Source organism: Coffea arabica, chromosome 8c (assembly GCF_036785885.1).
Source record: "Coffea arabica cultivar ET-39 chromosome 8c, Coffea Arabica ET-39 HiFi, whole genome shotgun sequence".
Taxonomy (NCBI): Eukaryota; Viridiplantae; Streptophyta; class Magnoliopsida; order Gentianales; family Rubiaceae; genus Coffea; species Coffea arabica.
In genome coordinates, this window is record NC_092325.1 from 30,816,043 (window position 1) to 30,960,221 (window position 144,179).

Sequence of the window (144,179 nt, forward strand, 5' to 3'; positions counted from 1 at the left end):
TCCTTGCCCTAAGTTTCACTCGATCAAATTAAAAAATTTTACTATCATTTAGGATAACCCTCACAAAACTACACTATTGAAATATTTTTCTCATACAGGAAAAGCTTACATGAATTTTACACAATAAAGAGTACAAATCTTCCTTGTAGAGTGTTTTTTCACTAAAACTACTCTTGATCTTTCGTATTCTTAATATGCAAAAGTTCTTTCAAAGTGGTTGACCATGCACTATTTATATGAGACCAAAAAGTGCCACATTAATACTTCTAATGAAAAGAAGGCAGTTGAAGAGTCAACTAGCCGTTGGGAGTATCGGACGTCCGGTACTTCCGATACTTGCGTCCGACAGTAGGCAGTGAATTTGAAGAATTTTCTTCAAATCAGACGTCCGGTATCTTTGATGCTTGCGTTTGAAAGCAGATGGTGAATTTGAAAATTTTTTTCAATTCTTTCGGACATTCCGTACCTCTAATGCTTTGTGTCTGAAATGTTGTATTGTTTATCAGACGTCCAGTGCTCTAATGTTGTGCATCTGAAAGCAGATAGTGAGTTAGATGGATTGTCTTAATTCTTTCGGACGTTTGGTGATAGAGTTCTTCATACGTCCGAAATTGTACAATGATTATCGGGCGTCCGGTGTGGTCTTTTCAAGCATTCGACAGTTTTCAACTTTCTTTATCTCTTTGAAATGCTTTTGATCTTTGAATCAGATTTGCTTCATAGTTGAAAGTATTTCTTGAAGAGATATTAGTATCATCCAATTATTTTGTAAACACAAAAGCTAGGGATCAAGATTAACAATTGCTTGATTTTGATAACGCCCAATATTTTCTAAATTAGCTCATGACTAACAAAAGAAAGGGGAAACTTTTATTATTTAAAAGTACCTATATGATTAAAAATCTTTCATGATTCACGTGCTATGAGTTTTGTTTATAGATTATACTAAACTATCTAAATTTGATGTAGTTCAATCCTAAATATAATATATCTCCTTATTTAAGAGTAAGAGTATTCTACCTTAATTTAGTTAATTTAATATATTATTTTCTGTAAATGAAAGAATTGTGATGTTGTTTGCCAACTTTGTATTTAGATGTTTTATCTATGCATGCCAATGTCACATAAAAAAATAAATTTGATATTCATGTAGTGATCTTCCATCTTGTTTAGATAGATGAAATATATAAAAATGTTTTTAGCCTCACAATAGATGAAAAAATTGTATCATGTGCTTAATTGTTGATCTAATCTTGTTTTGGTAATGCTTTTATGTACTGCTTGGAAACTTATTCATACTTTTTTTGAAATAGGAGGAACTTTGCTAAGGATAAGCAAAAATGCCTTGAAAAATGATCCTTTACATGAATTTCCTTGTATGTGTGTGATGATATGATTTGAAGTGAAAACTAAGAAAAAATGAGAGAGAAAATACTCTTATTCATATTCCTTTGGACTACGCAATGTACAAATATATACACAAGTGTAACCTAATTTTGATCATAAAATCATGCTAATCTAAATCAATCTATTACCTAATTAATATCTGATACTATAATCAAAGCAAATCATATCTAATCTTTTCTAATATCTAGAATATCAAATCTTTCTATAATATTCACATATCTTGAACGCTCCCCCTCAAGATAGAGTATAGATGTTAATCATACCCATTTTTTCACAAATATAATCAATTTTCGGACCATTTAGAGGTTTAGTAAAAATATCAACTAACTGCTCTCTAGTTCTTACATGACTGGTTGAGATCAGGTGTTACTAAATTTTTTCACGAATAAAGTGGCAATCAACTTCGATATGCTTTGTTCTCTCATGAAAAACTAGATTTGATGCTATATGAAGGGCAACTTGATTATCACACCATAACTTCATTGGAAGTGAATTATTGATTCCCACCTCACATAATAATTGATGTATCCATATAAATTCACAAGTAGATTGTGCCATAAATCGGTATTCAGACTCTGCACTAGAGTAAGATATTACATTTTGTTTCTTACTTTTTCATGATACCAAATTACCTCCAACGAAAACATAATATCTAGTTGTAGATCTTCGATCAATTTTAGAACCTGCCTAATCTGCATCTGAGAAGCATTCAACATGAGAATGACCATGATTACCATATAGTATACCACGTCCTGGAACTCCTTTAAGATAATATAAGATTTGCTCTAAAACTGTCCAATGGATGGTTCTTGGTGAAAACATAAATTGACTCACAATACTAACTGGATATGCAATGTTCGAACGAGTCACAGTAAGATAATTTAACTCTCTCACTAATCTCCGGTACATTTTAGGATCTGAGAATAACTCCCCATCATCTGTTGTAAGTTGCATGTTGGGGATCATTGGTACAGTACATGACTTAGCACATAACTTTTCTGTTGCTTTCAAAAGATCAAGGACATACTTCCTTTGGTATAAGAAAATATCTCGTTTATACCTTGTAATCTCAATGCCTAAAAAGTATTTCAACATACCCAAACCCTTTGTCTGGAAGCGCGAGAAAATTTTTGAGAGTTGCAATACCTGCATTGTTACTACCAGTAATAACAATATCATCAACATAAACCACTAATATGATAATACCATTTTCAGATTGTTGATAAAAGACACAATGATGAGAATTACACTTCTTCATGCCAAACTCTTGAACCACCTCACTGAATCTCCCAAACTAAGCACGAGAACTCTGTTTTAAACCATATAATGACTTTCAAAATCTATAAATCTTACCAGACTCCCCCTTAGCAACAAATCCAGGTGGTTGTTCCATATAAACTTTCTCTTGCAAATCCCCATGAAGGAATGCATTCTTAACATCTAACTGGTACAAAGGTCAATTATTAGTAGCAGCAAGGGACATAAATAATCGAACATAGGTGAGTTTTGCTATGGGAGAAAACGTGTTTGAGTAATCCACCCCATATGTCTGAGCATACCCTTTTGTAACAAGACAAGTTTTGAGGTAAGCAACAAAACCAACAGGATTGACTTTAACAGCAAACACCCATTTACAATTAATGTGTTTCTTACCTGTTGGTAGATGAACAACATTCCAGGTACCATTATTGTCTATAACCATCATTTCTTCCTCTATAGCAGCCCGTCAACCAGGATGTTTCAAAGCCTCAAATAAGTGTTGAGAAAGAGATATTAAATCTAAAGAAGCAATAAAACAATGCAAGGAGGGAGACAAATGGGCATATGAAGCAAATGATGAAACTGGATAAGTGCACTGTCTTTTACCTTTTCTTAAAGCAATAAATAAATCAAAACTGGAATCTGGAGACTGAGGAAGCGGTAGATTAAAGCTCGAATCTATAGACAGAGAAGATGGTGGAGGATGTGAGTCTATATGTTGAGGACGATGAGAAAAAACTTGAGTAATCGGTGATTTTGTAGGAACAGTTGTTGTAACAGTGTAGACTAGAATATCATCTTCCTCCCCCTGACTACTATAGACATTAGACTCAAGAAAAAATGGGTGTGTCTCAAAAAATATAACATCAGCAGAGACTAAATAACGATTTAAAATTGGAGAATAACATCTGTACCCTTTTTGAATACATGAATAGCCCAAAAACATACACTTGAGAGATTTGTGATCTAATTTAGACACTTGAGAATGGGTATCACGAACAAAATAAGCACATCCAAATATACGTGGGTCAATGGGGAATAAAAATTGGGTTAAAAACAAAATTGAATAAGAAATCTTACCAGCAAGCACAAAAGATGGCATGCGATTAATTAAGAAATAGGTTGTTGAAACAGCATCTGCCCAAAATTGCTTAAGAACCTTCATGTGAAATAGAAGGGCTCTACCAACTTCTAATAAGTGCCTATTTTTCCTTTCAATAACACCATTTTGTGATGGTGTGTCAAGACATGAAAATTGATAAACGATTTCCGGTCCGTTTGGATTTCTTGTTTTTGCTTCTGTTTTTGAAAAACTGTTTTTCACATTCTAAATTCTACAGTAAATGTGTATTTCTAAAACAACTCCAAAAATACCATATCCAAACATTATATCAAAAACAACTCCATATGTATATTTCAATTATGTATATTATATATATTATATTAATATAAATTGAAATATACAAATTGAAAATTATATATTTATATATTATAGATTATATAAATATTTATATACATTAATATTATACAAAATTAGAGCTGTTAAACGAACCGAGCTGTTCGTTAGCTCGGTTCGTTTCGGCTCGTTCCTGTTCGTGAAAGGCTCGTTCGAAATTTTAAACGAACCGAGTTCGAACGAATTTTTTTGTTCGATTAATAATCGAGCGAACATGAGCATGTTCGCGAGTTTTAACGAACGTTCGCGAGCATGCTAAACGAACGTTCGCGAACACGAGTATGTTCACGAGTTTTAACGAACGTTCGTGAAGATAGATATAATTATCATTTGACAAATTTTAGGGTTAATTTTATGGCTAGACTTTTATTTTGGAGGGCAAATTTCTTTGTTTTATTTGTTGTTTTTATGTTAATGTTAGTTATATAGTTAATGAATAATAAAATTTAGTCACTTAGTGCTTTAATTATTTTTTAGAATGATTAATAATTTGCATGGCATATTTAAATCATAAAATAATTTGGATTCGAGCATTTCGAACATGTTCGCGAACGGCTCATTTATGTTAAACTAGCCGAACACGAACTCGAACTCGAACACGAATTTTACTTAACGAACCGAACACGAACACAGGTTTGGAGTTCGAAAATTAACGAACGAACACGAACGTTGTTCGAACTGCTTAACGAACAGAGCTCAAACATGAGATACTCGGTTCGATTCGATTCGTTTACAGCTCTATACAAAATATTGTATATTATACATAATATAATATAATATACTTAATATGTAATATTGTATACATAAATGTATAAATATTTATACATAATATATTATGTACATTATATTATAATATATACATTATTAATGTATAACATTATTATGTACATTATTGTGTATAATAATGTATAATAATGTTATGTATAATATATAATTACATACTATGTAATAATGTATAAATGTATATTATGTATAATATATTATATATACAATATTATGTATATTATACAAATTAAAAATTATATATTTATATATTATATATTATATAAATAGTTATATAATAAAATATACAATAAATATTACAAATTGAAATATTATATAAACACCATATTTATAATATTATAATATTTAGAATTAATATTAATATATATTATATATATTCAATATTTATATATTATGTATTTATATATTTATTTATACTTATTATAAATATTTTATTTTATTTCAAAAATATTTTTATATAATTATGATATATTTATATAAATGTTATATATTATATATATTATATATATTATACATTTATAATATATATTATATATATTATACATTTATATAAATGTACATTTATACATAATATATATATTAATGTATATTTATATTATATTTATATAAATATTAAATATTATATATTATATATTATATATATTACACATTTATATAAATGTATAAGTGTATATTATTATAAATGTATAAATTATAAATGAATATTATATAAATGTATAAATGTATAAATGTATAAATTATAATTTTTATATTTTTATATAAATATACATCTATCATTTATAATACATTTATAAATATTTATAAATAAATATATTTATATATTTATATAAAAATATATAAATGTATTATATTATATATAATACATATTATAAATATATTTATAAATGTATAAGTGTATATTATTATGAATATATAAATTATAAATGAATATTATATAAATGTATAAATTAATATATTATAAGTATATATTAATATTATGTATAAATGTATTAATATAATTAATATAAATGTATAAATGTATTATAAATGTATTATATTATATATAATACAAATATAAAAATAGAAAAATTTTAAATTTTAAAAATACTCAAAAATGTGTTTTAAAAATACCTCTAAAAATAATCCAAAAAATATCTACAGTAAAAGTTTTTTATATAGTTTTTGAAAAATAACCCAAAAAACAACTAATTCAAACGGATTTGTTTTTAAAAAATGAAATGCTACAGTGATGTTTTTAAAAAATAACCCCAAAAATAGTTAATCCAAACGGAGTCTTCATTTTCTAACATATACGAATTAAAGGGTTTAGAAAAGTATTCTTTTGCACTATCACTTCGTAAAATGCGAACAGACACATTGAATTGTGTTTTTATTTCAGTAGAAAAGGAACAAAAGATACTAAATAAATTTGAACGACTTCTCATTAAATATAACCAAATAACACGAGAGTCGTCATCAACAAAGGTGACAAAATATTTAAAACCAGATTTAGATACTATTGGACAAAGGCCCCATATATCAGAGTGCACTAATTCAAAGGAGGATGTAGTCCGTTTATTGACTCTAGGCATGTAAGGCAAACGATGATGCTTGGTAAATTGACATGACTCACAATTTAAATGGGATAAATTTCTAAAAATATGGACACAACTTCTTCAAGGTGGGTAGAGATGGATGACCCAAACGACAGTGAATTTCAAGCGGAGTCAAGGTGAAGGAACATGCAACAGGTTTCAGCACTTTCAATGAAGGGATTTCAAGTGTATACAGGCCGCCGCACTCACGTCATTTACCAATAATCTTCCCTGTCATAAGATCCTAAAAAACACACTATTCAGGAAAGAATGAGATAGAGCACTTGAGAGCTTTGTAATTTTACTGACTGAGAGTAGATTAAAAGAAAAATTAGATAAACATAAGACTGAATATAAGGGGATAAATGACATAGAAATTGTTACACCAGAACCCACAATTGAAGCAGATGACCCATCAGCCAAAGTAAAATTCAGATGATTTTTGTTAGGATTAAAAGAAGAGAGAATACCTTTATTATCGATCATATGATCTGTTGCACTAGAATCGATGACCCATTTATTAGAAGATGACACAAAGCATGTAGTAGGTTTACCTGAATGATCAATAGAAGGAGGATTGGTACTAGAAGATGAGTTAGCAGATTTTTGTGAGGCTTGAAACTCAATAAAACAGGCAAACTCATCAGCAGAGATAAGAATGAATTCGTCAGAAAGCACATATTATTTTCTTGGATTGCAAAATTTGCAAATGGGGGCTGTTGTTGAAGTCTACCATGAAGGTCCCAACACGTATGTATGGTATGGCCTGATTTCTTACAGTGATAATAGACTCGTTGATTTGAGTTGTATTGCCCATGACGGGTTTTTATTATACGTACAAGTTAAAAAATCCGATTTACACCCGTTTCACTGCAAGTATACAGGTCAACTAATAATTTAGGATATATATTGGGTCGATCCCACGAGAAATATTGAACAATTACCGACACTGCTAAAACTTCTCTATTTAGACTATCAATGAATTATAACAAGTAAAACCTACTAAACTTATACAAGAAAATAACAAATGAAGCTCCTTAGATTATGACATCCCTAACTACTCATACAAGTGCTATATTTGGATCATTGAGTACTACTATCTGGGTTAGTTATGGTGTAATTTCCTTATGCATATGAATCTTACTTTCGTAGTGAATTAATTATACTCATAACTAATTCATACCTATTCTCATGGTTATGAAATTAGCTACAAATTTATTTCTTCAATGAAATTACATGAAATAAATCACTAGAACCATATAGGTGCACCTCTACTCTCACGAGTATACTCCCTATGTTTAACACTTCTTGAACCAGTGTTAAATCTCAATTTTCATTGCAGAAACAACACCTTAAATAATCACAATCAATGGTACCAAATTAATCATGATTTTAAAGAGTTAAAATGCTAAATAACTTATTCAAAATAATTGCATCAATTAGCCAAATAATAAACACTACCAATCATAGAAAGTTCAACCAAACCCAAAGTATAAACTTTAGAAACACATAATAACATATAAATCCATAACTTGCATATTAACTAAACTTGGAATCAAGTACAAAAGATAAAGAGTTGGAAAGGAATGTAACCCTTGTCATATGAGTTCATCTCCCTTCTTTATCCTCCAACCTTTTCTTCATCTAGCTAATAAACAAGATGGATGAACTATACTCTATACTAAACTAATTTAACACTCAAAAAATGGAAGAGCTACATTTTTGCAGACTCCAAGCTTTCTCCCGTATGTCTCTCTTGAATCTTGCAAGATTTTGGCTATATATAGGTAAAAAGTGGTCAAGGAATGAGGCTTACACCTCCCTTTTACAGGTACAAAGTGTTTGTCACATGTCTAGCATTACATGTGACTTGTTGGAGGTGAAAACAAGCTGTCTGCATAGAGAGTAGCTTTTTTTGATCACAATCCGGCCAAGTTCCGGCCGGATTGCTATAGTGACTTTTTGTGCAATTTCTGTTCATTCTTCACTGCTGCTCCGATTTTACCTCAAATTCAATTGAATGTTTCTTGATGATAGAAGCTGATTTAACTCTTGACCAAAACATAAAACTTGTAGCTCTTTGAGTTATCTTTCCAATGCGCCAAGAATCACCTCATTTGAACTTGTATAGGCTAAGAAATGATTGAAATACCCTTGACTGCTTAATGCCCTATTTAAGCTTCGACTAATAAAAATTAGTTACTGTAATTCGACTTTTTGACCTAGAAAACCTTCAGACTGAATTTCAATGTCTTCACCAAAGTTGTAGATCTATCTCTTATCTTCAAATTGGTTCAAGAATCATTTCAATCCGATCACTGTAGCTCAAGTTATAGCCGAAATATGAAAATATGTCAAAACTGTCAAAAATGCACAAAATTGCAAGTAAAAAGTGATAAAAAATCTCATTTAATCACTTAAGAACATTTTTCTCCAATTATAGCCAAAATGATTCATTTTCTTCCAATAATATAACCAAAATGACTAAAAATAACATAAAATATCATTCAATTATTACATAAATTAGTCACTTATCAACTCACGAGAGCACTAGTAACATTCGAAGTAGACAAAGATCTATCGATTCTCAACACTCGTGTGAAAGTGTCATGGAGAGAAACAATCTCTGGGCTAGAGAGAATTTGTGTTCGTGTAGCATCAAACTCAATTGATAATCCTGCAAGAAAACTCATTACAGCTATTTGTTCCAGTTGAAATTATTGAGTTTTTACATCAGTACTAAAAGGAAGGAGAGAATTCAATTCCTCATATACTCGTTTAAAATCCATAAAATATTCTATAAGGGATCTCTGTTTTTTTTGGATGGTAAAATTCCTTACAAACATCATATATAGGATTTAAATTACCCTTACCAAAAAACAAGAAAACCAAATAATCAATAAGATCTTTAACAAACTCACAGTGATTGATGAGACTGACTATCTCATTATCAATAGAGTTCCGGATTTGTAAAAATAGTTTTACATCTTCCCTTAGCCAAACTTTCTTTTCTTCCCCGTCAACGGGTGGGTCATCAGTGAGATGATCATCTCTATCAATGCTGCACAGATATATCCGAATAGTTTTACTCCAATCCAAAAAATTTTCTCCACTCAATTTGTGTTCAGTAATCTTTGATGTTGTAGGAATAACCTCAAAAATTACTGTTTTCATCTCTCTACTACTACCTTTCATATCTGCCATTATAATTCACATAAGAAAAAATTAAAAGTGACTCAATAGGGTCACGTCAAAAGAAAAATTGATAACAAAGCCTAAAGCTCTGATATCATGAAAACTAAGAAAAAAAAGGGGAGAGAAAATACTTTTCTTCATATTCCTTTGGACTACACAATGTACAAATATATACACAAGTGTAACCTAATTTAGATTTTAAAATCATGCTAATCTAAATCAATCTATTACCTAATTAATATCTGATACTATAATTAAAACAAATCAAATCAAATCTTTCATAATATCTACAATATCAAATCTTTCTATAATATTCACACATCTTCAACATGAAGGAAAGTAATTTCTTAAATTTGAGTCATCTCTTTGTACTTACTTGATTTACATGCTTATTTTAAGGGTGAGACATTTGATGAAATCAATAGTACCTTAGTTTTAGTGGGTGCTTCTTGTAAATTTCTTATTCATGTACAATATCCTTTTATAATTATTTGCTGTTGATAATGTCAAAAGGGGGAGAAGATTGAATGATATTTTTCTTTAAATAATGGGTTTGTATTTAGGGGAAGTCTATTTGAATAAAGAAATCATTATTTTGTTTGTCATTATTAAAAAGAGAGAAATTGAAAATTTAGATTGATCAATCCTTAGTTTTGATGACTAATAAACTAAAATGATGATCTGGTAGAGACAGATATAACCAAGTCGATCAAGGTAGTGGATTATGAATCCACCATGGACGAGTTCAATCCCTGTCGTTTGCCCTAATGTTTTTAATGAGAATTTTTTTTAGAACAGATGCTCAAACAATTGGCAAAAGAAAAAATGAAGAACAAGAATAAATGAAGTTTGTGCTGAGTATCGAATGAAATTTTGTACACTAGATTAAGGGATCAGACGTTTGAAGGATGAAGGGCAAATTAACCATGATGATCGGATGATGGCTCGGACACATACTTGAACCATCAGACATTTGACAGATTAAGAGTTAAAAGTTGGAACTCTCTGTTTCTATTGGATGTATCTATCAGATGTGGGATCAGCCGTCTGAAGCTCCTTGTGTAGACGCACTTAATAGACCTTTGGACATAGAGCTAGTCAATTGGATGTCTGATAGATCTAATGACTAGTTTCTTCAGCATTAAATGCAAGATTATTGGAGGTTCATTTAACACCATTTGTCAGCACCTAGAAAATGAGTAAAGTCTAAATAGAAGAGAGACCTTTGTCTACATGAGATGCAAACTTTCAAGAGTGATTTTTGGAAGAAAAATACTTTGAATATTGGGTAAGTGTGGGAAAAGTTCTTGGTTTGTAAGGTTTCTCATTGATGAAGAGTAAAATCTTGAAGAATGTGAGTTCCACTTGTTAGTGTTCTTCATTATTAAGTTAAGCATTCAACTATAGTTTAGAGAAGGTAAACTAAAGAGAATTATAAGATCCCCTAGTTTGCTTTTCTTTTTACTTTATCGTTCTCTTACTTAATCGATTGTGTGATCTCATTGCTTTATTTTTATCACATTCTATTTGCTTAAGTGTGTGCTCATTTAGGTGATTTAATTAGTAAAATTGGGTGAAAATTGACTATTATTTGCTTATTTTTGAACAATATAATTCACCCCCTTCTTAAGTTGTTTTAAAAACTGACAAGTTCTTTAATTTATCTTGAGAAATCTTTTGATAACGAATTTGAAGTGCATATACAGGTCAATATATAGATTAGAATATTAGTGATTTTTTTAAAATTATATTACTGAGATAATTTTTTATACTTATCGAATTTTTAAAATTCTTTGTTCAATTATGTTCCTCATTTGCAAACTTACATTTAGAAGACCTTTATTGCTGGCTTGAACTTTTCCTAGATAATGATACACCTATAGTTTCAAAAATTTTGGCTTGTGCATTTGCTTGAGAATACAACTAATTCATGAATAAAATTAACTAATGCATACCCTAATTGATATGGGATCTAGCTGGTTTTGAAGCTTATCAAGTCTATTTGCATCAAACTAGAGTCATCTCGTTGTGTCTTGGCCGAATGGTCTCGTTTATGAGCTGTTTGTCATTTATTTCCATTGTTTCATGTCGTTTGGTTAATTTTAGATTTGAGTTTAGTTGTTTAAGTCAATTGGTTAATAAAAGAGTTTAACATCATGTTGACTATAGTTGGCCCTAGGTTGAGTTAAGGTTTACTTAAGTGAGTCTTAGTAGGATTAGGAATATTCAGTTTTGTAAAGGCTATAAAAAGCCTTAGTTTGATCATTAATGACATTGAATAATAGCTTTAGAAAATTTCAGATTTCTTTCATGAGTGAAAGAGCACTTTTTGGCTTGTAAAAGCCACCATTGAACATCTTAGAGTAGGCCTAATGTGATTCGACAACTTATCAATTAAGTAGTCACCTTGATTGTGGTATTGTTCTACCCATTCTAATTTTTCTTATGCGGTTCAAGATTGATTACAAACTCCATCCCTAAGCGTTGATTCCTAACCTAGACATGGGCTTGTGGTTCACATTCTTGATTCGTTTTGGCATATCGAAAATCGTATCAGTTGGTATCAAGAGCTAGTTGGAGGTATCAACGTTATATCCCTTCTTATTTTGTGTAGTTTAGGGTTTCATTTGTTTCATCTTGTAGTCTGAATTTGTGCAGTCCAATTCATGGCTTTTGTGTTGTTTGCCCCTTTGTTTATCTTGTTTTGTTATTTGTCAAAAAAAAAAATATGTTCGTACCCCTTGTGATTGAGTTGTTAGGGTTTTTGAGTTTCCATAGCTGTTTACGTGTCTAACTTGCTATCCGTGGCTTGTTTCCTCGACCAAATTGTGTTTTCGTCTTGTTTCTTCAAGTCTTGTGTCAACTAGAGTCAAGAAAACAAAAAAAAAAAAAAAAAATTCTGGTCAAACCTCTTTCTTATAAAATCCGTGGCTATTTTCCTTGTTTTGGTTGTAGTCCATGGCTGGTTGTTCTTGTTGCCTGGAAGTATTCAAAGTTCTTGAAATTTCTGGACAAAAATCTTTACTTTCATGAAGTTTCTTGAACGAGTTCTTGAAAATCTTGAGGTTCTTGGGTAGCATAGTAGGGTTTCTTGAAATTCTTGAACCAAAGTTTCCAAATCTTGACGTTCTTGGAAACCCTCGTTCATATTCTTGAGTTTGTGAATAGTGGTTGATTTTGTTCCTTGATTAGTTGATTTGAATTGAAAAGAAAAGAAAGAAAAAGAATCTGAAAAAAAAAGGAGGGAAAGGAGATGGAATCTGGTTTTGATCCATGAGAAAAAAAAAAGAGAGAGAAAGGAACAATTTGGAAACAAGAAGCCAATTGGAATTTTGCTTCCAAAGCTGGTCATTGAATAATTGGCTGTATTGGCTTAGTTTACCAGTTGCAAATTCTGAACATCTACTTAGAAAACATCCCTGAACAGCCTATTGTTTCTTGGATTTGAATCCAAGAGCCATTCGAATTTTCACTTTCCAAATTCCAGCCATCACACATCGGGTAGAGTGTTTATTCTATGTTCCAAAATTTCTACTGCATTGAGTCTTTTTTCCAGCCTTTAAATCTGGTTTGTCCAGCCACATTGTGCCCATTTTTTAGTCTTTATTTCCTATTCTAGTCGAGTATAGTTGTAGTCCGTATAACCCAAATCAGTTTTGGGATTACAAAAGTTCTTTCCTAAATCTAGCGTTCTAGTCCAAACCTGATACTTCCAGATATCAGCATCAATCTTGTCCAAGTTCAAACAGGTTTTGTAGAGTAGGGTTCCAGCAATATTCCTTAGTGTCAAGTGTGTTAAATTTCAGGTTCAAAAGCTGCACTATTAACATCAAATCTGATCAGATCTTGAACCATAATCACTAGGGTCTGTCAAGTCTCATTCTGGTTCATCTTTGCACAAGTAACTCTGCAATTTTCCAGCCTTGTTATGTACCATTTTTCCAGCATTGTTGAGCTCTAACTCCTCCAAATTTCTAGCACCTTGTGTCCGTGTTTCAACTATTGTTTACTTGTGAAATTCTGATCGTGCCACACTCTTGTGATTACTACTTGATAAGTGGAGTTTCAACTTGAGAAAAGTTCTAAGTTATTCAATAGGGGCAATTAGCAGTCTTGAGAGCTTTTTTTTTTTTGTGAGCTTTGTAGAGGGATTAAACACCTGAGCACAAACATGAGCATAAGGGTAAACACTCAAGGAGTGAAGTGAGGAACTTTACTACTAACCCTCGCTCTTTTGCAAGATAAACTAAATATGTCTCAAAGTATTGGAACTGTTAATAACCCTTATGACATAGGACTTGTCCTCGAAGCATTGAACCAATTGAACAAATGGTTTGATGCATTGGAAAGCAAGGTGGAACAATCTGATTTGTCAAAAAGTTCAACCAAAAAGAAACCTCGTTTGGATGATTCAAGTGATTCGAATTATGAGGATGACTTTGAGGCCCATGAGGACCGAACTAGAGGAGCAAAACGAAATTCCAAATGAGGAGATGATGATGAAATCATAGGGATTAAGCTCAAAATCCATTCTTTTTAAGGCAAGTCCAATCCCAAGGCGTACCTGGAGTGGGAAAGAAAGATGGAGCTAATTTTTGAATGCAATTCCTACTCGGAAAGTCAAAAGGTAAAGCTTGCAGCCATTGAGTTCATTGACCATGCAGCAATTTGGTGGGACCAACTTCGTACAAGTCAGAGGAGAAATGATGAACACCTCGTGAGGTCATGGGATGAACTTAAGAGATTGATGCGGAAACATTTCATTCCAACTTGCTATCATATAGATTTGCACAACAAATTGCAAACTCTTACTCAAGATAGTATAGTATGACGGTTGAAGACTATTTTAAGGAAATGGAAATAACCATGATGAGAGTTGAAGTTCATGAGGATTTGAAGGCCACTATGGCTAGATTTTTGAATGGACTGAGGGATGAAATTGCTGATGTTGTGGAACTACATCATTATCTTGACTTAAATGAGTTGTTTGATAAGGTGGTGAAGGCGGAAAGGCGCCTCAAGAGGAGGGTTAATACTCGCTCAAATTCCAACTATCAAGCTAGAAATTGGCGAAGTTCGGCTTCAAGAGGTGAGGACAAGACCGTAGGAACTTCTCAACCACCAAAACTGAGGCCCAATGATGCTAAACCAACACCTAAGGTTGAGATGGAAGTTAGCCAAAGAACTCCAAAACCGCGAAGTCGGGATACTAAATGCTTCAAGTGTCAAGGTTTTGGACACATAACATCTCAATGTTCCAACCAAAGGACCATACTTGTTTTGCCTAATGGAGAAGTGGTATGGGATAATAAGGATGATTGTGAAGGTATGCCACCTTTAATGGAGGAAAGTGACAACTCGGAGGAAGAATTGCCATTTGAAGGGAATGTTGGAGTCTTGGTTGTAAGAAAAGTGCTTGCTGCCCGAGCTTTAAAAGATGAAGATAAGCAAAGAGATAACTTGTTCTACACTCGTTGTCACATCAAGGACAAGTTATGTAGTCTAATAATTGATGGAGAAAGTTGCACAAACATGGAAAGCTTGTTCATGGTTGAGAAATTGTCTCTTCCAACCACCAAGCACCCTAAACCATATCGACTTCAATGGCTAAACAACAATGGTGGTGAATGTGTTTGTAGGCAAGTGAAGGTACCATTTCTCATTGGTAGGTATGAAGATAAAGTGGTATGTGATGTGGTACCGAATCAAGTGTGTCACTTGAACTTAGATCATCCTTGACAATACGACAAAGTTGTCCACTTTGACGGACATTCAAATAAATATTCCTTTATGCATTGTAATAGAAGAGTTACTCTTGTTCCCTTTACTCCTAAACAGGTTCAAGAGGATCAAGCGAGGTTATATGAGGAATATGAGTGTGAGTTGAGAGAAAAAGAAAAAGGAGAGGCCGAGAGTGGTGAACAGAGAAAAGCATTAGTGACTTCGGCCAATGAGGTGTATTAAGATAGGAAACATAGTTTGTTAGTAAGAGTTGAGCGTGATCGGATTCTTTCTTGTTACTTTACTAACTTGTTTGCTACTAGTTTTCCTTCAGGTTAAGTGAGAGGACATGGAATTGCATGATTGCTATCATAATTCAATCTCCTTTGCTGCCATTCCTTTTCATGAGGATGGACACGAAACGATTCCAGAATTTTCTATTTTATTGCCATCTTCTTTCTCTTCATATCGTGCTCAAGTTTCTTATATGCCTTTAACTAGTTTTTGTGAGCTGTCTACTAATCTTTATTGTCTTTCTTATGTAGACAAAGGGGCTGATCATGTGCAAGTAGTTCATTTGTGGAGCGAGTTGGATGATGAACGACACAATTCCTATCTTCGACTTGTAGATAGTCCAAGTGAAGTTTCAACATCACCAAATAATATTTTGCACTTTGCAAACTTCGTTGAGCTTGAGGGATCTGGTTTCATGGAAGACATCACACACCACTTTTGAGGATCCTTACCTCACGCATACGAGTGGATTAGTCGAGCATACATTGAAGCTGGTTTGTGAGATTCAAGAAGCTAAACGATGTCTTTTCCAGCTTGGCAAGTGGAGGGTTTTCCTTTGGATGACGCCTTGGATTGTGATCATCACAAAGTTGACCCATCGGCATGTCACTATGCTTGTCGCCCTTCGTGCTTCGATTTATGGGCAAATGGCCTTTAAGAGAAGGGGAATGATACGGGATCTAGTTGATTTTGAAGCTTATCAAATCTGTTTGCATCAAGCTAGAGTCATCTCGTTATGTCTTGGCCAAATAGTCTCGTTTATGAGCTGTTTGTTGTTTATTTCCATTGTTTTATGTCGTTTGGTTAATTCCAGATTTGAGTTTAGTTGTTAAAGTCAATTAGTTAATAAAAGGGCTTAAGGTCATGTTGACCATAGTTGGCCTTGGGTTGAGTTAAGGTTTACTTAAGTGAGTCTTAGTAGGATTAGGAGTATTAAGTCTTGTAAATGCTATAAAAAGCCTTAGTTTGATTGTTTAATGACATTGACCAATACCTTGAGAAAATTCCAGATTTCTTTCATGAGTGAAAGGGCACTTCTTGGCTTGTGAAAGCCACCATTGAACATATTAGAGTAGGTCTAAGGTGATTCAACAACTTATCAATCAAGTAGTCACTTTGATGGTAGCGTTGTTCTAACCGTTTTAATCTTTCTTGTGCAGTCTAAGATTGATTACGAACTCCATCCCCAAACATTGATTCCTAACCTAGATATGGACTTGTGGTTCATGTTTTTTATTCATTTTGGTGTATTGAGAATTGTATCACTAATAATAAATGACATTCAAATACAATTCACGCTTAGAACTATTAGGAAGTTTGTTTCAAATCTTTGTTCAAAATTAAATAAAAATGTAATTAAATTTGAATATTATTCAAGATGCTAGAAATATGTTCAAATATCAAATGTTCAAGTAGAGCATAAACTCAGCAAAATTTGGGTAGAAAGAGCACATTTTTTTATTTACATATAATTTCTTATAATTTTTTAAAAAAACACATATGACATATTATCAAAATATTTATTATTTTTAACAACTACAATCATGAATGCTTGGACAGCATGTGCTATGATGTGCTTTCTTTTTTCTCGCTTTGTTCAGAATAGAGAGTTTGAAGTTTTAATAGAAATAATCCAAATCGATTTTCTCTTAACCTCAACATCTAATTTATGCATATGATACACTGTTGGAATGGTTTGTGCTAGCAAAACATGAAATTTATCCTAGTTCAGATCACATAAATTGCAAAAGTTCTTCAAAATAATTTAGTATTGTATATTAAAAACTCAAGTTTCTTTATGAATGCTCATAGTTAGACAAGGAAAATAGCAAGCATGTTATTCTCCAGACTAGGAGCATACATTCATATTTTCATGACTCAAAACTTCGTAGAAAAAATGGCTATGAGGCTTTGATTCCAAACTTCAATCAACACAGCCAAAATAACAAAATTACATGCATATGTTTTAACATTCAAAACTAGATTAAGTAAGATTTCTACCATGATGAAGTCTAATACCATTTTTAGATTTCAGGGACAAAAATATAATGAAATTACCTTCCATCCTATAAATTTCGTTTTTGCAGTAGAGTTTCAAGTCAATTGGACTGGATTATATACTCAAGTTCAGTGTATAATTGTGGAGTTTTATAATCCAAAGACTCATGCTATGATTCTAGAGTTCTAGAGAGAAAATTAGGAAAAGGACTAAAATAAAGTTTGAACTTTTTTAAAAATCTTGTTTTAGTTGTTTTATAAATCTATATTAGTTTTTATTCCAAAAGAATGGAAGGAAGGCGCTCACTAGTTCATCGCTTCACTCTCTTTCTCTTTTTTCTTTGGTAATTTGTTAATTTAGCTAGATCTAGGTTAATTTAGCCAATCATACCACTCATTTCTCTCTCTCTCTCTCTCTGTTTTTTTCCTCTTCATGATTTTTAACAAAAAAATTATATTGCTTATTTTTATTTAGTTCAACACCTTCAAATATAATGCTAAGAGATGTTGAATCCTTAGATTAGCATACATGATTCCTAAAACAAAATAACTCAATTGTTTTAAACTTTCTAGCATATAAAAACTGCAAATAATTGTATGATATGATAACTCAACTTTGAGTACTCAAACATGTCCATTTTTAGTAATCTAAATTGCAAACTGACTATAAGCACCATCAATTGATGCCTCAACATCTTCTCTAACACACCTTTGTAGAAATTGTTCTTGAAATTAAAACGAAAAGGATATACTAATTTATTCATTAGAATAAGTTGGAGCTTTTCAATCACGTACCTAATAGTTTAGGCTTTTTACAAGTTTCAAAATCATCATACTAACTCTTAGTATTAATAGTCCTTCTGACTTAAAATAATTTTCAAATTCAGTTTGAATCACTAACTTGCAAGCCATTTCATGAAAAACTTGATGTGTACACTTACTTCTTTTTTATAACTTTGTATAGTAGAAAAAGTGTCCTAATTAAATGGAGGCCTTCATTTTTTTCTTTAAATTTTACAATTCATTCAGCTGATCATTGTTGTGTGCTTTACATTCCCTTTCTATTTGTTACCAAGATAACTTTTCACATCATAAACTCCACAAAATTTTGTAAAGTACTTTAAAATTTTTATTAGAGTCAAGAGATGCAAAATATTTTGTTGGGCCTTTTTACTCAATTATGCCACTCCTATAAATAATGACAAGTATTAGCAAGCACCTTTTTTTTTAAATAATAACTACCATAGTACTATCTCCATCCAAAGATATAGCATTTGGTGCTTCCTTTACTCCCTCAATTATATCCAAGACACAAATAAACAATCATTCAAATGAAAATGTATTCTCTTCATGCAGAAAAAGCATATTTTGAACAGACTAAAATCATTATTATTCCCAATCACTACTAAATTCAATAAAATTCATACTAAAATCATCTACTGTTGCCATACATCGAATTTATAGCACCAATTTAACACAAAAAAATGCATGCTAATGATCATAAATTTGATGAGAATAGGGAGGTGATGATACTAATGAAGATGGCGATGATAACGGGATGAAGATGGTGATGAGATGATGATGGTAGAAGTAGCCACGGCAGTGGTGTTGGCTGGTTCGATGAAGAAAGAAGAAAAAAGAAGGAAATAAGATGGAAAAAGGGAAATAGAAAAAAAAAATAACAAAAGCTCTCTAATTGTGAAGAATAAGAACAATTTTTTGAAATTTTAGTTGAGCCTCTCAATTATGCTTTTTCCTTAAACGATTCAAGAAAGTTTTTAAAATTTCAATCGAGTCCTGAACTAGCTTTTGGTATATTTTGAAAATAAGGGTACTCTAAGAATATCACATATTTTCATCAATTTGGATGGTTTCCATCGGTCACCCAAATTAGTCCAAAACACCAAGGAGTTTTTAGGTGTTTCTAAATAATGAGGTTTCTTGACCTTAAATAAATGCACAAGGAATTTACTATATTTAGCCCTTGAAAAATGGGTTATTATGACTTTACACCTTTAATGTTTGGTGCTGCTATTATTTTTCCCCTTGACATTATTTTTCAGTCACTCTACCCTCAAGACTAGCCCTCTACACTAGCGGTCAAATTTAATGGAGTTTGTTTACTTGAGTGAAAATACATGTTTAACCCTTAAAAAGACTATCACTTTCCATTATAAACTATAGCATTATTATCAGTTTACCTCTAGAGTTATTTTTTAGACACTTTTCCCCAACATTAAGCCAATTTAATAAGTTAAAAAATTTTAGAAAAAAGTACCCTTCTCTTTTGTATAAAAAAAAATTATTTTGAGTCGCTCTTCTCTTTTTTAGTACCAAGAAAAAAAAAACCAACTTAGCAAGTTAAAAAAATTTTAGAAGAAAGTACCCTTCTCTCTTGTGTCATAAAAAAAATAAAATATTTAGAGTGGCTATTCTTCTTTTCAGCACCAAGAAAAAAGATGTGCACTGTAGCGGTACTGTACACTGTAGCAAAAAGTAAAAATAACTGTAGCAATACTATAACAATACGAAAATTTTGCCATAAATACCCCTCAAAAACAATTCTTTAAAACGAAGAGGATTACCATTTTTCTTTATTTATGGTGTTGCTAGTGTAGATCTTCAAGACTCTGGTATCAGAGTAGGATTTATTGGGCAATTCAAAAAATGGAGGGAAGAACATCTCATCATAGAAGACAAAAAAATTATTCACAACATCTTCGTTACAATCAACAAGGATGGATCTGATCTACAAGACAGAAACATTCTCCCAGAAACAGTGGTATTCAATATCATATCTATTGGAGATGTCCTGGACATATTCACATTTGATGGTAATTCAAGAATAGCCAACAAGGATTTATCAAAGCTATTCCCAAACTCTAGTAGATATATATTCCTGGCAAGGTCAAACAAAAACAAGGTTCATAAGGGAAACTTCCTCAAAGGCTTTCTTAGACCTCAATACAAGAAGATTAAGCTTTCGAAAGAAACAACTTATGAACAGAAACAACAAGCAGGATGGCTTCCCAAAAGACCTGCAGGAAATCAAGCCCAAGAAAGAAATTTTGGACCTCTTTACAAACAGTTTGGGCTATCCAGCAACCATACAAAGCCCAATAAACAGCCCAAACTTACAAACCCTTTCTCCCTTATCAAACAACCAACCTTATCCTTTTTCAGAAACCATGAACCTAGACATGTAACTCAACCTTACAAATTCAACTAAAAAATCAATATTTTAGAAGCCTAACTGTCAAATCCTCTGATCGAATCAGATGCTAATAAATCTGGACGAAAAGAAGATTACTGTCAAATCCTTTGTTGAGAACCATTCTTTGGATGTTTCTTCTCTGCATGAAGCATTGTTCTTTTAATGTTTGTACCGAGTAGTTTGAGTTTGCTGCTCCAACATGATTGAATCTGTGTGTGGTGTAGCAAGGGATTCTTTCATCAGTATCCCTGTTAAGGTATATAATATTAAAGTTTCTAATCCTGGATTCTTTTCTCTCATTTTAGATGTAATGATATTCCATCCAGAGACGTGAGAAAGTATTATATCTGAGTTTGATCTAGAGGGATTGAGTAGTAGGATCTTCAAGAATTAGAAATGGATTTTCATCCTCTTCAGTTTCCTGAATCCAATTTATTGTTGAAGTCTCATCAATTGCTTTGATCTAGAAGGATCTTCAAAAATTAGAAACGGATTTTCATCCTCTTCAGTTTCCTGAATCCAATTTATTGTCGAAGTCTCATCAATTGCTTGGAATTGGTTTGAGATTGTTTCATCAGGTATCCAACTTGAAGTTGTTTCTGCAGGTATCCAATTTGAAGATGAAGATATCCAATTTGAGGATGATTCATCAAGGATCCAAATCCAATTTGATGTTTGGCTTCCACTGGCTTGATTCCAGTTTGATGATGTTTGTTCTTCGTTAGTTTGGTTGCAGGATATTTCTTCAAAAAAAGTTTGTACCCAATTAGAGTATCCGTCGAAGAGACAACTGTTTGCTTGTTTCTTCTCTGGATTGTATGATGATGAGTTTCCTTCTTCTGCTATGCTTCTACACAAAGAATTAGTTAGTTTAAAGAATATAGAATTAAAAGGTTGGGATATTATCCCTTTACAAGTGATTTGGAAAGGAACTGATTGGTTGAGAAAGGATGCTCCTAGAATGATATGGTTAGTCAAATACTTAGTTAAAAAAAAGGTAACTAAGAATTGGTTTTGTATATTTGGAAATTTGAATTCGATATTGAACTTGGGATTGTTGGTTTTTCTAAGAGCTTCTAAAATTTGGATTGGAATGAGGTTTTCAGGAATATAGCAGTGATCTGGCCCTGTATCAAATAGGGCTTTAGTTTCGATTACATAATTGCCAACAATTAGTAATCATATTTGGACCCAATATTCTTGAAGTAACTAAGAATTCAAGCTCACAAGATTGGTCATTTCTTTTTGAGGATTTCGAATAGGAAATTTGTCAAGAATTTCTAAAAAAATCCTGGAGTTTTGATTTCAAAGGTTTTGTTTAGGGATTTTGAAGCTATCTTTTTCTGGAATATCAAAGAGAAGGGTTTTGGTTAAAGGATTCGATGTTTGGTCCATGTAAGGTTGTCTCATTTCTTCAATGATGTTGAGAAGAAGGTTTTGATTTTTGACCATAGGTCCTTCTTTTGCACCTTCATCACTGGTGATTGAGGAAGAAGATGTTGAAATATAATTGTCGTAATCTTCTTGTCGTCTAGATTTATCAGCATCTGATTCGATCAAAGGATTTGATAGTTGGGCTTCTAAAATATTGATTTTGGTTGAATTTGTAAGGTTGGGTTCTATGTCTAGGTTCATGGTTTTTTAAAAAGGATAAGGTTGGTTGTTTGATAGGGGAGAAAGGGTTATAAGTTTCGGCTGTTTATTGGGCTTTGTATGATAGCTAGATAGGCCAAACTATTTGTAAAGGGGTCCATAATTTCTTTATTGGGTTTGATTTCCTGTAGGTCTTTTAGGAAGCCATCCTGCTTGTTGGTTCTGTTCATAAGTTATTTCTTTCCAAAGGTTAATCTTCTTGTATTGAGGTCTGAGAAAGCCTTTGAGGAAGTTTACCTCATGAACCTTGTTTGTGCCTAACCTTGCCAGGAATATATATTGATATCTACTGGAGTTTGGGAATAATTTTGATGAATCCTCTTAGGCTAATCCTGAGTCATCATCAGATGTGAATATGTCTAGGGTAAATATAATAATGAATTCCATTATTTATGGGAGGATGTTCTATCTTGTAGATCAGATTCATCATTGAGAATGTTGTTTTCGTCTTCTATGATGGCACGTTCTTCCCACCATTTTTGAAATTGCCAAATAAATCCTATGAATAGGATATAAGCAGCTAACTGATTGCAGCCATGTGATGTTTGATTAAACATAACTGTGGTTATCATTTGTTGAGATACCATAAGAAAATTGTATTTGAATATTCCATCTATGCTCCATCCATAGACGTCTTCTGTATTGTCTGAATGTTGAAGGATATTGGGTTTTATCCTGAAAATATCAGAATGTAGGGTGATGGCTATCTTTTTTTTACTTATAATGACTAGGGAGGGACAGTCCGCGCGACGCGCGAGAATTTAGTGGTTGTAATTCAAGATAATTAATAATTATTGTTTAATATTTTGCAGTATAGGAACTGAAGTATGATGATTTTATCATATGATTTTAATAGAAAAAAACATAAGTTACATAGTAAGTCAATAAAATAATGTGCAATGAAACATCCTTATCGTTATACTATGTAACTAATGTAATAATCCGTTGCGATCAAAGGTTATGTTTGAATTTCAACTGCAAAGATAAGGGTAGTTCGAAAAGGTAAAAATATTTAAAGTGCAATTGAAAATTATGCAAAAGTCTCTTCTAAAATTTATCCAATATGATAAAATATTTTAAAGTATCAATTGGACCCCTCATCTTTCGAATATATATGTTCGTGAAAGAACCCTTAAGCAATGCTTCTGATTTCTCCCTCGACTTAAATTCAACCTGAATTATCAAGTCAAGTTTATCCATCAATCACTTTGCGTCCAATCTAATCTAAAATAATTTTATTTTAGACTAACTATTTATATAATTTGGTGGGCATAATACGACTTAATCACATGTTTCTTACAGAGATAATAATGCCCAAAAATGATAGATAGATAAGAAACTTAAGTGGTTTTTTTTAAAATTTTGTAGAAACTATTCAGATTTGGTGTTTTTTGCTAGGGACATTTCTTTATAATCTCATAAATAAGTTCAAATCTGCATAATTGTTAAAGATTTGAATTGAAACTATCTTGATTATAAAAAAATTGGTGCAAATAATATTTTCTAAATTTGAAATCGTAGAAAATGATAACTAAAATCAAAAGAAATTTCTCATATGAATTCGAATTGCAAACTATAGGTAGAAACTGCTTAATGATATTTTTCAATGTTTACTTGTATGAGTATCCAATATAGCAACTCTACTTAATTGACTCGTTTGAACTATGGATAATAGTTGCATCAATCAAATCAAGGAACATTATTTATCATTGTACAGCATACAATTATGAGTAAATGAATTCATACAATGCAATCAAAATGGTGCTATAGCTAAAGCATTTAAACTCATCAAGTTCCACTGCAAATTCTTTTAGATAGTATAAAAAGTAAATTTTTTTGTATTTGAAACTATATAAACAGTAGAATACAAGAACAGGATCATAACAGGGAAAGCAAATAGAGTGCAAATGACATTTTAGTACTATGTAGCATGATTAATTTTCTTTTTTAGTTTCAATGAAGTACAAAATTCTAGGTTAATAAATTTTACAATCACAAAATTCTCAATTAAAACAAACACAAGCTGAATTCCAAATCATATTACATGAAAAAATAACTACTTGAACCATACTATATCCATAATATACAATGCCATAATAATTCTGTTCAACCATCAAAAAATTTGTCAAGCATTAAACTATTAGTAGAATCACTAGGCCTCAACTCCATCCCTTCTTGCTATGCTTATTGCAACACCCACACCCATATGCCTATTGCCTCAAACCCTCAAGTTTCAATCGCTTTCATCGATTTTTCATACCTTAGTTTCAACAATACTGATTAGCATTTTCAAGCAATCTGAGACCTTAGAAGAAGATATCAAGGTTGGGGCTTCTTCATGGTAATTGTCGGATCATACCTTTTTCTTTTTTCTTTTTTTTTTCCACTTGAGAATTTGGATTCCTAGCTACTTGGTAGCAACAAGACATCGGAAATTCTGGAAATTCAAACTCCTTTCTTTCGAGAACTGTCAAAATATATCATGCTTCTACATGATTTAGTTTGAGTGATATATAGTATGTGACGGTATGTGTAGGTGGTGAATCACGACATATGAGAAAATTTTTTTTTTGGTAAAATAAAGATGCATTAAAACAAAGTCAAAATCTATAAAGTAATAGTTAAAGTAAAGTCATCCGTGTGTTGATGACACCCTTTTAAGTCTTGCAAAAGTAAGGGAAGGACAAAATCAGGATAGGATTAAAAAAAGGTGGAGTCTTCATTGATGCTTCTTCCCCAATTCGCTAGCATGTCTGCACATTTGTTTGCTTTGCGGTAGTTATGGTAAATACATAACTGTTGGAATGTAGTCAACAGATTCCTGGAGTCAAGAACAATAGGAGAAAGTTTATAAGAAATAAGGTTATTTGACTTAAATAAAGAGATAATACCTTGGCTGAGGAAGAGAAGATGATAAAATTGCTTTTCTGATTATTTTAGAAAATGACAACATTATCTCAAATCAGAGACAAAATCTCTAGAATCTACTAAGGAAAATAATACAATTAGTCAGTTTTTGGAATTAGAAATATCAAAAAGCAAACTATATGGAATTCTTGAATAAACCACTCATCAGAAAAAAAAAACTACATTCGAAAAAGACAAACCCAAAGAACTCACCTCAATTTAAAGGAAAAACTACGCCTCCCACCAAATATTTAATAGTCATAATAAAACCAAAGAGGTGATACCGAAAAAGAAGAAAGGGTATCGGCTTAACATGGGGTATAAATATGATAATGATTGTTCAAATAATAATTAAGTTAATTAATTGTAATTAAAATCCAGTTATGTAAACATCCAATTAATTCCTTAACGGCTGAGAAAGGTTTTCAGGAAATTGGAAGGCTTGGATGTTAGTATAATAAATGATTAAAAGGGCTTTTATGTAATTCTATCAAAACACAAGCTTAATTCAGTTGTACTTGATACTCAACTTGGCACCAAACATTGTAACATACCAAACTTGCCCCTAACCTTAAATGTCTGAAAGGTTATATAAGTAATTATGGCGAAATTAAAGTTGTAATGACTTGTACTCAATGCTCCAATTACACTTCAAACACTCTAACATTTCCAAAATAGCCCCACACTTGCGGTTGAAATATAAAAATCGTTTTTGTCCTAAATTCGTTCTTATATAGTATAAGGATGTTGTTAGTGTAGATCTATAAGTTTAGATCTGTCTAATGAGATTGCTTAATTTCGTGATTATTATCTTTCTTTATTTATGGTGTTGCTAGTATAGATCTACAAGTTTAGATCTGTTTGATGAGACTGGTTAACTTCGTGATTACTATCTAATGTATTTAAACCTATTATAGTATTGATAGTATTGATTTATGACTTTGGATCTGTTTGATGGACATGGAGCCTGTAATTGCCAACCTCCGGTCCAGCGGTAAGGCCATGGGGTTTGGCAGTAAGTTCTGTAGGGATGTTGAGATTCCTGTGATTTGAAATCCAAGACAGTAAAGTGTTCAAATGATTAGATCTGATTTCATGATTTTTTACTATTAATATTATGATTTTATTTGAAAATATAGTTATCATGCATAGTTAATCTTTCTCAAAATGTTAGATCTATTCTTGTAACTTCATCGCTATCTTTGTTATGATGGAAATATGGTTGTCATGTATAGTTAATCTTTTTCAAAAGGCTAGATCTTTTTTTGTAGTGCCCTCACTATCTTTGTTAGAATTGGTTTGGAAAAATGGTTATCCTCCATGGATCCTGAAGGATTTTGTGCCAAAGGGAGGAGGATTATTGTTATTTCACAAGTTTAATTCGTTTTGTTTAATTTTGATATTTACTTGTCTTTGCTTATGGTTTCTTACAAAATAAACTCTAGTCTTCTCAAAACCTCTTTAAACAATAAACCATTAGATGTTCTTCAAACCAGAATTGCTCGAATTGAGTAATCAATTCATATTCAAAATAAACTAGAAAACAAACCTCCTGAATTGTAGATTGACAAACAAAAACTTAGATCTAAATTCTTTGCAAACTACAACCATTTTAAAAGAAAACATTTTTTTGACAAATATCAGGGAGAAACCCGAAAAAATATACAAAAAGACTATTATGACTTTTTAAGAAAAACAAAACAAAACATTCATTTCTTTGACTGGTATGAATCTCAAACATCTCAGGTATCCACATCAGAACTTGTAGATCCAGTCCAAACCATATCAAAACCTGCATCCTCTATATCAAAAACTATAAACACACAATTCTTACACCATTTCTTAAAGACACATTCTCTCTCTAGCTTGAAGAAAACTCTTCTCCTTCTCTCTACAAACTAGTTTCTAGTTTTAGTTATTTTTTCTTGGTAGTCTTATTAATATTGAAAAAAAATAGAAAGATAGGGGGGGAGAGAGCTCTCAATTCTTTTTTTTTAAAATAAATAAGAAAGAATTCAATTTTTTATTAATTTAAAATTATTTTAATTTTCTACTTACCACCCAATTCCAATTCCAATCCCGATAACGTTAAATGTAATTTGATAATATTATATTCTTCCTTATTTTCTTTCTTTGCAAAACTAATTTTCTATATCCTTTTCTCCCATCTCTTTTCCTTTTCCTAGTATTTATAAGTGTGAAAAAGAAATTTGAGAAAAATCCTTTTATTTTTATATTTTTGGAATTCTTAGTATGAAAAAAAGAGAAACACTAATCATTCCAACTTTTTATTTTTTAATTATATATAAAAAAGGCTAAATCCATTAAAAAATTTTTGAACATAGTGGTTAGGTTAACAATGTGGTAAAATGCCTTGAAAATAATATTAGGTGGTAAACCGATTGTATCACTATTGTCTAAAGGGAAAATGATAATAACAATGTATTAGTACTATAAAATGGTATTTTTGTCCAAAATTTGTTAACATATTAAGTTAAATTATGTATGGGAGTAAAGTAACTAAAATATAACATTACGAGTAAATTGATAGCAATGCTATAGTTCAAGGGGATAAAGTGGTAATAATCCTTGAAATTTTTGATGGATCCAATTTGATATGTTGAAATTAAGGTTATTAGATTCATGGTTTTATTGTGACCTTGACAAAATTCCAGGTCCGAAAAATGTTGTAAACGTTAAAGAGAGCAAGATAGTGTCATTGTTTTGGACTGCGGATATTGATGGTGAAAGTGGACAATATGGTTTCGAAGGTGGAAGTGGAAACGACTTGTTTCCAAGGATTTATTGGAGAAAACTGAAGAAAAGAAGAGACAGAAAAAAGACAAAATCAGGAAAAAATTTAAAAAGAGTAAAATTGATCTAAAAGTTGGGGAGGCATTGGTCAATGTAGTAGCTAAGATTGACACCCTAGAAATTATAGGTCTTGAAATCTAATCTCCTTACCTTCACCCCATTTTTTATCTATGTTTTCAGAACCGGACCGGATAGCGACTCGGCCAAGGTCAGGGGTCAGGGGTCAATGGGTTCGACCGGGGGTCGATAGGGGTCGAACCGGATGACGTCATAAATAAAAATTATTTAAAAATTAAAATATTATATATATCATATCTAATAATATATTGATATTAATAAAGGTATATTCATATATATTTGATGTTTCAAATATATTTAACAAGAAAATACAAAGAAATTAGAATAATCAAGTAGCAATTTATATTATTTAATAAATATTAACAAGTTTAGAATTAAAATTATGAATTTAATTGAAAAATAACATCAAATTGTAGGACAATATTTATAAAGTATCAAATATTTGAGATATACGAATAAGTTTTAACAATTTAGGGGGCCAAAACATAATATTATAAAGTTTGATTTTTTTTTTTTAAAAATCACTGTTGAACCGGAAAAACCGGTTTTTTTCCGGTCAAACCCGGTCAAACCCGGATTTTGACCGGCTTTGACCGAATTTTAAAATTTCCGGTTTTCTAAGTTGACTCGGACCGGCTACCTGGCCGGTTCCCGGTTCGACCGGTTCGACCGGCCGGTCCGGTCCGAGTTTGAAAACAGAGTTTTTTATATCTCACCCCTCTCTTGCTACTCTGATATGCCAAATGCTCTACGGAATTTATCAAAAATCCATTCCTAATTATCAAAATCCCATTCCTACATCACATATCGGTCTGCCAATGCTTTATGGGTTTTGTCAAAAATCCATTTTAATTACTAGTATATCACATGCATGGTGATTGTTGAATTTGAACAAAATGGTTTCTAAATGTTATTAAGGGGGCATTTGGTTCGAGGATATACTAATCAAGACACAGAATGAAATCCAGTTTTAGTGTTTGCATAAATGTCTTAAGGGGGCATTTGGTTTGATGGTATAAGAATCAAGACTCGGAATGAAATCCATTCTTAATGTTTGCATAAAATATATGGGATTTGAGATTTAGGGATAATTTTAAAAATTTTGATAACTCTCCAATGCTAGGAGGTTTTGTCAATTCTCATATTTAATTCCAAAATGAATTTTATTTGCCTCATCTCATCCTTGCATCACCATTTCTTTCTCATCACTGCCTTTTCCGATTTCCTCCCTATAAGAGACCATCTCTCCCTCTCCTCTATTTCTCTTCACCGATAATTCCTTTCTTTCCCAATGTTGTAGCTCCTCAATGGCAGCTAAAACCCACCTCTACCCACCTCTACGTGTACCACACTAAAACCCACCTCTGCCCATTTCTCCACCACCAACAAAGTCCACCTATTTGCCTTTATCGCCAGCGTCAAACTCAACTTCTCCTCTTTTGTTACCCACAAGCAAACATTTGCCCTATCTTCTGGTCCTTGTAGATTAGATCATTGTCAATCTTAAATTTCAAAAACAACTCAAGTGATTGTTGGTGATTCTAGATCTTGAAACCACGAAGAACTACAATTGAAATTAAATTAACATTAAAAATTTTGTATTTGGGTTGCTATTGGATGGATTGCCTGTCATATCACTTTGATTGAATAGAGAAGAAAAAAGTTTTCTCATGTGAGTATTGTCATATGAGATGTCAAAAAGGAAGAAAAAAGAAGAAAAAGAAAGAAATAGAAACGATAAATATTGATATTTTAACATGATACATATTTGGGAAAAAGTTGAGTTGGATGGTAAGGTAGGATGAATTGTAAGTAAAATGTCTTGAATTCGAGATTTTCCACTTACAAAAAAAAGTTAAAAAAATGATACATATTCATATTTATCAAACACTTATTATTGTGATGATAAAATCGTTTAAAACGTTTCTCAAATTTTGTAAAATGACTTTTTTCGTCTCTTACTTTTAAATGTGTAATTTTGCGTCCCTAACAGATTCACATTGATCAAATTTGATCCCTACCTAAGTTTTCGACTATGGAATTCATCACGTGTCTTGTATGTAATCATTTTTAGGGGTAAAATTGTCAAATCAAATTTTACATAATCTGATCTATAGTCCCTTAAATTTCAAAAAATGAATTTTATCCTTCATTGACCATATGTGCGAATAGTTTTTTTTAAAAATTCATGTATATATCTATTTAACTTCACTTGAACAGTACAAATAGCATATAATATATTTCATTTGATTTTATCTAAATAGACTAATTATAATTGTACACATACTATTCAATAGATATATATATATATATATATATGGGTTTAAATCTAACAAATTTGTTTTAAACTCATATATATCTATTTGATTTCACATGTAAATCTATTCAATATTTGTGATCTTTTCTCTTTTGGTAATGATTCATTTATTGAGTTGTGTAATAAGACCATATAATTAATCGGTCCTAATTCGAATTCTATAGTCATGCTAACAAATTACAGTTTAATTATGAAATTTTTACTCGCCACCTTTAAGACTAACAGTTGAATTTGTTGTCTTGTGATTGTTTTAAAATTTAAAAGTGTCAATCACTTACTTCTTTTTGTCATACTTTTCCTTTGTTTATTTTTCCGTCCAAATTTAATTCAACATAAACATTTGATAATGTTTAGTATTAAATGTCTTATTTGTTTTCAATTTTCAAGTAAAAGAAAATGAACATGAGTGAAAAACTGACAATTTTTTTAAATCCCTATATATATCTATTTAATTTCACCTGAACAGCACGTTTAGGCGAAATCAAATAGAGATATATTATATGTTATTTGTATTATTTAGGTAAAATTACATATATATATATATATATATATACATGAGTTTAAAAAAAAGTTATTCGTACACATGATTAATGAGGGATGAAAAAGTTATTTTATAAAATATGAGGGATGAAAAAATCCATTTTGTGAAATTTGAGGGACGAAAAATTCATTTTATGAAATGTGAGGGACTATAGATCAAATTATATAAATTTTGATTTGATAATTTTGCCCTTCAAAAATGATTACGTTCAAGTACGTGGTGGATTCTGACAAAAAACTAGTAAGAAACCTAGGCAGGAATCAAACTAGTTAAAAAACTAATGTGAATTTATAAGGAACGTAAAAGTATATTTTTAAAAGTAAGGAATGAAAAAAGTCATTTTATAAAAAGTGAGGAATATTTTGAATGACTTTCTCTATTGTAATAATACTTTTGGTTAAAACCCATATTAATTTTTTTTATATGATTAAAAATACAATTTCAACTCCTAAACTTGAACCAAACGCCCATGGTTACGAGCATAAATGTAACTAACGTCTAACTTAACTTTTGCTTTTCATTCTTTTCCTTTCCCATTCAAAACAACATACTCACTATTTCATTTTTTTCCCCTTTTGTATTCCAACCAAGATAGATGGAAATAATTTTCTCTACTTTCCTTTCTTTCCTATATGTTACTTCATCTCAAACACTGCCTAAATTTTGAAGAAAGAAAAAAGCGGCTTAAAATCCCAAAATGGGGTTTTAGTTTTTCTCTAATCTATTTACCAACTAAAGTCATTCGCACCAGTTCGCTCTGAAAACCCCCCTTCACAGAAGGGGAGAAAAAGGAAGAAGAACATTTAATACAAAAGTTTCTGTATGTAGAACAAAAAAAAGGAAAAAAATGGCGAAACAGGAACAAATTTCTTCTCGACCATGGATACTCGAAGCCGTACCCCTTTTGGTTGTCATTCTCATAGCAGCCCATGTCCTCGCTTTGGTAATAATTTCAGTTCTTTTCAATTATATTTCCGTTCTCCAAAAATTTGTTTAAAACCCAAGATTTTTTTTTTGGGTGTTCTAGGTTTATTGGATTTATAGGCTGGCAACAGAGAAACTGCCGCAGAGGACCAAAAAACATTAGGGATACAAAAATACAAAATGAGTTGCTTCATAGAAGTTCATCAACTAGAGGTAAAAAGAGCACTCTGTAACTTTTGGACTGTAGTTTACTTTGATTATATGCTCCATCTTTGCATATTTTTGGTTTGAATTGGAGTACAGTTACTTCGATTTATGCTCCATTAATTTCAGCAAATTTGGTTCTTTATTTTTACTAGTGAGGCTCCATTTGGATCTAAATTTTGTGAAGGAGAAAGGAAAAAATATGGAAAATTTGAGGAAAATGTAGTGGATATTTTCTAGAGCGTAGGTGAAGTTCACAATCTTTAGGGTTGTATTTGTAGTTGAGAAAATTAATTAAATTGTAGAACAATTAATTTTAATTTCGGTGATTCAAATTATATTTTTGCTTTTTTTGACTGTTGATGTTTATGTAGCTTTTAATAAAATTTGCACTGTTTTGGGGTGTTGTATTACTTAAATAATGACTACTTCGGAGATCTTTAAACTCATAATATAGGGACTTTGCACATTAGCTTTAAACATATGAAACGAATTTTTAAGTTTTTCGTTACTGAATTTGTTAACTCGTTACCACCGGAAAGGTGCTTCCTGTTCTAAATTCCAAAAAATCAACTTTATTAAGCTTGTCTTGGTATTTAGGCAAAGTTGATTTGTCTTTTTTGTTCCTTTATAGTTTAATTTGCTTGAATTCTTTTGTAATGTTTGTGTACAAGTTGGTTTTGAATGACTATTGGCGTACAAAAGCGCTTGAGAAAAGAATGTATATCACATGATAATTGAAATCTGGGCGCAAATGCTCACTTTCATAGTTGATATCATGGTCGTGTTTTGAGTTCTGGCTTTAATTGAGCTGCTAAAAACTAATTGAGTACATCTGTGGCTACATGACAACCATTTCTAAGTTCAGAAAGCACATAACATAAGACAAGCAATCTATGTTAGTTGGTGAATGTTCATCAGTAGGCTTCAATTTTGAAATTTTCTGTGACAGAAAAGGTATAAATGCAATTAGTTTTAATGATTTGATTACACAATTTAAATTTTTCCCACTTAATAATGATACGATTAGCAAATTTGAGGGACATTGGAGAAGAAAGCTATTATTTTGTTTTTACCAATCGTAGAGAAGGCAATATGACATAGAAAAGGGAATATAGAAAGTGAGCAGGATCATCAGCTCGGTGCTACCATGGACACTGGGAAGGAAAGAAATGGACATAGAGATAAAGATGGCTCTGCTGGAGATGTTCTGCATTGATCTAGAGAGAGGACTCAAAAGAGAGAAATAGTTTCCTTTTCCTATAAGATTAGGGAGGTTTGTAATGTTTACATATACATTGACATGGGAACTATCAAATTAGTATACGAGGTGTATCTACTGGACTAGGTTCATTAACTGAGAGCTATTGTTTTGATCTTGGGAATAGGCTGAAATTAATAATTGATACCTTGAAGCGAACATGAATCTGGTGATTTTGGATCTTTTCAAGCATCAAGCTATGCCACGTGTTTATGGCCTTATCCATTTTTAGTTCTCAAAATATATATTTGTGCATGCAATTGTTTCTCCTTGCAAGTGGTTTTAGATGTATGTCTGTGATGAGAGGTATAAGTGTCTACATGTGGTTGCCCTGTGCATTATGGGGTTGTGTGTGGTAGTGGATCTTTGGGTATATTCTGGTGGCAGAGTTGGTTTGGGAAGAAGAGGGAGGAAGAAGGTGGTGTTTAAGGGTGTATCCCTGTCTTTAAGAAAAAACACATTGATAGAACTAAATGTGGTTCCTGTTTTTGGGAAATTCTGATCATTCTCAGCAACCATGGGGGTGGTGGTGTTTCCCTTATCTGATAGTCAAAGTCAAAGTGGTCTACTTGTGATTCTTACTTTCTTAATGGGTATAGTTTTGTTCACCTAATTTGAGTTTCATCTCTTTAAACTTAAGCATGTAAAGGTGCAGAAGAAAGTTTGGAAAATGAGATTTTTTTTTTCAATTTCTTTACTCTAATTAACTGTTGAATCCTCCATGTAAGCAATGTGCAGAGTCTATAAAATTCGTGAGAAGTACTAGCCCTTCTATAAGGTATATGCTATTATCCATGAAGTGCATTAGACGATTATCTAATGAGGTGTTGGGTAATTATAATTCTGTTTATAACTATAAGTTTATTTTTTGATGGATGGAAGAGTCCAACGTTCCATCTCAGTCTCTTTCCATTTGTTGGTCGGCATCAATATTGAATTGTTGTGGTACAAGAAAATCCAATAAAGTGTCAGGGAAATGGTTTCTCACCATTCTTCTTCATCAACCACTTACCAAGAATTTTGTTTTTTGGTACATAACTTCTACGGAGTTTTGTCTTACTCTGATTAATATTCCACTCTTCTCTCTGTCTCTTAAACACTTTCTTCTTGATCTTGCACAAGTATAAATGAACTGAGCAGATCTGACAGATTTGGGTCAGCAGAATTGCAATTATATGTAGAGAAAAGGCCATATTGATTTATACTCCCCAGAGTGAGCTAAGTGTCCATTTGCAATGTTGAGAGGGAGAATGTCTTATTAAAAACCAGGAATGGAAGAGAGGTGGGGCAAACAATTCGTGCTGTATTGTGCAGGAGTTTTGGTACCCTTGCTTATCATTTAAGTTAGCTGTAGTGAAGGGTTATGAGGTGAACATAGAAATGGTAGACACAGAGAGAGAGATCACATAGTTAAGGGGAAAAAAGTAGGATACTAATGTGCACCTGATCTTGCACTGCAGAAGCATTTGGACCACTGTATTTGTGCTCATTCATGACAGAGTGCTTGACGTGCACCCTGTTGTGCTTTTAGCCGAAGTCTGCACCTTAATGTGCCTCTGATAATTGAATGAATGCTATGACTCTAATGTAAACTGTGCTTTTGTAGTTATGGTGCTAATTTGATGGCTTATTGATTATTCTCAGTAAGTCAATAACACAGGCTAGTTTTTGTCTCAAAACTGACTTTAAGAAGTTTGAGCAAGGATGGCCTTTCTGACATTATGCTACACATTTTGAGGAAGCGGGATCTTTCAACATAAAAATCAAAACAAGGCTACTCTTTAGGGCTTCAAAAGCTCAAGGAATATTCCATGTCAGCAGAAACAATGTTAGGCTTGAAGGCAGTTATCCAATATTGCTGTTTGCCAACTGGTTGGATGCCACATTGCTGAACATCTGTAGAACACAACTTTATTGTCATAAACGGTACATGGAACTAGAAATTAATGAAGGAACAAAAGGTGGGGTTTTAAAAAGGAGGTATTTGTTCACCAAAGAGAGCTATTAATCAGCCACCTAGAAATATTTGTTAAAACATGAAAGCTGGCCATTATCAAATCGTTACCTGGATGACTGATGATTTCTAGCAACATTTTATCTTTATAAGTAGTACCAAGTTGGGGAGAAATCATGTAAATGACTATAGTTGAAGATATGGGAAATATCAGAACCGGAAGGGAAAGTTGGATGACTCCAACCTGGAGTTGATTTCGACCTATTTTGTAGGCAAATGTTGTTTTGGTAATTTCAACATGTGTTGAAATAGGTCACAAACTATGCTTGTGGAGCAATTCTTTTGTTGAGCTAGGATGATGTCATTGGATTTTACCAAAGTCAAGCTTTTGGTCTTCAAGTCAAATATGGCTGCTGCCTCTAAAGTAAAGCCGGATTCAGTCTTTCATTAGTTCATAAGTAATATTGGCTTCCAAGACTAGCTTATTCCTTATGGATAGGTGTATACTTTAATGGATTAGTGGAATGGTTTTGAGGAAGCTTGAGTCTAGTATAAGTCGTTACGTCTGACATCAACCTTGTATGAACACAGCTGTATTACAAGGCTCTGAAATTTGCAAAACACCCTTTGCCTCTAAAATGGTTCCCAATTAATGGTTGGTTTCTTGCCAAATAGCCATGTATAAATGCGAGACATGATTTCCAAGGATAACTTAATGCACTGGACACTTGGAGGCCAAATGTTGTGTACCATTGCAGCTTTGCTCATGGTATAAATTGTTACTGCAGCAGTCTCTAGTGTTTTCTATGACTTTGAAGCTTGAAGGAAGGGAAATGTTATTTTTAGCAGGCAAAGGTGCTAGGTTTGAATACTTCAACATGGTTGTGATATATTTGGTGGTTTGAGAAACTTTATGGTTGTTTGCTTAATTTTTATGTGTATAGGGCATTTATGGGCATAAATGCTGTAAGAAGCTAGAGACGAGAAAATAAGAGATCTTAGGTGTCACCCTTATGAGTGGACTGAGATCATTGCTAATAAATATGTTTAAATACATGAGCCTCACTAACAGAGCTACCGTATAGCTGTTTTCTCTGAGAAATCTGACTAGGAGACCAGAAACACTCTTACTTAGCTTGCTGCAGAACAGGACTTGGAAAAATCATATAAGATAAAAGGGGACCTGAAATCCAAAACAATATATGGCTGTCAGCCCTATTTGGCATTTTTAAGTTAGACATCTGACTTAGAGGCCAGAAGCACTTGATATTCTACTTCAACTTGCTGCTGAAGGCGGCTTAGTGAAATTGCTGAAGAACTTGTTTTTGAAAGCAAATATGGCCACTGGGCCGTTTTCTGACCCAGGCTTATAAAATTAGGTTCATTATGATTGATTGTGATCAAGTACTTTCAGGTTTGTATTCCAACCTTTTAGTTGGCTACTGGAAAATTTAAAGACAGGCTGTTTACAGCAGGACTATGGTGCAATATTTGTGCCACCTTCCACAAGTAATAACCATTCACAATCAAGGAAAACTTTTATGAACGTGACAAAATATACAGTTAAGAGTTGAGATGATTGGAATTAGTAAAAGAGTATGGAAATTTGAATTTTGAAGTGATTATGATCAGTTGTCAAGATTTTAGATCGTGGGTTTCCTAATGATTGAATATTGATGATTACGTTGGTGTGTTATGCATGCCAATTGCAGTTGGCTTGCTTCTGTCGCATGCTTCTTGGGCTAAAGCTTGTCGATTTACCTAGTTGGTAACCAATGTTTTCCGTGTACAAGGGTGGTAATAGTGCACTTGTGTAGACATTGTGAAAGATACCCTTGGAGTAAGACATATAGTTACAAATATCTAAGTTTCAGGACCCTAGTGAACATGACGTTTGAGATCTTTCCTATACTTTCCTCTTTTCTGTGATAGTTTCTTGGTCTTTACACACTTTCATTTGCTTTGTATTCTTTTCTACGCAAGGTGATTCTTTTCGTTTTCTTCCCTAACACCCCAGCAACACCCCCCGCCCCTGGTGGGCGGGCGTGGGGGTGGCCAAAACTCCAAGTAGACTCAATTATATGACAACAGAGTCAGGATGTAGTTATGCTATTCGTCATCCAAGTTTTTAGGGTTTTGTCCATTTAACAACCTTTTGTTGTATCTTTTCAATAAACTGCAATCTAGAGCAAGTTGTTTTCCATAAATAGATGAAAATGTACAAAGAGCAGAGAATATGATGAGACCTGCCATTCCTCATCCTTGCTTTGCATTCTTGTTTTTAGTTTTGGCATGAAGCCATTTAGTCTATTTAGGTAAAGCTCGGTATGGCAGTGCAAGAACATAGCTGAATATCTGTCTTAAATTATGATTAGTAGCTAACTTGAAGCAGTCCCTTTTTCTAATCAATATTGTTAACTATCACTAATTGCATTGCAAGACTGTTGCATGACTGGAGTGGGTTCTTGTCTATTCTAAATGATATAGCAATTCAGGATGGCTTCTTTCCGTTGGTTTCCTGTTTTTTGTCACAAGTAGAATGACTATTTACTGTGAGTTCTTCAAGAATTCTGGGTGCACCATTTGTCTTTGCTCCTCTGTTTGGATTCATCAGTTTTTCAAATGCTATAAAAATTTTTAAAAAGTAGTCTAAATTTTTTTAATGTTTAAAAAATATCCCAAAATATATTCTAAAAACTCTGCTACTCTTAAATGTCCCAAAATATATTCTAAAAATATCCCAAAATGTACTTTAAAAACTCAGTTATAGTAAAATTTTTCAAAAATATCTCCAAAAACAGCTAATCCAAACGGAGAAGTACTACCATAGAATGTACGGTGCACGCCCCATTAGGGTTTTCCTTCATTTTGGGTAGTGAAGGAGCTTAGATGCCTGTTTTACTCTCCTATTGAGGTTAATGCAAATACTGTAGAAGAGTGGGGAGATCAAGGGAGTGAGACAGAGATGGAAGGGACTGCCCCCTCGTCTACATACAGCATATTACGATGCTCGTCATTTTTCAGTTTTTCTTTTAAATGTTTATTCATGTCATGCATTATTGTTAACTGCCATTGTCTTTTTCTTGAATGTCTTGTGCTCTCTTGTTTCCTTTTCCTTTTCTTTTTTGTGTAAATTAACTGTTTCTTTGCTTGTTCAGCTGGAACCGAAATAACAGGTTTTTGTTGATTTTTCAGGGGTTCTTTCAATTGCTAATGAGTTCATCAGATGTGGCAGTCTATAGCAGCTGTTAGTTTCTTTTTCAAGTGTTTACCTAGGTTTGCCATTCTAATTTGTTGGAAATTCCATTCCAGCTGGATGAATCAGTGAGCACTTGTCGAGTATCTGGTATGTGTTGATAGCTATTGTTTGTCCTGTCATCCCCTGATAAATGTATTGCGTGTAAAATCACTGCTAATATTGGGGTTACACTTGTAACAAAGTTTAAAGTTCGATGAACAACTGAAGTTACAACTTGGATATCTTTTAGCTGCCATGTTTTGATAGCCTTCAATCTAGTTTGCATTTGAATTGCAATAATTTGTTATGGATTCTTGCCCACGACTCCTGTTTATGGATGGCAAGAGGTTGTTTACATAATCTTTGTAAAGTTGCATGAGAAAATTGGCTGTGTAATGACATTTTTATAATTTGTCGGCCTGATTGAAGTTAATAAAGTTATTGTTACTTAATGCGTGTTGGTTTAGCCACAACGAAATTAGGTGTTTCTTTTGCGATCAAAATTTGTCCTGTTTTAGGGTTAATTAGTCAATATGCTCTTAATCCTACATGCCATGTTTGTGAATTGAAACACGTTTGGGTGGAATCGCTTTCATACACAGCAAATAATAATTACATTTGCATGTTTTGGGAGTGTCAATTTGACCCTTTTTTTACAAGTTGAAATTTACAAAATTTCACCCTTTTTACGAGTTTCACCTTTCTAGTTTGCTCCGTTTAACTGTTTCCTTTCCTTTTTTTTTTTTTTTAAACCTTTTTACTTCTTCTCTCCTTTAACTATTACCTCAACTGTCAAATATGGAATTCGAAACTTGAACTTGATAGTGAAAAAAAATTCTAAGAACCCATCTCTGGCTAGTGAGTTAACTCCAATGATTATTTGCTTTGTTAACTTGCTAGATTGTTAGGACGTTTTTAGTTTCTTTTCTGTTGTGTGTGTGTGTGTGTGTGTGTTTTTTTTTTTTTTTCTTGTTTTCCTGGTAAGTCAAAACCAATGAAAGTTCAAAGTAATGTATATGAAGAGTCTGCCAAGGAGCATGACCTGAGCAGAATTTTGGGCGAGTATAACCGATTTGATCTGCAATGAGTCGAACAATGGGATTATCTCACCTTTATGACTCCGACGGTTAAGTCAGTCAGCGGGAATACAGAGTACAATAAGTATATTATATGTTGTGTCTTTTCTTGAATCAATCCGCCATTATTTATACGATTTCTCATGATAAGTTATGAAGGTACTCAGAGCTATCCTCTTACTCCTAGTAGTTATTCCATTCGAGAGCATAAGTCCTGCTAGGTCACTAAAAGTAAAGTCCTCCTTGAACTTAAGTTTTGATCTTATACCAAAAAAAGTTATCCCACACCAAGATAGTTGTTACCTCAGTTCAGTTCGGGAATGGAGTTCGAACAGGGCAACTTGGCCTTGACACGTGTGCCTAGGGGATTCCTCCGGCTTCGGTATACATAGATGGGCCTTCTGAAGTCAAAACTGGACTCCAAATGTTTTAAGCAGTCTAGGACTGCTTGGCTATTGCCCGGCTTTTTAAATTAGTGCTGGATTGACGCAGTTCTTGAATTCTAGTTCACGGGCCATGTTCACTCGAAAGAGAGAAAGGAAACTATGATTGGTTTTACTTTGCTCTTCGTGTACTATGTCGTTGTAATCTCGCAAATTGCCTCTCTAATATTTCAATTTCACCAAATGAACTATGAAGGTATTGGGCTTCTTACGTAAAATCTGCAAATTCTTGTTACTTTATCGACCTCTCCTCCTGATTTTGTCAAACATTGTGCTGGGCGATTTCTAATAGTCTCATTAATAAATCTTTCTTATTTATCCAAAATAAACTATGAAGGTATTAGGAATTTTCTCTATCCAAATTAATGAATACCAAGTTTCATATTATTCTTTTGATTTTGGACGCCAAGTTTCATATTATTCTCATTACCATAACAAAAGATGAAAATAAATTTTTACACAATAAAATACATATGTTAGCCTGATATACAGTACGACAACAGCATACAAAATTACAAATTATGAGATTAAATGCTCTATTTGTCAATCAGCTAGGATGTAGGAGTGAATCTTGCCATATATAGAGGGTAGAAATAAAAGTTTACTAACTCTGGCCTCTTCCAATTATTTGAAAATTAAATGAAATACTAAACATTTATGAACTATTCTCACTTTATTAAAAAATAAAGATATGACAGTATTTATTTATGATTTAAGACTCGAGGAATCTAGGCACTTTAAAGTAACGTAAATGGACTTAAGTTTATGTTTCTTCAACCCTTTTATCCTCCTCTATATCATTCCTACTCTCAACTGTCAGGTACAAGATTCAAACTAAAAACCTCTAAGTACCCTTCCTAGATGACAAACTAGTTAAAGGCATTTTATTTATTTATTTATTTTATACTGGACATGGATGACATGGAATCTAGGCATTTTTCTTGTCAAACTAAAATATCATTAAATATCCGATCTAATTGAGCACTTGAATTCTTCATAAATATTCCTAAGTTGACTTCCACAAACTTTATGTCTTATTACCATGTGCATATACATCGGGAAGAATTGCAGTTTTGGTCTCTAATGTTTGGTTTGCGTGCCAAATTGGTTTCCAATATTTTGGCCAAAACAAATCTAGCGCCCAAAATTTATGATTTTATGGAGATTTAGGACAATTAATGAAAATGGAACAATGACTAATGGTAAATATCAAATTACCGTTGATCAACAACTTTGACTTTATACTTTTGATCCTCAATGTTTTGATTTTGAATCATTATATTTTTCTAATTTTTAGCATGAATTGAGATGAAAATTAGAATGAAATAATATTAAATGAGCAATAAGAATTGTAGTTAAACTTCTTTTTCTCCTTTTTTAATGTTTATGTCATTTATTCACACTAATAATATATCATATGTTTCTTTTCTTTTACATAGTCTCAAATTTGATATGATATGTGTATATTACTGTTTCTCACTATTAATTAAAACACTTTATATTGGCACAACATAATCATAACTTAGATAGCATATCTTTATTAAATAAGTTATAAATGGATGATAATATACCAATAATAAATAAAACATAAAGTAGAAAAAGAAAAGGAGAATGCAAATTTTATAATCCAAGTTTATTATAATTACTACTACAAAATTTGTTGTATATCTTGTGTATGTAGGCTTCAAATTCTTGTAGTTAGCAATTGTACTTATAAAACTAGTGAAGGTAAGTATCAATGTGAAGTAGTTTAGGAATTCTTTAAAAAAATCTTTTATTTTGTTTTCTTTCCTACCAATTGAAAACTAACGTTCTAATATTGCAGTCTTAATGCATTTATTTTGATATCTATGTATTTTGATAATCATTTAGAGATTCATAATATATGTATGAAATACCAACTCCATTCAAATTCAATTAATAACCTATTAAAATGCCAAAAAAGATCAAATTAATTTACAAAAAATATATATTCCTCATATTTTAAAGGCATATTTAATTAATCTTTTAAATTATTATTAGAATAAAAATAATAAAACTCATTGTCAATTAATTATTTGGGACTGATTATGCAAAATAATAAAAATGATATATTATTAGCATAAATAACGAAATAAAATAAAAAGAAGAAAAAGAAGTTTAATTGGAATTACTATTACCCATTTAATGCTATTTCATTCTAATTTGCATCTCAATTTATGCTAAAACCCTTAATATCACTATTTAAAAATAAAGGAAATATAATTATTTAAAATCAAAATATTATGGATCAAAAGTGCAATATCAAAGTTGTTGACTAATGATAATTTCATATTGACCATTATTCATTGTTCCATTTTTTCTAAGTGTGTTAAATTTACCTAAAATTACAAATTTTGGAGACTAGATTTGTTTGGCCGAAACATTAAGAATCAATTTGACACACATGCCAAACATTAGGAACTAAAATTGCAATTCTCCCGCATCAAGACATTCCAATTATCTTTTTATTTAATTTTTTTTTTGTATTCAAGAGGATCAACAGGGGCTTCCCACTCATGGCCCTTGATGACTCAAACCTGTGACCTATTAGTTACTGTTGAAGCGTCTTACGAGTTAGGCTGCGCTACTTCATTGTCAACATGTCAATTATTTAAAACGCAGAAAAAATTTGATTAAACTGCAAAGCAAATTATGACTTAGTTTTTTTTCGTTTGCTTTTATAACTTGAAAATTTCATCCAGTTCTAAATGACTTCAAATTAAAACTTGTAGTAAACCTCAACAATTGTAGAATTCAACATTGAGGCACACACCAAGAAGTTACAACCATGGGATTGGAGTACTTTAGCAAAATCATATGCTCCTATATTACATTGGACAAAAGACCAAGAATTAAACATGCTACTGAGATGTCACAAGAAACCTAATCATTTAATATGTTCTTCCTCATTCAGGGCCATAACACCAAGCATCCACAGGCATGGCACAAAAATTGACAAAATAAATAATACAATTAAGTCATATATCACCTATATAACTTGCTAGTGCCCTAGCAATCAAAAGATGATAACTTAAGGTCATGACCGAAAAAGAAAAAGCACAGAAACACCCAAAGGAAATACTTGTGCATCGGTTCATAATTCTTGGTGTGGATTTTGATCAGTCAAAGAAAGTAATATGTAAACAATGTGTTAAAATAATGAAAATTAATTCTTAATTGTGCCAGCAGATTACTACTACTAAGCATATGTAAAAAGACAACCAATTTGTGTTGGATCATGTGAGCCATGACTACCGAGAACACAATTCTGGATTTGAAAGAAGAGCAAAAGACCAGAATGGTCTGTAAACTATTTAACAAAAACTGCAAGTCCCTAAAGTTTAATTGGGACTAATTCGGTCCCTTAACTATAATATTCTAGCCAATATAATCTCTTTTGGGTTGAGTCATCAACGATACAAAATTTTCTCGTGGATAGAGAGGTAAAAAAGGAAGGTTACATTCTGTAGTGGGGCCAAACCGCCATGGCCACATGTCAGTTCGGACAAGCGACATATCAATTCGCGTGAGTTAGCTCGGGCCTTAGGAAAGGCCAGTTCGGGCAAAGCCACCACTTCCCAGCGGAATGGGCCTAGTGGGCCGCGACTCCTGATCCTTTCGGAGCATGCAGACGGAGCCCTCAGAGGAATCCCTCTCTGGTAAGGCTCATAATCCTATAAGGAAACTATTGCCAAGAGCCCTATAAGTATAGCACAACAAGACAAACACAAGGTATACCATCTACAGTAATCAATACTGTTGCTCCACTCTTAGCTATACTGACTTAATTGTCGGAGTCACAACAGGGAACTAGTCTCGCTGTTCATCCCCATGCAGGTCAGTTTGATCACCTCGCTGGTACCAGTTCGTTCCTCCTCAGTTCGCTCAGCCCGCTGCTACTCAGTTCGAATCGTGCTTTCAGCCGTCGCATCAATTGGCACTGTCTGTGGAAAACGCAATTTCTCCCTTGCGAAATATACCGAGGACTAGATCTCAAAGAAACGCTGATGAATTCAAGGGGAATGAGCGAAACAACCCCCAAAATTCCCATCATGGACCAACCCTTGGTGACGAGAGGACAAAGCTCTCGTGGATCCTGCCTGAACAACTGGTGCAAATGGTGGCAAAAAATTTACCTACTTTCGAGGCTATTGTGAACTACTTGAAGGGTCGGACTGAAGACCTGCAAGACCCGGAGCCTAGGGGCAAGAAGGTGGGAAGATTGGAGCCGTCAGAATCTCAAACGGGAAGCCTCGGCCCTCGACAAAAGCGGGCATGGAAGGAGTCCTCGCGTGAACAGATAGAAGTTCTGGAGCCCTCCCATGGGAACTCTTGAACAGGTCACCTTGAGTCCTTTCAGGGAATTCCTCGAAGGGAGTACTCATCGAGGAGAGAGGAGTGCCCGATACGGGATGAATTGGATCTGTTATTAGATTTGGAGACGGACAAGTATTCCTCCTCTCCCTTCATACCGGACATCGAGAACTACCCTCTGCCTGCTAAGTTCAAAATCCCTACTATGAAATCCTACGACGCGACTACGGATCTGGAAGATCATCTATTCGTGTTTCTAACCCATATGCGCTTACAAACGGCTGCCGACGAGGTCAGACGTAAAACCTTCCCCATGTTCTTGGAAGGAAAGACGCGCCAATGGTTCCAAGGGTTGCCTCCTAGGTCAATCCGATCCTTTAGTCAGCTCGCGCACCTGTTCGCAATTCAGTTCGTTTCGTCAAGAGTCTTCTCTAAGAACACTGCTCACCTGATAATCGTTCAGCAAAGGCCTGAGGAGTCATTGCGTGAATACATGGTGCGGTTCAACAACGAGTCTCTCCAGGTCCGAAATCGAGACGACAAAGTTGTCATGGCCGCCTTCATCAATTGATTGCGTGTGCAAAAACTATACACCGAGTTCATTGAAAAACCTCCCAAGTTAGTTTTGGAAAAGCTGGACCGAGCTCAAGAGAAAGCTAATGCAGAGGAAGCCAATCGCTTGAAGAGAGCGCAGGAAAGACTGAGGGACGAAAGGCGAAGAAAAAACACGGATCAGGGGGATGCGCTACCTGGTCAGCCGCGAAAGAATACGCTGGATCGTCTGCCAAGGAGCAGGGCCTTTGAAGGAGAGAGGGGATGGACTCCCCTCACAACACCTAAGGCTCAGGTTCTCGCCGTGATGGAGCAGGAAGGTTTCTCATGAACTCCCAGAAAGTTGGTCAGTAATAAAAGTAGAAGGGATCAAAACTTGTACTGTGCTTATCATCGGGACATAGGACATGATACCGAGAACTGTCGGGACCTCAAGAAAGACATTGAAGAACTGATCAAATGAGGACACCTGAAACAGTTCATACGGAACGGACGAACTTAATAGAAACGAAGGGAGTATAAACGAGAAGGTATGAACTACTCTCGAGACCGACCCCAGGGTCGCAAGGACCAAACTCCCGAACAGGATACCTAAAACTTGGCGGAGTAATAAACACCACAGCAGAAAGACTTATTGGAGGTGACAATCATGCAGCTCGACGGAACAACTGCCCACTCCCTAGTGGAGAGAATCCGAGCAAGCGGCTGAAGATGTACGAAGAAATCATCTATGGATTTGATGATGCAGTTCCTCTCGCCTCTAACAACCATGAGGCCATCGTGATAGAGGTCATAATGTGCAACTACAAAGTGAAAAAGGTATACATCGACAATGGGAGTGCCATTGACGTGCTATACTACAAGACTTTTAAAGAGTTGCAACTAGAAAATAAGCAGGTCATCCCAATCTGAACTCCCTTAATTGGTTTCGTAGGTCCACCGGTAAAATCTGAGAGAATGATAACTCTCATGGTCATGGTGGGAGTATCACCGAAATCTGAACTGTCCCGGTGAACTTCGCGGCAGTGAAAAAACCATCGCCGTATAATATAATCCTGGGGCGGCCTACCCTGAACGCACTCTGAGCTGTCTGCTTAACTCTGCACCTTAGGATGAAATTTCCCACGCCAGCGAGAGTAGCTGAGGTGCTAGGGGATCTAGAGATAGCTCGGGCATGTAACATCGTAACTCTCAAGGGCAAGAAGAAGCTGGTAGCTCAAGTGGCCTACTTAGAGCCTTGGGAGCTAGCAGAGAAAAAAAACGGATGAAGGTTTACCCGGTCAGCAAAGAACGACCAGATCGTGTGGTCAGAACCGGCTCATGCTTGAGCAAACTGACCAAGAAGGTGTCAGAATCCCTTCTGGTGGAATATGCAGAAATCTTCGCCTGGAGTACGGATGATATGCCTGGATTTCGCCCGAATTGGCAGTTCACAAGTTGGACGTAGATCCTAGCGTTCGGCCGTGAGGCAAAAGAAGAGAACCTTTGCGCCTGAGCGAAATGAGGTCGTCAAGAAAGAGGTAGGCAAACTGTTAGAGGCAAAAATCATAAAAGATGTCTACTACCCGACCTAGCTGGCCAACCCTATGCTGGTCAAAAAGGATGACAAGGCTTGGAGAATGTGTATGAAATTCACCGACTTAAATAAAGCTTGGCCAAAGGATTGCTACCCTCTTTTCCGAATAGACCTACTCATAGACTCAACTATGAGATATGAGATCTTTTGTTTCTTGGATGCCTTTAAAGGGTACCACCAAATAGCCATGGATAAGGAAAATCAGAAGAAAATCTCATTCATCACCGAGTACGGTACCTATTACTATGTCACCATGCCATTCGGACTAAAAAACGCGGGTGCAACATATCAAAGGTTGGTGAACAGGCTGTTCAAGGATCAAATAGGTCGAAATATGGAGGTCTACTTGGATGATATACTGGTGAAGAGCAGAATTCAAGAGCAGTTCATCACGGACCTGAGAGAAATATTTGATGTCCTTCGGAGATCGCAAATGCTGTTGAACCCTAAGAAATGCACTTTCGGGGTCAGGTCGAGCAAATTCCTAAAATACATGATACTCAAAGACGGAGTAAGAGCCAACCCTGACAAAGTAAAGGCCATCATGGATATGACTCCTCCCAAAAATATCAAGAAAGTGCAGCGACTAGCTGGTAGGATGGCAACCTTGAATAGGTTCCTATCGAAATCGGCAGTTCGGGGTTTCCTATTCTTTAAGGCCCTAAGAAGAGGTCCCTAATTTGAGTAGACCTCTGAGTGCCAAAAAGTATTTGACGAACTGAAAACTCACATCGCCAAGTTGTCGACCTTAACTTCTCCCGGTCAGGGCAAAACTCTGTTCATCTACTTAACTGTAGGAGAAAAGGCAATCAGCGTGGTGTTAGTTCGGGAGGAAGACAATCCAGAAGCCGGTGTACTACGTCAGCCGTGCTCTGCAAGGGGCTAAGATTAGGTATTCCTTGGTGGAATGATATCTCCTGACGCTAGTTCACGCAGCACGAATCGTATGTCATACTTCCAGACTCACCCTATCGTGGTAGTGATCGACCAGCCTTTGAAGCATATCTTGTTTAGACCTAACATGTCAGGGAGGATGGTCAAGTGGGCTGTAGAACTGTCTGAATATGACCTTGATATCCAGCCCCGGACGGCTATCAAGACCCAGGCACTGGCTGATTTTATAGCGGAAGGTATCTCATTTGGACTACAAGGGGCCGAACAGACAACAGGACGGGTTGGTGCTCAATAGGCCGAGGCCGAACAGGCCAAGGAGGCCGCCGAACAGGCCATCCCAACCTGGATGTTGTATGTCGACGGAGCTTTAAGCAAAGAATGGTGCGGAGCCGGGCTCCTCCTAATTAGTCCCATGGGGGAAGAGTTGGCTTACGCCTTGAGATTCGACTTCAGAACCTCCAATAATGAGTCTGAATATGAGGCTCTGATTAAGAGGATGAAAGTAACTCAAAAATTGGGGGCTAAATCGATAAGGGACTACAGCGACTCGCAGCAAATATTGAACCAGGTCTTAGGGAATTACAGTTAAAGAAGAGCCACTAAAGAGATACGTCGCCAAGGCGCATGAACTGAGAAGTCTGTTCCAGTGGTTCATGCTCGAACAGGTTCCTCGGAGTCGGAATAAAAGAGCCGACGCCCTTTCTAAGTTGGCCTCCACTTCGTTTGGCATGTTGAACAAGAGAGTATTGGTAGAAGTTGTCAAAAGGCGGGCGTATGAACAGCTGGACACAACAGTGATCCAAGTAGTGAACTCATGGATAGACCCTATCGTGCGGTACTTAACTAACGGAGAGCTCCCCTAAAACAAGGTAGAGGCTCGAAAATGCTCCTCAAGTTATAAAGGTATGCGCTCACGAATGAAGTACTATAAAGAAAATCATACCTACGTCCGTGGCTGAGGAGTGTGACGCCTGAGGAGGAGGACTACATCCTACACGAAATACATGAGGACATCTGCGGAAGTCATGTTGTCCTGCGGGTTCTGGCAAAAAAAGGAATGCTATTCTGGTACTACTGGCCTACCATCTTCCGAGATTTGGTCGAACTGGTGGCGAAATACAGGTCATGTCAATTGCACGCACCAGTTCATCACTCTCCAACTCAGGAGATGGTTCTCCTTCAGAGTTCTTTTAATGGGAAATCGACCTGCTTGGCCCGTTTTCCTGAGCTCCAGGAGGTTACGTGTGACGCCCCACCTCTTCCTAGGGCGAACCCTACAATATCAGTGGAACGCCTGGCCAACTCTCGTCGGGACTCACGCACTCATTCAAACTTAATATAGAACCACCAAAACAACCATCGACTTAAATAAAAGTATTTCGAATATACAAGTCATAACTTCAAAGCTAAAAGTTACGATTACAATCTACCCACCAACAATAACAAAAATTACACTTAAAGAACCATTAAAAGTTCATACAAAAGGTATACTAGCATCCACCAGGTCGCTAGTCTAGAACCACCAATCCACTTCTAAAGCCTGTTAAGGAAAACAAACTTAATGGAATGAGCGAACCCTCAGTGAGGCCAAGAAAATAAACAGGCAAGCAATTACCAAAATAAATTAAATAACATGCTTTAAACAACTTTTAAACATGACATTTTATTTGAGTGCATAAGTAGGAATTAACACACAATAAGGATACATGAGATCTCAAGAGCTATTTTCAGACCCCGATCAAGTTGAGCCATTGAGGTTTGATCCTCCGTCAATCCAAATAGTGTAGTGTTCCACTTACTTCCTCCATCCAACTTACACCCACTCGGACCCGGAACCAAATACGTATAAAGAGCCGATACTATTTGAGTATGTCTACCGAGATCTCAAAAGATCAAATTATAATATTTTCAAAGATTCACCAAGTTTTTTGACCAAACCCTTGCTGGCTTGAGTTACGAGATTAGCCAATGGGTTGAGGTGCCCCCCAAAAGTATAAGTGGTCGATGGGACATCGCTCCAATCAATTTAGAATTATTTATGTTTCTGAATCGGTACGAGAGACATCTCCCATTCGAATTGGTGTGGTACATACTTCCGCTCAGAGAACCGATTATAGCACTGAGTCAGTATGAGAGGCACATCCCATCCGAATAGGGTGTGGTACATACTTCCACTCAGAACTCACGAGTTAAACAGGTTCATGTACAAGCATATGTCATATATATTCATGTAACAAGTATCATGTAATTAGAAGAGAGAGAGGACGAGAGGGATAAAGTACATCTTCACCTCGACAAGTTCACATATTATGTATATCACTTATACAAATAACATTTAAATCACGTCAGTGAAACGAGTAGTCAGACGAGCTAAAACAAGAGTGAAATGAGTAGTCAGACGAGCTCTTCGGCGTCTTCGTGACCACCTGAGACATGTATAATCACAATTACCTAGGTGCTCGACCAAGATTAATAAGAAAGACATTTTCTCGCTACCCACTCTCAAAATCACAAGTTCGAGTCAAGTTAAAGAAACTTTTCTAGCTAAAACATTGGAATAATGCTCAAAGAGAGCTCGAAAGTTATTTTTTGATTCAAGTGGTGGTAAATAAATCTCACTTCCAAAAGAAGGTACCATTTTCACTTTCGGCATAAAAATCGAGAAAAAAGGGTAAATGGTTTTCATTTCTCCAAAACTTCAAATCTCACGTCCAACCTTAAAATACAAAGAGCGTTCATATTTTTTAAACTAATGGAGTCAAACAAATCCAAAACTCCACTTATTTTCATAGCAAAAGTCAAGGCTAACGTTTGAAGGTTCAAGTATAAAACTAGCGCAATTCACCAAGAACTACTCTAGTCAAAACGCTTCCTTTTTAGAGTTCAAACTCATAGAAATTGAGACCATAAGAATAGGGGTTGAAGTCCCTAATTCAAGTATGAAGAGAGGTGCTATAAATCAAGGGAGTTATATGACAAAGAAAATGCATCAAGAGAGGTTTAACTTTTGAAAACCAAGATTTGAAATGAAAGTTTAAAGTTCCAAAGGAACCGTGTATTCAAAAACGAAATTACATCTAAAACAGTCCAACAATTGCAAAGGAAGGTGGAAAGTTCTTAAAAGGAGTATTTGTTTGAAACAGAAAATTTCCAAGTTAGAGCGGCACTATTTGGAAAAATTGTATCTTGAATTTCATAAGTCCAAAAATTGAAAACTTTATATCATTGAAAACTAGATGCAAAGCACTAAAATTTTCTAGAAGACACTTTTTTTAGACTCCAATTCAAAATCATTCAAATTTTAGCACAGAATCACTGTTCTAGACAGGACAGAGCAAAACAGGCTTGCAAATTCGGTGAAGTTTGGAAATTCGGCAAAATTCGTAGAAGTGGAACCAGTCCTTGAAATTTATACCACTAATAGAGTTCTAAATCTAGTTTCAAAAGCAATAAATGGAACCTAATTCGGACCTTCCTACATCAAGATACAATGGTTTTAATAAAACTGAATTTTGGAACCTATTTTCGAAATTTCCAGTTTTGAAGGCTTGACAGAGTTTCAAAATTCGATCATAACTTGAGCTAGAGAACTCGAAATTCAATGTGGTTTGCAGCATTGAAAATTAGATTCAAAATGATACAATTCATTAGAAGGAACTGTCTTAAAATTTAGTTTGCACGATAGACAAATTTGAGTTACAAACTGCAATTAGGACTGTTTCTCAAATGCAAGCAGTGAAGAATTTCAGTCATCTTTGTCGGTTCAATACGGCTCATAGGAAACGAGTTAGGATTGTATTTTATACCGACGGAAAGCTCTCGAAATTTAGTTTCGGATCCCACAAATGTCACTTGATTTCAACTCCCAAACAAAAAGTTATGACAAAAAATGTGAACACTGGTTGGTGTCACCTGATCAAAAAAATTCCAGATTTCTTCCTCACTTTCACTCAACTTTAACACAACCAAATGGAAAGCTTTTTTGGGAGATATTTCATACACATAACCACCAACATGTATCAAGTATTATTGCACTAAAATAACATCAAAATTCCAAATTAACATGAAGGTTTCAACAGGACAAAGAACGGACAGCATGCACTTTCATTCCTCTAGCTATCTTTCCAATTTTTCCAACTCAAACTACACCATATCTCATCAAAGCAAGTAACAAACAAGCAAATAAATACATAAAATCCTCAAGGCCTCTACTTATCAAGCCGCCTTAAGTCCACTACATAATGTCAAGGTTCTTGTGAACCTATCAACAACCCAACAATTATCTTGCTATCACTAACTAACTACTAATTTACTACTATGAATTGAAGAGGAAAAGTTGAGGGTTGCTTGGATGATTACCTTGCCGCTAAAAGAAGATTAAACATTAGGATTTGAGCTTCTAAATCACCAAGTTTCTTCCTTGATTAAATCCTCTTCCAAACTTGTGTGAAGACCCAAGACAAGAAGCAAGTGTAAAGAGCTTTCTTGGAGCAACAATGGAAGAAGCAAACTGAAATTTTTTGAGGGGAAATGAGGAGAGGAAGGGCCGGCCATGGAGAGAAAAGAAAGAGAGTGTTTGTCTGGTAGTTGGGTGACTTGATTGAGTGACAAGAGAAATGACATAAGGTCGTCTTGGTCTCAAAAGTCAACGATTGATTAGTAAATCCTTAGTGCTCCTAATTGAGTTTAATTTAATTCACTCACATCTAATCTCTCAATTAGCTTTTCTTAGTCTACTATTGATCATTCTTAATTCTTCAAAATTATTGCACTCTCGGACCAAATTTTCTCGAAAAACGTGTATTTACTATTTCTCGCTAAACAAGCCGCAGAAAAATAAAATTCGCTAACGAAACGTTTTAAAAATATAAATGAGACATTGTCCTATACAAATGGATTTAAAATGAATGAAATAAATTATTTGGAGTAAACGGATAAATAAATAATTAAATAATGAAATAAAAGTAAGAAAAATTGAAAATTCGGATCCTCACATCCTTCTCCCCTTAAAAGAATTTCGTTCTCGAAATTCATATCTTGACTTACAAATAACTCTAGGTACTGCTTTCGGGTTTTCTTTTCATTTATCTCAACAATAAAGATTCTTCAGATCCTGGTACATCTTATTACCTCCAGGGTGCACCGTATACTTAGAACGGTGAGCTTCTTCTGACCAAAAATTTACACTTGTTAAACTTAGCAAAGTTAATGCTCTCTCAAGGTTTACAAACTATTCTCAAGTGTCGTTCTTGATTCTCTCGAGACTTAGAATACACCAATATATCATCTATAACACCGCCACAATCTAATCCAAATAGAGCTTAAAACTCAGTGCATCAAGTTCATAAAAACTGCCGGTGCATTAGTCAACCCAAAAGACATGACTACAAACTCAAAATAGCCACGTCTTGAAGTAAAAGCAATCTTAGGTATAACTCCTTCTAAGATCCTTAACTAATAATAGTCTTGCCTCAGATCCAACTTAGAAAACACCCTGACTCCTTATAATTGGTCAAACAATTCATCTATGTGAGGCAAAAGGATATTTATTTTTAATGGTCACTTCATTCAAGTCTCGAAAGTCCACGCATAGTTTTAAACTTCTATCTTTTCTTAACAAAGAGTACAGGCCGCCCTCCACGGGATTCACTCTCTCTAATGAATCCTCTTTCAAATAAAGCATACGTTGCTCTCCTAATGGATCATTCACCACTGGCACGTTTTCTAAGTTTATCTTATCCTCGGGTGTATTTATAAGAAAAGCTAAATATCCTCATGCTTCCGTATGCATAGATTTCTAGTTCGGATTCTTGATACAAGAGCAGACGATGCCTGTTTACTTCTCATATCTAGCTAGCCAATTCATCCCTAATATCACATCATACTTCTTATTTGTTAGGTCCACTAGATCTGCCAAAATTCACACTTTCTATTATTTGCACTAACCATTAAACACTGATCCCCCATAGGAGTTCTAACCTCCAAGTCATAGGGCAATCGATCACACTTTATTTATACCATTCATGAAACTAGAGTTTATACAAGAATAATTGGCTCCAGGGTCAATTAAAATTCTAGTTAAATGATTCAATCTTGTAGTTCAAAACTCGAGTAAAAGGATATATTTTCAATAGAAAACTAAACTTACCAAAATTTTCGGGCTCAATTTGTCCAAAATCATTTACTGGCATTCCATTTTCAAATTTAACAATTTTAGCAATGACCTGGTTTCTTTTGTCCCAAAGGCCAAGGTTTAGCAGTTGCGAAAACCTCTTTACTGCAAGAAAGGAAAAGGATTGATCAGTACGAATAGAAACGGGGAATTCGCGCAAAGAAAGAAGGTAACATGAATTTATGAGCGTCCAACTCGTCTGGAGTGAGAGGCCTGTTCTCATGAGAAGGAACAGATATCCTAGATCGGAACAGACCGGCTGCCCACGGCTGGGAGTTGTTAAACTCCTTCACGTGTCCGAACTAAGTAGACGCCATAGCTCGGACTCAGGGAACGGTGAGGGAAGTGGATTGGAGACCTGGGCCTTGACCCTCCAGGTCGAGAGAGGGAGACCTATGTTCTTCACACAGAAGAACTGGAACTTCCAGTCCCGAATGGAAGGTGTACCCGTGAACAGCTCGCGGTAACGAGCAAAGTAAAACCATCCTGGTACGTGACCACTGACCTTCACTTGGAAGACAGCTCGGAACAGGCTTAGAGAATAGGAGATTTCAAGAATTCGGCATAACATGAAGAAGCCGGAGATGGAATGAACTGCGTTTGGGATGAGCTGGATTATTCGGATACCCCAGAAAGTGAGGATTTCAAAGAGGAAATTGGGAATAGGAAGGCAGAGACCAGTAATGAGCTGTTTCTTATATATAGCCACGAATCCAAGAGGAGGTCAGTAAGCGACCTCCCCAGGTCGGGCAGCCCTAGCCTCGAACTGGAGGGGGATTCCGTATTTCCCCACCAGTTCATCTACGTTCTTTTGATCCAGGATAGAGGGGATCACATCAGCCTCCCTAACGTCGGACCCTCCGGAAGTCCGAGCCGCAACCTAAACTGGAACTGCCTAGGGGACAATTCCTGCTGCAGGCTGAGCCGACTGGTTGGGCTAGTTCATGGTTAGGACAAAGGGATGAACTAGGGAGGGGATGTACTCAGACCCTGAGGAACTAGCGGAAGAGGAACTAGAAGGGGAAGAGGATGAAATGATATCTACGGGAACAGGTCGAGCTATCCTACGCTTAGGGGCTGAACTAGTAATGTTAGACTGCTTAGAAGAAGACATAAAAGAAAGGAAGAGGGAACTTACTAGTGAAAGAAGGGGAAGATAGTTCGGATGCAAAGTGGTGCCTAGGAGAGATACGTGAACTGACTCTCGACTGAACTCTCAATACGATGCTCGAACTGGCTTGAAGAGGAAGGAGGTATGCGAACTAGTTAAAAGATTGGGTAAAAAGAGAAATGAGAAGGAAGTGCGAAAATGACATCTGGTGGGGCCTATTTATAGGGGATCGCCAGAGCAGCACGATAAAGCGTCCCGAATTAAATTTGAATTTAATACTAATAACTGCCGCACTGGGCAACGATTGGGCTAGTAACTATTATTATGAAGCGACGTGATGGTTGAAGTGACGATTACACGAACGAATGCGACAATTACTCGAACAAATATGGCGATCGCAAAACTGTGGGCCCCACACCAAGCTGACCTATCTCTCGAGATTCGGTCTAGACTCATGCGACTGTTTGATGACTCTAGACTCCATGGGGGGCCTAGTATAGTGGGGGCAATCTGCCATGGTCACGTGTTAGTTCGGACAAGCGACATATCAATTCGCGCGAGTCAACTCGGGCCTTGAAAAAGGCCAGCTCGGGCAAAGCCACAGCCTCCCAGCGGAATGGGCCTAGTGGGCCGCAGCTCTTGAACCTTTCGGAGCCGGTAGACAGAGCTCTAAGAGGAATCCCTCTCTGGTAGGGGTCATAATCTTGTAAGGAAACTATTGCCAAGAGCCCTATAAGTATAGCACAACAAAACAAGACAAGTTACACCATCTACAGTAATCAATAGTGTTGCTCTACCCATAGCTATTACTGACTTGATCGGAGTTACAATGGGGAACTAGTCCCGCTGTTCATCCCTGTGTAGGTCAATTCGGTCACCTCGCTGGTACTAGTTTGTTCCTTCTCAGTTTGCTCAGCCCGCTGCCATTCAGTTCGGATCATGCTCTCAATAGTCGCATCACATTCCACCCTTTGTTAGCATCATTAAAAAAAGTTTTGATGGGACAACTTTTTTTTTTTTGGAGAAATTTGGGTAATATTTGGCCGGTAATACAAGCATTCCCAAACAACAGCCAAACACACAATGTTTCCAAATTAAAACATTCAACAACAATTATAAAGAATACTTGCATCGCCTCCAAACTTAGTATATAATTTATTCATTACTAAATTAGTATATAATTTTGCAATGCATAATATTTTATTTTTAGTTTAACTAGGAGATCTCGAATCTGGAACCCCTCACTTACATTCTCTCTCTTGTACCACCTAATTCATTTTTTTACCCATATAATTTTGGTTATCAGAATACAAATTTATATATGACAGGTGTCAAGCCTATGCAATAATAAAACCTACTCAAGAAAAATAAAAATTTACATATAGCAATGAGCAGGATCGTCTCTATAGGAATTGAAGGAAATTTGTTTCTTCTTAGCGTGAGAATTATAGGGGATTTTTTTGAAAAATTAGAAATTAACTAATTAATAAAAAAACAATTCACGAAAATAAATAGGAATTAATCAATAATAGACACGACTCTAGTTAAAGGTGTAACTTTTTAGATACGGTTCATACAATTGATCATCGATGGAAAAATAGTTCAATTATTCATTAATAGATTGGTTAGAGCCATCAACAAGTTTTGACAGCCAACTTTTCCTTACTTTATCAATAATCAAGGTATGACCGTTAACTATTATCCTAACTAAGAAATAACCCTAAGTACGATTGTAGGATTTAATTTCTCGATTGTATTAAAAACTAGAAAAGTCCAACCCTAACCAACAAATACGCTATCAGAGTTTGTTTAATTTAGATTATACGTTTTCCTAATATGAAACCAATCACGCTAGTTATCTTGTTTAACTTAGATTATACGTTTTCCTAATATGAAACCAATCACGCTAATTATCACTAGTATTAACTAATCAAATAATTATGGATTTAATTGGTTAATATAGCAGTAGATTATTAGGTTAATTTAAATATTAGGCCCTTGACATTCAAATAACAAAATAATCATAAGAAATTAAACTGAAAAATGTACGAATATCAATGAATTAAAAGAAATAATTAAAAATCAATTTAATCTCGTAGATGTCTGGAACTGTGTTTTCAAGTTGACTTTTGACTAGAAAAGGAAATTTAGTTGTTCATTACGAAGAAAAATTCCAACGCAAAAGTATGATAAATTTCAATGGACACGCGGCCAAGAAGAAGGAACAAAAGTCGTACTCCTGTTTCCATGCAAAAGATACAAACTCCTATTCTTCCAAGCAAAGAAAGATATGATGCTATACAATCTCTCGCTTGGAAGTACTAATCAAAATATAGCCAGCCGTTCCGGGTTCCTATTTAATCTCCTAAATTGTAGCCTATTAAAAATAAAGTATCTTTCCTAATTGGTAAAGAAAACTACAAAAGATGATATAAGTTGTTTCCTAATTGAATACCCTAACTAATAAAGCAAGAAATCTTCCCAATCTTCAGCCAAAGTCTGCTCATAATTTGACTCAAACTAGGAAACCTCCACATGCACGAAAATCTCAAATTTTCCGGACTTGACAGCAGGACTTGGATGCACCCACGCCAAACTATGCGCAGATCTTCTGGAAAATAACTCCTTTTATCACTTTTTGCTTCATATTTCTACAATTAGCATCATTAACCAAATATGACTGGAATCTACCAATTAATACAATATTTGGTCACAATTTAAGGGAAAAATATTCACAAAATCACTAACAAAATGCACCCTGTCAATCTTCCCCACACCTAATGATACGATTCTCAAAACGCCAAGATGAATCAATAATGTGAACCACAAGCCTTGGACCTAGATTAAGGATCAACACTTGGGATAGAATTCGTAATCAATCTTGGATCGCTCAAGAATGATTAGAATAGGTAGAACGACGCCACAATCAAGGTAAATACTTGATCGATAAGTCGACGAAGTACCTTAGGCCAACTCTAAGATGTTCAAAGACGACTTTCACAAGCCAAAAAGAGCTCTTTCTCACAAGAAAGAAATTTGAAAAATTTCTCAAATTCTTATTCAGTTATGTAAAACTTTACTAACTAAGGCATATATATAGCCTTTTATACGACCCAACTCTTAATCAAAGTAGAACTCAATTAAATAAATATTAACTATTAAATAAAATTAACTCTTAATTCGGTCAACATGGCTTACTAATGGTCACATGACTTTTTAGCCAAACGACTCAAACTAATGACATATATAACTACCAAACTAATGACGGACTAATCTGGAAATTTGCTAACAAAATAATGACAGTAACAATTGTAAAGCTAAACTGAACTAACAATTAAAGGAAATGACACTTGACTTGATGATCAACAAATTGGATGTGAGCATGAGATCTATCAAATTGAGTTAGACGTGGGCACATCTAACAAGCATGAAGTCTTTTGGTTCGCATGGTTCAAAGTCAAGAAATTGTCCCAAAACATATTTGGGGACTTGAGAATGAAGATTGGAAGCACGTTCATCTCATTCAAGTAGTGGAGTCATGTTTAATGTCGGAATTATGTTGATGTTTAAGTCTTGAGTCATTATGTTATTTTATATTATTTTAGTGATAATTTAGTCATTAGTTAGTAGTGAAATAATAGGCCAAGTTATGTCTCAAGTTAGCGCAAAAATAGGGTTTCCATGTTTAGTTAGGAAATTGTGTCTTGTTTGGTTTTTTCCAAGTTGAGTTAGGTTATCTGACTTATAAGACTACAAATATAGCCTAGGGATGGCAACGAGGGCGGGCACCCGTCCCGCGGGAGGTCATTGGGGAGGGGGATGGGGCGGGGGGGGAATTTTTTACCCCCGTTTAGAAACGGGGCGGGGGGTGGGGGAGTATATATAATGATATTATCAATTATACTACTAACTATATATGTCTATTAATAAAAATTATTAATTGTTTATACTAAATTTATTACTATATTTATATTAAATTCCTAACTACACTTAATACAATAACACTTTTTCTGAAAAAACACAATAATAATTTAGTAATTGTAGTTGTATCAAAAGTGAAAACTGGATTATTTTAGTTATATTTGTTTTATTATATTAGATTGTATTCAAATAATTTTTGTTTAATTATTTTTATGAGTTTCAATTGTGAAGTTACAATGAATAATAATTTGGTGATGCGTTGATATTTTAGTACTTGATTATTTGCTCAAATTTAATTATAATTAAGTTATATAATAAATTTTTTTAACCCCACGGGTGCCTCGGCAGGGGAAGCAGGGGGCGGGGGACGGGGCGAGGGTGGGGGTAATTAAAATGCAACGGGGCGGGGGTTGGGGGAGGTGTCCCCCGCCCCACCCCCACCCCATTGCCATCCCTAATATAGCCCTTTGCAACGTTTTTTCACAGCAAAGTAATAAACTTTTAAGAGATGAATTAATAAAAGTGAGTTGTTCTCTTTTTATGGGGTTCCTTGACAGGTGTCGAGCCTGTGCAATAATAAAACCTACTCAAGAAAGATAAAAATTCAAGTATAGTGGTGAGTAGAGTCGTCTCCCAGAGACTGGGTGATTTATTTCCTTCAAAAGCACTAAATTAAATAGGAATTTTTGGTGAATTCAAGATAACTAATTAGCTAACTAAGAAAAAAACAATTTGTAAAAAATAAATAAGAAGTAAATCAAAGGAGACACAGCTCTAGTCAAAAGTGCAACTTTTCAAACATGACCCATACAACTGATCATTAATGCAAGGATAATTCAATTACTCGTCAATAGATTAGTTATAACTATTAACAAGTTCTGGCAGCCAATTTTTCCTTAATTTATCGATAGTTAAGGTACAATCGTTAACTATTTCCCTAATCAAGAAACAACTGTAGGTACGACTATAGGATTTAATTCCCCGATTGCATTAAAATCTAGAAAAGCAACCTTAACCAATAAACAAACTACGAGAGTTTGTTTTAGTTAGATCATACATTTTCCTAACATGGGACCAATCACGCTAGTCACCACTGGTATTAATCAATCAAACAATTACAGATTTAATCAATTAATATGGCAGTAAATTATTAGGTTAATTCGAATATTGGGCTCTTGATATTCAACTAACAAAATAATCAAAAAAAATTAAATCAGAAAACACACAAATACCCATGAATTAAAGGAAAGAGATAGAAAAGAATTCAATCTCACAGGTGCTTAGAACCACATCTTCAAGTTGGCCTTTGATTTGAAAAAGGGATTAGTTGCTTTCCAAATAGAATAATTCAGGCAATTTCATTGACGAAAGTTGCCTGAGGTTCGACAATAGAGAGAGCAAAAGAAAAGACAAGACAGAAGGGAAAAACTCTTCGTCCTTCCTTGGTGCTGAGACTAATCAAGAAACTAAAAAAACTAAGACACAGCAAAGCCGTAGCCATTCACATGTACTAATAGTAGCCGCAACTCATTTCCTAGTTTGTAGCTTTCAAAGTAAACGAAACTTCCTAATTTTCTTAAGAAAAAGATAATTCCCTAATAATCTAAATCATTTTCCAATTGTATTTGGAAACATGCTCCTTATGACTTTGACTTGAATTGGGAAATTACCACGCACGTAAATCCCGACTTCTCTGGACTCAACAACAATTCTTGTAAAATCACCCATTTTATCACTTTTTGCTCTACCTCCCTACAATTTGTACCAAATACCAAATATAAGTAAAATCTACCTAATAATAGGGAAATAATCATAAATTAAATAGCAAATTTGCACCCTATCATTCTTTGATGGAATGTGAGGTCCTTTTTGAACTATATCAAGTACTTAGTTTGGATACTTGTGGTGTTCAAGGTAAAATGATCACATCATTTTGTTCTTTCAAGTCAATAACCAATCCACTAGGTTTTTAGAGATGGGTTCTCTTTAGGTCTAGCACGGTAGTTATTATTCCATAACCTGGTTAAGATAGATCTTTTCGCTGCCTGATCGATTTGGATCTTCAAGACAGATCTGGATCGAGTTCGCATCACCTAAACTATGTTTGTCCTCAAACATATCCATGCTAAGAAATACAATCAAGAGAGTAAGAATTTCATAGCAAATCATACCAGTATAAACATCCTATCCTTTTCACAACTTTATTTAAAATTCGAATGCACCAAATTCAATAATCCTCACAAGGAGTTTAACATACGTACTCATTACTCCAAAGTGTATAAGGTAGAATACAACTCTCAATTTGACACCATGGAATGGCATTACCATAGATTTACTCATATATCACATCTTCATTACTAATAGTGAATTCAATACTAGAATCCAATGGACTTTTATAAGGTTATTACGAGGATTTGGGCAAGGGATAGGATAAAAAGGCAGATTTAAGGTGTAAACACATCAAAGAGAACATCAAAAAGTTATTGCACAAGTCCAAGTACCAAATTCACAACAATTTACTTCCCAAGGCATATCACCAATTTTTCACCAACTTAGCAAGTGTCAGCACATTTATGGGTTTTCATCAATGATCACAACCTTTCAATCAGCCTAAAACCACTTTACAAAATATATTTTTCTTTTTTTTTGTTTAACATAAACATAAACACAAACATCTCAAAATAAATTTCGTTCATCAACACTTGCTAGCTTCTATACATTGCCTTGTTTCAACATATCAAGTCTCTATGTAGTAAAATTAAGGCAACTTTTCGATACAAGATTCAACAAGATAGTCTAAAACAAAGGGTCTTAGGTAACAATTATGATTTTTTAACAAAGAAAGGGTTAGCAACTCAAATGCGGCTCACTAATGGTCAATAAAGTAAGGGCAGGAATTTAAGAAAGTTCAAAAGGGTTAAATCCTAGGTGTCCTTGTCATTTTTATGCATCAAATTCAACAAAAATACGGTCTTGACATGCATAATAGAGCAAGTTTTAGAATGACAAAACCATGTACGATAACTACTCTGTAAGGCCCAAAACAACCAATTCAAAGATCATAAACGAAACAATAAGTAAATAAAAAGGAAAGGATTGCAAACCAATTAACTACCCAACTCCTCTTGAGCTTGTAGATTAATTGAAACAAGCTACTTCAAGTTGATGAATTACAATCACTCTTGTGTACAAAGGAAGGTTTACCTCCTCCTTGCCCCAAGCAGCACTCGGTCAAGCCAGGACGTTTTACTATCCCTCAGGACAACCCTCACAGAGCTACACTCATGAAAGATTCACTCACAAATGAAAAGCTTACAATGAACCTCACACCACTAAGACTACAAATATTCTTTTTGGAGTATTTTCTCACTAAAATCTCTCTAGATCTTTTGTATCTTCAGTGTGCCAAAGTTTTTCGAAGTATCTGACCAACTACTATTTATATAGGACCAAGAAAGAGCCTCATTAAAGCTTCCAACGGATAGAAAGTAGCTGAACAGTCAACTAGCCGTTGGTAGTGTCGGACGTCCGATAGCCCTATTTTATGCGTCCGACAGCAGGCAGTGAGTTTCAGAAATTTTCTTCAATTCTTTCGGACGTCCGGTGCAAGCTCTTTATGCGTCCGACAGCAAACAAACAGATTTGAGAAATTATCTTGTATCTATCGGACGTCCGGTAGAGACATATTCAGCGTCCGATAGGTCCGATAGTTTCGTCGACTTCGAAGGATCCTATCGGACGTCCGAAGCATGCGTCCGAAGTTGTGCAATAATTATCGGACGTCCGATCCTGACATCTTGAGCGTCCGACAGATTCAGCAAACTTTGTCATCTTTCAATTGTACTTGATCATGGAATCAAATAACTTCATAACTGAAAATATATCTTGAAAAAACATTAGTATCATCCATTTGTTTTGTAAACATCAAAAGATAGGGATCAAGATCAACAATCTCCCCCTTTTTGATGATGACAAAACAATGGATGGAAAGAAACAAAAATAAGTATAAGCTCCCCCTCAATCATTGCAACCAAAACTTTTAAGAGCCAAACTCATAATCTCAGAATAAGCTCCCCCTCAATCATTGCAACCAAAACTTTTAAGAGCCAAACTCATAATCTCAGAATAACTTTCCCTTAAACATTGCATCCATTTCTCCCCCTTTTTGTCATCATAAGAGTAAAAATCAACTACTATAATCCAGCAACAATAGCAGAGAATTCAATATTCCAAGAAAAAATAGAGAAATGACAGCAATCACAGCAAATCATCATGAGATCAGCATTATTCTTTTATCTCTCTTTTTGACATCATATAGATTCAGTAGTATTCAAAGATATCAGCGAAAACTCAGATCAAAGTATCAAAAGAAAAAAATATTCTAAACAAGAATCACTGCAATGATTAGACAAAACTTTCTACTTGTTAAAATTAGCATCATGTCTAAGTATCCACATGCATTTCATGCCTTTTTTTATATTCTTTCTCACATAGCAATCACTTTTCATGTGACCTTTTTGACAACAGAAATTACACATAATCAGGGAATTATTTATATGAACAGGTTTAATAAATCTTACTTGTCTTCTCCTATGGATAGCAAACTCATTTGCAGCAGAATTTATCTTAAAATGAGTTTTTGATTTATTACTTTGAAAACAGTCCTGTTTTTTATGTTGAAGCAACTCATTTAAATCATCCATTCTTCTTTTCAAATCATCTTGTTCCCTTTTGAACATTTCACAAAAACTTGTTTTTCTATCAAGATCCAAGTGTAAAGCAGTCTCACTTTTTTTGAAGTAATCATTTTCAGCTTTCAACTTTTTGTTTTGTTGAAAAAAATTTGCATTATCTTGAAGCAAAAAACTAATTTTCTGTTTTAACTCCTTGTTTCTAACATAAGATTCTTTCAAACTATCATGCAATTTTATAATGAAAGATTCAAGATCATCATCATCTTCATCATCACTTTCAAATTGAGAGTTAGAAGATGTTACCTCATCATCTCCAATGGCCATGAAAGCCAATTGAGCAGATTGATCTTCCTCTTCAATTTCACCATCGGAATTGCATTCATTCCATGTGAATTGAAATTTGTTTATTCTTGGTTTTCTTCCTTCTTTCTTCTTCATCACTGGACAGTCACTTGCATAGTGTCCAGGTTGGCCGCATTCAAAGCACTGATCAGTTTGCTTTTTGTTGAACTCTAGCTTCCCTTTGTTTCTCGAGTTGTTGAACTGATTTGGGAATGAATTGCTAGGTCCACCATTTCTGAATCTCCTCTTGTTGAGTATTCGTTTGAAACTTTTTGTGATGAGAGCGATATCATTGTCATCACCTTCCACATCTTCTTCATCTAGGGAGGCAAAATCATTTTCATCTTGTGAGGCTTTTAGAGCAATATTCTTTCGCACTTTTGCATCCTCTTCCTCTTGCACCTTAGTCTTAAGTTTCAGCTCATAAGAGGTAAGAGAATTAATAAGAGATTCAATAGGCATAGTATTCAAATCTCTAGCCTCCTCAATAGCAGTCACTTTATTTTCCCAATCATTGGACAAGGCATTCAGGATTTTTCTATTTTTCTCACCAAGAGAATATTCTTTTTCCAGCACCTCTAAATCTTTAATGAGATCATTAAATCTACAATACATTTGATCAACATTTTCATGAGATTCCATCTTGAAAGATTCATACTTTGTAACTAGAATGGACTTCTTTTGTTCTCTAACATTCTCACTACCTTCATGAATTTCTTTCAATTTGTCCCAAATTTCTTTAGCTGACTTGCAACCCTTGACTCTAATAGATTCATTTGAATCTAATGCACAATATAACACATTCATGGCTTTTGCATTTAAGGTGAGATGAGCTCTATCCACAGCAGTCAGTTCACTTCTTGTTTTCGGTCTAGATGCATGAGTATTTTCATCTATAAGAGAGGCATCATATGGACCTTCACTAATAATAAACCACAATTCGATATCAATAGATTGCAAAAAGATAATCATTCTTTCTTTCCAACTCATATAATTTGACCCATTAAACACAGGTGGTCTAATAACAGAATGTCCTTCAAAAAACATAGCATTATTGGTTGTCATCTTTACTCCAAAGCCGATTGAGCTTAATCTCTAGGAGACCAAGCTCTGATACCAATTGTAAGGCCCAAAACAACCAATTCAAAGATCATAAACGAAACAATAAGTAAATAAAAAGGAAAGGATTGCAAACCAATTAACTACCCAACTCCTCTTGAGCTTGTAGATTAATTGAAACAAGCTACTTCAAGTTGATGAATTACAATCACTCTTGTGTACAAAGGAAGGTTTACCTCCTCCTTGCCCCAAGCAGCACTCGGTCAAGCCAGGACGTTTTACTATCCCTCAGGACAACCCTCACAGAGCTACACTCATGAAAGATTCACTCACAAATGAAAAGCTTACAATGAACCTCACACCACTAAGACTACAAATATTCTTTTTGGAGTATTTTCTCACTAAAATCTCTCTAGATCTTTTGTATCTTCAGTGTGCCAAAGTTTTTCGAAGTATCTGACCAACTACTATTTATATAGGACCAAGAAAGAGCCTCATTAAAGCTTCCAACGGATAGAAAGTAGCTGAACAGTCAACTAGCCGTTGGTAGTGTCGGACGTCCGATAGTCCTATTTTATGCGTCCGACAGCAGGCAGTGAGTTTCAGAAATTTTCTTCAATTCTTTCGGACGTCCGGTGCAAGCTCTTTATGCGTCCGACAGCAAACAAACAGATTTGAGAAATTATCTTGTATCTATCGGACGTCCGGTAGAGACATATTCAGCGTCCGATAGGTCCGATAGTTTCGTCGACTTCGAAGGATCCTATCGGACGTCTGAAGCATGCGTCCGAAGTTGTGCAATAATTATCGGACGTCCGATCCTGACATCTTGAGCGTCCGACAGATTCAGCAAACTTTGTCATCTTTCAATTGTACTTGATCATGGAATCAAATAACTTCATAACTGAAAATATATCTTGAAAAAACATTAGTATCATCCATTTGTTTTGTAAACATCAAAAGATAGGGATCAAGATCAACAATCTCCCCCTTTTTGATGATGACAAAACAATCTCCCCCTTTTTCAAATTGATTGCCTGAAAGTTAGAAAAAGACAAATGCTTCAAAGCTTATTTGAAGTGAGTTTCAATGTGGAAAAGGTCATTTTGGGTGATTCTTTATCAGTTTTATAAATTTAAAAGACTAATAAACTTTGCTGTGACAATTAAGAGAACATAAGAAATTGTCAATTTTTTAATAAAATTATATTCTCTTCCCCGAGGATAGGGATTGACATTGTTATAAAATGCTACACGTAGGGAAGTCAATGATAATTTTTTAAAGTTCAGAGGCACTAAGAAAAAGATAAGAATTTTATGAAATTATCCCTAAATTTATTATTTTTGTTGGACTGAATTTACTCAAGTTAGGACTGAATTGACAACTATGATTGCTCTAACTCAAGAAATTTGCACCCTTGACTCTTGTTGTTTGCACCTAATCACATGTTTCACAAGGTCATCAGCTGGTGGAGGTAACGGAATTTTAAACCCAAAAACTTGTAGACAATGAATTCGTTTTCGTGTCAAGTGTAAGAAATCTACGGACTACCAGTAAGATATCATATACATCAGGAATATACTAGCACCATTTTAGCTGGTTACATTTACGTGAAAGCAACTATTTACTTCTGAAGGTGGTTCGATGCTGGCAGGAAAACATTTCAAATTAAATATGCAACTGATATCTTATGCGAGATGATGCTTTAGTAGGAGAAAGGATTAAACCAAAGTACCAAAGCATGGTGGACAAACGCTCAGAAACATATACATGATCGAAGTCTCTGCATAAAAAAGTCTCTTGTGATAAACTTAATATGCAAAAAAATCTCCGTAATTTCAAAACATACAAAATGACATTTCATGTTTTGAATTAAATTGTAAAGGTGACGGAATCCATTAAAATTAACAGAAATGACTTATTGGAATCTAAAAACAAATTTTTTATATCTAATTTTTAATAAATATACCTGATTTACCTGTTAGCTCCCAATTCTCTCTTTCTAGAAAATGAAACAAATAATTTTGTTGAGTTGCCTTTTGCTTAGTTATATCAGGGCATTTTGTCATTTCGTCCGTCCCCGTTAATTTTAACGGATTCCATTACCTTTATAATTTAGTTCAAAATATAAGGTATCGTATTGTACATTTTGAAACTACGGGGCCTTTTCTATATATTAAATTTACCACAGGGAATTTTTGCTTTTTACTCTTAAAAATTAAGTTGTACGTATGTGTATATGTATGTACGAATATATATATATATATATATATGAATATATTTATATATTATTTATAATTTTTTGGGTGTAAAACCGAAAATACCTCATTTAATCTGGTCCGTAATAGAGAATATCATGCATATAAATATTAGGAGAATTTTAAAAATCTTAAATCACCAAATATGCATCTAAATTACGACGTTCTTAAATGATCAAACTAGATTCTCACTTAGTCAAGACATTATGGTTTCACAGTGTAGCCGGCTGAATTATCATAGGTGTTATGCTCATTTGCTTACTAGTTTCCTGGGCTTTTAAAAAACTGTACATTCAGTTAAGAAGCTAATTGGTGGTTTAGCAATTAGTTAAGATACTTATCAAACTTAAACTACCATAGATATATAGTATGGATAAAATACACTTTACCACCTGTGATTTAGCAATTTTTCATATAACCCATTATAGTTTTAAAAATTATATATAACCCCCTCATATTTTGGATTAAAGTGTCAAAGTGATGGAAATGATCATTTGTAACAGAACCTATGAAAATGTCGAAATTATCCTTGTCTAAAAATTAAAATTGTTGAAGTGACTAAAATATATAAATATAATATGCATGACACTCTAGCCATGTATGATTTTATATTTTATCATATAACCCCCTTATGGTTTTCAAAATATATACATAACCATCTTGTGGTTAATAAATAGTTTATTTCATCTTTACATAGGAGTATTTTTGATATTTTAGTTGACTCCGTTATGAAATGCAAATTTCATCACTTTGACACTTTAATCCAAATTATGTGGAAGTTACATATAACTTTTAAAATCATAGGGGGTTATATCAAAAAGCACTAAACCACACTAAGGTAAAGTGTAATTTGCCCTATATAGTATCGACATATAAATCCCATATTGAGGCCTCTTCACACCACGAAAGACTAAGGCCCTGTTTGGCAAGCGAGTTTTTTGGTTGTTTGTCTAAAACTTTACTATAGTTTACTGTAGAAGTTATATAAAAAATTTTTGAAGTGTGTAAATTTTTGAATATTTCGAAGTGTATAGTTTAAAAACTTTGAGAAGTTTTTTAAAGTTACTGTAGTTCAAGTTATTAAAAAACTTGTAGCAAACAAATTTAGCCAAAAACTTGCTTGATAGAGTGACCCTATGGAAATTATTCCACTAAAAAGAAAACGACAGCACAACCATAAATTTTAAAAGGACATTCTATATACACTAATTACCAATAATGATGTTGGGAAAGCAAATCATAAACTTCAAACACTTTAATTCAAAAGTCCAACAATAAAAAAGCTTTGGGATGCTTGATGAGTGCGACTGATGTTGTTTTTTATTTTTTAAAAAATAATTATGATTATTTTTTAGTATAATTTGATTATTATGATTAGCACGGTTAAGATAACAAATCATCAAAAACAATATTTTTCTGCAAAATGTCGGAACTACCTAAAACAAGTTTCCAGTGCAAAAGATCCAAGATCTAGAATGCAAGATAAAGTCTGGTCATGTTAGGCTAATTCAAGCACATGGCAAAAACTCCGATTTTTTACAACAAGAAAAAAGAATGGATTTCTAGAGCTAACGAAGTAATATGTTACTTCCCTTTTCTTTGCAGCCAAAAAACTATAAAATGAGGCTTACAAATCATCAAAATATTAGGAAAAGCTTTCAACAAAAGCAATTCGGGTGATTTCAACTTGGATAATCAAAGTGTCTTCTACAAGGAAGCCTTTGGAAGCATCTTCAATATCATTTAGAGACATAAAGAAAGGCCAAGCCCAGTTTATGCTTGAAGCAGATAACATATGATTGGCTGCCCAAAACAAAAGTAAAATAGTCCTTGGAATAATCAAACAACATGCATGTATGTGTCCTAAGCAACTAAATCTCTAGATAACATTATGTACACGAGCTATATTCACCTGTTCTTTTACAGTCCTTTCCATTCTTTTCGGATTTTAAGCATATCATGTATTCGGCATATATTCTAGCTGCAGCTTCCCGGTCATGGAATTCCAGATAGAGGGAAACACTTTTGCCTTCCCGGTCACCATAACCCTCTAGATAAAGTTTTAACTTCCTAGATCATATGATACTGTTAGGAAATAGCAATAACTACAACTACAGAAAATGGTTTTGGCGTGAAGATTCACTTTCCTTAAAGAAATTTGCCCCCACTATTTTACTACCGGGTTTGTGGCAATTCCCTATATGAATAACAAAGTCAACTAGAATTTCCACACAATAGTATGCAGAAATTCTCACAAAACAGTTTAGAGAATATTGTTTTGAACGAAGTAGAAAAATAGTAAAACCAAAGTAAAAGTGAGTTTTCGGATATCTGATCACTCTTATTTATAACATTTAGATATCCCAAAAGAAATGTCATGTCTTTTAGAAACATATTTCTTCATAAATATGCACTTTTTAAATATGAATGTACACTTAACGGTTGTATGAGTTGTATCATTAGATACAACGCATAAAAGGAAACCGTTTATTTGAAAAGAAATATTAAAACGAATTCATAACCTCTTCCATTCTTCATACACTTTCAATATGGAATTCATCACTAACTATTGCGAATAGAAATGCCGTGTTGTATGTTGTCAGAAACCAGTTTTCATCCATAACATGATATTTGTAATTGATGTTTTTTTAGTCGAATCCATACCATTTGCAATCTCCTATGATGAAAACATCAGAAGAGATTTTACTGCATAAAGTAGAATAATTACTTACACGCCAAGTGTAAGTGGTATCACTAAGTTTCTGTGGCAAAACTGTGCGCTCTCCTTTGGCATATTTATTAACCAAAATCTCAACTCCAAACACAGATTTAGCATTGAAAAGGTATCCTTGAGTAGTGTCTTCGAAATCACTGCGTGAAAGAAATCGGGCAAAGCCCCATTCTTTCTTCAGTTCATGAAATCGGCTCAATTTTCCACGGGCATCTAAATGAACAAAACAAAACGATTAGTAATGTAAGCAGTAAGCACAATTCTAATTGTCTAAGAAAAAATGTGTTCAAGCATATATATATATATATATATACACACACACACACATATATGTGGAAGTAGGAAATAGTCCAGAAACCTAGAAGAAGAAAACCTCTGAAAATGACATACTTGTCTCCAAGCAATTTATAGCATGGTTCGCCATCGCGGGTCACGGTCGCGTCGCGGTCTCGGTTGTTCCACATCCGTCGCGGCATATCGGTTGAATATCGGGTGATACGCACATTATAACATATGAAAATTTCTAAAAATTTTGAAAAAATTACTAAAATTAGAAATTACTGAAAAATGCACAATTTAAAAAAATATCCGAGTCATAAACTTCTCTCTAATTTGAAAGCCTCTCTCTCTATTTTGAGAGCCCCTCTCCTGCGAATAGGAGATTCCAAAATTTGAATGTTAGTGGCAACCCAAAATAGAAAGAACATTTGAACTTTCAAACCCAACAATAGTGACCTTTCAACTTCCCTACAATTGAAACACCCAAAAATAGAAACAGTAATTCAATCTTCGAGCTAAATCCTCTGTTCTCAAATGTGAAAGAAGCCATGATCCTGAGAACTGTGGAAGGCTGATACCCACAGAGGGTGTTTGTGTGTATAGCTGAGACTGTGTGTGCTAGCTAGAGGGTTTCTAAGGTTTGGTAGCACAGTTTGTTAGGTTTTCTGAACTTTTCCTTACATAGTGTTCTTCTACTCTGTCTTGCAGGTTTAATCGATTGGAGCTTCTAAGAAGGGAAATAGTGCAAAGGTAGAACCAATGTAGCTGGGATTCTGGAGGATGGAGGAAGAATTAACTCGAGCTTTTAGCAAGTTTGAGCTCTCTAAGTCGGAGCTGGAGGGTGTGGACCTCTGCTCTAATGATATAAGAGAGGGGGTCCAGGATTGTAGCAGAAGCTTAGTTGGAAGGTTGATAGGAGAAAAAGTGGCAAATTTCACTGGGGTAAAAAACTTTACCAGTCATGTTTGGGGGTATTCGAGAAATATGGTTGTAACTGAGTTAGGACCAAACCTTTTCAATTCCAGCTAGAAAAGGAGGATGACCGTGGAAAAATTCTGATGGGAGGGCCGTGGATAATGGATAATCAGATTCTAGTGATTAAAGAATGGGAAGTTAGGTGTGAAAGAAATCTCAACCACTTTAGATTTGTGCACTTATGGGTACAAATCTGGAATCTTCCAGTCCACCGGATATGTAGAACAGTGGGGTTCAAGTTAGGGAAACTATTTAGATCTACAAGGGAGGTAATCGTTCCACCAATGGGGGAAAGAAGGGAGGCATATGAAGATAATGGCTGAGATTGATGTTCTACAACCTCTTCTGAGAGGAACTCTAGTGAAGTTGGAGGGAGTGAATACTTGGGTGGAATTTAAATACGAGCGATGCTCGGATTTTTGTTACAATTGTGGGATAATAGGTCATGGGGACAAGTCATCCACTGGAGAAAGGAGTGAAGGGTAGTCTAGTAGGGAAGGTCAGTATAGGGCCTGGATGAGAGCGGGGAACATAATGGTATCCCCTTTGAGAGCTTGGAAAACGACTGGCACAGAAGCAAATCAGAGAGATATGGTGATATCATCGGTAAGCAAAGTGTTTGGAACAAGCGTTGGGACAACTGCTGAAAAAGGGCCTGGGGTTATGGTTGAAATGAGCAGTAGAAGGGGCGACAAGGAGGGAAAGGATAGCGATCAGAAGAAAGCAGTAATTGAGGAAAAGTGGAGAGAGATTCTGAGAGAAAGTAAAGAGCTGGAAAAAAGAGTGGAGAAAGGGGAAACGAATGGGGAAAAAACACAGAGGGAAGTGGGATTGAAGAAAAGGAAAATATAGAAATTAGCAAGGTAACTGTGGATCTGAGAAAAAGTATGATCAGGAATGAAGGTCATCAAGTAGATGGCATAGTTATAGAAGAAATAACTGAAAGAGAGTCGATAGACACATTTGAAAAGAGAAGCATGATGGTCCCTGAGCGTGATGCTAGGAATGAATTGTGTCAGTCTCTAGTCAGTGGAGGCAAACAAGGTGAAAAGAAAAATGGTGGAGGAGCTTGCGAACTAAAATGGTACTATTAAGAGAAATAACTGATAGAGGAAATCTGAGGATTCTTGGAGAGAAAAGGAAAATCCAGGAAGCTAGACAGGATATGGACATCATGGAAGAGGACATAGTAAAAGGTCCAAAACACAAGCTGTTAAAAGAGGACATAACTGCTGCTCAGCATGGAGGGGAATTGGAGGCTAGCCCCGCAATGCCTCCACTTACCCAATGAAGGTGGCAGCGTGGAATTGTCGAGGTGCAGGAGGCCTCTCGACAATTCCCCAACTGAAGGAGGTACTTCACCTCCACTCTCCTAGCATAGTTTTCTTGAGTGAGACAAAAAAACCAGGAAAAATTTATGAAACAGGTACAAAAAAGGGTTAAGTTTGAGAATAGTTTTATAGTGAGCTCTAAGGGTAGAGCAGGGGGTTTAGCATTGTTTTGGAAGGAGGAAGTGATATTGCTGGATGTACAAGGTACTGATTGGTACATTGAAGCAAGGGTGGTAGACAAGGATACTAATGAGCACTGGTGGCTGATAGGAATTTATGCAAGTATGGAGGACAGTGTAAGAAAGCAACAATGGAAGACTAGGAATTTGAAGAATAATTTTAGGGAGATTGCATCACACATTATTATGCGGGTTACTCACTTCTGTAGTTGAGTGAAGGTGAATAGACGAGTCAAATGTGTTATGTTTGCTGTACAGGTAACTTTTGCTTAACTTGATATATGAGTGCTTGTGAAAAATTGGAAAAGTTTGTAAAGGTATTCCTTGTGTTTAAAAGAGTCAATTTGAATGATCAAATGTGTATATTTCTATATCTTGAATCTTTGTTTGTGGTATTTATTTGTATTGCTTGAGGGCAAACAATGGTACAAGTAGGGGGGAGTTGATAAGTGTATTAAATGCACCATATTTTCTGGGTATCTTAAGGAATTTTCAACCATTTTGTGATCAAAAGTTAGTGTTATATATGAGATTAGTGTTAAAGTTGATGTTTAAAAATGTTGATCAACGATCATGCTTTTGTCCCTCTTTTACTCATTTGGATGGTTAAATTTGTAGGAAAAGCGGCAAAAGGTGTGAAGAAAGAATGATTACCAAGATTGATGATGGAAAAGAGGTGTTAATGGACAAGGAATTTGGGGACAGGGAAAGAGACTACACGAGTTGAAGTGGTTTTATCTCTCTATTCTAGTCAGATTGCTTTTCCCCCATGTTTCCCTGACGTTTCACATATATGAGATTAGTCAATCCCCCTAATCTACCAACAGGATTGCAGAGGCCCCGTCCTGGGTCTAGACACGTGGCAGTCTAGGTATGGCCGAGCTGGGCCTCGGCCCCAGGCCCCTGGCAGCCGTCCCGGGCCGCGCTGCTGCTAGGGCTCCTGAAGGGGCAGGGGACCATTCCGCAGAAGTCGGAGGGAATCCCCCTTATCGCGGGATAAGGGCTATACCGGGCAAGTCCCGAAACATACGAAGGTCGGACTCCCTTAGCAGGTATGAAAGGTAACTCACACTAAGGAAAAAAGGTACGCTCACTATTGGCGAACAACTCTCGACTGTTTGCTCCCGTGAACTGGACTCACCGGAAAACTAACTTGACCGTCGGAGTGCCCTCGGGGACAACCCTCGGGCCCCCTTTGCTAGTTCATTCTTGTTTGTTTTGCAGGCTTGGAACCAGCTCTTCCATCAGCGCGCCGAGCTCGTCAGGTCAGCTCGGTCCAGGGAAGCTTAGCGCTTCTTCAGTTGGCGCCGTCTGTGGGAACGCAAGGTAATCAAGATTGTGTTGATGGCGAGAACGAGATCCAAGCGAACGATAGAGAGCACCGGCCCTAGAGGCGGTGAGGGATCCCGACGGATGGAGACTGGGGCAGACCCGGGCGCTGGGGGCTCAGCCCTGTCGGGAAAACGGAGGCAGCAGATTTTCCAGTTCGTGACGGAGAACCTCCCTATGCTGGAAGACATCATCCGGCAGGCGAAGGAGGGGGGCGAAGCCAGTGGCGCACAGACCTCCAAGGCAAAGGGGAAGGAGAAAGAACCACTCCCCGACCCCTCGGAGGATGAGTCACGCGATCAGCCCCTCAGAAGGAAACGGCCACGGACTCCCCCTCGGCCCCGAGCCTCGGTGGTCGGGGACAGGGAGAGGTACTCCCGCGACCGGTCCGCGGGGAGCCGTCCAAGAGACCCCTCCCCAAGGAAACCCACGCGGAATGGGCCCGAGCGTTCCCCTGCTCGGTCTGTCAAGAGCCGGCCGCGCGACCTCCCCCCGTGGAAACCTGTCCAAGACGAGTTCGAGCAGATCTTGCGGCCGCAGTTGTACCAGGACAACTACTCCACCTCGCCCTTCCCCCAGGAGATAGAGGATTATCCCCTACCCTGGAGGTTCAAGATCCCGAACATTGAGATGTATGATACTTCAACCGACCCGGAAGACCACCTCTCGATCTTCCTGACGCACATGCAGACCAAACAGCCGCGGATGAGATCCGCTGCAAGACCTTCCCCATGTTCTTAAAGGGGAAGGCTCGGCTCTGGTTCCAAGGCCTGGCCCCAGGGTCTATCCGGAATTTCCCTGAACTGGCCAGACAGTTCGTAGCCCAATTCGTTTCCTTGAAAACTTACTCGAAAAATGCGACCCACCTAATGGCTATCAGGCAGAGGCCTGACGAGTCCATGAGGAATTTCATGACCCGCTTCAACGCGGAGAGTCTACAAGTCAGGGACAAAGACGAAAAGGTGGTCATGGCCGCCTTCGTGAATGGGCTCAGGGTAAAGGAGCTCTTCTACAAGCTGGCCGAGAAGCCACCTAAAAATCTGGAGGAACTTCTGACCAGGGCGCACGCGGCCATTAATGCGGAGGAGGCAGGCCGTCTGAAAAAAGAGTCAGATCGGGAGCTCGAAAATCGGAAGGGACGGACAAACCCCCTAGAGGGCAAGGATGTTCCGACCAAGAAAAACGTCTTTGACCGGCTCTCGAGGGAGAAAGTCCCTGCTCCGCTGCCACTCCCGGAGAAAGGCTACACCCCTTTGACTCGGCCTAGGGCCCAGATCCTATCTGTCATGGAGGCGGAAGGCCTGGGAGGTCGGCCGCCCAAGGTGGGGACGCCTCGGAACAAACGGAACCAGGACCGGTACTGCACCTTCCACCGCGATGTCGGACACGACACGGAGGGGTGCTGGGCCCTGCGGAAGGAGATCGAAGATCTGATCTAGTGAGGGTTCCTGGGGCGATTCGTGCGGCAAGGTTGCCCCGGCCAGAAGCCCGGGCACACCTACCGCACAGATCGGGGCGAAAGCCGGGGTCGCGACCGTCCTGAGAGGTGTGACGAGCGTCAGGGCCCCTCCCCCAAACAGGATACCCAGAACCTGGCTGGAGTGATAAACACCATCGTCGGGGGCCCCACCGGGGGGGACAGTCACACAGTTCGGAAGAACAGGCAACCTCCCCCCGAGGAGGATGACTCCCTGAAGCGGCTGCGCATGGACGAGGAGATCACTTTCGGACCAAGGGATGCGGTTCCCCTAGCGTCCGGAAACCATAAAGCCATCGTGATAGACATTGTCACCAACAACTATCGGGTGAAAAAGGTGTATGTCGACCAAGGGAGCGCGGTTGACATTATGTTCTATCGGGTGTTCAAGGAGCTCGGGTTGGAGGACGGACAGCTGACCCCAGTTCGGACACCACTGATGGGCTTCACCGGACCCCCTATCAATTCGGAGGGAATGATCACCCTGATGGTCACGATAGGGCAGGCCCCCAAATGCCGGACCATCCCTGTCAATTTCGTCGTGGTCAAGCAACATTCCCCGTACAACGTGTTCCTGGGTCGGCCTGTCTTGAACGCTCTCCGAGCTATCCCCTCAACGCTCCACCTAAGCGTCAAATTCCCCATTCCGGGAGGAATAGCCGAGGTGCGCGGTGATCCGGAGGTGGACCGAGCTTGCTACCTGGCCATGCTTCAAGGACGGGAGATGGTGGTCGCCCAGACGACCTGCCTGGAGCCCTACATTTCAGGGGAGGAAGCTCGGCAGTTGGGCACTCAGGACGAGATAGAGGAGTTCCCCTTGAAGGAGGACCGGCCCGACCAGGTGATCCGCATCGGCTCGCTGCTATCCCTTGAGCAGAAGGAGGGTTTGAAAGCCCTGTTAAGGGAATACTCACAGGTCTTCGCCTGAACGGTTGAGGACATGCCGGGGATTCCAACCGACCTGGCCGTCCACCACCTCAACGTGGATCCTCGCATCAAGCCGGTAAAGCAAAGGAGAAGGAGTTTCGCCCCAGAAAGGAATGAGGTGATCAAGAAAGAGGTCGGGAAACTGCTGGAGTCTAAGATCATCCTGGAGGTCTACTACCCGACCTGGTTGGCCAACCCGGTATTGGTTAAGAAGGAGGACCAGACCTGGAGGATGTACGTGGACTTCACGGATTTCAACAAAACTTGCCCAAAGGACTGCTTTCCTCTATCGAGAATCGACAGGTTAGTAGATTCTACTGTGGGATTTGATGTTTTGTGCTTTCTGGATGCCTTTAAGGGGTACCACCAGATAGAGATGGCTGAGGAGGACCGGGAAAAGACCTCCTTCATCACAGAGGAAGGAACCTACTGCTACCGGACTATACCGTTTGGCTTGAAGAACGCGGGAGCTACCTACCAGCGCTTGGTCAACAAACTGTTCCAAAATCAGATCGGCAGAAGCATGGAGGTCTACGTGGATGACATGATCGTCAAGAGCCGGACTGATCAGCAGCTCGTCCCCGACCTGAGGGAAATCTTGGGCATCCTGCGGGAGAGCCGGATGCGGCTGAATCCGAAGAAATGTACCTTCGGTGTCAGGTCGGGAAGGTTCCTGGGATTTCTGGTGTCTCGGACGGGATCCGGGCCAACCCGGATAAGCTCCAAGCTATCACGGACATGGCCCCCCCAAGGAGCGTGAAGGAGGTCCAGCGGCTCACAGGAAGGATGGCCGCCCTGAACAGATTCCTCTCGCGCTCCGCGGTCCGGGGGCTGCCCTTCTTTCGCATGCTAAAAGCGCCTAAAGACTTCCAATGGACGGAGGAGTGCCAGAAAGCCTTCGCCGACCTCAAGGCATACTTAGCAGAGTTACCCACTCTGACCGCCCCGGAGCAGGGGGAAACCCTGTTCCTATACCTGTCTGCTTGCAACGAAGCCGTTAGCGCGGTCTTGGTGCGGGAGGACAGGGGGTTTCAGAGGCCGATATATTATGTCAACCGTGCTCTACAAGGGCCGGAGACGCGGTACACGCCGGCTGAAAAATTGGTCCTGGTTTTGATGCACGCTGCCCGAAAACTCCGACCTTATTTCCAGGCCCACAGCATCGTCGTCATGACCGACCAGCCCCTACCGCAGATACTCACCAAACCCGAAGTCTTGGGCAGGATGACCAAATGGGCCGTCGAGCTGGCCGAGCATGACATCGGCTATCAGCCTCGCACAGCCATCAAGGCCCAGGCCTTGGCAGACTTTCTTGCTGAGGGGGCCAGCTTGACCCTAACCGAGCTAAACCCTCTACGCGAGGATGTACGGCCGAAGGAGCCATGGGTGCTGTTCGTAGACGGGGCCTCCAGCAAGGAAGGAAGTGGAACAGGTCTGCTGCTCATCTCGCCAACCGGGGAAGAGCTGACCTATGCTCTCCGGTTTGACTTCCCCGCGTCTAACAATGAGGCTGAGTATGAGGCCCTATTGACGGGGTTGCGGATAGCCCACCAGATGGGTATAACCGCGATCAAAGTCCGGAGCGACTTTCAGCTCGTCGTCCTCCAAGTTCGCGGGGAATAGGAGGCCAAGTAGGAGGTCATGAAGAAATATCTGGCCAAGGTGCAGGAGGCAATAGCCCTGTTTGATACATTTGAAATCGAGCGGGTGCCAAGGTCGCAAAACAAGCGTGTAGACGCCCTGTCAAATCTGGCATCCTTCTCGTTTGCGCACCTGAACAAGGAAGTTTTGGTAGAGGTGGTAAAGCAGAAAAGTATCGACCAGGTCCAGGTCCTGGCTATAGACAGTTCGGCCACCTGGATGACCCCCCTCGTAAACTTTCTCAGCTCGGGTGCCCTCCCTGAGAACAAAACCGAGGCTCGCTGGATCCAGTTCAGAGCTGCCAAGTACGCCTACGCTGGTGTAAAGTCCATCATGAAGTCCGGCGCCGGTCATTGAGAACTTTCTGAGAATTTGACGTTTGGCCCTCAAACTTCGAACTCTTTGCACTTTATCCACCAAATTTCTCCAATTTGTTCAACCAATCCCTACAATAACAACACAACTTCCAATGAGTAGTTTTCTGTCCAATTCGAGTACATAAGATGCAAATATGACCCAAGATCTCAGATAAACTACATGTAATCTACTCCCTATCAATATCCCGCACTAAACCAGTGCTTGTCCTCAAACATAAGAACAAAATCAATGAAGTACAAACAATGGCTCTATTCAAGACTATTATTATTAAAACAACCATTCTAAGCAAGTGTCAAGTTCTAATAGTGAGAATCAAATAGATACTTCTTCGATTAGCTTTTAATACTATCGACCCTTTCAACTCTGGTTAACTAAATTAGGAATGTAAAATATTTAGCAAGCATTTCCTCACAAATGACCCAACAAAATCTCAGACATATAAGCACATGGATCCACAGGCTAATATTACCACATTTTTTCTCCTTTTTTTTCTTTTTTTCTTCAAATTCCCCCACACTTAAGTTTTTTTTCAAATTTTAACAAGAAAAATACACTTAGTTCTCAGTCGTTCAAGTCTTTTGACGCAAACTCCCACATGTCCCAAATGCAAGAGCCTAGTTATTCAACTTTTACCACTAAAGAATCCCATACTCATAACTATCGACACTTTTTGACGTGAAAGTCGATACTTTTAGGTAAAGACCCCTAGTTACTAGGCAACGACAACTAGCGGAGTATAGTTAAATTAATGAAAAAAGCATATGAGTACAAATAAGAACACAAAAGTCTGTTTCATATCCTAATAATATGGAGAACTAAGATTAATAATTAATCCAACTTCACAAAAAATGCTAGAAAAGTTAGCAAAAAATTGAAAAAGTCTCAAACTATCAAACATTCACTAAAGAAACACTCTAAAGCAACGCCATTAAACACTTAACACATTCATACAAATAAACTTTAACAATAATAGCTCTTGAAATATAAGCCATCGCCTACTAGGGAATAGACAACAATTTGTTCCCCCCCACATACTTAAGACAACATTGTCCGCAATGTTGGGGACAAAGCAAAGAAATAATACTGCGAGGAAGGGAAAGAACAAAGGAAAAGAATGTGTAACTTCCCTGTGAGGGTGATAGAGAGTAATCCACGAACAATGCACAACCAAGAGATACAATGAAAAAAGGCTGCTACAAAGTAGCCCTCCAACGCACCAAGAAACACTACAAATAGGAGTTAAACACCACTAAAAATCTGCTGGACAATCACCAACACTAGCGAAAAGAACTACTAACAAAGAGCTACTAAATGGAAACGAAAAAGGAAATTCAAGAGGGGCCCTGTCTATATGGGCGCCAACTGGCCAACTCCTCGTCAATGCTGGTCACGCGACCCTTCAATCGCTCCACCACTTCCCTTGTACCCCACACCTTAGCTAGCACCGTGTGAAGGAGATATTGAATGCTCAAGGCTTGAGCTTGATGCGATGACCTCTCTCCGGCTCCTATATTTGCTTTGTCTTGGCCTTCGAGATTCGCCTCCTCATCGCTATCATGCCCATCTGCATCCTTAGCATAGGCAATGTGATTGAGAGTAGATACAGTCAAATTGTGGCTCAAATGATATACCTCCCTAGCTTCCCCCTGAAAATCGATACCAAAATGTTGAAAAACCAGAGTTAGTAAGCGAGCATATGAAAATACCTTATCCTTATGGTTATAACGAGTGGTGTTGGTCATGGTGCCTAAAACGATAGTGGCTAAGGGTATCCCTGCTAGCTCACCTAAGCCATTCTCCAATTTGTCGATGAGATAGCAGTCCACCACTCGCATCACATTCTTGCTACTCGACGCAAACATAACATTATGATTAAGCAAGTAAACCAATAGACTACATCAAGCACTCAAGAAACTCATAGGCACATAGGAACGATCTTTCACTACCCACCACTCTCGCGAAATCTCCACCCATAGCAAAACTTATGCAGAGAAGTTTCAAACATCTATTCTGAATCATAAACAATCGATGTCTTCCTATGTTCGAAAGGTGGACCGTCATTTCTAGCACCTAAGAGATCAGTCAAAAATTGGCAATTAAAGGATGTTCGTTACCCTTTGACATAACTATCGACAATCAAAGTACTAAACTAGGTTTTATACTCCATATTAGCATAAAACTGACAACCCGAAGTAATACTCAACAGGCAGATTTAGCATTCTCTCCTAACCCACGGTAGCAAATAATTCACTGAAGTGATATTAGGTGTCAAAAGTATCATCCATATCAATTTCTACTAACACAGTATTATTAAACCTATCTAAGTACCATTACTCATTTTCCACATTAGAAAAGTGAATAGTGTCGAATGAGGGTTGACGCAAACTACCCTCATCTCTAGTAGATCTTACTCGCTTATGTGAGGCTCTTGTGTTGCTAGCATTTTTAATTCTAGGAGGCATCTTGTAAGTCCAAGGACACCAATTGGCAATATACCGTGGAGGAACACCACTATTACCAACTCCTACATGCGAGGTTAAAGCTAACCAAAGAGCACCAATAACCCACAATAGCAGTAGCACAATTTCAAAAACATTAATGGCACAAGGATAAGGGAGACGAACTACACCCCAACCACCACAACTATATCCAACAAAAATAGATTTTTACTGAATTAATTTAGCAACAAGAAAAGACGCACCAACACCGCAGATGAAACCAATTCAACCACAAAAGTCACACAAAATTCGGTCCAAAAATTTCCCAAAAATGTTCACACACTACACCAAGAACACACACTAAGAGAAACTTGCGATTTAGATGTAGCAAAAGGTTGTTTCTTGACTAAATTTAAGGAAAAACTTACTCCATATAGTATTGATGGCAAATGCCCTTTGAGTTGCACTCGTAATTTGCTCCAATTTGGCGAATTGCACTCCTAGGATTCCTTATTCAATTTCCAAAGTTGACGATGAAATCCCATGAAAGTTGATAAAATCTCTATAAGCATGATAAGGGAGTCAAATAGAGGTAAATTTTCACAGAATAATGATGAAATAGGGGATGATTGAAGGAAGGGGGAAAAGACCGGCGCTGTTAGAGGAAAGAAAGGAGAGAAGGGGAAAAGAAAAGAAAAGAAGAGGCTTTATAGCCTTTGTCGGGTCAAAGATTGGCATAGGACATTGTGCCGGTCTTTGCCAGATTGTTCACGAACGATAATGACTGGTGCGGAACGTAGCGCCAATCTTCGCGCCGATCATTGCCAGATGTTTAGCAAAGGTGTGAACATGTTTTTCCTGATTTTTGCTATGACTGGCACAATGTCCGGTTGTATAACCGGCTTTGGTCTTGACACTTCCCCCCCACCCTTTTTTCTTAACAAAACAGAATCGATCCTGCAAAACAAGAAATGCAATTAATAACACTAATAATAGAAAAAAATAAAAATATAAGTACAAATAATAAAATATGTATTGCCTCCTATAAGCACTAAATTTAATGTCTTTAGCTGGATGAGGCCAACCCAATTACTCTGTTAACTTGACAACTTCCACCATTCCAACAACTTCTCCTTGTAAGTATTGCTTCCAACATTGACCATTCACCACAAATGGTTCTTGACCTTCTTTTTGAATTTCAACGGCCCCATACGGACCAGCGCATGTGACCACAAAAGGACCGAGCCATCCTGACTTCAGCTTACCAGGGAACAATTTGAGGCATGAATTGAACAATAACACCTTTTAACCAACTTTAAATTCACGCTTTAGGATGTGCTTATCATGCCAAACTTTTGCCTTTTATTTTGTAAATATGAGCATTCTCGTAGGATTTCCGACGAATCTCATTAAGTTCATTCAGTTGGAGCAGTCTCTTCTCATCGGCACTCTTAAGATCCAAATTGAGAGTTTTGACCGTCCAATACACCCGATGCTCCAATTTCACTGATAAATAACAGGATTTTCCAAAAACTAATCTGTACAGGGACATACCCAATGGAGTCTTGTATGCAGTCCGGTATGCCAATCAATTTTAAGTGACCAATCCTTTCTTGATGAATTCACTATCTTTTTTCAAAATCTACTTTATCTCTTGATTGAACACTTCAACTTGACCACTAGTTTTGAGGATGATACGTGGCATCCATATGAAATTTTATCCCATATTTGATCAATAATGTCCTAAATTAACTGTTGTCGAAATGGACGCCATGATTACTAAGAATTGTTCGGGGCACCCCAAAGCGTGTGAAAATATTCTTCTTTATGAATTTCACCACACTTTGACTCTTATTGTCCACAATTTCCACTACTTCAACCCATTTAGTAATATAATCCACTGCCACCAAGATATAGAGGTTACCATACGATGGTGGAAAGGGTCCCATGATATCTAATCCTTAAACATCGAATGAATCTATCTCTAGAATTTTTATTTGAGGCATTTCCTATCGCCTACAAATGGTACCAGTGCGTTGATATCTATCACAGGTAAATACATAGGTTCTAGCATCTTTAAACAGTATGAGTCAATAAAATTCCAATTGTAGTACCTTAGTAGCTATTTTGTGTGATCCATGATGACTCTCGTATGGAGAAGAATAGCAGTGTTCTAAAATCGATCGCATCTCCTCTTCTGGAATACATCTTCGCATTACTCCATCAGCGCAACGCCTAAATAATAGAGAATTTTCCCAATAATAATATCTTGTCTCAACAAAAATTTTCTTCTTTTGCTGAAAAGTCAAGTCACTATGTATAATGTTAGAGACAATAAAATTAATATAGTCAGTATACCAAGGTACCTCTATATCTTTTACCATCCAAAGTTGCTTATCTGGAAACTTATTTTCAATTGGAATGTTGTTATATGATTTCATAGGTTCCACTGTGACAAATGATCCGCCACCAAGTTCTTCGAGCCCTTCTTATCTTTAATCTCCAAGTCAAATTCTTGCAAAAGCAAGATCCAACGGATTAACTTGGGTTTAGCATCTTTCTTAGTTAGAAGATACTTAATAGCAAAATGATCAGTATAAACAATCGCCTTGGAACCGACAAGACAAGACCGAAACTTTTCAAATGCATATATTATAGCCATTAATTCTTTTTTAGTGGTAGCATAATTAACTTGAGTATCATTGAGAACCTTGCTAGCATAATGTATAACATACAGTTTCTTGTCTTTTCTCTATCCTAAAAGAACTCCTACTACATAATCATTAGCATCACACATTAACTCAAATGGCAAATTCCAATCAGGTGAACTGATTATCGATGCAGATGCGAATTCTTTCGTTATTCTGTAAAAAGCAGCCAAACATGCATCATCAAAGACGAAAGCCATATCTTTAACAAGCAAATCACAAAGAGTTTAGTTATTTTGGAAAAGTCCTTTATAAATCATCTATAAAAACCAGCATGTCGAAGAAAACTCCTAACAGCCCTAACAGAATTAGGTAGAGTTAATCTTACAATCATCTCAACCTTAACTTTATTTATTTCAATACCCCTTTCAGAGATTTTATGACCTAACATTATACCTTCCCTAACTATAAAATAACACTTTTCCAATTTAATACCAAATTTGACTCTTCACATCTTTTCAAAACACGGGTTAAATTGTTCAAACATATATCAAAGGAGAAACCATAAACAAAAAAATTATCCATAAAAATCTCAATAATATCTTCCACCATGTCTGAAATTATGGCCATCATACATCTTTGAAATGCTACAGGTGCATTGTAGAGTCCAAATGGCATCCTCTGATAGGCAAATATGCCATACAGGCAAGTGAACGTTGTATTTTCTTGATCCTCTGGAGTAATGGGAATCTGATTGTAACCTGAATAATGATCCAGGAAATAATAAAATTTATGCCCCGCCAAATGCTCCAAAATTTAGTCTACAAAAAGTAGTGAAAAGTGGTCCTTCCTTGTGGCAGTATTAAGTTTCCTGTAAAAGCACGCCAACCAATTACTAAGTTCATCTTTATCATTCCTTACCACTATCATACGTTCCTTTTTAGGCAAAACTTGCATAAGATTAATCCAAGAACTGACAGATATAGGATAAATCATTCCAACATTAAGTAATTTTATTACCTCAGCCCGAACTACCTCCTTCATATTTGGATTAAGTCTCCTTTGATTTGCAATGGATGGTTTGGCATTCTCTTCCATTAGAATTCTGTGCATTACCACAGACGGACTAATACCCTTAATATCAGAAATACTCTAGGCAATAGCTATCTTATGGTCCTGAAGTACCCTTAACAATTTATTCATTTCGAGTTCAGTCAAAGAAGAGAAAATAAATAATAACAGGATAAGTATCATTAGCACTTAGAAAAGCATATTTTAAGTGAGCAGGTAAGGGTTTAAGTTTTAATTTGAGGCAAGATTTTTTCTTAAGTGCAACAATTTTCTCAAACTGTTGACTTTTGACACTAGAAAGATCCCCATGCCCATCCAACCATTTTACCGAGTTTAGCAATCCAATATCCTCTACATGCTAATCCAAACTAAATGAAATCACACTTTCAAAAGTATTATCGATATTCTCATGCTCGAAAGCATTGCAAGACACATGATCACACATATCAACTCTTAAGCACGATTTTAATAGGAGGACATTTTAAAAATTTAAACACACTAAATTCTTGTTTATTCTCATCTACCCTTAAAGTCAGTTTTTTCTTCCAATAGATCAATGAGTGCCCCACCAATGGCCAAAAATGCCCTATCCAAACTTATTGGCATATTCAAGTTTTCTTTCATTTCAAGTACTAAAACGTCAGTACGAAATTAAAATTTACCGACTTGTACAAGCATATGTTCAACAACACCCACTGGATATCTTACTGAGCAATCGGGTAGTTGAAGGACCACCGTAGTAGGTGCCATTTCAGAAAACTTTAATTTTCTGTAAAAAGATGGAGGCATTAGGTTAATACTTGACCCAAGATCACACTGGCATCTATCAACAAAATATTCTCAAAAGAACAGGGCACTGTGAAACTCCCAAGATCCCTTATTTTGGTTGGAAGGCGATTCTAGACCACTACATTGCACTCGTTAGATAAGGGCACAACAACAAACTCCTCCAACCTTTGCTTATTTGACACTATTTCTTTGAGAAATTTGGCATAAGCAGGCATGTTTGCTATGGCCTTTACGAATAGGATATTGATCTGCAGCTTCTTGAACATCTTTAGAAATTTTTGATAACAACCCTCATTTGCCTTCTTTCTCAATATTTGTGGGAACAGTATAGGTGAAATGTATGGTTTGACCTCAGACGATTTTGCTTGGATATTATTCTTTACAATACCATTGCTCGAATCTCCCACTTTATCTCCTTTGTCTTCACTTGATTTTTTCTTTATGACCTCGTGCTTCTTAATCTCATGCTTAGGCGTTTGCACCAATTCATCTAGCACTTTTCCCGAGCGAAGTGTCATCGCCATAGTAGCCTTTTTGGAGTTTATTTCTATTGCGTTAGGTAGTTTACCCTGCCCTTTTTTCTATTAGAGCTTTTGCGAGTTGCCCAACCTGCTTCTCAAGATTTTGGATAAATGCTTGTTGGGATTGAACCATTTTGTCCATCTTTTGCATATATTGGAGTATCATGTCCTCAGTCACTGGCTTTTCTTATGAACAGGTTGGGGTGGATACTGAGGTTATTGCGGTCCTTGAAAGCTTGGCGGTTCCAGGTTTGTTCCCTTGCTCTCTCCATGTTAAGTTAGGATGATTACGCCATCCTGGATTTATAAGTGTTCGCGAAGGAATCATTCCTTTGTTGAATCCTCTGACCACCATATGCACCCGTAAAATTCACATCCTTAATAGTAGTGGGGATGTCTCTATTGTAGCATCCTGGTGCAGTGTGTTCATACATATTGCAATACAAACACGGCTCAGGAGGCTGAGATTCACCCTTTAATATAGACTACATCTATTGCATTTGTCGAGTCAACTCAGCCAATTGGACACCTATATCCTTATTAGTGGACAGCTGATATACGCTCGCCCTCTGACCTCGACTTGCTTTCTATTTTAAATTACTAGATAACATCTCACAGATAGCAACCATTTCCTCTAGAGTTCTATCCCCAAAATACCTTCCAGCAACAAAGTCGACTATGTTTTGGGTTGTAAAAGTCAATCCGTCATAGAAAAACTAGACTTGCAATGCCAAAGAATATTAGTGATGAGGGCATTGACTTAACAGCAGCTTAATCTTTCCCAGGCTTCATGAATTGGCTCCCCTTCCATTTGAGAAAATGAATATATCTTGTTCCTCAAGTCAATTGTCTGTCTTTTATGGGGAATAATATTTAGTCATAAAGATGTTATACACATCTTCCCACATCCTTAAAGTGCAATGTGGTAAATTCAAGAGCTAAGACTTTGCGCGGTCCTTGAGACAATACGAGAAGCATCTCATCCACAATTCATTTTCGGATATACCACTCAAAGGAAAAGTCTGAACCACAAAATAAAATTCATGGATGAAGGACAGAGAGTCCTCATTCGTTAGACCATGAAAAGCTCGGAGCATGTTAAAGTACACAATCTTGAGTTCATAATTCTGTGCTCTATCACTAAGCACAATACAATGTGGGGAGGCTGCTATAACAGGACATTGGATGTCCCTTAGACAAACTTCACCTGCAACAGCCACTTGGCGGTCATTATTGTTATTGTTATTGACTAGAATTTTCACCGCCATTGTTTCTTCGTCTAAACCATATGACCCTGCTAGCTCAATGGCAATATTTATTTCAGGTCATAATGGTTGTACAACTTGTTTATGCAAGTGAGCTTGTTTCCTTAGATATTTTACAGTTTTTTCTGTCTCAGGGTATTATTCCATGTCACCTTTTTGAGAGCGGATCATGCACCAAACACCTAAATAAGGGAATTAGGAACAGCGTGAAGACCTAGAGATAGGAGGAAAATAAGAACTAAAAGCAAAAATAAAAGCAAAAGTAATTAAAGTGGAAAAACTAAGTGTCGATCTCGGCAATGGCATCAAAAACTTGATCAACAAATTTTTGCAAGTATACAGGGTCAATCGTAGTATTAAATCACTAGAAGTATTCCAGGGGTCAAACCCAAAGGATGAGTTAATTTTCTTCTTTAATTACTAGGACAATAGAGATTGGAAACGTGGAGAAATCAGAGAATAATTTTATAGGAATGTAACAAAAAATCAACTTAATTAAAGGGAAAAAATCATTGAGCACAAGCCTAGAGTGTCAGCTTTACTCCAGAGTTTTGAATAAATTTACCAAATAATTTCTTGTCAAGCTATGCATGCACACACAACTATATTTTATACCATCTCTTGATACATCTAAAATGTGTTTATTTGAATCCTATGACTCTCTCGATGGCCATAGAAGTTCAGTTAAATTCGTTAAGATTATCAGTGATATAGGTGCATCACATATACTCTAACTTACTCTCGTGGTTAATCTATGTATGCTTAGCTATCTAGTGCTCGGTTGTATCTCCTTTCTCAATTTGACATCAACCCAAAACTCATGTTCATGGTGATCAGACATAAACATGCATTAATAACAAGATAAATAAGTCATAACATGTGACAAGAATCTAAACAAAACATTCAATCTAAATTCTTCATAAACCCTAACCCTAGAAAGTATTAGTTTGACATGTTGAAAAGATTAGAATTGCAAATCCAAAGAGTTAATACAAAAGAGAGAATAGGAGCTAAGGAACTTCTCAGATATTGCTCCAATTCATCGCGTGTACGCTCCTTAGTTTGATCCAATATGCTTGATTGCTCCAAAAAAGTAAAGTGTTTCTATGCTAACCCTAAGGTTTCTAACTCTCCAAAAACAACCTAAAAGACTCCTATTTATAGTAATGGCCAACTACCTTCAAATCCCCTTCGGAATAGGTTTCTTATCATAAATGAAACACGCATGCAACACCAGTCCGATGAAGACCGGTTTGAAGTCCAGCACCGGTCATTGAATTGTCATTCATAGTATTCAGTTTCTGGTGATGCCTGGCACGGAGTCTATCATGAAGTCCGACGCCGGTCATTGAGAACTTTATGAGAATTTATCATTTGGCCCTCAAATTTCAAACTCTTTACACTTTATCCACCAAATTTCTCCAATTTGTTCAACCCAATCCCTGCAATAGCAACACAACTTCCAATGAGTAGTTTTTCGTCCAATTTGAGTACATAAGACGCAAACATGACCCAAGATCTCACCTAAACTACTTGTAATCTAATTCCTATCACCAATTAGACATAATTTTCAATAGGATCTTAGAAATTACTTTACATAGGCTAATACGATGGAATTCACACCACTGCGAGGCACCCTCTACCTTTGGAATCAACACAATCAATGTGCTAGTAACACCCCTTAACAAATAACCACCCTTGAAGAAATCTTGAACTGTTAATAAATGATTGTGTTGATCTTGATCCCTATCTTTTGATGTTTACAAAACAAATGGATGATACTGATATTTCTTCAAGATATATTTTCAGTTATGAAGTTATTTGATTCCATGAACAAGTGCAATTGAAAGAAGACAAAGTATGCTGAAGCTGTCGGACGCTAAAAAAGACTGCATCGGACGTCCGACAACCATTGAGTATCTTCGGACGCAGAAAACCAGCCTATCGGACGTCCTAAGGAATTGAAGAAAAATTTTTAATTTTGCATCATACCTTCGGATGCAGAAAACCAGCCTATCGGACGTCCGAAAGAATTGAAGAAAATTTCCCAAACTTACTGCCTGCTGTCGGATGCTTAAAACAGGGCTATCGGACGTCCGACACTACCAACGGCTAGTTGACTGTTCAGCTACTTCCTATCCGTTGGAAGTATTAATGATGCACTTTCTTGGTCCTATATAAATAGTGGTTGGTCAGACACTTCAAACAACTTTGGCACATTGAAGATACAAAAGATCTAGAGAGATTTTAGTGAGAAAATACTCTTCAAAGAAGATTTGTAGTCTTAGTGGTGTGAGGTTCATTGTAAGCTTTTCATTTGTGAGTGAATACTTCATGAGTGTAGCTCTGTGAGGGTTATCCGAGTGATAGTAAAACTTTCTTGCTTGACCAAGTGCGGCTTGGGGCGAGAAGGAAGTGATCATTCCTTTGTACACAAGAGTGATTGTAATTCATCAACTTGAAGTAGCTTATTTGAATCAATCTACAAGCTCAAGAGGAGCTGGGTAGTTAATTGGTTTGCAATTCTTTCCTTTTTATTTACTTATTCTTACGTTTATGATCTTTAAATTGTTTATCTCTTCTACTCACAAGCACTTGTGCTTTTTTATCAACTGCTCCATTGTGTGGTCACCTAGAAAAGGGTTGTTTTCTGGTCTTACAATTGGTATCAGAGATTGGTCTCCTAGAGATTAAACTCAATCGGCTTTGGAGTAAAGATGACAACCAACAATGCTATATTTTTTGAAGGACATTCTGTGATTAGACCACCTATATTTAATGGGTCAAATTATGTGAGTTGGAAAGAAAGAATGATTATCTTTTTGCAATCTATTGATATTGAATTGTGGTTTATTATTAGTGAAGGTCCTTATGATGCCTCTCTTATAGATGAAAATACTCAGAGATCTAGACCAAAAATAAGAAGTGAACTGACTGCTGCGGATAGAGCTCATCTCACATTAAATGCAAAAGCCATGAATGTGTTATATTGTAAGAGCCCGGTGCAACCCAATGAGTACAAACAAATTCACAATGATGCACAAAGATATATCAAATTTAAGCACAATAAAGAAAACTTAATTAAAGAGAAAAGATAAGAAATGCAAACCAAATATCAAACCAATAGCCTCTTCAATTGATGGCGATGCTAACCAAGATGCACAAGTGAAGGCTCACTCCTTCCTCACCCCAAATACTCTTTGGTTGAGCCAAGGAGTTTTACAACTATTCTAGTTAACCCTCAACAACCTACACTTGAAAGATCACTCACCCAATTAAGAACTATTTTATACAAATGAGGCAACCTTCACCAAGGTTTTACCACTCCAAGTGATTGGTTCACCTTCACCAAGGTTTTACTACTCCAAGAGAGTAACCTTCACTTGAGCAACCTCACAACCCAACTTCCCCAACCCCTTATACAACCAACAAAGAATCTTTCTACTCAAAAATCTCACTTGTAAGCTTGTATTTTGTGTTGGCAAAAGTCTCTAGTCTTCTTGTGCTTTGGGGTTTTTATAGAAGGTGAGAAATGGCTCCAAAAGACTCTCCAACGGTCAAATATTAATTGCTGTCAAAACTAGCCGTTGGCCTGTCGGACGTCCGACAGGTGCCTGTCAGACGTCCGAACCACCTGTCGGACATCCGAACCCTGCGTCCGAACGTAGGCAGAGAGTCATCAAATCTTTGCGAAATTTCTCGGACGTCCGATGCGATCGATGTGCGTCCGAGGCGTGCGTCCGATCCTTCCGGACGTCCGATGCTTCCTCACGAGCGTCCGACAGAGTTTCCTTCTTGATGTTCTTCATCCTTTCGGACGTCCGATAGTTTCCTTTTGGCCGTCCGACATGAGTGACCTGATTTTGCTTCTTCATTTGGTTGGTTTTCTTTCCTTGACACCATTGAACCTGATTCTAACAAATTTCTCACATAAAAACATTAGACCAAATCTACATTTTGGTTTGTTAATCATCAAAACCAAGGATTGATCGACCAAGGTCAACAATCTCCCCCTTTTTGATGATGACAAACAAAATGAAGATTTCTTTTATCAAATAAGTTCAAATAAAGCTCCCCCTTAGAAAGTGCCAACATGCAAAGAAATTTCAATAAATCCTACTCCCCCTTTTGGCATCAATCAAAAAGCAAACTCCCCCTTTATTTTTCAAGTCAAGACCATAATAGAGTCCTTGGGAGTTATTACAACATGATCTAGCAATCCACATGGATTTCATACCTTTTCTCATATTTTTCTTTACATAGCAATCATTTTGCATGTGTCCAAATTGGCAACAAAAGTGACACATGATAGAAGTATTTTGCACATAAGTGGATTTAATGCAACTAATTTTCTTAGCAAACTTATTTGTGTCTTGAAAAGATTTGCTTTCTTTTGTTTGAGAAAACTTTTGTTTTTCATTTTGGAGAACCTCGTTCAAGTCATTAATTCTTTTCTTTAACAAATTTTGTTCCTCCAACATTTTTTCATAAAACTTTGTTTTCTCTTCCAACTTCCTTTTCAAATTATTTTTGCAATCAAAAACACCTTTTTGATTTTTTAAATCATCATTTTCCATTCTCAAACATTTGTTTTCTTGAAAAAGTTTGGAGTTTTCTTCCAACAAATCATTTATTTTTGTTTTCAAATCTTTATTTTTAGCATAAGATTTTTTCAAACTTTTATGCATTTTAATCATAAGAGTTTTCACATCATCATCTTCATTATCTTCATCACAAGAAGAGTGATAAGAACTTACCTCATCTTCTCCAACGGCCATTAGTGCCATTTGGGCCAACTCTTCTTTTTCTCTTTTTGAATTGCATTCATCCCATGTAATTTTGCAATCTCCTCTTGAACATCTTTTGTTGAAGATCTTCTTGAAACTTTTGATGTGAGGAGTTATATCATTGTCCACTTCCATGATTTCATTACCCATGAAGGATGGGTTATCCTCCACTTGACATGCTTTAAAAGCTATGCCTCTCTTATACATTCTTGCATTTTCTTCCTCTTGCACTTTGAATTCCAGCTTTAATTCATAAGAGGTTAGGGTATCCACAAGAGATTCAATGGACATAGAATTTAAATCCTTTGCCTCTTCTATAGCATTTATTTTGTTTTCCCATTCTTTTGGCAAGGCATTCAAAATCTTTCTATTTTTCTCACCCAAAAAATATTCTTTTCCAAGCAATTTAAGATCTTCAATAATGTCACAAAATCTACTACACATCTTATCAACATTTTCAAGAGGATGCATTTTGAAAAATTCATATTGAGAAACAAGTAAAGATTTCTTTTGTTCTTTAATATCTTGATTACCTTCATGAAATACACACAATTTATCCCAAATATCTTTAGCTGATTTACAACCTTTAATCCTACTATATTCATTTACATCTAATGCATTGTACAATATACACATGGCCTTGGCATTCAAAGAAAGGTATCTCTTGTCTTTTTCATTCAATTCTTGTCTAGTCTTTAATCTACTCAAATTGGTGATAGAGTCAACTATTCTAGCTTCATAAGGACCATCTTCTACCACATACCATAATTCAATGTAAACAGATTGTAAGAAAATCATCATTCTTTGTTTCCACATGCTAAAATGAGAACCATTAAACATAGGTGGTCTATCAATAGATTGCCCTTCTAAAAAAGAAACTTTTATGGTTGGCATGATCTTTACTCTAAGCGGTTAAGCTTGATCAAAAGAGACCAAGCTCTGATACCAATTGTAAGAGCCCGGTGCAACCCAATGAGTACAAACAAATTCACAATGATGCACAAAGATATATCAAATTTAAGCACAATAAAGAAAACTTAATTAAAGAGAAAAGATAAGAAATGCAAACCAAATATCAAACCAATAGCCTCTTCAATTGATGGCGATGCTAACCAAGATGTACAAGTGAAGGCTCACTCCTTCCTCACCCCAAATACTCTTTGGTTGAGCCAAGGAGTTTTACAACTATTCTAGTTAACCCTCAACAACCTACACTTGAAAGATCACTCACCCAATTAAGAACTATTTTATACAAATGAGCCAACCTTCACCAAGGTTTTACCACTCCAAGTGATTGGTTCACCTTCACCAAGGTTTTACTACTCCAAGAGAGTAACCTTCACTTGAGCAACCTCACAACCCAACTTCCCCAACCCCTTATACAACCAACAAAGAATCTTTCTACTCAAAAATCTCACTTGTAAGCTTGTATTTTGTGTTGGCAAAAGTCTCTAGTCTTCTTGTGCTTTGGGGTTTTTATAGAAGGTGAGAAATGGCTCCAAAAGACTCTCCAACGGTCAAATATTAATTGCTGTCAAAACTAGCCGTTGGCCTGTCGGACGTCCGACAGGTGCCTGTCAGACGTCCGAACCACCTGTCGGACGTCCGAACCCTGCGTCCGAACGTAGGCAGAGAGTCATCAAATCTTTGCGAAATTTCTCGGACGTCCGATGCGATCGATGTGCGTCCGAGGCGTGCGTCCGATCCTTCCGGACGTCCGATGCTTCCTCACGAGCGTCCGACAGAGTTTCCTTCTTGATGTTCTTCATCCTTTCGGACGTCCGATAGTTTCCTTTTGGCCGTCCGACATGAGTGACCTGATTTTGCTTCTTCATTTGGTTGGTTTTCTTTCCTTGACACCATTGAACCTGATTCTAACAAATTTCTCACATAAAAACATTAGACCAAATCTACATTTTGGTTTGTTAATCATCAAAACCAAGGATTGATCGACCAAGGTCAACATATATTGTACTTTAGACTCAAATGAATCTAATAGAATCAAAGGCTGCAAGTCAGCCAAGGAAATTTGGGATAAACTGAGAGAAATTCATGAAGGTAGTGAGAATGTTAGACAACAAAAGAAATCTATTTTAGTTACAAAGTATGAATCCTTCAAGATGCAACCTCATGAAAACATTGATGAGATGTATTGTAGATTCAATGACCTCATTAAGGATTTAGAGGTGCTGGAAAAAGAATATTCTCTTGGTGAGAAAAATAGAAAAATCCTGAATGCCTTGTCTAATGATTGGGAAAATAAAGTGACTGCTATTGAGGAGGCTAAAGATTTGAATACCATGCCTATTGAATCTCTTATTAATTCTCTAACATTTTATGAGTTGAAACTTAAGTCTAAAATGCAAGAGGATGAGGATGCGAAAGTAAGAAGGAGCATTGCTCTAAAGACATCTCAAGATGAAGATGATTCTGCCTCCCTAGATGAAGATGATGCAGAGGGTGATGACAATGATATCGCACTCATCACAAGAAACTTCAAACGAATACTCAACAAGAGGAGATTTAGAAAAGATGAACCTAGCAATTCACTCCCAAATCAGTTCAACAACCTGAGAAACAAAGGGAAGCTAGAGTTTAACAAAAAGTAAACTGATAAGCGCTTTGAATGCGGCCAACCTGGACACTATGCAAGTAAGTGTCCAGTGATGAAGAAGAAAGAAGGAAGAAAACCAAGATTCAACAAATTTCAATTCATATGGAATGAGTGCAACTCCGATGGTGAAATTGAAGAGGATGAAGAATCTGCTCAATTGACTTTTATGGCCATTGGAGATGATGAGATAACATTTTCTATCTCTCAATTTGAAAGTGATGATGAAACTGATGATGATCTTGAATCTTTCCTTATAAAATTGCATGATAGTTTGAAAGAATTCTATACTAGAAACAAGGAGTTAAAACAGAAAATTAATTTTTTGTTTCGAGATAATGCAAATCTTTTTCAACAAAATAAAAAGTTGAAAGTTGAAAATGATTACTTCAAAAAGAGTGAGACTGCTTTATATTTTGAGCTTGATAGAAAAATAAAATTTTGTGAATTGTTCAAAAAGGAACAAGGTGATTTGAAAAGAAGAATGGATGGTCTAAATGAGTTGCTTGAACACAAGAAACAAGTCTATTTTCAAAAGAATATGTTGAATTCTAATGAATTTGCTATTTGTAAGAGAAGACAAGTAAGATTTATTAAACCTGTTCATGTAAATAACTCTTTGGTTATGTGTAATTTTTGTTGTCAAAAAGGTCACATGAAAAATGATTGTTATGTGAAAAAGAATATGAAAAGAGGCATGAAATACATGTGGATAGTTAGACATGATACTAACTTTAACAAGTAGAAGATTTTGTTAATCATTGCAATGATTCTTGTTCATAATTTTTTGATATTTCTGATACTTTGATCTGAGTTTTCTCTGATATTTTTGAATACTACTGAATCTGTATGATATCAAAAAGGGAGAGAAAAGAACTATTCTGATTTAACGATGATTTGCTTTGTTAATCTTTCTGTGATATATTGGTAATTGCTGTGATTGCTGTCATTTCTCTGTTTTTATTTGGATTATTGGATTCTCTGTTACTGTTGCTGGTTTTTGGTAGCTGATTTTTACTTTCATCTTATGATGACAAAAAGGGGGAGAAATGGATGCTATGTGTTAGGGGGAGTTATTCTGAAATTATAAGTTTGGTTGCCATGAGTGAGGGGGAGTTTATGCTGAATCTTTTTCCTTCCTTCCATCCATTGTTTTGTCATCATCAAAAAGGGGGAGAATGTTGATCTTGATCCCTATCTTTTGATGTTTACAAAACAAATGGATGATACTGATATTTCTTCAAGATATATTTTCAATTATGAAGTTATTTGATTCCATGAACAAATACAATTAAAAGAAAACAAAGTATGCTGAAGCTGTCGGACGCTCAAAAAAACTGCATCGGACGTCCGACAACCATTGAGTATCTTCGGACACAAAAAACCAGCCTATCGGACGTCCTAAGGAATTGAAGAAAAATTTTTAATTTTACATCATACCTTCGGATGCAGAAAACCAGCCTATCGGACGTCCGAAAGAATTGAAGAAAATTTCTCAAACTCACTGCCTGCTGTCGGACGCTTAAAACAGGGCTATCGGACGTCCGATACTACCAACGGCTAGTTGACTGTTCAGCTACTTCCTATCCGTTGGAAGCATTAATGAGTCACTTTCTTGGTCCTATATAAATAGTGGTTGGTCAGACACTTCAAACAATTTTGGCACACTGAAGATACAAAAGATCTAGAGAGATTTTAGTGAGAAAATACTCTTCAAAAAAGATTTGTAGTCTTAGTGGTGTGAGGTTCATTGTAAGCTTTTCATTTGTGAGTGAATACTTCATGAGTGTAGCTCTGTGAGGGTTATCCGAGTGATAGTAAAACTTTCTTGCTTGACCAAGTGCGGTTTGGGACGAGGAGGAAGTGATCCTTCCTTTGTACACAAGAGTGATTGTAATTCATCAACTTGAAGTAGCTTATTTGAATCAATCTACAAGCTCAAGAGGAGTTGGGTAGTTAATTGGTTTGCAATTCTTTCCTTTTTATTTACTTATTCTTACGTTTATGATCTTTAAATTGTTTATCTCTTCTACTCACAACCACTTGTGCTTTCTTATCAACTGCTCCATTGTGTGGTCACCTAGAAAATGGTTGTTTTCGGACCTTACATATTGCCTATGATTATTTTCCAGCATGTTTGGTAAAAATCAACTCCAAATCTGTTAGGGCCCAGCGCACTATCCACACTAATCAAGAATACCACTTCTTGAACCTTTTCCAAAGTGGGCAACACCGAAAAATATTCATTATCCTCCTGTGACAATTGCAGTAAACTAAAATCCACCCTCGGGTGTTTGTCAAATTTCCAATCTAATCGGAACAATTCTTCAAAAAAAGTGCACAGGCGAATCTTTAATACAATCTATGTCTTCCACCCATTCTCCTGTCGAGGCTCGTACCCTAGAAATAAAATTCAAATTTCTCCTTTGCTTAACAATCAAATGGAAAAAAACTGTATTAGTGGCACCCACCTCTATCCATTTAACCCGTGACTTTTGTTTCCAATACTCATCTTCAATGGCCATTTGATTCATATACGCAGCTCTTGCTTCATGATACTCTATCTTTGACAAGACGTCTTGAATCATACTCCTGTTGCTTCATTTGCATCATTTCCTCTAACTCCTGCCTTTTTGCCTAAATCTCCCTAAATACCTCTTTATTCCAAACTCGTAACTTCCCTTTAACCCCCATTAATTTCTTGACAAAAGCACACATGCTATACACAGGAGGTTGTTCCTCCCATCCCTGTTTCACAACCTACAAGAAAGTAGGGTGATAAGGCCACACATTCAAGCACCAAAAAGACAAAGACAAGTGCCTTCATGTCCCATATTTTATAAGGAGAGGTGCATGATCCGATCTCTCCCTCGATAAATGTATCATCTTCAACCCTACATAGACATTTTTCCACTCCTGATTAATCAGTGCCCTATCCAACCTTTTCCATACTGTGCTATTAGTTAGTCCATGTAAAACATGGCCCCTCAAAATCCAATGGAGCCAAACCCAAGTGAAACATAGTCACATTAAATTCCTCTATATTACACTCATTCGAAGGATAATATCCTATCCTTTTTGAGTTAGAAGAAATGACAATGAAACCCCCAGCAACCAACCACAGTCCTTGTCTAGACTCTACCAAACCTTCTAATGCATCCTAAAGCAGCTTTCTACCCACTCTGGAACACTTCGCATAAACCATCGAGAAAAAAAAACGTGTCCTTGAAGAGATACTAACCTCCATATCCACTATTTGCTCCACTAGTGTATTGAATACTATGTTTAACAAGCAATCCCATAAAATCCAAATTTTTTTCTCAATAAGTGAACTAGTCGAATGGAAATTAAGAATTGATGGACAACTCTCAATCATGAGTTGTCTGACATTGGCTCCAACAACACTGACAACTTAATATGATGCTCAAAAACTATCTTTTTTAAGTAGTCGAGAGAATCCATCCTAGATGCACCCCTTATATTCCAAACCAAAAAATTAATTGGGCTTAACATAGGACTAAAGATTGTAATGATTTTGAGATTCAACCTCTAGTGATGCTTTCTTACCTGACTTGGGCAGCCACCCCAACTTTTTCTTCATCCCCTTTTTCCCTATTTGGTTAGGTAACTGTATATCAACTTCATTAGTTACCGCAGAGGCAACAAATTGAGCATCCCCTCAACCCGATACTGCTATCCTCCTAGATAGCTACTCTTGTTCCTTACACCACACGTGGAGACTGCAACCTCCCCAAGATTTTGATGAGCAGCACCCCTTCTAATGGGACACAAAGAATTGGCTCTACATTGACATGTTGGTGTGACGATCTCCTTCTCCTCCAAACCTGCCAACACACCACATGCATTCAAAATCTTTAAATGGCCCAATCCTGTATAGCCAGAATCCTTTACCATAATCATCATATTCTTTTCTTTATTCTTTTCTTTCTCTATCCCAACACCACAAGCCTTCTGCTTATCAGCCATCTCACCTATCACCCTCCCTGTCCCACGCTAGTATTCACACGTATGGAAGAAATTCAACTTCTTCATTCTCTTCACCTTCAGGTCCACCAATGTATTATTCAACCTTAATTTCAAGTTCCAGTTATTTAACAGGTTTAGATTTTATTGCAAGAAGTGGGGCCGTAGTTTTGCAAATCTAATGTTGACGTTGGTTGTTCCCATACCAATGATTCTCATAGATCTGATAACTAAGGGAACATGGTAAGGCTGCACAAGCACTAGAATCATCAAGAGCGACTCTCCTAACTGCACGATGGTGGTGTATGGATCTGAACTGAATAACCTCTCACATCTACTTTTTGATCCCGAACGTATTGTCTACGTCCTTGGCTTGCAACCACTTGTTCATCACCAACATGTCTCTCGAAATAGCCCATGTGTTTCAAGTATATTAAGTATTCGCATAAGTTTATTGCATGTATGTACAAAGCGATCACATATCTATGTAGTGCTTCCAAGCCAAGGATCACAATAACATGTATTAGGATTCATCACAGGAAAAACTTTCTTTGATATCACATGATGCAGTAGTGAAAGCATATAAAAGGATTTCTTTCAAGAACGAAATCCATGGAAAGAACAAAGGGTCAAATCGCGTTCAAACCTCAAAACACGAATAAAAATTCGAGGATAACGAGAGAAAACTCTCAAAAATTAGAATAACCAATCAAATTTGATTAATATGAGAAAAGTCATACTCCCTCCGTCCCATTGTTAATGTCATGTTTCACATTTTTCATTGTCCCAAAATTAGAGTCATGCTAAAAATTTTCTCTTCCACGATTCCATTCTTACCCTTGTTGTGCACGTGTAAAAATGTCCCAAGAATTTTAATAGGACCCATTATTTATTCCCATTTAGAGAAGGAAGAAGAGTGTGCAAGACAACTCCCACTTTATAAGGCTAGTGTTGATGTGTGTGTTTAATGTGTGAAAAGATGCATTTGATTGAGATAGGACCCACAAAATTATGACTCTTTGAAAAACACAAACTTTAGTTGACTAACATACTTCTAGTAGGCTAAATTTGAAAGTAAAGTATCGGCTGTCAATAATAATCTACTATACATAAAAAGTTGCAGTCCCAAGAAACGTATCTAAATTTGGGACAAAGGGAGTAGTATATTAAATCCTAGATAGGAATAGGAAATCCATAAGATAATGTAATTATCCTAACTAATAAATCTCCTAAAACACCTAATTAGACTAGAAAATGAACTAATACTAAAATCCTAAGAAAATAACTAAAAATATATTGTTGTGTCGTCTATGTTTGGCACTCGACATAGGGCTAGTTATTGGGCCAATCATGCTCTTGAATTGCGAGAACTGCTTTCCTTTACTTTCTTTTGCATGCTCCTTTAATGCTAATAACCACAATAATAATCCCAGCAAAACTAATTAAAAGTAACAATAAAACCATGAAATCTGTCATAAATTTGATGCTAAATAATTCTTGACATGGGGACGATGAAGGTTGCACGGGGACAACTCGTTTCATATCGGATTTAGGGACGTAAAGTTAATATTTTAAAATTGAATTACGAAAAAAATCACTTGACGAAATGCGGGGGACGTTTTAAATGATTTCCCCTTCTTCTTTTCTTGGATATTTATTGTTAGTAATACAATGATGAAATTTCAAAATCATTATCTATTTATCTTCAAGTTAAAGTTTAGGGGTAGGTGAACTATTTACTATAATGAATATTTTCTTCACTTAAACCATTCTATTGGATTCTAGAATACTTTACTATTGCATGTTACATGTCTAAATTGCCTTGCTCCACCTATGACATCTTTAAAATCAAATAAATTTTACTAATTATGATTCTTTGTTGCTGAAATTTATCAATTTAATGTTGCATAACCTTCACAGGTGATTTTATCTTTTCAATTAACCAATTCACAAAATATTCATTTTGATAATCGCAATTTGTCCATCAATGATGTAACCTAAACTATAGCTTGCAAAATGCACCAGTTGATTAAACTACTCCCACTGCAAACTAAGATATATCTATTTTGGGATCCTAACTACAATTGAATGAAGACTTTTATATCCCCTTTTTATTTTTATTATTTAATTTTATAAGTAGGAGGTTTTGAATCCAAGATCTTCTACTTATAATCCCTCATACGTTAACGTCCAACCCAACCCTCTCTCCCTTACGCCTCCCATGTTTGATCAACTTTTATGTGATAGAGTATTACAACATTTAAGCTACCCTTATTATCTATCCTATATAATGTACACAAGGGGAGATAGGAAGGGTTGGTGTAAACCATGTGTATCACTTTTTATAATTTCTACTATAGCCTCAAAATTAAGAGCAAACTGGTACTATTTTCTCCCTAAAATTTACATACACAAATACATACATACATCCTCATTTTTCTAACCTAATAAAACTTCTAATAAGGTAATAACCACCAATAATTTCTCATTTAAAAAAAAAGAAAAACAAAAATTTTCCAATCATATTATGAAAAAAGTCCAATAGGGGCATGCCCTTCGCACTAGTGTGAAATTATTATACTTGTTTGTAACCAATTTTTTTCATTGTACTCATTTCTGATTATTTGTCCGATATGTATATGAACTTGTATGTATTAGGGTTTGGTATCATGTCTCTAGCCTAAAAAGTAGGGATAGCAATTAGGACAAGTGCCCAAGGGAGTGATGGGTTGGGGAGTGGGGCAGGATTGGGTGGAGCAGAGGAGTTTTTCTCTACCCTTCTTAAACAGCCCCTGACATAAAAAAATAAAATGTAAAAATTGTACACATAATTTAATTAATATTGGTAGTTATAACCCAAAATATGTAGTAATAATTAGGATTAATAACACTTAGCCCTCCTGAATTTAGGGAGTAGTCACACTTTATCCTCCTCAACCTTAAACATATATACTTTACCCCCATGAAGACTAGTCAAGGTCAAAAATAGAAAAAAGTGAGTGCAATGATATTATTGTCTATTTATCGATGAAATTACTTACAACCTAGTACTATTTCCTTTCATTGCTAAAAAAACATATCTTCCTTGTCGTATTAACTATACAACAATATCAATCTTAAAAAAGCTAAATAAAGTTTAAAATTTAGTTTTTATCCTAAAACGTTTTCCTATTAGTTAGTATCCACTTTTATATATATGCTTTGTTTAATTTATTATAATTTAAGTCAAACAAAAAAAATTAGTACGACACTAAAATAAACATAGATACCAAAATTCTTTTCAAAAAAGAGGTAATTCTAAACTTGTTTTTTGTTTTAAAAAAGTAGTTCTTCATTATTTTAGTTTATGTGAAATTTTAGCCGAATACTATTGTCATTTTCTATTGATGCATTTATAGTTTACTATTACTAATTTTTTATCTAAAAAATAAAATTTGATTTAGTCTCCATTTCCCTTCCCTAAGTTTAAAAATGAGGCACATCAACTAATATTTAAAAAATTTGATTAAGAATTTTATATTGAACAATTTGATAAATAAAAGAAGACAATGATATTAGTCTAAAAGTTTAAATAAAATGAAATGATAAAAAATTACTTAAAAAATGAGTTTGGTATTACCATTTTTTATATGAATTTTGTTAATTATTTTAACTTTTAGTATTGTGTTATTTATCCATTTTGTTTGAATTAAACTTTAATAAATTAAAAAACGCATATATAGTGGTAAATATTAATCCAACAGGAAAAATTTCAAGGATGTAAACTAAATATTAATTTTTTTGAACTTTCTTTAGTTTGATATTTTTGTATAATTGATACGATAAATAATCCGGGTTTGTTTGGATAGAGTATTATTTGGAAGGGCAAAAAATCTTAGTGGCCATTAAACTATTGGTCGAATTATGTTTTGGTCATTAAACTATTTTTTATCAATAATTGGTTACTAAACAACTTAATCAGTAAATTCATGACCATTTGGTCGATAATTGCTCTTAATATGTGAAATTAATAGTATATGTGGCAAAGTACGAGAGTAATTTTCTCCAACAACTACGCGACTGTATTTCACAGATTAACTGCTAATTTCACAGATTAGGAGCAATTATCGATCAAATGCTCACAGGTTTACTGATTAAGTTGTTTAGTGGCTAATTATTAATGAAAAATAGTTTGATGGCCAAAACATTATCTGACCAATAGTTTAGTGGTCGCTGGGGTTTTTTGTCCTATTTAGAATAAATACTGTAACACTTTTTATGATGTGATGTATGCGACATAAAAAAGTGATTGAAAATATAAAAAAAGTAGGTTGGAAAATATGTTTATGATGTAAGCGAAATATTATTTAAAAAATTTGGTATTCAAACACTCCCATTGCATTCACTTTTTTCTTTTTTTTTTGGCATTTATAACTTTGACAAGTTTTCATGGAGGGTAAAGTATATATATTTAAGATTGAAGGGATAAAGTGTGACCGCCCTACATTCAGGGGGCAACGCATTATTTACCCGAGTAATTAAACAAACATTCAGATGAGCCAAAATTCTCTCGGTCCCCTTTTTCCTCTCTCTCCTCTCATCAGCTGCAAGCCCCCACCCACACTCTGCTACTCTCGATTAGGGGTGGCAATCGGTCCAAATCGGATTGACGAGTCGGGTTGAGACTCGAGTATAACAGAAAACTTGTTGACCAAAATCTGACCTGCCAACCTGAAACGGATCAGGATACCTGATTCAAATCCGAAAATTTCGAGTTAACGGGTTGGCGGTTAACCCAAAATGACCTGAAACTTAATTTTAATTTATCACTGTAATTTCTAATAAAATCAATTTCGTACAAAACTAATTACATAATCAAGTAATAAAGTTTTAGATAAATAATCTCAAACCAAATCTAAAATAAATTAAGACACCGTAAAAGTGTTTTATCACAAATCAAATAGAAAATAAATTAAAATAATATAATACATTATTTGTCCAAATATAATGATTTTAAGTTCATACAAGTTAAATAAATTCATTTAGAATTAAGTCATTAATGCTTTTGAAAAAAAAGAATAACTTAGTTTAGCTAGATAAAATAATTTTTATATTTATTAAATTATTTTTAATTCATAAACGGATTATCGGGTTACCACGGATTGATCCGAATTCGACCCATTTTTTTCAGGTTCATGAGATCCAACCCGAACCCATGAAACTTCAACCCAATCTATTAATTTCGTGTTAGATTCATGTCGTGTTTTCAGGTTGGGTCGGAAATTGCCAACCCTACTCTGTGGACCGCGCCTTCCTCCACTGCCGGAGCACCGATCGAGCCTTCAGTTTCTCAGTGTTCCCGAAAAACTGCAGCCGCGAACTCTGCTTCTCCCAATTACTTGCTCAATCTTGCCCGCCGGTCGCCGCTCCTTTCTCCACCGTCGGAGGTAGAGGGTGCAGCTCTCCAGAGCCAACCCATAACCTGGTAACCACCGTGAGTTGTAAATTGTGTGATTCTCTCCTCAAAATCAATTGCTATGTGCAATAGAATTTGATTCCTAGTTCTATGTTAGATGCTTTTGTTGAGGCTATTAACCTTTTGCGTAAAGACTTGTGAAAATTGAATTCTGAATGAATATTCTTCGCCGAATCCGAATTCACTTTCATCATTCTGTTGTAGAAGACAGCTAGAAGAATGTAAACTTTTGATAGTGGAAGAAAAGTCTGAACTTTTGTTTTGTGAATAGAATATCAGTAATTTTGCATTTGATTATCTATTTAGAAGGTTTGTATTTACTAGGGGGGTGTGGTTGAAGTGAAATCTACTTAGCTAACTGACAAATGTTCATGGTTGTCAAAATCGCGATCTGGATCGTAGGATCGATCCTACGATCCTACAATTCGGAAAATCAAAATCGATTCGGATCGCATTAGAATCGCAAATTTCATTAATCTATGTAAAATCGAGGTAGGATAGTGTAGGATCGTACGATCCCACGATCCTACCTCGATCTTACAAATTTTTCCTAATTTGTGAAATATGATACTCTATTTTGCAACTAAATGAAAACATTTGGGATAGGCTTGTAATTTATCAAAGAATTACAGCCTTTAGTTGCAATGTTTTAACAATTTTTGCCTCAAAGTCAAAAAACTCCGTCAAAAAAGCTTCAGTCTTCATCATGTTCTCCTCAAGCAGCCCTTTCTCCTTTGTCGTTTCTCTCCTCCTGCTCAAATCCCTAAGGCTTAGTTTGGGAGTTTATGAAGGAAGAGAAAAGAAAAGAAAAGATAGCTTAGGAAAGAAAGGAAGAGAAGGGAAAAGATGCATATTTCGTTTGGGAGTTTAATTAAAGAAAAGAAAAGAAATATCTTTCTCTTATTTGAGAGTTGGAGAGATATGGAAAGAAAGGATTTCATGAGAATACAACTTTACATATTTGCCCTTTCTATTTGTAAATCAAAGTTCAAAAATTAGCTTTCTTGTTCCCATAAATAGAATATTTGGACAAGACAAATTTCTAAAACAATTGCATATGCATTCCCACAAGGTGAATAATACAACAAATTTGTTGCTGGACTTCAATTCTCTTGCATGCATGTAAATCGCCTCAAGTCCTTGTAATATCTTTTAGGTATTCTTGACATATGATTTTGATATTGACCGGAAATTATTGTATGCTATTGACCGGAAATTATTGTATGCTATAGACCGGAAATATTGACCGGATTTTGATTTTGATCTTGACAAGCATGACGTTTGGCATTTAATATTGAAAGTTTTCATCATTTAATCTTTTTTTTGTTTTTTTTTAAAAGAAAAATCATTCCAATACCAGCTCAACTCCAGAGTAACCACATCCCACAATAGCCACACGTATTTGAGAGTCCTTACCAAAGTTCTGGTGCTCTAATGCTTTAAGTTTTTCATCAACCATCTGAATTTCAAAAAGACCACGACAATACCAATTATTGTAATTTACATGCTGCATTACTGTTTGAAGTAATTACTGAATAACTAATGCCCAATAGTACATATACTAACGCAAGCATCTTCAAGAGTAGAAAATGGCAATGCATACTCTGCAGCACCAGGCACAAATTCAAGCTTTGCCTGAGCACCTAGTGCAAGTACCAACCTGGCTGCCCAAGCACAAAAAAACTAACAATTTAGGACAGTCCAATTCATTCATCCACACCGCTACCTCTACCAGGAACATATAAACATAGATAAAATATTTTACTCAAAAAAGAAAGAGACTTTGGTTGTTAGCAAGAACCAATAAGTGTGTTTATTGGTTGAAAGACAATATTACTAAGTGTGTTTACTCTGGAGTTGAGCTGGTACCATAAAATACATAAACACGACATACGTGGAATGCAACCCAAGTCAATAAAATGCCATGCAACCAAGTGAACTCAAAATATACATAAACCAGGTTTACATGGAATGCAACTAGGTTTCCTGTAGCATTCAGATTCCCAAATTTACATGAGCATTTACTCCTGATACAAAATAATTCTATCAATTTCTAAACAAAAATACACCCAATGATCTACATATTTTCAAAACATGAAATGTCCAGTGGGTAATTGGAATCATCCCAATTTCCAAAACTAGCTTATATCTTCAAAAGTATTTCGAACATCTGATAACACACTCATGCAGACAAAGTGGCTAAAATCCATTCATCAATTTGTTCAAAATATTCCTACGTCTTTCCGATGGGCATCCAAAGAAGCTTCTTACTTTCTCGGTGTTTTGACAAAGGAACACATAATAATCATCAATCATGTCTGTCTCAACTCCAATATTAACAAGTTCATCATAAATCTCTTTCTCTGAATATACCCGTGGCCTAGATTTTCCAAGAATAGTATTACCTTCTCTTAGTGCATCAGCAACATTGTGAAGTGCACCCTTCAAACTTTCAAATTCTTCATCACATGTGTCTTTTCTTTTCTTACCTTGTGTTGCTGTTGTACCTTGAGATTGTTTGTTGTTACATGCCTTTGATCGTTGTGCATCCAACTCCTTGAATTATTGAAGGTCTCTAGACTGATCTCATTTTGAGATAGCATGTTGTCAATCTCAATGATACTTTCAAACTGCACTCCATTTGGTTCATTTATCCAACGCATGCGTTTCTCTTTCGCTGTTTCAGCACCTTGTCCCGTTGCTCTATCTTTAGCAAAAAGTTCTTCTAAACTGTCATAATGGTTGATAACTTTAGTCTTCCACCTTATAGCTTCAGGTTTTTCCTAAGAACATGAAAAGATAAATGAAAAACAAGCATCATTTCAATGATAAAATAAATAAAAACAATAAAGACAATAAAACAGTCTAGCTAACATATACCTGTAGAAGTTGTTCCCAAACTTCAGGTTCAGCACACCAAGTTTTTGTGAATGGGTTCCAAGAAAAACCACTTAATTTTCCATTTCTAAAGAAATCATAGGACTCTTTGAAGTGTTCCTTGAGTGTCTTCAGTCGATTCTTCAAATGACTTTTGGTAAATTCCATTCCAAGTTTCTCCTTAAACTCATTGATAATATTATTGTATGCAGTTGGTGTAAAAGTTCCATCCACGCGAAATCCTTTATAATGCTGATCCAAAAGGGCCTGAATGAAGGCTTCATCCATTGCTAGAGTCCATTTCATGTTTTCCTTCATGATGCTTGGATCTTTCTTCATGCTTTTCCTATTACACAAACTATATTTGTAGAAAAACACATAACAAGAACAGAATTTACATCAAAATAAAAATTTTATATTAATTCTATTAGGGTTAAAAACAAAAAAACCCCCTGTGATAAGCCTAATACACAGAAAAGCCCCCCATGGTTTCAAAATATACAACACGACCCCTCATGCTTTGAACTAAATTATAAAGGTGACGGAATCCGTTAAACTTAACGGAAATTGTCAAAATGACCAAAATACCCTTATATAATTAAACAAAAGACAGCTCAAAAAAATCATTTGTTTTATTTTCTAAGTAGAGAGAATTGAGAGTTAAGGGGTAGAATAGGTATATTTGATAAAAATTAGGTATAAAAAATTTTTTTTAGGTTTCAATAAGTCATTTCCGTTAAGTTTAACGGATTCCGTCACCTTTACAATTTAGTTCAAAGCATGAGGGGCCGTGTTGTATATTTTGAAACCATGGGGGGCTTTTCTGTGTATTAGGCTTATCACAGGGGGCTTTTTTGTTTTTAACCCATTCTATTATGAATACATGGTTTTATAGATCCAAAAACATACAGAATGTATTAGACAAAAGAAGATTCATGTGGCAACTTGTATTTATAAACTCATACTATTAATATAAGAGTACAAGTTAACAAAATAAGGATCACATTTCAACTTAAACAAAAGAAATCAGCATCAAGTCAAGTTGTCATAGTATGTAATCATTCCACATTTGCATTGCTATTTCATTCCTTAAACTCTCTCCTTGAGAATGATCTTTTTCAGCACTTATATCTCCACTTTCCTCCTCCGATGGAGATTGACTTGCCAATTCTTCATCCACTTCATTAATGTACTCCAAGTCAGGGTCAAACTCCATGAGAAAATTATGTAATATACAACAAGCAAGCACAATTTGTGATTGTATTTCAACACTATAAGTTGGTTGAGTATCTCCAATGATTGGAAACCATTTTTTCAAGACACCAAATGCTCTCTCAATTGCATTACGCAATGATGAATGTCGCAAATTGAATAGTTCTCGAAAGTTTTGCGGTTGTTGACTTGAGTATTCCTTCAAGTGATACCTTACATTTCTACAAGGTGTAAGAAGTCCCCTTCTCAACATGAATCCAGCATCAACAAGATAATATTTACCTATACAAATATCAAATAGTTACTACTTAATTAAATGCACTAAGAATAATTAACTAAGTATTACCATTAGGAATGATTAATTTATCTTCTCTAGTGAGCGCATTTTTTATGATCCTTGAATCTGATGCAGTTCCCTCCCAACCAGGTAGAACATATGTGAATCTCATATTCAAAGAACATGCAGCAAGCACATTTTGTGTTGGATGCTCTTTTCTACCACGATATTTTGCCGCATCAATATTAGGCACCTTAACGCGAACATGGGTCAATTGCACCCACACAATCCTGACAGTTATACACTATGTTAAAATATAATTTCTATATGAATTTACAATTTTTAAAATAAGTTGTCGAAAAGTTTATATCACCTTAAAATATGGATAAAATCTTGCACTATTAAGTATTTCCGGAGGAACTTGTTCTCCCGTAGGCTGCTGAAGAAATTGATCCTCCAATGCTATAACTGCTCGTAAAACTCTATGAAAATGACGACTAACGGTTTCTCCAGAACGCCGATAAAAGTATGACATTGTGATATTTTTAGAGGGAATTGTTAATATATGGAGAAATTTAACAACTTGCTCTTGCACCATGGCTCTTTGAGTAGGTTGTAGACCACCATGTGTTTGCAATAAGTCACATAAGCGCCTAAAAGTTTCTGGTCCCATACGGATAACCTTACTCAAATATCCATTTGTACTAAGTTGCATCAATAATTCCTCTCATACTAAATGACATTGTGCAGACCAATATCCAATGGGTCGATCCACATAATTTGCATGGCTTAGTTTTCGAGCAATTATCACGTTTACTACATGACAAACAATTTCAGTAGCAACCAATTGTCGCTTCCTTTGTTGAATGTCATATTCTCCATCGACTTCATTTTGTTCCTTATCCATCTAAAAATGTTTGTATTAGAACACTAAATTTACGAATGAATAGATAATTAAAAAGCAAATTTTATTTATTTACAAAGGTTATGGAGTCATTATCAAATACAATGTTAAAATTCTAAATATCAATATAAAAAGAAGTATTTTTCTAATATTAATGTTTTTAAAGTGCTGACATAATTTACAGTAAATAATAAAAATAATGCAACATCCTAATAAATAAAGATGTTTTTAAAGGAAGATACTGAGATATAAATATCATTTTGTCTACCCAAACTTTACTGAAAAATTCTTCATGCTTTAAATTAAGTTGATCAAGCATTTGATTTTTTATGTCTTCATTTTGGTCTCAGCCAGGAACACCTCTATGAATATAAATAGAACTGCTATAGCCTAGGAGATTTACTGATATCAACTAACGTAACCAAATATGATTTATTCTATTGTCATATGACCACCATCTTGTTAGACCTCATTTTGGTTTCGACGATCAGCCACTATTCAAAATAATACTTCTAGTATCATCATCTTGTTAATCATTTCAAAGAAAGATGCATTATTATAATAAAAAGAGGCTAACATATTGTTTATGAACTCTAGATGGATTATTTTACAATTTGAATCTTACATAGGCAAATAAACAAACATATTGTATGCATTCAAATTTCATATCCATTTATCACCACTAAAGCTGTCATGTACCATAACCATGCAAGATATAATCACAAATCAATAATATAAAATCAAGAGTTCATTAACAAGAATTTTATGACAGAAAACGAACAAAAAATTTAGAGTATAAACAATAAGAATCTACACAAAAAAAAATACTTTTTTCACAATGCTCTAGTGAAGACTGAGCAAAGAAAGAAAGAGAGATTGAGTTAAAGAAATACCTTTTGTTTGGTGAATTATGGGTGAAGAATGAAAGAAAGAAAGCCAAGTTTTCTGATTTCTCAACCTGCTGGAAGTATTGAAAGTACATGAAAACCACCAAGAAAGCTTTGTAGTGCTTTTAGAAATCAATTTAGGATATATTGGGAATAATAAATTTTTGTATCAGCTTTTAAAGGACAAACTTGTCATATTAAAAATGTCTTTGGCGCCCCATCATCTTTCCGTCCTTTTCTTCCCACTTTTGGGCGGAAAAATTTTCAACAATTGGAGGGAGACTTTTATCCGTTCATTTCACTTCTCTTCTGCAGTTGTTAAACTCCCAAAGGAAAGAAATGGCTGTCCTTTCTCTCTGAATACTTTCTTTTCTGTCCATTTCACCCTATCCAAATGAAGCCTAAATTAAACCATCAAACCACCACGGCAGCATCTCTTACCAAAAAACCAAGTACTAACAAGACGAAAATCTGCGTCTTCTACCAAGAACCCACAAGTTACAGCCGAGAGCTTCAAGGCTTCAAGCTTTAAAGCATCAATCTCCAGCCTCCAACACCCATTGCTTCGGTAAGAATATCAAGCTACGAAATCCTCCGTTGCCGCCGGATTTGGGCCGTTTCAAGCTTCAAAACTTGAAGTTCCAGCACCCGTTCTTCTCCAATTTTCGTGCTGCCAGCCTGCCACCACATTGAAGTTCAAGCACCAGCACTTCAATTAAAGTCACATGTGAGTCTGGTTATTTTCTTGCTTGAAAATTGATATTTTGGGAGATGGTGATTGATAAAATTGTGATTTGTATTTGGTTTTCTTTGGTATTTGAACATATATTTCTTTTGATTGAATTGAGTTGAAGGGAATTATTGACGGGTCCATTAGGATTTGTGAAAATTTGGTTTTCTTGCTTGAAAATTATTGACGGTTCTGAAGCACCAGCGCTTTGTCTTAGGATTTGTGCTCTCAGAATCATTAACGGGTCTATTAGGTACACTCTTTTTTGCCTTCTCCATAGGAAGCTCTGAAATCGAGACTCTGCTACCACGTAAATCTTCCCACTGAACTTGTTGAAGAAATCGGAACTAGGAGTATTATTATTTTGTAATAATGATTAGAGACTAAATCAGAATTCAGAAGACATTACCACTATCGAACCTACGACTTTCTGCTTAGGAAACAGATGCTCTATCCACTGAGCTACAGGCGCAGATGTTTTAGCAAGTCTCTGGCGGACTTACATATTTAAATCATGTCCCATGGTCGCATTTGAAATTATTTTGATAAATGCAACCAAAACAGAAACATTTATGCCAATAAGCTCCCATTGTGGACCTAAATTATTTGCTAAGCCATTTGCTAATGATGTGACCTTGCACACACAAATCCAACATTTTGTTTAGATGTCAAGAGAAAAGTCTCTTTAACTGGATTTTTTCTGAACTTTTATACACGAAACATGAGGAAGCAGCACTGTTTTATTTTCCAGAAAATGCACACAAATGGATTGTTGCTGTTCTAGCATTAATTTCTGAACTTCTATTGTTGCTTCTGTTATGTCCTTTACCTATGTTTTCATTGGATTTGCACTTGGCCTTGCAAAAATCATTGGTAATAAGACTGCATTTCTTGTGCTGGGCTGGTCTAGCTTATTTTCTGAATGCTAGCTTTATTTTCTTTTATCAAGTGCTGGTCTGGTCTAAATTTCTTGGATTCTTATGAATATTCTAATATATTTGGCAGTGCTTAAATGTCTTCATCTACTTCAAAGAAACAAAGTAGAAAAAAATGCACCGGGTGATCGATTGGATCCCGGGTGGGATCATGGAATTGAAATTGATTCTAATACAAAAAAGTTCAGTGTAAATACTGTGGGATTACTCGAAAATGATGACAATGATTGGTTATAAATTAATGTATTTTTGAATTATTATGATACTTGAAAACGATGAATTGTTACTATTTTATTTTTATTTTTCCATATTTGTTTAAACTTGACAAATGACATTTTAGTAGTTAATTTTGATCTTGAAAATCGTTTTGGATGTTTGGCTTTTTAGTATTTGTGAAGGTTGATGATTATTTTATATTTGAAATTATAATTGTGTAAATTGTGAAGCATTTGCTTTTAAGACTTGAAATCATGACAGATAACAGGTTTATATTCTCTTTTTTATTACTTGTCAGATAGTAAGTAAAAAATGCTATATATTTATGAGTAACTTATTTATTTGATATCTTTTAGGATGTACAAAATGGTATATGAATTTCAATTTCAGTAATTTAGTAAATTTAGAAATTTTTGATGGGATCTTACGATCCTACAATCCGATTCTGTAAAACTAAAATCGATCCTACATGAAATCCCGATTTTACAAACCTTGCGTATGCCTTTATTTTGTTATGTGTACTTAGCTAACTGACCAGGGGTATTTTTTGACACCGCCCCCTGCCATCCCTACCCAAAAAGTTTGATACCAACTTAGTCTCTGTGAATCCACTCCTTAAAATTCTGACCGATCCCCAAATTTCATAATTGCTATGCTCCCCGGACCGAAGCCCCTTCCTTCTTGCAGTCCCATCGTCCGCCTTTCTCCACCGTTTGGCCATTCCTAGGAATCACCTCAAAATCTCATTGACGTCGTCTCTCAAGCCTCCCATAGCTTGAAATTCCTCGCCCCTTTCTTCTCTGCCTCTGAATTCATCTAGGGTCTAAGGTAAGCAGCATTCCCTCTTCTCTCCCTTCTGTCACGTTGCAGCATCAATTGGAACATCGGTCAATCCATTATTGCTCCCAATTAAGTCAGTTGTTTTGAGATTTTGTTTAAAGAATCTTCCTTGGTGCTTTGCTTCTGCTTTTTTTTACTGTGATTGATGAAGCTAGAAGATTGTGGACTCATCCCATCATACCCAAGCTGATTAACAGATACCTACGTTCCGGTCTGTGGAATGTGTTCCAGTTATTTGAAGGATAAAATGCTTGCACATACTTTCTGATATCAATTCTAATATATTCATAAATGCTATGGGGTCTAGAATAAAAGGTCAAGAATGATGTTGAAATGCCGCAGCCTGAGACGAACTAATAATGTTTTTCATACAGCTAAGAGGACTCACATAATTTCCATTTTTAGTAAACTGAAAGAGTGTAAGATATTGAAAATTTCATGAGTTAGCATTTTAAGCAACATCAGTATGCCTTGATGTTGAAATGAGGCTATCTGCAATTTGTTATTTTTTTTTATCTTTTAGCAAATGATACATTGGAATTTGGATAGTCACTGCATCTTTAAGAACTATTAATTACCCAGAAACAGTGTCTTAAACTAACACACACATACACACCCTCTCTCTCTCTCGCTCGCTCGCTCGCTCTCTAGCTGTCTCTGTTTATCATATTTCATGGAGATTTTAGGAGTTAATGGAAGGGTCTTAAACGTGGAAGTCTGTGTCATACACTGATGTTGCTTTCAAGAAGCCATTGCACATCTGCTATTGTAATTACCAATGGTCACATGTGTATCCGGTTTGACTCCCATACTCCCACATGTGGCATTTTTCCATCAACCATGTGGTCTCTGTTTATTGATTAGAAGTTGCCTCTGAAGATTTAGGTTTTTAATTGCAAGGTGGGTAGCCACAAAAGTCCAACTCTTTACCTTAGGACTTGAAAGGCCTAAAAGGCATCCCAGCCCCATAAAGTTCTAATCTTCAGATATCCACTCGTTTCGTGGTCTGAATTGAAATTTTCAATTGGTGAATCCTTATGGTAGATTTTCTAGATAGATTACTAGGGTTTTGTAAGAGAGGTTGATTTCCAACTATATAGACATATTGTGAATGAGTTTAAAAGGCCTGTCTGTTGACACATTGTGGGTTAAAAAGTGGTTAGAATAAATGAATATTTACTTGATGATTTGTTGTTTAGTGTGTTTTCCGTCAGATGTTGACTTTTGGCTGCTTGAAATTCAAGGATACCTCAATTTCTCTCCCTCTCTAAAGCAAGTTGTTATTCAAAAGTTAGCAAAACGTGGCCTGTTGAAAAGCTGTGAATCCCATTTATTCTCGTCTTTCAACTTAGGTCTGCTGACTAATTTATGGAAGTGAGTTACATATTGTGAATGGGCTTAAAAGGCCTGTGTGTTGACATGTTGCAGGTAGAAAAGTGGTTAGAATGAATGAATACTCACTTGATGATTTGTTGTTTAGTGTGTTTTTGGACAGATATTGACTTTTGGCTGCTTGAAATTCAAGGGTACTTCAATTTCTCTCCCTCTCTAAAGCAAGTTGTTATTCAAAAGTTAGCAAAACAAGGCCTGCTGAAAAGCTGTGAATCCCATGTATTCTCATCTTTCAACTTAGGTCTGATGAGTAATTTATGCAAGTGAATTGTTCATCAATTCTAAGAAAAACTATCCCCAGTTAGTCGAAACCAAAACCCTTTCATTGAAATAGCTATCGTCTTTTTGCTTTCTCTATGACCATGCAGTTTGGTCAGCTTCGTTCCCATATATTTGTCTTCATGAACAGTAATTGATTAGATTATTCAAAAAATGTTTTACATTTTAGCTTACTGCATTTTTTGTCATTAAGTGCTATTTTACTTCATGTTAACTGCCTTGTAGAAATTTTAAACTAGTTATTTACGAGTATTTGTCCAACAATTTCTTGTGTTTTGTTTTTTAGATTTTTTTTTTAATTTAATGAGAAGAAACCCAATATAGATATGTGTTTGAGTCGGCACCTTGCTATAGTTCTAATTTTACTTGTCCCCTTGTTAGTCATGTAGATATCTAGTTAAAGTTTTGTCATAACCATGCAAGTTGCCTTGTTTATTATGTAATTAGGTGTGGATTTGACATTTAAATTCATTGAGAATTCACTCTATAAGTGTTGTATCGTATTGGTTGAGGAATTATAGTTGTGAAGTGCCTAAAGCTTGTAGTGGAGTGCCAAATTGCTGGCCTTATTCAAGAGGAGGCAGTACTTATGTTAAGAGGTGACTAGGTCTGAGGACTGATTTTAGGGGGTACACTTCTGAGAAATTTTCCATTTTGGTTGCCAAGAATTTGAAAAATAAAGAAAGAAGATGACAAATACCATGGTAATTGAGTGAAAATTAGTAGTATTAAAGACAGAATAGGACTATTGTTTGTAAATTGCAATTTTTTTTGATAACCATCAGTTGAACCAAAGTAGTAAGTGTCTGTTGTCATGCATCAGCTGCTTTTCATTGCAAGCTATTGTCACAATGGTACGGTATGTAGGGCTGGTGCTTTTAAATTTGTAGTTACTAGTTCATTGTCTTGCTCTCAAATTGTCCTCACTCATGAATGAGAAGAAGAGAAGGTTGAAAGGATTGTACTGCTCATTAGCTTTGTCAATATTCTCATTGTAATTGGAAAACTGCACACAACACAATTGCTGGTGTTTGGTGTATTTATCTCCTTGATGTTCTAGTGGGATGCCTATCAATCAAGTTAAGTTAGAAGTTCTTGTTCCGAGCAAAGATGACTTGACGCAGCACGAACACTTGGTAGGCACAACAACTTGATAGAAAAACCCAGATATCGAATTTCACTTGAATTTAAAATAGCAACTTGGAATAGGATGAGAAAATATGCTTAAGAAGATGAAAAACTTATTAGTAATTCTAGGAATCACTCCTAGGAATCTTTAGGCATCACACCTAAAGTTAGGATGTATCACACAGTCCTAAGAAAGACGTTGAGTCTGCAGGAAAATTTTATGGACGAAAAATCTGCCTTCTCTTTGTGGAGAAGTGGTTATTTATAGATACTAGAACAAAACCAACTCCAATCCTAATTAGGACTCCTAACTAGAATAGAATTCTAGTAGAATGCTAGAAAGCTAAGCTTTTTTATTCCCCATAACAACTAAAATATTAATTACCAAAATTAATTACTAAACAGAAAATTATCATAAACATAAAATTCCTGTAGCTAACCAAATAACTAAAATACCCTTGATGGTGAAAATCAGAAAACAAACTCAATAGGATTCAAACCAACTCTCAAGTTGGTTCCTTATCATCAAAAGCATGCCAAAAATCAATGCTTGGGCATTCGACACATCCTTCCACGCCTTCTATAAACCTTAGTAGATTTTTGCCACTTATCTCTATCATCACTTCTCACTACTTCCTTTCTAGGGTCCATCTTTTAAGACCTCTTTCAAAGGAATTTGTAAGTTCTAGATTATGTTCAATTTGATTATTGTACCACCCCCTACCCCCCAATGTCCCTCCATTTTTGCAATAATCATGATTTTGGATAATCTCGGTATCTTTAAGCTTATCTTTTAATTGGAGAATTCGTTGATCCTGTTGGTTTATATACAATTACGATTATGCATACGTTGCTATTGGGCAATTCTTATAATCTTATCAGAGATTGATTTACTTTTGTAACTATCATGAAATTACTCCATTTTTAAGGCCCTTGTATGATCACTAATTTCTTATTCATTTTTTTGGTGCTTTCTTCTAGCTGCCGCACCTATCTCCACCATCATGGACTCGTCAGCTTCTTCCCCTCCTGACACTAAACCCCTCGTTCCCCCTGCACTTGCAGTTGAAGTTTCACATGCTGGTAACCCTCCATCACCCACTCCAGTCGAAACTTCTTTAGGTGTGTACTGCCAGCCCTACTCTGCTGCCTAAAAACTTGACATCGTGCCAAGATGTAGGAACTAATATTGAGCTAGATGTTTGAAATTCAATAAAGACAAAACCATCAGGTAGGTTTAGCTAATTATGTGATTAATAATTATCTGCTGAGGAAATATTTTTCCCCACTGTCACAACTCTCTGGTTTTTCTTTTGTACCCTTTTCTTGTCAATCTATGTTAATGCACTACAAACATGTCGAGGGACATAAGCAATAGAATGGACTGAGAATGAAAGTAATTACACACGCCTGACTGGAAGATTGTGTAAATATGGTAGGTGGTTACTATATTTTTTGGTAGACACTCTAAAACTGTTGTTTATCTATTGAACAAACATTAAGAATTTTGCTATCTCCTCTTGACTGGAAATTGAGTTAAATGTCCTTCAATCATATGCTGGTGAACTGATTCAATTGTTCCATTTTGTTTCCCAACCTGACAGGAGTGGTTCATAGTTTGTGGTATTGCTTCAGTTCACTGGGTATGTTGGTACTTCTTTACGGGGTTGTGTATAGTGTACACATCGTGGTCAACGATCGGATAGTTGAACCTATCTTGGGTTATTGGATTGGGTATTGTCAGCAAATACTGATGTTTTGTCTATACTACTATAGAAGGCATTCTCCATATCGGTGTATTGGGAGACTTGTAAAGTCTATGGTTGAGGTGATTAGTGTCTCTGTTGCTTTGGCGCTCCGGCAATTTGTGGGGTATAATATCAACAACCTTATTCTGTTGATAGGATCCACTATTGTCCTTCATGGCTTTGTCCAGTTTATGCATGTGGCATACGATATAAGTGCATTGGACACATTGCTGGGACTACTCATGCAAGTTCTCATTTATACCATGGGTGGAGAAATGTACATGGCAGCTGCTATGTATCTGTCTTGTCTTGGAGTTATTGTCTATCGGTATGCTTCCTATTCTGCACCAGCCTTGCCTGTTCTAGAATTCAAGGGTTTGGTGTCCCAGCGTTGCTGATTGAAGGTTTTGCGGGGTCTATTCTGCTCCTATACTAGCAATGATCACTCATTGCAACCCAGCTATAGGCCCCTTACTGAAGTTTAAGTTGTTTGAGACCACGCGGACAGCAAATTTGTATATGCGCGCTCGGATTTACATCTAGCGGAAAAATTGTAGTTCTTTTGGAATTACGCCATTTTCAAGTAGCTATAGAAGATGGAAGGTCTTACATGGAGCGAAAGGGTTTTCTTTGCCAATTACTGCAATGACTTGATTAACAGCTATGAGCACACCGACAAACTTGAGGAATTTTGACCAAAATAAATGGCACTGGAGGAAGAATGAAAAGCTCAATCACTGCATACGCTCGACATTCAATGAACATCAGGCTGTGCAGGGGCCAAAGGGCTTCTGGCGATCCGATTCAATTAGTAATGCAACGCCAACACAATTTTTTAATTGTTTATAAAACTAGAGAACTGATCACAATAGTTAGGTGGAATATAATTAGAGAATTCTACTTAGTCACGTGGTTTATTTAATCAGAGAACACAAAAACTTAAATTTTACTAAATTATCTTTGAAGTGAAAAAAGAAGGATACATGAACAAAAAATTAGAGCTGATTAGCTATAAACCAGTCATTGAATAGGCATACAAGCGTGCCTCCCAATTCTTATTGTTGGCATTCCACCTCTCTTCTCCAAGCAGTTCTTTGGTCGCGTATGTTTGTTTAACTCAATTTGTTGAAATCCAGACCATTAATTGAACTGGCAAGGTGTTTCTATCACGGTTTAACCAATCAAATTAGTTCTATCTCGGTTCAATGAATTTTTTAAAAAATAAATTATGTAAATATATGTGCACAGAATAAGATCAAATGGACTACATAAAAGCTCTATTTGATAAAAAGTTTAATATTTTCAAACAACTTAGGCTTTCACAAATAAAAATTTTAAATTATAAGTTCAAACAAAAAAATTCATCTCAATTGTATCTACCAAACTATAATTTTAAATCCTACCCAAAAACACCATAATATTTCGAAATTAAACAAAATTCATGTCTTTCGGAATTAGATATTGTAAGTTAAATTTTAAACCATGTCTTTGGAAATAAAAGGTTGCAACTTTGTTAAAACAAAAAAAAAAGGGGGAAAGAAACTTGAAGCCAAAGGAAGTCAAGAAACTAGAAAGTAATGATGAAAACTTGATAAGAAACAAAAGATGGGAAGAAAGTGAATGGGTGTGATACTTAATGATTAGTCTTTAGGATTAAGAAGAACGTACTTCTTTTTCATCAATTTAATAGACAAAAAAAAAAAATCACCGATTCAAAGGTTTATCCCAATTCCAATGGTTCTCACGATTCGCACCGATTCTTAAGTCTAATCAACCAAAAGTATGTACCAGACTGAAGTCACAGTCGGTTCGCAATCGCCAATTGAGTTTCGAAACAATGGTTTAACTTTGAGAGTTAAAAAGGAACAAAAGGATCCACCTATTGCTCGAAATGTTTTGAGAAACTAAAGCAAGCGGAACTCATGTCTCAGTTCTTCCTTGCTAGTTTGTGAAATTAGTGGAACAATTGAGTTAAAAAGTACATTTGATTTTAAATCTTAATTTTTTTGGGGTAGAAAAATCGAAACAAGGGCTATTTTTTTTTATAAATTAAATATTATTATGTTAATAGAAAAAATGCTTATTATGTAATGTATATAGCTTTTCAACGTTACGGTAGTAGTTAGGTACCCAATTTCAGTGTGGGTACAACAAATTTAATTAGTTAATTCTCATTTACCACTTTGTGAGCTACATTATCCTAAGATGACTATAGCCGAACATATGTGACATGTGCAATAATGGCTTGCTAAGAGTAATCTTTTCTACCATTGACACATTAATTAAGCACTCCATTTGGCTTTGGCACTTGAGTTAAAAGAGTTAGATTTGACATAGGGGTTGAGTTTCGTTGGGCCTAAGCCTGAATTAGTGCTATGTACAAAAGTCGCATTTAAATGCTCATTTATCAAATAAAGTTTTAAAATCATTTTTACCACACTTATCAAGTAATCCAAACTAGATTTGAACTAGGTCAAGTTTTGACCTAGTTATTCACAAGTTCAAGTATGGCTTATTTATACTCCTACTTCACACCAATGCTCTTAACGAGGATGTAGTAATATTTTTAATTTTCCGTTCTTTAAAGAAAAAGCCATTCAAGTTTTCGAACTTTATAATATATTGCATTTGCATAACATAATCTGGTCTATCAACTGAACCTTGAATTACTAATCGAGTTGTAGATATTGACAATTTCCAGTAAACAATAAGCAAAGCATAGTTTCCCTTTTTCTCCTGAATTCTCAATCTGCCTTGCTAGATCTGGTCCTAGGATATTAAAAAACAAGAACAACAGGGTTTTTAGTAACTCAATAATGACAATAACAAAACAAATAAAATAAATAGAAAAATACATAATTTTACGTGGCTTGGTTTAATTGACGTTCACGAGCGAAAGGATAGTATGTTTATTATAACAAAAAGAGAGTACAAAAGAAAGAGTACGAACCCTAGAAAATAATTCCAAGGTTTAAAGGCACTTAAAATTGAAAATATAAAAAGTTTAAATAACACAAAATGCTTAACGGTCCAAAAGCCTATAACTTGCTCTTTTGGTTTGATGTCTAACCAAAACTCCTCTTAGACTGAGACATAGGTCCTCTAAAACTCTTTTGGACTGGTGCCTATGGTACTTGAGTTGATGTCTTTAGCACATTTTAACTCATTTAAATCCACTGTATTTATAACCATCAAAAGTAGACACTTCTTTGTAATACTTCTAATGGGGGATACAAAGACAAACTCAACAAATCTCTATCTTGACATGTACCCAACATCGATAAATAGTAAACAAGCTCCACATTTTCCTTAAAAGTTCCAACAGATCCCAACGAACCACAAAAGACCCCAATGATCCACCAACGGACCAACAAGTTCTAACGAGTCAAAACTCATGAAAGATTCAACAGATCCCAACGGGCTAAAAGCATTAATATAGTAATCTTGCTCCACATTCTTCTCAAAAGCCACAATGAGTTCCAACGTGCCAATAGTTCCTTTTTACGAAAAACCAAACTGAACTCCAATGGCTCTTTCTTCACTTTTTGTAGCGCTAAATCAACATCCTGGAATTGATATTGATAGTTTGTCATAGTCATCAAGAACTCAAAGCCTGAAGCTATGATATCAGTTTGTTAGGTTTGGTCTCAGGATATTGACCAATGAGAACAATATAGTTCTTGATAACTCAATAACAATAATAACAAAGCAAATAAAACAAACAGAAAACACAACATTTTACATGGTTCGGTCGAATTGACCTGCATCCATAGGCTAAAGTATAGCAGATTTATTATAACGAAAAGAGCAAATAGAAAAACACAAAATTTTACATGGTTCGATTGAATTGACTTGCGTTCACGGGCAAGGGATACTAGATTTACTATAACAAAAAAAGAGTGCAAAAGGGAGAGTATGATGCCCTAAAAAATAATTCCAAAATTCAAAGGCAGATAAAATTGAAAATACAAAAGAGTTTGTTATAGTTATAATACTTAACAGCCAAAAGGTCCATAATTTGTTCTTTTGGTTTGATACCTAATCAAAACTCCTCTTATACTGGGACATGGGTCGTCTAAAACTCTCTTGCGTTGGGGCTTACGACACTTGGACCGGTGCCTTTAGCACACTTAAACTCATTTAAGTCTATTGTATTTTTAACTATCAAAAGGAGAGATTTTTTTTGTAAAACTCACGATATGGGATACAAAGATAAACACAACATGCCTCACTAAGTTAATTATGCTTGCAAGATACTGAATTATGACAAGGCTTTTTCTCCTCAAGTACGAGTGCTTCAAGAATTGCTTGAAGAATCGCTCATGTAGATGGCACATTATACTAGTTTGGGAGCCAACAATAGAAGAACGAGTTCTTTACCTCAGTTCCGTGTCAAGATCGCCATCAAAATGCCATGTGAAGCATATGGCTGAAGACATTTTCAGGACGGCTGCTTCTGAACTTGGTAAGTACAACTTAGAAAGAAACGCAAAGATTTCGATTACTTGTTGTATTGTTTTTTAAAATATTGACCTGCCATTCTCTTTTTGGTACTTTGGTGACCCCCGCCCCGTTGCATTTTAATTCCCCCCCCGCCCCGTCCCCCGTCCCGTCCCGTCCCGCCCCGCTTCCCCTGCGGGGGCACCCGTGGGGTTAAAATTTTTTTATTATAATTAAATTTGAGCAAATAATCATGTATTAAAATATCAATACATCACCAAATTATTATTCATTGTAACTTCACAATTGAAACTCATAAAAATAATTAAACAAAGATTATTTGAATACAATCTAATATGATAAAACAAATATAACTAAAATAATAAAGTTTTCACTTTTGATACAAATACAATCACTAAATTATTATTGTGTTTTTTTTTAAAAAAGTGTTATTGTATTAAGTGTAGTTAGGAATTTAACATAAATGTATTAATAAATTTAGTATAAATAATTAATAAATTTTATTAATAGACATGTATAATTAGTAGTATAATTGATAATATCATTATATATATAATTATATACATATATATATATATATATGTATTTTTTCAATCGCGTGGCAGGGCGGAGGGTGGGGTGGGGGAGTATACCCCCATCCCCCGCCCCATTTCTAAACGGGGGGAAAAAATTCCCCTGTCCCCGCCCCAATGACCCCCCGTGGGGCCGGTGTTCGCAAATGCCCGCCCCCGTTGCCATCCCTGTTGCCATCCCTATTTGAGAGACAAGAACGTGATTAATTTCAATCCATGCCACTCCTAAAAGCCAACAAGGTAAGGCAGCTGTTTGCATCGGTAATCATCCAATCTGTTTATGCCTAAACGGTCATTTTGTACTCGAGGCACTTAATGCTCGAGGTAAGCTGGTCATCTCTTGGACTTATGCGTTGGACTTGTAGACACTAAAATTTCGATTTTTATTTAATTTTTATTTTAATTTTTATCATTTATGCTTGTTTTTTATTTTATTTTATTTCAATTGACTAAGTTTGCCAAGATGATAGTTAGTCTTTATTTTATTTATTTTAGTAAATTAGGTTCATCATTTTTTTAAGGTATTCTTGCATTAAATTTTGGAAAAAAAATTCTTATAAAAATTTCAGTCTCTTTTGTCTTTTCAAATTTTTTTTTCAAAATAAAAATGAATTTTTGTAAGGTAAAATCAAAAAGGGAAAATGTAACATTTGTTATTTATCCTAAATTTGTTTTGAAAAATAAAAAATTAAAAAAAGGAAAAATATGTGGAGCACATGCATAATAGATAAGTAAAGGCCATGCAAACTAGTTAAGTGTATAAGGCAAGAGTTAGACAAGTGCCCTCATTTTTGTTGACACCACAAGACATTCTAGGCTAGGTGGCATGAAACTTGTTGATTTGGGAGAATTAGGAGAAAAAGAAAAAGAAAAACAAGAAAGACTAAGGAAGAGCAAGAGAGGGGCTTTGGATAAGAGAAACTGAGGGAGAAAGAAACAAGGAAGAGGCTACGGGAAAAGGGGAGAGAGAAAAGAAGGTTACGGACAACAGGGGAAAGAGTGATTGAGAAAGGTGACGGCTAGAGAGAGCAAGAGAGAATCTGGGGCAGTGAAGGGAGAGAAAAAGGAAGGAACCAGGGAGTTTTCGGGGGGAAGAGGAAGAAACTATAAAGCCAACAAGAACACAGGGGTTTTCGTTTTCTTTGAAAAAACTGAAAAGAGAAGAGGAAAGAAGCTACGGGAAGGAGGGGGGAAAAGGAAGCAAGGAAAAGAAAAAAGAAAGGCTAAGGACCGAGAGAAAAAAAGAAAGAAACTAAGAAGAGAAAGGAGGAGAGTTTTGGACAGGGCAAGGAAGCATCTGCTTCTAGGGTTTTCAGTATACTAAAATGGACGGAGGAGGAAGAATTCGTAGAGGTAGAGGTAATGGGGTGCTGGCATTTCTGGCGCTCCACGCCGTGTGCGAGTATTGCAGGCTGGAGAGAAAACCCCCCGTCACTGCTGGAGTTGTGGCCGTCAATACGCTTATTTACTTGAGGAGACTGGGTTTCCTCGATGCTATGCTGCCTACCCTCGACCAGGTCTGGTTCAATCCTGACCTCATTCTCAAGCACAAGGATCTCAAGCGCTTGGTGTTGTCAGCATTCTACCATATTGGTGAACCTCACCTCTTTTACAATATGCTTTCGCTTTCATGGAAAGGGATCCAGTTAGAGAATTCAATGGGAAGTGTTGAGTTTGCGTCCATGGTTACTGCATTAGTTGTAATGTCTCAGGGCATCACTCTATTACTAGCCAAATCTCTTTTGGTGTTCTTTGACTATGAGAGACCTTATTACAATGAGTATGTAGTGGGATTCTCTATGTGCTCTTCGGGATGAAAGTTATTTAAATTCCCAGTCTGATAACTATGCATATGTGCATGGGCTTCTGGTGCCAGCGCGTTTTGCAGCATGGGCAGAACTGATTCTCATACAAATGTTTGTTCCTGGTGTCTCTTTTCTGGGCCACCTTGGTGGAATACTTGCTGGTCTTCTGTATTTGCGTTTAAAAGCTTCTTATTCAGGTCCGAATCCTTTGACAAGGCTTTTAAAAGGTCTTACCAGCGTAGTTAGTTGGCCTTTGAGGTTTGTGCAGCAGTTATTTAGGTTTCAGAGGAGATGAATGTCAGGGAGAGGGATTGTCGGTGGAGCTTCGGGAGAGTAAGAAAGGGAGGGAGGGGTGGTTGCCGAAGAAAGAAAAAGCAGCAAAAAGAGAGGAAAAAGGGAAAACCAATGAAAAGAAAAAATTTCTGCAGAAGTTTTCGTCAAAACAGGCTGGTTTCTGAGGCATATTTGGACCCAATTATCTCCTTCCTGGTTGCTTGATTTGAGCACATTTTGGTTTCTGCACAAATTACGAAATCAGAGGAGGAAGTCTTTGTTTAGAAATGGTTGGCAAAAAAGACGTGGAAAGCCTTTGAATCGAAGCCCTAACTTACGGACTTGTCCCTGATGCACCTCCACTGTGACGAAATTTGTTTGACTTCATCTCACGAACCAGCCAGCATCAATGTTTTTAAACTCGGACCGGTTAGTGAACTGGAGAGGTGGCCGGTTCGCGGTTCGATCGGTCCGACCGATCCAACCGGTCGGTTCAAAGGTTCACTGTTTTTTTTTTTTTTTAGTGTTAAGTACTAAGCAGGTTTCATTCTACACTTGAACTTTACCAACATAACTTAATTTAAGTTATGAAAATAATAAATTTTCTAAAATTATACATAAAACATGGAATGATAAATATAATTAAAATATCATAATTCACGACAAGTTTTCATAAATTCATTATAAACATAAATAGATACAATCCAAATGTTCACCAATTATCACAAATAAAAACACAAAAAATAAATAAATTCAATATTGAAATTCTTTTACAACCCTTAAAAAAATCCATAAAAGAGTTCAAGTTAAAACAAACTATTTGAATAGCAAACTTTTATCAGTGGCATGATAAGCAACCACACCACCTTCACAATTTCATCAACTTAAGCTGAAAAAGTTAAAATTTTATTATAAAAATATAAATCTAATTGCTCAAACTAAAAAAAACTAAAAATTTTTTAAAAACAAATATACAGTTAAACACATAAAAAATTAATTGCTACTAAACATTACTAATTAACATGTTATATTAAATTCAATGATCCTATACCATTAATTATTTTAAATTCAATTATCAATAGCTTCGATTATGGGCCAACTACCATATTTTTTACCAGCCCAATGTTATTATTTGTAATTCCTACCCAATTCCTACACGGATGTGCACTACTTTTGCAAAAATTTCATCCTTAATTAATCGAATAAAAATAAAACAAAAATGAGGGAAACATATGAAAATTGAGGGGAAAAAGAAGAAAATGCAAAAAATCAACTAAAGATAATAATATAGAAAAAAAACCTTGAAAAGAAAAAAATTAAACTTACTAAGATGTTGGAAAACAAGAAAAGTTGAAATTTTCAACTTGTTTACAATCTGCTAAAGATAATAACCTGATAATAATGGTGAAGACTTGAGAAAATCTTGTTGTGGATATTTGGGTTAAAAATGGTTAAGAAGAAAAAATTGAAAAAAAAATAAGAGAAGAACTTGATGTTTTAATATATTTTTTAGTCAAATAAAATTCTCAACAAACTTAACTACAGTCTAGCGGTAAGATTGTCATATCCAAACTTGGAGACCCAGGTTTGAATCTTAGCTACACCATTCTTGATATTTTGTTGAAGAATTTAAAAAATCGTCGGTTCACGGTTCTTAACGGTTCGCACAGTTCGTCCGGTTCATTCGGGTTTCAACGGTTCTCCATGAACTTCCGGCTTTAGCATTAGACCGGACTGGTGACATGGCCGGTTTTGCGGTCCAACCGGTCGAACCGGCCGGTCCGGTCCCGTTCTGAAAACATTGGCCAGCATTCTAAGAAGCATTTTGCATTGTCAAACCTCACAAACATTTCCAGGTATCCATGGCCTTCATTTGTTCTGATCTAACGCATTCTTTTTTAAAGATTAAAATCCATCTTGTGTGCGAATTGGCGAACCTTTTGCTGGGGTTCAATGATTTTTGTTCCATTGCTTTGCCATGTTTGATCTTTCTTGATTCTCTTGTTGTTAATCTCCTTTGTGTTCGTGAATCTTGAGCATTTAAGTTTTAGAAGTAAAATGTAGAAGTTGCATAATCTTGTTGGCTTGGAACTTATTTCGGATGAACCCAAGAAAGTTGCAGAAAATTTTCAGATTTTGCATGCTCTTGTCCTCTCAATTTTTGTGTTTAAGTATTAAAGTTTTATGTCAGAAATTGGAAAGAATGCTTGGTAATCTTGTTATTTTGGTCCCAGTTTTGTTGGTCTAGCCGTTAGTTGTGTTTGGATTGCATTCAAGAACCCAGAAGAAAATTGCAAAAGCTTTCGGTTGCATAACAATGAACAAGAAAGCTGTGATGACTTGCATGGGAGCTTCAAAAATTGCACTTTAACCCCTAATTTTCTAAGTAATGCTACTATGGCCCGAAATTTGGAAAATATAATCAATTTTATCCTTTCAAAATGTTAATTTTCTTTGCTATGTTTTAATGTGATTTTTGGACAGATTATTTGTAAATTTTAGGATGAAATTTGAAAGTTTAACAATTTTGATAGGTTTATAGTTTTTTATTTGAATTTTTGTAAAAATAGTTTAGATTTGGGCAATATGTTTTGTTTGGAGTTTGGTGAGAGGGTTTTGATTTATTTTTGTGAATTTTATCATTTAGTTTTGGTAGGTTTCATCTTAAACCCTAAATTTATTTTATTTTAATTTAGACCCTTAATATTTATAATACTAATAAATTGGCCCCTCAAACTTCTATAATTGTTTCATTTAGGTCCTTGCATGTTTTAATCCCTTGAATATGGGTTGTTTACTTTTATTTAAATGCTTTAATTGTTCAACATCATGATTATTTCCATCTCTTATGATTATTTGTTAATTAAAGTGGTACCTTAATCATTTTTTTTTTCGTGTTGGAAGATAGAAAGAGAGAAATTTCATTAGGTCACTAATTCAAAGGAGGTATACTCTACTCTTTATTTTGATTTTATTTGATCCTATGTGCTCCTATGTGATTTTATATGTGTAATTGTATGCTTTTTGAATGTTTTTATTTTATTTCATTTATTTATTTATTCACTTTATTTGTTTTAATTTTGTATATTCATTTTAATTTAATGTTTGATTATTTAAGAGGCATTTAAATGTCAAATTGTAATAGTTAGGGGGTTCAAGATATGTATTTAGATAGAATATGTAATGGTTAGGTATTTATTTTATTATTTATTTTATTCTTTTCCACTTTAGATTGTAGTTAGGGCCAAGAATATAATAGTTAGATCTCTATTTGCTTTATTTGCTTTGTGTGTTTTGCATACTTGTGTGTTACGTGTTACTTGCTTTTTTAGGGTCTTGCATTTAGATATCATACTTATGTGCTATGTGTTTATTTGCTTTTGTTATGTTTTATATGATTGGTTTAGTTATAATGAATGTGTGACGTCACCACACTAGTCCAATGCTAGTTGTGGCCTTTTTTTCTTGTTTTCTCGCTAGTCCAATGCTAATGGAAACTTATAAATGTGGACTAGTCCAATGCTAGACCCTTAGGGACCGTCTATGCACTAGATCATGTTTGTGTGACAATCACTACATTTCATGCATATTTTTACTTCTTAGAATCCTTATCATTTTGCATGATATTTCCCCTATGTATATCCCTTATCCCTATGTGTGAGACATGACATTAGACTTGCATTTCATTTAAGGAAAGTTAGAAATAGGTTAGTGCATTTACTTGATTAGGTTAGAAAGTACCCTTTAAATATGGGATATGGACGAGTATGGCTTTCTAGCCTTAGTACGCTCGTATTCCCTCTATAAAAGGGAAAATTGAGTCACGAATTTTAGCACCCGTACCCATTATGTTGCATTCCTCTATTTTAGGTCACGTATATTTGTATGTTATAATTTTTTTTTCTATTTTTTCCAAGTCTCATTGATTGCATATTCATGACCTCTTCAAAGAATCATTTTTGGGCGTCGCAATTAATGCGATTCGCACCAATTAAAATTCGAAGAGACATACCCTTCCGATAACCATTAGGTCTATGTTTGCATTCATATAATAACATCCAAATGTGATAAGTTTCGATGTTAAATTAAGAAAACTTTTGACTAAATCACGCAACTAGCCTTAACTAGGTTGAAAGGGTGCCTTGGATTTTATCCTTGCATTCCCTTTCTTCAACGTGACTCCTGAACACTTTTATCTGATTTTCGAAAACTTGGAGTCGTTTAAAAATGGTTTTCTTTACTTTTTTTTTTATTTAAAATTCATTTTAGGTGACTTGGTACACCTTAACTCAATACCAAGTGGCAACTCTTATTTTTTATTAAAAACCCTTTTTAAACTATTATTTTGGGACAAAATTGTTGCACTTTAAGTCCCGTTTTAGGCCCTTTTGCTTTATTTATTCTTTACAAATCAAAAACTCATTTTTTCTCAAATAAATCCAAATTTCTTTTTATAAACCCGTACTCGTAAATTTTAATTTTTCATTTTAAAAAAAGGGGCGCGACTGGACAATGTTTCATTGTCCCAACATTTTAATGATAGAAACCTTTGAATTTGAAAATGATGTTGGTCTTAGCTTGCATAGTTAATTCTCTTTACAACAATTTAATTGGATGAATTAACCATCACTTTGATTTTCTGAATTAACCATCTTTTGCCGCTTAAATACTTCCCGTGGATCCTTCAAAAAAAAGAAGAAGAAAAACTTTCCGTGGACACTTTTGCAGATCTGCAGTTGCTTTTAGAGTAAACATTTTGCGAATACTATATACTATACTATACAACAGTAGATATTACTATTCATATTGACAATTACAAATCTCACTTTCGTTTTTTTTTTCTGGGGCAAATAAAGAGGGGTGAAAAATGATGAAGTAAATAAATTAGTTATAACTTATAAGCTCTATTCAAATCCAGAGTATTTTTTTTCTCAGTCAGAATAGATTAGAATAGTAATACCTTATAAATTTTAGAAATTAATAGACAAAAATAATTGAGGGCTCAAATCTGTTAGTTTCAACTAGACAAAGATATTGAGTCCTCCACCACGCCATGGCTACAAATCACCAATTGCATAGGACACAAATAATGTCCCAAATACCGTACCGGGTTTGCCCATCCAAGAAACGGGTTAATCTCGAATGTCCGATTTGATTTGCTGGGAAAGAATGCCTAGAATCATCATCACGGCCCCTTTTCAACCCCCACCATCACCACCACAGCCACTGCCATTGCCTATCATAGTCCAGCATCAAAAAAGGAAAGAAAAGAAAAGGCGCAATAAGGGTATGATCATACCCTGTCAAAAACACACACACATACAGACGCATATTGACATGTATAGATATGCATACCTCTCTCTTTCCCTGGCTCCGCTGTTCCGTTTTAAAGGGTTGCTGGTTTTTTAGCAATCAATGGCGAAATCATAGGCCAAGTTGAAGGGGGGCAACCACCCTTGAAGAAACCCCGTACTCCTCTGCTACCTCATCCATTCTTCTTTTCGAGCTGTTCATGAAACCCTCACAGTTGGGGCTCATTCGAAAAAAAAAGTTGTACAGGGAAAAGGAAATCTAAAGAGAGAAAAAAGTAATAGCAATAAAAAGAAAAAAAGGGGGTAATTAGAACTTAGAGAAAATCCACAAAAAAGTTTTAAAAAAAGGGAAAAATAAATGCGCAGAGGCGGAGGCTCAGATTTCCCTATCATCAGAAAAAAGGCTAAGCCCGCCATGGCTACAAAAACACGATGTGACATCTGCCCAGCCAGGATACGGGTTAGCTCAAACTCTGACTTCATTTGGAAGAGGAGGATATCATCAAAGTCACTGATTATAAAGGTTTTAGGATTTCAGGTTTTTGTGGACTCACCAGGGAGGTTTGTAGTTTTATCTAGCGACCATCAAGAAGGGTTGTTTGTTTATCTTGAAATCATCGACTGTGTGGTTGCAGAGAGGGGCAACAACCCATCCCCAAACTCCCAACCTCCCTACCCCAAACTACACTGCCTCAATCGAAGGAGACACATGGTTCAAAGATAAGAAATCATGACCAGAGAACAGACTCCATTAAAAATGGCAAAATCCATGACTTCAGCAAAGATCCTCTCAAAAGCAAACAGAGAAACAGCAAATCCATAGAACATATCTATTGTTTCAACAGATTCTTCAACAAGATGTTTGAGAAAAATGAAAAATCCCATGGGAGAACCTCCCACAAGAGATAGGGCAAGATAGCCCCATCTTCTTGCCAACAAAATGCTCTGCCTTAGATTGGCATCATAATCTATGACTCCATAGCTGTCATACCTGCTGGTTTTAACCAGCTGCTGGCCATGATTAGTACCCAACAGAAAGGTGATAGAGGCAAAGGTGGAGACAGCTTGTCACGGGTTGCTTATTTTCCTACAAGCCAACACATCCTATGGTACTAGCGAACGTTCAAGTCTTAAACTATGAATGGTTGACTAGTTCAACCTAAACACAAACTGCGTGGAAGTTATGCGGAAGCATAAAAGTAGTAGGCAAGATAGGAAGTAAGTGTGACAAAGGAAAGTTTATATTACACTCAAGCTCTTGTACAAAGGTTGCTACAAATGGAAAGGGTTTGGCCTATTTATAGGCAAGCCAAGAACACTACATATCTCTAGAGAATTCTAAAAAGTGTACACCTAAACATATTCTCTAGAAATCTTTACACAAAGTGTATGTATACTTGGACCTTAGAAACTTCTATACAAGTCTCATCTTATCCTCAAGGTTCTAGACCATTTCACAAGGCTCTTGGATAGCTTAGAACGCTCCACAAGCTTCTAACATATTCTACACAATTCTAGTAACTTGTGGCACAACCTCCATGCCTTAGTCAATCCTACAAGGCTTGGCACTTAGTTGGGAGAATGAGATGTGAGTCTAGTAACAGTCCCAACTTTTATGCCAGGACTACTATGTACAGTGCTGTAGAGCTTGGCCAACTGTGCCTAGTTGCGCACACAGTCTCCACCTTTCTCTTTATCACACTTCTGTTGGATACTAATCATGGCCAGCAGATAGTTGAAACTAGCTGGTATGGCAGCTATGTTGCTGGATTCATTGGAATCACATCCTCCATTGGTATTTCTTTTGGAGTTGTAGTTTGTGATGCCAATCTAAGGCAGAACACTTTGTTGGCAAGAAGATGGGGCTATCTTGCCCTATGTCTTGTCGGAGGTTCTCCTATGGGATTTTCCATCTTTCTCATGCATCTTGGAGAAGAATTTGTTTGAAGCAACAGGGATGTTCTATGGATTTGCTGTTTCTCTGTTTGCTTTTGAGAGGATCTTTTCTGAAATCTTGGATTTTACCATTTTTAATGGAGTTTACAACATCTTCTTGGTTCCCCGGTCATGATTTCATATCTTTGTTTTGGTTTTTGGGTTGCTTGCGGCTTCTTCTTCCTTTCCATGGGCCTCTTCATAGTTAGAAATTGGTTCTCAGTAAAACCTAGTACTACTGACCTCTCTCCCGTTCAGCCCACCTCTCCACCTACTACCCCTACTTCCACCTCCCCTCCTCCACTGCCCTTGGCCATTGCCACTAACAACCCACAAACAGTCATTTTTATCACTCCTTCCCTGCGGATGGCCATAACCATGAATCTTGGAGGGACTGCGAACACATCTACTGTTGGTTCTAGGGTTGAAGAGACATCTACTGCTGGTTCTAGTGGTGGTAGTTGCCGATGCAGAAGAAAACAGGAAATATCGAGAAGTTGTCAAAAGTTCCAGTGAAAAAAAAGAAAAGAAAAAGAGTAAAGTTGTATCAAGTTTGAAGGAAGGATCAATATGAAAGAAAGCTAAGAGAATCAAGAATAAATCTGGCTTTGTCTATAGTTTTGGTACTAATGTTGTTAGTTTTGGTGGTCACAATTTGCTGTTGTTGCAACAAATATATGTTCTTCTATGTTTATGGTGGAATGATACAGATTATTCAATATTTTATTTGCATTTAAGTTAGTTGTTATATCATTCCATTACAAGAAAAAGTCTATGTTTTTCTTGTGAATGTGGTGGCTTGGCTGTTGTTCTTTTACGAACTGAATTATGTAGACACTGTAGTTACCTACAAGGTGGGTTAAATAGAAACACTTTTTTGTTGCTTTGCTAGACTCAGGTTTAACACGGTAGTTGTTTGACCTTTTAATATCATTTCAGATTGTCCTTGATTTCATTTATGGGTCTTTGGAATTATTGCTATGCAGGTGAATTTGCCATTTTCTACGGTTTATTGCTTGCATTCAACATGTGGCTCTGTTTGGATCCATCAATTTTTCAAAAATTAGTTTTTCAAATTCTATAAAAAATTTTATAGAATTTGCCATTTTCTGCAGTTTATTGCTTGCATACGTGGCTCTGTTTGGATCCATCAATTTTTCAAAAATTAGTTTTTCAAATTCTATAAAAAATTTTAAAAAGTACTCTAAAAGATACTTTAAAAAGTAGTCTAAATTTTTTTAATGTTTAAAAAATATCCCAAAATATATTCTAAAAATATCTCAACATATACTATAAAAATTCTGCTATAATAAAATTTTTCAAAAACATCCCAAAAAATAATTAATCCAAACGGAGCAGGAAGATGAATTGGCCGCTTTCTGCAGTTTGTTTGGTTTTTGCCTAAAGTCCCAACTGTCTGAGGATGAATTTGCCATTTACTGAAGTTTATTAGTTCCACCATGTGATGATGGTTTTTGCCTAGTGTGCCAACTTTCTGAAGATGCTAGCTGATATTTTAAACTTATACATTCATGGGCGTATACTGACAGTAGATGACTTTATGTAAATCTATGGAATGATGGTCATGCTTGGTGTTTTCCATCTTTGCATTCTTTTGTTTTGTTTTCCATCTTTGCTGCCGATATTGATCTTTTAAAATTCGAAGAAACATGAAAACACTTCTGCCTCTTTGTGAAAGCAATAAAAGCTGTTTTCGTGGGTTTTTAGTGGCAATCAATTTGCAATAGGCATTTAATGCATGTTTCTATGTAAGAAACATTTTTTGTTTTTCAGAATAATCTATTGGATATTGCTTGGAAGTTGGTAAACGTTAGTATCTTCCATTAACTAATTAATCATTAGTACAAACAAAATAAATGTCTACACATAATATTTTGGATGATTACCAGTGCAAATAGGTGCCTAATGTATCCTACCTTGTTGACCTTTAGCAGTGGCATTTGAAATTAATGACGACTTGTCTCTCAAAGATGTCCTAAAATTTGTGCGCATCTTTCTTCTCATTCTATGTCACAAAGAGCAAAGCATGCTACATTTTCACAAAGCAAAGACACTCAAACCATCTCAACAATTTTCCTTTTTTTTTTCAAATATATGGTTAATTACAATCGATTTATATTGCAAATTAAAATTAGTGGAACTGCAAAAAACTTGACTAACCTATGAGTCAATTATCAAGTGGCTTTCATCTTATAAATTGTTCAAAGAGGGGAAATTGCTTGTAGAACCATAAAATTGACCCCAAAACTAAGTATGAGTGGGAAATCTATTTAACACACACCAATAGAGACTAAAATATGTGTGAGATAAAAGAATTAAAATTAACAATATAACATGGTACTCATTAAACATTCAAAATAACACCTTCCAATTTTCACTTCTCTTATCTGAATATAGTTACAAAGTACCTTATTTATGACCCACCGAATTTGGTGGATAAGAAACTAGCGTATAAGCACTAAACTCTCCAAGATTACTAAACTTGATTATAGCTAATATTTCTAAACTGAGCTAGAAAATTTCAACTTTACGAACTTTGGTTTAATCGTGTAAGCAAGGTTGAACCACCGTTTATTTGTAGCATGGAGGAAGATTTGAACTTTTTCTATAGGATTCCTTAAAATTAAAAACAAAAGAAAAGAAAAGAAAAGAAAAGAAAAGAAAAACTCTTTCTTTAGATGCATGACACGATGGCTAGTTATCACTTAGCAGGAGTGCGGCACATAAAATAAAGACGTAATTAAAATTTCTTTTCCTCAGTAGCACCGAGCACGCTTACAGTACAAGGCGGCTGTGGTTGAAGAGCGGAAATGGCCAGTCTTTCAGCTCTTGCAGAATAGGGGGTCAATTACAAACCTACCCTAAAATAGGTTGTCATCCTCGGATGGCCTAGTTTAATTCTTGCTAGCTTGGAATTTAAATGCCCATTTCAGCCACCATAGGACGAAATTGCACTTACCAATCTCTTAATTAAAAGACTAAAATGAACACGAAACCTCTTCTAAAAGGTAAAAAAAAAAAAACGTCATCTAATTAACCCTGTGGATTTGGTTAACAAAATTCAATTAATTAATGAACTAAATATACTATTTTGCTCATGAACAAAAGTCAACAAAAGCCACATTAGTTACTCATATAATTAGGGTGGTACTCACCCGTGCACTATTTGACTAATCCGACTTACACCTTGAGGGTCAAAAGCTATTTCTGACCTTTACTCGCCTCGCACATCAGTGGATGTTCAATTATCAGATATTTGCTAAAAGAAAGTCGGGTTAATGGGTACTCGTCCCGTCCTATTCATCAATTACTTTTTAAAAAAAATTATTTATACAAACTTAATTTTGTATTTTACATATTCACCTAAAATTCAAAATAGATTTTTTTTCAAAGAAAAAGTCTTTTGCTGACAACAAATATGCAAAGAGAATACAAGAAAAATGAAAAAATTTAAAAGAATTAAAAATCAATGAAATTTTGAAATAAGTAATACCCTTATATAAGTACTCTACAAACACGCGCACACACACACACACACACATATATCATATCAATTAAACTCTTTCCTACAAAACATAACATCATAACCTCTACAAATGAACCTTGTAAACAAATTACGACCTCTCATATTTGAAGTGCAATTTGTTTAATGAAATTACTTAGTTAATTAAAGCAGATATCGTGAATTTTTGGCTGGTAATTTCGTCCACCCCACTCGTATTAAAGGAATGTCCATATTTCAATTACTATTAGTATGATATTAGTTTCCAAAACAAACGTACCATTTCCTTTTCAAGTCCGGCCAAGATTATGTCCAATTTTTTTAATAATATTTCATAAACCTAAAATAAAGTCCAAATTGATTGTGTACTTAATGCCATAATTCCACTTTAATGAATGATAAGATTGAAAGAGTCCACGAGTAGAGAAATTACCAATGGTATTTTTTATCCTTTTGGTTGTTCCAAAATGGCATTGGAGTGGGTGGATTTAAGCCACCCCAAGGAAGGACAACCAAACTAGTACTTAACTAGGCTTGCAGAATGTGTCTGGATCGTTTACCAATGATGGCATCATTACTATTTTTTGGGTTCCAAAAAATTGAGTAATGGAAATTGGGATGTTAATTTACATGAAGGCAAGGGTGAATCACGTCCTCCAATAAGGGGTTTACACACATAACTCACTATTAGCAAGATATAACTTTCTTTGTAAAACTTTTGGGGCTTCGGAATACACTAGCCCTCAATTTAGTTAAGCCCTTAAATGGCAGTACTTTTTTGGCCCTTAAGTTGGATGTTTTATTCTTTTTTTTTTTCGGACTGGATGTGCTATTCAGTTTTCTTAATCTATCCATGACTTTGTGTTCACTTCAGACTTTTATGTTATGAAATGATCTCTTACACTAAATATTTTAACTACCTACGTGATTCAAACGACCTACTAAAATTTCAAAGATAATATAGTCGATCCTATATGTATTTTCCTTGACTACTATACTAAAATCTTCAACGACTTTAGAGTCGACATCCTTAATTTGGTGCATTTGTATATTGTATAATTACACTAATGGCTGTACACTGTGTGAATTTTAGACAAGGATTGTGAATTTACCGACCTCAGACGGTCTCGAAACTATTCTTGTCCTGGTACTTATTTTGCTAATGACCCTAAAAGATCTTGACTATTTCATATCTAACACTAGTTCTTAATAAAACCCTTCATTTTGTATAGTAATATGGTACTGATATTCTAGTTTTTTCAATGTAATATAATGCAATATAGGGTGTAAAGGTTTTTGGAAACAAATCTGGCTGATTTGAGTTTGATGGAATATGGTCTTCTTCTAGTTATCAATTTACACAGAAATATAACATGTGTGACTGGTAAGAGACACAAGATTCAGCAAGTGGGTGGTGCTGTTGCTCTGCGGGTAGCTGATGCAGGAGGCTGCTGCCAGGTTTTCGAGTGGTTTGTGGTGCAGGAAAGTATAGCCGTTGGACACCATTTTGATTGGATGCTCAGTCTTCCCACCTCTGCCTTCTTAGAACCTCCTACAGGCTCTGCCACTGCAGCATTGTTTGCTTTTTCATTTTTGTGTGTACTAGTAATTCTTTTGTTTCTCTTATAATCGCAGTTTGAATTAGTATGTGCTCAACTTAACCAATGGGCATATAGAAAAAAGTAGCCAAATTCAAATTCAAATTCAAAGCAAGTTATGCATGCCAAAGAAGAAAAAGAGAAGTCTTTCTTGAAGGGGAAAAAAAGAGGGGGTAGGGGAGGGAGGAAAAAGATTGGGTAGTTTAAAAAAAGGCAAAAAATCTCAGCGGCCACTAAACTATTGGTCGGATCATATTTTGGCCATCAAACTATTTTTTGTCAATAATTGGCCACTAAATAACTTAATCAGTAAGCCTGTGACCATTTGATCGATAATTGCTATTAATTTATGAAATTAGCAGTTAATTTGTGAAATACGATCTCATAGTTGTTGGACAAAATTGCCCTCGTGCTTTGCCAAGGGTACTGTTAATTTCACAGATTAAGAGCAATTATTGACCAAATAGTCATGAGTTTACGAATTAAGTTGTTTAGTAGCCAATTATTGACGAAAAATAATTTGATAGCCAAAACATAATCTGGCCAATAGTTTAGTAGTCGTTGAAGTTTTTTGCCCTTAAAAAAATTGTGTTAATTTACTTGCATCTCTCTCTCTCTCTCTTAAAAATACGCAAATGGGAGGAACTTAAAAGAGGAGGGCCGCGGGGTGGGAGGAGTGGGTGCATTGGAATACACAAATGAAGCTTGCATCTCTCTTTTTCTCTCTCTTTTGGAGTGCGTCTATGGCTTGCTTCTAATAATGCTTAGCTTTTGTGCAATTGTTATTCAGGGGTCATGATTCGAGCCTTGCGTAGGATCTACATGTGTGGAGGAGGGGCAGGAACGGTTGCTGCAGGAAGCAACCGTTCCTAAAGGTTTATGGTCAAAATTTGATAAAAAAAAAAGGTCCAAATTATATTTTGTGCATCATTTTTCATCCCATGTATGAGGTCCATAAAATTTGGTTTATAGTTACACATTGTTAAAAGAGAGTTACATCTTATGTATACAGAGTTACACCCTATACATTTTGTATAAAATCGACCTGAACGATTTTCTTGAAAACCGTTCAGGCCCCGTGTCCTACACCTGTTGGCTCCAGACATATTATTATTCTTGTTGTTTGCTATAGTTATGGAATTAAATTGTTTGGATTGTGATTTTCTATAAAAAAAATTTTACATTTTCTGTGAATATTTTTTTCAATCACCTTTTTACCTTACATATATCAAATCGTTACAATATATTTTTCTACAAAAATTTTCAAAAATAGTAATCCAAACCAACAGCTAATATGTGAGAGATCACGTGTTAGTAATAATCCCAGTCAACCGTTAGACATATTTATATAGGTCAAAGTTGCTCGGAGTTAACTAAATGAATAGTAAAAAAAGGAAGGTTTAACAACTAATTTTAATTGGTGCGTTAGTATAAATAAAGATCTTGTAGGATATGCATAATTAAAAAAAATGTTTCTGTAGGATAGCTAGAAAAGCTCATGATTGGCATCAAGCCCATCTCCTGGAGTTTCATGTATAAATGAAGCCTTGTTTTACGTGCTCAACTCAATGGACAAAAATTTGATATGTTAAGAACGGATTACTCTGGGATTGTAATGTGATATTGAAAGTCTTAACCTTCGCATTTTAAAAAAGGAAAACCATGAAAGCTTCTCATAAGGTTTATAGCGATTTTTACTTTACGCTCTAACGTTAACTTTTTGGCACTGTATCCCCTCTGACAATCCAACTCAATAAAAGATCTATTGAAATACTTTAGTTTGACGAAAATGACCCAAGGTTAAGCGTTAAAATTTTGAAATAAAAATGCCCCCGTCCGTTGTATATAAAGAGAAGTCTCACTTGAAAGCCAAAAATTTTTTGTTCTCATTTCATCAGTTTTCAAACTTCCCAATCCTATATTTGCAGCCCAAAATAGAGAAAAAAAAATGTGCCAAACTTCTTCAAATTCATTTCACTGCTCTTCATCTAGATGTTGTTTATCACAACCTGTACAAGAACCAAGTCAAGAAACTTGTGGATGCGGCAAACTAGTACCATTAAGAAGGTCATGGACACTGAAAAATCCTAGAAGGTGATTTCTTGGATGCTCAATTATAAGATATGAATTGTACGATAAATTATGTTTTTTTTGTTAACTTTTAGAAAAAAAAATTTGAGAAAAAAATTTTGTTTTGTTCTAGAATCAACATGCATGTGATTATTTTAAGTGGGTCAACAGCGAGCTCTACGACAATGGAAGAGAAATTTATGCTACATTAGAATCAAGAGTTGTGAAAAAACAGAGAAGCTAAGATATCTACAAAGGGAGTATGAAGAATTGGAAGTGAAACATACTAGATTGAAGCAAAAATATGATGTTGTACACATTGAAAATATTTGCAAGTTGAGAAACAAGATCTGCAACAAAGGTTAACCAATACGGAAGTCAGGCACTATTCTCGAAAATCAACATGGAGAAGAGTACTAGTTCTTATGCTTTTGCTAGCTTTCACTAGCTACATTTGCTCTAGTTGGCCAGAAAAAAGGATAAAGTAGAATAATCTATATCTATCATAGAATATTGTAGGGAAATGAAAGCTAATGTAATCCGAAAAGTTCTTGACCATTCTTGCATTAATGAATTGTAGAACAAATTTAACATATCATTGTTGTTGTCCATACAAAAAGCTGGTAAAATCTCCAAAAGCCAGTCTATAAAACAAAAGGTTGGCAAAATATATCCCAGAAAATCCATTAAGAGCAAACCATTTACCAAGTTCCACAAAATGCTATTGGATAACACATTCTTGTGTACGTGAAATTTGCGAGGGGCTAGTCGTAGATCCTTGAGTAGAGAAAATAGCATCTTCAAATCTGTGCTTCAACACCTGAACCTATGTTGTGAATAGATATCATTAGACATAAATTGTATTCAGTCACATAATGCCTGCTAGGTAAATCTACCACTTGACCAACCACTCGAGTATTAGACGAGATTGGATTGCTCTTCCTAGTTGTAGTAGTAGCAACACTTGAGGTTACAGTGTGTCTTTTAGATCTAGGAGCAGTAGGAGTATTCCCAACAGCTCTATCATCAATAGTACTATTCATATTTGTACACTATACATTATTAAAAAAATAGATTATCAACTGATAATTAATATTAATGCTAAAACAATATTTCTTACCACTTTAGTTGCAGGAAATGTACTAGTAGATACAGTACGTATAACTTGATATGCTTCATTGGGAATGAATGTCTTTGCATTTGAATACCTCAATCCATTCCAAAGCGCTATCCCAGAAAGAGCGCCATCATCAGCAGCCCTCCCCTTACCTCGACCTCTTTCTCTACCCCCTACCATTCATGTTGCTTCTCTATCTGCCCATAACATCTCTCCTTCCATGCCCCCTTGCACTAGCAGTTGGTGCAGTAGTTGTTTCTTCTCTCTAATGAGGATCAGCAGTCCCCTTGCAAAATGGAAAGAGTTGTTGTTAGTTCAAAATTAAACCCAAATAGTGGTTAAAAGAGAAGCCGAAGTTAAAGTTCATACCTAAATAGTAGCTAATTTTCTTTGCTTTATGAATACACAATCCTGATTTTTGCATCTTCTTACATTGTGATCTTTATGACCACAATGATTGCAATGAATTGGTATACCCCTTTTTGACAACTTTCCTGAAGTAAGTTCCTCATTTGGCCTTCTCGTCCTAACCTTTATAAGTCCCACGGGGTCAGAATTGTTGTTCACCCAAATATTCTTGTCTGGTATAGGCTTAATAACTTTCTGATATGCCCCTTTGTAACTCTTCACTGAGTAATAGTCATTAACAAATTGATATGGATCCTTATTATTTTGAATGAGACCAGCACATGCATGAACACAAAGTATTCCAGTCATTTTCCATTCACGGCAGATGCATGTCTTATCATTTGCATCAACAACAAATGTTCCACTGATATTGCTCACTTCATATACTAGCCTATTAGCAACTATTGCATCAATCTCAACCACTTTCTTCTTCCTCTCTTCAAGTTTCTGAGCAATTCTTGGACAAATATGAGATTTTACCTTAGATATCCACTCTCTCTTTTCTTGAAATTTGCACATTATTTGTCTCCTAATGGTTTCAAACATGGTTAGTACAAGTTCATGCCTAGCATTCTTAATGTACTAGTTAAAACTCTCACAGATATTGTGTTGGACACTAACGATAAGTCTAAGAAACAGGAAATGAAAAAATACCAGTAACAAATCTTACTACTAAACAAGTTCAAATCACTGATGTGATAAACTAGACCAATTTTAATAACAATAACTTACTAACTTACACATCACTGAGGCTTGATCTTTGATCAATGTTCTAAAATAGAATTTTTCTTCTTCCCTTTGTGCCGAAGTTCGTGAGCAATCTGTTTCCAGGATTCAACTATGAATTCTCCCTCAAAATTGCACAAGAATTTAGGAAGTCTATGAACTCTATGTTTTCACTTTTCTCTCAAGATGGTTCTATGGAACTTCTGCGGAAACTTTTTTTATGTAACAAAGGGAAAAATACGGTTACCAACTTTCTGTCCTACTAACATATTTATAGATCAAAAGTCATGAAGAAACTATTGGTAGACAGTTTTTGGACCAAAAGTCATGACTTCCCAACCAAAAGTCAAGAAGAAACTAATCTGAAAAAAATGAAGAATCATAGGCTCTGTTTGGATTAGTTGCTTTTGGAGGTATTTTTCAAAAACTTTCCTGTAGCTGTATCTATGAAAACCTTTTACTGTAGATTTTTTTGGATTGTTTTTAGAGGTATTTTTAAAATATATTTTTGAATATTGTTATAATTTATAATTTTTTTGGGATTTTTTTTAAATTTTATACGATCCACCACTATTCCCTCCCTTTTTCTCCCCCTCTCTCCTTTCTCTTCCTCTCCTCCTCCCCTCTATTTCCTCTCCCTTCTCCTCCTTCTCCATCTCTCCTCTCCCTTCCCCCTTTCTCCTCTCCCATCCTTCCCCCCAACTCCAAACCCCTCTCTCGGTCGCGACCACGACCGTCTTGGTCGCGATTTCTGGTCGTGATCAGATTTGATCGTGACTAAGAAGGTTACGATCAATCGAAGGGAAGGAAATTGGGGGGCGGGAAAAGGGAAAGAAAAAAAGAGGAAGGAGAAGGAGGGAGAGGAAGAGAAAAAAAAGGAGGAGGAGGAGGAGAGAGGGAAGTAAGATGGGTGGAGAGAGAGAGGAGAAAGGAGAGAGGGTCGTGGGTGTAGGGGTGGTGGCCGTGGTGTGGAGAATGATGGGTAGTTGTGTATTTTTTGTATATTTGGAGTTGTTTTGATATATTATATGGATATAGTATTTTTAGAGTTGTTTTCATTTGTGTATTATTATAGCATTGTAGATGAAAAAATTATTTTTCAAAAAAGTCTAAATCCAAACAAAAGTTGATAACTTTTAAGAAGACACTTCCTAGACCAATGAAGGTTTTAATTCAAACACCTTTTTCTTATTTTCAACAATACCCCACATTTGAATTAAAACTTCAAAAATAAATATAGTAATAATACACTCTTGAGAGAAAATTAACACGTTGTGCATCAGGTGAAGTGTCGTAAAAGACTTGAACTTTACCTTAGTGAGATTATACCAGAGTTACTTGATGATGTAGTGGATATAGCTGATCTTGAACTGATCACCATTTGTAGTAACCAAGACAATATACTGCACAAACAACTATGTTTAAATAGCACAGTAGTTCACAACGTTGTTGTTCAATTTTGGTCCTGAACAAATCTTGGTTTCATGATAGCTTTAGAGAACTTAGCCACTATCATTCTCATAAATGCGACCCCACATTTACTATCACATAGGTAACTCTACTATAGGTCCTGAAGAACTTTTATAGTTGTCATTAAATGCTTATGCATACCCTACAACAATCAACAACAACACATGTTTATCATAGAAATGACCAACTCATGTGCTTTACTTATTTGAGTATTATCCAACCAGTTTGCCTATTGAACCTAGACCATAGGATCTCCAATCTGCTAGGTTAGGTTTCCATTGGATTTTACTCATTGATTGGCTTTACACCTATTTCTCTTGATAAGAACTTGACTTGCTCTCTTGGTAGGCCTTTAGTCAAAACATCCGCTAAATTTGCCTTTGATCTTATGAATTGAATGAAAATAATTCCATTCAAGAGCAATTATCTAATTATATTGTGTCTGCGCCTAATATGCCTTGATTTACCATTGTATACACTATTTTTAACTCTAGCTTGAGCAGCCATACTGTCACAATGTATACAAATGGCTGTGACAGGCTTTGGCCATATTGGAACGTCTTCTAAAAAGTTTCTAAGCCTTTCTGCTTCTTCAGCAGTTTTATCCAATGCTACAAACTTTGCTTCCATTGTAGAATGTGCAATACAAGTTTGTTTTGAGGACCGCCATGATACTGCTGCTCCACCTAGTGTAAATATATATCCACTAGTCGACTTGATTTCCGTGTTATCTGAAATCCAATTAGCATCATTGAATCCTTCTAGAACAGGAGGATACTTTGTATAGTGTAGTCCATAATTTGAAGTAAACTTCAAAAATCTTAGTATTCTATTTAACGCTTTCCAATGGTCATATGCTAGACTACTTGTTTATCTACTTAGCCTGCTTATTGAATAAGCAATATCAGGTCTAGTAGAGTGCATCAGATACATCAAACTCCCAATAACTTGAGAGTATTCCAATTGATGAATTGGATGTCCTTTATGTTTTTGCAATTTGCAATTAGCATCAAAAGGAGTTACTGCTGGTTTACAATCCATTTGATTAAACCATTGCAGTATTTTTTCAATATAATGAGATTGGGTAAGGACATATCCTTCATCACTTCTTTTGACTTTAATGCCCAAAATTACATCTGCTTGACTTAAATCTTTCATGTCAAACATTGAACTCAACAATTTTTTAGTTGAGTTTATTGCATCCTTACTAGTTCCTATTGTGAGCATATCATTAACATACAAGCATACTAAAACACAAGAGTTCTTCATTTCCTTGTAGTACACACATTTGTCACATTCATTTATCTTAAATCCATGTGATAATATCGTGTGATCAAATTTCTCGTGCCATTATTTAGGTGCTTGTTTAAGTCCATAAAGAGACTGGACAAGTTTACACACTTTATTCTCTTGATTTTTGACCACAAAACCCTCCGGTTGTT

At 35.6% G+C, this 144,179-nt stretch overlaps 4 protein-coding genes and 5 long non-coding RNA genes across 11 annotated transcripts; 5 read left to right on the forward strand and 4 right to left on the reverse strand.

Annotated features, from left to right (window-relative positions):
- The first annotated feature begins 20,569 nt into the window (after positions 1-20,569).
- Positions 20,570-21,822, forward strand: LOC140013869 (uncharacterized). The gene is made up of 2 exons (XR_011820705.1): positions 20,570-21,158; positions 21,508-21,822. It is a non-coding gene; the product is annotated as an uncharacterized lncRNA (long non-coding RNA).
- A 9,945-nt stretch (positions 21,823-31,767) lies between these two features.
- On the forward strand, positions 31,768-39,049 carry LOC113706487 (uncharacterized). Its single transcript, XR_003452029.2, has 3 exons — positions 31,768-32,155; positions 32,240-32,349; positions 38,751-39,049. It is a non-coding gene; the product is annotated as an uncharacterized lncRNA (long non-coding RNA).
- A 29,822-nt stretch (positions 39,050-68,871) lies between these two features.
- Positions 68,872-70,381, reverse strand: LOC113705959 (MATH domain and coiled-coil domain-containing protein At3g58210-like). Its single transcript, XM_027227860.2, has 4 exons — positions 70,348-70,381; positions 69,891-70,170; positions 69,139-69,296; positions 68,872-69,029 (listed from the first exon to the last, which is right to left on the reverse strand). Exons 1-4 carry the CDS (start codon positions 70,379-70,381, stop codon positions 68,872-68,874), a joined length of 630 nt encoding a protein of 209 aa, XP_027083661.2.
- Positions 70,382-74,919: 4,538 nt separating this feature from the next.
- Positions 74,920-76,455, forward strand: LOC113705958 (uncharacterized). The gene is made up of 2 exons (XM_027227858.2): positions 74,920-75,358; positions 75,521-76,455. Exons 1-2 carry the CDS (start codon positions 74,920-74,922, stop codon positions 76,453-76,455), a joined length of 1,374 nt encoding a protein of 457 aa, XP_027083659.2.
- A 3,130-nt stretch (positions 76,456-79,585) lies between these two features.
- Positions 79,586-81,562, reverse strand: LOC140013301 (uncharacterized). The gene is made up of 2 exons (XR_011820373.1): positions 81,340-81,562; positions 79,586-80,119 (listed from the first exon to the last, which is right to left on the reverse strand). It is a non-coding gene; the product is annotated as an uncharacterized lncRNA (long non-coding RNA).
- Positions 81,563-107,904: 26,342 nt separating this feature from the next.
- LOC140013910 (uncharacterized) lies at positions 107,905-108,670 on the reverse strand. Its single transcript, XR_011820759.1, has 2 exons — positions 108,478-108,670; positions 107,905-108,413 (listed from the first exon to the last, which is right to left on the reverse strand). It is a non-coding gene; the product is annotated as an uncharacterized lncRNA (long non-coding RNA).
- A 3,946-nt stretch (positions 108,671-112,616) lies between these two features.
- LOC113705550 (uncharacterized) lies at positions 112,617-118,082 on the forward strand. 3 transcript variants are annotated; one of them, XM_027227444.2, is made up of 3 exons: positions 112,617-112,908; positions 116,701-116,802; positions 117,324-118,082. In XM_027227444.2, the coding sequence occupies exons 2-3, from the start codon at positions 116,724-116,726 to the stop codon at positions 117,863-117,865; spliced, it is 621 nt and encodes a 206-aa protein (XP_027083245.1). In that variant the 5' UTR covers positions 112,617-112,908; positions 116,701-116,723; the 3' UTR covers positions 117,866-118,082. The 3 variants fall into 3 exon arrangements, 2 of the variants coding, with proteins under 2 accessions (XP_027083245.1, XP_027083244.1); XR_003451903.2 differs by having other exon boundaries at positions 112,632-112,908; positions 116,701-116,950; XM_027227443.2 differs by having other exon boundaries at positions 112,632-112,908; positions 116,701-116,841.
- A 5,255-nt stretch (positions 118,083-123,337) lies between these two features.
- On the forward strand, positions 123,338-124,921 carry LOC113705957 (rhomboid-like protein 14, mitochondrial). Its single transcript, XM_072064074.1, is given in 3 exon segments — positions 123,338-124,297; positions 124,300-124,320; positions 124,323-124,921. Coding segments are annotated over 3 exon segments (771 nt in total). The 5' UTR covers positions 123,338-123,825; the 3' UTR covers positions 124,601-124,921.
- A 4,533-nt stretch (positions 124,922-129,454) lies between these two features.
- LOC140013222 (uncharacterized) lies at positions 129,455-131,243 on the reverse strand. The gene is made up of 2 exons (XR_011820293.1): positions 129,934-131,243; positions 129,455-129,814 (listed from the first exon to the last, which is right to left on the reverse strand). It is a non-coding gene; the product is annotated as an uncharacterized lncRNA (long non-coding RNA).
- Positions 131,244-144,179: the final 12,936 nt, after the last annotated feature.

Coding starts and splice junctions, on each gene's coding strand:
- LOC113705958 (XM_027227858.2), top strand. CDS start 74,920: ATGGCTATCAGGCAGAGGCCTGACGAGTCCATGAGGAATTTCATGACC. Junction 75,359..75,520: donor GGAGGCGGAAGGCCTGGGAG/GTCGGCCGCCCA, acceptor TCGTGCGGCAAG/GTTGCCCCGGCCAGAAGCCC.
- LOC113705550 (XM_027227443.2), top strand. CDS start 116,724: ATGGACTCGTCAGCTTCTTCCCCTCCTGACACTAAACCCCTCGTTCCC. Junction 116,842..117,323: donor TCCAGTCGAAACTTCTTTAG/GTGTGTACTGCC, acceptor CCAACCTGACAG/GAGTGGTTCATAGTTTGTGG.
- LOC113705959 (XM_027227860.2), bottom strand. CDS start 70,381: ATGGCGAACCATGCTATAAATTGCTTGGAGACAA. Junction 69,297..69,890: donor ATCATAGGAGATTGCAAATG/GTATGGATTCGA, acceptor CATATGATCTAG/GAAGTTAAAACTTTATCTAG. Junction 69,030..69,138: donor AAAGGACTGTAAAAGAACAG/GTGAATATAGCT, acceptor TGTTTTGGGCAG/CCAATCATATGTTATCTGCT.